Source organism: Vipera berus (assembly GCF_964194415.1).
Source record: "Vipera berus genome assembly, chromosome: W".
Lineage (NCBI taxonomy): Eukaryota > Metazoa > Chordata > Lepidosauria > Squamata > Viperidae > Vipera > Vipera berus.
In genome coordinates, this window is record NC_138210.1 from 68593054 (window position 1) to 68710609 (window position 117556).

The window sequence follows — 117556 nt, forward strand, 5'->3', positions numbered from 1 at the left end:
ATTTAACCCCATAAAACCACATATAATGTAATATTTAACATATACACGTACCATAGTTTTTATACATGTATGTGTGTGTCTGTGCGTATTGATTTTTTTTAATATCGATTAGTTGTATTACTTCTCCCCCGGTTTTCTTTTTCCCCTTAATGATATAATTATTCCCCAAGGACATGAGGGCTCCCATAAGGATTGACAGAGATAGATATAGAACAGGGGTAAGGCAACCTTGGCTCTTTTATGACTTGTGGACTTCAACTCCCAGAATTCCTGAGCCAGTAAAGGCCCCATTGTGCTCTGGCACCCGGGTGCCTGTTCTTCTCACCTTCTCAAAGCCTTCCTTGCTGAGAGCCTCGTTCCAGCTGTTCATGAATTCCCCAGGGAATTTGTCTTTGCTGAAGACCCCAATGCGCTTGCCTTTCTTGCTGTTTTTCAGCGCGTCGATCATCTTGTCAAAGTTGGCCTTGTTGCTTTCATTCTAGAGCGAGGAGGCGGGAGAAATCAGAACTGAGGGAAAAGCAACTTCTCAGCCCCCTCTGTAAATTACAACCCTCCAAACTTGCTTTATTCCATACACAGTACACCAGGGATGGATCGTCTGGCACACTACACCCCTCCCCCCTTTTTGCATCCCTGAAAACCCCTCCAATTACACCTTCACCCCACTGTTTCGAAATAGACAGTGTGTCACGCAGCATAACTCTAGAGTAGCCTTAACATGCACAAAAAAAGGACCCCTCCTCACACTTCCTCAAAACTCTCAAAAGCTTCACCATTCAAGGTATAACACAGAGATCCTTAGAGGAGCCATGGTAGCGCAGGGGTTAGAATGCAGTATTGCAGACAAACTGCCCACAGCCTGGAGTTCAATCCTGACCGGCTCATGGTTCACTCAACCTTCCATCCTTCTAAGGTCAGTAAAACAAGGGAACCCAGATTGTTGGGGGCCATAGGCTGACTCTGCAAACAGCTTGGAGAGGGCTGAAAAAGCACTGTGAAGCGGTATATCAGTCTAAGGGCTACTGCTATTGCTATTATCCGAGTGCCATTTACCTTTTCCCGTACAAGCAGGGTGACAGCTGGCACCCCGTTCGTATTCTCGTTGCTTTTGTTGTTTGCAATCTGCTTCAGGAATTCCACTTTTTTTTTGCTGGCCATAAAGATGATCTTGTCTTCGCAGAAAATCATGATGGTGTCCGTGAGTTCATAGCCAAAAAGCCACGTCTGGGGATTGGGGGCAAAGAGGCAGGTGATCTGTCAGGGCCTTTTCCCACTACACATCCGAGAACCCCTGCCTTTCTCAAACTTGCTGGAGGCAAGAGCAGGCCAGCCGCAGCCTTGCTTACCTGCAGGGCTGTGGACTTGGCATACACGGTCTCTTCGTCCACTCCCACGGCGACCACAATAGCATCAATCGTCGCATATTCATCCTCTCCTTTCTGCAGGGAGACAAGAACACCAACGTTAGGCAATGGATTCCCCCTTCCCCTTACATTAAAAAATGGTGGCATTATGTGGAAGATCACACACATAGTTGCTAAGTGAATCAATTTCCCCAAATGGGCATTTTTGGCTGGACCCAGAAGGTAAATGCAGGAAACAGGCCAAAGAATGTAAAAAGTAAAAAAATAATCATGGTCATATGACCACAGGATGCCTCAAATGGCCATAAAGGTGAGGGGACTGCCAAACGCTCAAAATGTCATCGCCTGATTACGGTGTGCGTGTTTGCGTGTGTGCATCATAATTTTAAAAAAACAGGTCATTTTGAGGGGATCCATTGTAACTTTAAGGGACGTGGTGGCTCAGTGGGTTAGGACGCTGAGCTTGTCGATCAGAAGGTCGGCAGTTTGGCGGGTCAAATCCCGAGTGCCGCGTAACAGAGTGAGCGCCTGTTACTCGTCCCAGCTTCTGCCAACCTAGCAGTTCGAAAGCACGTAAAAATGCAAGTAGAAAAATAGGGACCACTCCGGTGGGAAGGTAACAGCGTTCCGTGCGCCTTTGGCGTCTAGTCATGCCGGCCACATGACCACGGAGACATCCTCGGACAAGCGCTGGCTCTTCGGCTTTGAAATGGAGATGAGCACCGGCCCCTAGAGTCGGAAACGACTAGCACGCATGCATAAGCAGGTGGTCCTCAACTGACAACAGTTTCATTTAGTGACCATCCAAAGCTACAACGGCACTGGAAAAAAGTGACTTTTTTTAAAAAAAAAATCCCATTTATATCCCGCCCTTCTCCGAAGACTCAGGGCGGCTTACAATCTAAGAAGCACAAATCAATGCGCTTAAGACTTATCACACTTATAACCACTCCAGCATTCCCCACGGTCACGCGATCAAAATTCAAAGGCTTGGCAACTGGCCTGGGTTTGACTTTGACAAGCAAAGTCAGTGGGGAAGCCAGACTCACTTAACTACCAGATGACTAACTTAACAAACGCAACGATCCACTTAACAACCGTGTCAAGAAAAGTCGCAAAATGGGGCAAAATGTTTCGCTTAGCAACATCAAATTTTGGTCGTAACGTGATTATCTACAATTGCGCTTTACACGAAAAGGCAGTGCTTTATATCAGGGTCTTTGCTTTTAGATTAGAAGGTTTCCATCACCACAAACTGGTCACTGTACCAAAACCAGCCCAACAACACCACAATGATGGACATAGAATTGATTATATTCCTAAAACTCCATTACTCCACCTCTCTCACTCCAGAATCAGAGATAACAGGTCGTGACCTCCTTTTCAGGTATTTGAAGAGTGCTGTTATATTCCCCCACCCCTTTGTTGTCTTAAGCTTAAACATCCCCATCCCTTCAATCTGCCTTCCACAAATCTTATCTTCCAATCCCCTGACAGTTATTGTTGATCCTATCCAAATCCTTCTGAAAGTGTGGTCCCCAGACTGGATGACAGTTAAGGTGAGGTGTCCAACCAAAGCCCCAAAATCATTAATTCCTGTCTTATCTAGAATTTTAGGTTTAATTATTGGATATTTTTTAAAAAAATAAAGGTGCTATTAACATGGCATCCATGACTCCTTTTGAAAAGAAGTTCAGGAAACCATGTTTTCTTTTTTTTTACCCATAGCCATTTCTTTTTTAAACACACCAAATCAAGCCTCTTCAGAAACTGAACAATACGGCGCATATTCTGGAAGTCTTTGAATATGCTTGCAAGGGTTAAGGAACAAATTCAAACTGGGAAAAGAAGTGATGCAATCCATAAACTTGGCATTTGTTGAACATTATCTAGAATCAATGTTTGCTATGGTTTAATTTTCAGGTCTAATTTTGTCTTGTATTGATTACTTGGTTTCAGACACATCACATATGCCAAAAGTATCTATCATTCGTTTTTGTAACCTATGTATCACCTAAATAAATACTTTTTACTTTGCTTGAAGTATAGGTAGCCCTCAACCTAAGACCACAATTGAGCTCAAAATCTCTTTTGCTAAGTGAGACATTTGTTAAGTGAATTTTGTCCCATTTTGCAGCCTTGCTTGCCCCATTTGTTAAGTGAATCACTGGAGTTGCTAAGTTAGTAAAATGGTTAAGGGAATCTGGCTTCCCATTGACTTTGCTTGTCAGAAGGTTGCAGAAGGACTCATGAACCCTGAGACATTGCAGGGGTCATAAATATGAGTCAGTTGCCAAGCAACTGGTCTGGTAACCATGGTGGATGCTGCAACAGTTGTGTTAAAAATTGGTCATCAGTCACATCTTTCGAGTCATTGTAACTTCGAATGATCACTAAACAAATTGTTCTAAGTGAAGAATTACCTGTACTTGTGTTTCATGCTTGTGTGTGTGTGTGTAAAAGCCACTTTGCAAAGTTGGTGACTCTCTCCCAAATTCAGAAAAGTTCTTACTAGCTCCACACCAATTTGGGTGCCTGACCTTAAAGGCAACAACAACTGCAATTTGGAAACAAGACTTGTGTCTTGAAAAGCTAAAACCACACTTCTTTGCAGATTTATAACACATTTTCCATTTGCCTAGTCCTCAAACTGCTATTCCAGGATTTTTTCTGCCAGCACCACATCCTAGACTTAAGCTTTGTATTTTGGCTTCCCACGCAACAACATTTCACACCTATCACTGCGAAAGTGCATTTTAACCTGTTTCTGGGGCAACAACCCACCCAGCCCATTTCTCCAACCCATCAACATCCTTTGAGGTTTTGCTCTGTCCACTGGGAATATCCCATTAGCCCCAATCTAGCACCATCTGCGACCTGCACTAATAAGAGAAATACGGGTAACCCTCGACTTACAACAGTTTGTTTTAGTGACCGTTCAAAGATACAACAGAATTGGGAGGAAAAAAAGTGACTTACGCCTAGGGCTTTTTTTTTCTCATAGAACGCTCGGAACGCAGTTCCGGCACCTTTTTTTGAATGGAACCTTGTAATGTAGGCAAGGCAGGTTGTATGACACGTGTGAGTTCCGGCACCTTTTTCTCTTACAAAAAAAAGCACTGCTTACGCCCGTTTTTTCCAGTTACAACTTTTGCAGCATTCCCCACGACCACGGGATCAAAAGGCAGACATTTGGCGACCCTTGCAAGTCTCCCTGGGTCAGGTGATCCCATTTTTGGGGGGGAACCTCCCGATCAGCAAAGTCAAAGGCGGGGGGGGGAAGCCAGATTCACTTAGCAGCCGTGTTCCTAACTTAACAACTGCCGCCATTCACTCAGCAACCGCAGCAAGAAAGGTCGTAAAACGGGGCTAAGCTCACTTCACCAAAATGTCTGGCTTGTTGTTGTTAGTTGCGAAGTCGTGTGCGACCTATCGCGACCCCATGGACAACGTTCCTCCAGGCCTTCCTGTCCTCTACCATCTTCTGGAGTCCATTTAAGCTCACGCCTCCTGATTCAGTGACTCCATCCAGCCACCTCATTCTCTGACGTCCCCTTCTTCTCTTGCCCTCAATCTTTCCCAGCATTAGGCTCTTCTCCAGTGAGTCCTTCCTTCTCATTAGGTGGCCAAAGTATTTGAGTTTTAGCTTCAGGATCTGGCCTTCTAAAGAGCAGTCAGGGTTGATCTCCTCTAGGACTGACCGGTTTGATCGTCTGGCTTCGCTACGGGGAAATTTGGGGGGGGGGGGGGGCTGGCTCGGCTGCGGTCGTAAGTCGAGGACCACCTGCCTAAGGAAAGAAATTCTTCCTTTTGCTCAGGGGTCTTCAAACTCGGCCCTTTTATGACTCATGGACTTCAACTCCCAGAATTCCTCAGCCAGGCACACTGGCTGAGGAATTCTGGGAGTTGAAGTCCATGAGTCATAAAAGGGCCGAGTTTGATGGGCCACGTTGTTAAGACGACTTCCTGCAGCCAGCAGCCATTGAGAGACGGAGGTAGGGAGGAGGGACCGATCTGGCAGCTGCCTCCCCCCCCCCACACACACACACACCCCCTCCCGGTTTAATCGCGCTTTTATTACTTCTTCGGCCTTCGCGGGTCACAAATTCCGGCCTTCAAACCAGCCCCCCCCCCTCCCCAAGAGTCTCTCAGTGAGGCGACGGGACCTTCGGGAAGGCCGCCCGGTTTCCAAGGGAGCGGATCGGGGGATGCGCTAAAGGCCACTCCCGCCTCTCACTCAAGGCAAATCCGGGCCTGTTTCGGAACCCCCCAGCCGGCTGCTCTCCCGGGGCTCCCCTCAGCCAAGGCCGCACCTGCCAGTTGCTGTAGAGGCGCGTGACGCGGCGGTAGTAGGCCTCGCGGTCCAGACTCAGCGCCATCTGAGCGGCTCCGGCGTCGCCCCGCCTCCCCGCCCGCTCTGCCGCCGCCTCCGACGCCGCTGCCGCGACCTCGCTCCTCGCGGCGACCCCGGAAGTGGAATGTCTTCTCAGCTCTCGTTCGCTCGCTCTCTCTCTCTCCTCGCGAGAGTTAGCGCAAGACTTCTGCTTCTGTTTAGGCGCGTCCTCGTTCACCTTTAGCGGAATAGAAATGTCCCCACACGTTGTCACCCGTTTTCCGCCCCGCCCCCCCCTCACACTCCTCTTTATTATTTCAATTTGGTTGCTTATAGTATCGATTGATGTGTCTGCCTCTATTCAAGGGTAAGGCAAGCTTGGCTCTTTTTAATGACTCGTGGACTTCAACTCCCAGAATTCCTGAGCCAGCATGGCTCAGCATGGAAACCTCCATTTCTCCTCAGCATGGCTGGCTCAGGAATTCTGGGAGTTGAAGTCCACGAGTCATTAAAAAGAGCCAAAGTTGTCTTACCCCTGCTCTATTATCTAGCTCTGTCAATCCTTAGGGAAGCCCTCATGTCCTTGGGGAATAATTATATCATTAAGGGGAAAAAGAAAACCGGGGGAGAAGTAATACAACTAATCGATATTAAAAAAATTTAATACGCGCACGCACACACATACATGTATAAAAACTATTGCTCTATATCTATCTCTGTCAATCCTTATGGAAGCCCTCATGTCCTTGGGGGAATAATTATATCATTAAGGGGAAAAAGAAAACCGGGGGAGAAGTAATACAACTAATCGATATTAAAAAAATTTAATACGCGCACGCACACACATACATGTATAAAAACTATTGCTCTATATCTATCTCTGTCAATCCTTATGGAAGCCCTCATGTCCTTGGGGGAATAATTATATCATTAAGGGGAAAATGAAAACCGGGGGAGAAGTAATACAACTAATCGATATTAAAAAAATTTAATACGCACACGCACACACATACATGTATAAAAACTATGGTACGTGTGTACGTGTATATGTTAAATATTACATTATATGTGTGTATGTGTAGTATGTGTGTGTGTGTGTGTTGATAGACAGATAACTAAAAAGTAATATCGATCAGTTTTATTCTCCCGCGCTTTTTTCTCCGTCAAAGCGACGAAGTGAGAGGAGCGCGCATGCGCGTGCCGTTGTGTTTTTCAACTGGCTCCCGCTCTTTACCAAGTTCAGTCTCGCGCGCGCCGACCGCGTGACCGCGAATGGCGCGAAGGCTTTGCCGGTCACGCGACCTCTTTCCGCTTTCTTTTGGCCCGCCTCCGTCTGTTCTGTAGGCCGCCCCCTTCGCTATTGCCAAGCGGACACGTGATCTCAGGACTAACGTTCGTGGGGAGAAAACCACGCATGCGCGTAAGGCAGAGCCCTCGCTTCCTCTACATCAGGGGTCTTCAAACTTGGCCCTTTTATGACTTGTGGACTTCAACTCCCAGAATTCCTCAGCCAGGCACACTGGCTGAGGAATTCTGGGAGTTGAAGTCCACAAGTTATAAAAGGGCCAAGTTTGAAGATCCCTGCTCTACATAGAGATAGGGCGGTATACAAATCCAATTAAATAAATTAAATAAAAATAAATAAATAATAATAACACGTGGTCTACAACTTTTGGAGGGGTCAGATTTTTTTAAAAAAAAACTGCGTTCACAGCTGAAAAGTCAGGGCAACTCAACGCTTTTATTTTCTATTTATCTTCCCACATTCTGCTACCTTGCATAGTTGCCCTAAGCCAAATTTTTCTCACCCTTCGTTAACCTATCTGTAAAAGTGAAGGACGTAAAATCTATGGACAGATAGATCTAAAAGCAATTCTATGACTCCCCGCTCCCCGCTCGTCACCCCCTTCCCAACATAAATAATATAACAAAAAATAATATATTCAAATTAAAATAGCATTTTCTGATATGACAATGATGCTACCAAGTGATCCCGGAAGTATTGTATCCATGCATTGAGATGCTCTAGTGCAGGGGTCTTCAAAATTGGCCCTTTTATGACTTGTGGACTTCAATTCCCAGAATTCCTCAGCCAGGTGCCTGGCTGAGGAATTCTGGGAGTTGAAGTCCACAAATCATAAAAGGGCCAAGTTTGAAGACCCCTGCTCTAGTGTTTAGCTCTCGTGTCAAAGCCAGGGGGCAACCAGATTACTATTTGACGCATGCACAGAGCATATTCAGACAGGGCTCTGGTAGACTAGCCCAGGGTTAGGCAACCTCGGCTCTTTTATGACTCATGGACTTCAACTCCCAGAATTCCTGAGTCAGCTGACTCAGGAATTCTGGGAGTTGAAGTCCATGAGTCATAAAAGAGCCGAGGTTGCCTACCCCTGGACTAGCCATAGAGGACCTGGTTTTTTCCAGTGGCTGCTGCTTAAAGGACTGAGAAGTTCCAAGGGGAGAAGTTTGCACCTCCACAGTCTGTGGGTGCCATTTTACGACCTTGCCACAGTTGTTAAGTTAGTAACGTGGTTGTTAAGGGAATCTGGCTCCCCCATTGACCTTGCCTGTCAGAAGGTTGCAAAAGGGGATCAAGGGTCCCTCTGGATGCTGCGACCGTCATAAATATAAGTCAGTTGCCAAGTGTCTGCATTTTAGATTACGTGACTGTGGGGATGCTACAATAGTCGGGTGAAAAACGGTCATAAGTCACTTTTTCCAGTGCCGTTGTAACTGAAGTCACTAAATGAGCTGTTTTAAGTCAATAACTACCTATATTCTCTCTCTAGGTTCTAGAAGGAAAAGGATATAAAAATATAGTAACTTTTACTTGATGCTTAGATTTAGGATACAGGCAATATGTGACTTAACCGTTTATCTAGTGACTGTTTGAAGTTACAACACAGAAAAAAATGACCGATTGTTATGAAAATTTAGATGCTTAGCAACCGACTCGTATTTATGGTGGTTGCAAGGGCTCTGGAGTTCTGTGACCCCCTTTTGTGACCTTCTTGACAAGCAAAGTCCAAGGGGAAGCCAGATGCGCTTACCAACTGTGTTACTAACTTAACAACTGCAGTGATTCACTTAACAATTGTGACAAGAAAGGTCATAAAATGGAGCAAGACTCATTCAACAACACTCTTCGCAACAGAAATTTTGGTCCACCCCATAAGCCACGGCTATGACAACAGCCTTAGGTCAATCTCAGAATCCTCAAGTACTCAAGAAGTAAAAAACAACAACAACAAAAACTGTCATGCCTTTCCTTTCTATCTCAGGTTTTAATAAAATATACCAGACTCCCAATGGCTGGCTGACTTAGAATATCATGGAACCCAAGAGACCCAAGTGAAGGGAGTTTTCTGGAAACTAAGCAGGCCATGGGTAAGGTAAAGGTTCCCCCGCACATGCGTGCTAGTTGTTTCCAACTCTAGGGGCCGGTGCTCATCTCCGTTTCAAAGCCAAAGAGCCAGCGCTTGTCCGAGGACGTCTCCATGGTCATGTGGCCGGCATGACTAGACGCCAAAGGCGCACGGAATGCTGTTACATTCCCACCGTAGTGGTCCCTATTTTTCTACTTGCATTTTTGCGTGCTTTCGAACTGCTAGGTTGGCAGAAGCTGGGACGAGTAACAGGCGCTCACTCTATTACGCGGCACTCGGGATTCGACCCGCCAAACTGCCGACCTTCTGATCAACAAGCTCAGCGTCCTAACCCACTGAGCCACCGTGTACTTAGAGGCCATGGGAGACAGATTTAATAATAATAATTTTAAAAAGCACAAGAGGAATAAAAGGAAAAATTTAGGGCAAGAATGAAATCACAGGAGATAAAAGTAGTACGGTAAATTAAAGTAAAAACAAAAAACTAGCTGCATTACTCTTCTGTTCCAAGAGGCAGACTTTCTCTTAATCTAGCTGGCTAGTAGAGCTAACCATTATTGATCCCACTATGAACAAAACCAGAAAAAGTTTGAAATGTTTCATATTTGTACCCTATATTTCTTAGGGGCCAGCAACCCTGTTGCTAAGCTTTGTGGTCGTAAAATAAAACAGGGGCGTGACAGCGCCCAACCTGCAAGGTTAGTTCTGGGTTCCTTATCTACTTTCTTTATGGGAAGTGTTAGAAGTTAAAAGCCCTCTGTTTTGCCTCTCCCCTCCCCCTTTTTTGGCACCTCACTGGCTCCATGGTTGGGGGAGATGTCTGACAGCAAGGGCAATCTACCTTTTCCAGATTTCACACAGCATCAAAACTCCAAGCATGAGCATCCCAAAATGCACAGGGACACGTGGAAACCAACACGTACACAAAAGGTAAAGGTTCCCCTGCACATGCGTGCTAGTCATTTCCAACTCTAGAGGCTGGTGCTCATCTCCGTTTCAAAGCCGAAGAGCCAGCGCTTGTCCGAGGACGTCTCTGTGGTCATGTGGCCGGCATGGCTAGAGGACAAAGGCGCACAGAACGCTGTTACCTTCCCACCGTACTGGTCCCTATTTTCCTACTTGCATTTTTACCTGCTTTCGAACTGCTAGGTTAGCAGAAGCTGGGACGAGTAACAGGCACTCACTCTGCTATGCGGAACTCAAGATTCGACCCGCCAAACTGCCGATCTTCTGATCGACAAGCCCCATCCGTGGGATGCAGGCAGCACACAAAACCACGCACTCTCTGGTCCGTGGAAAAACCTTTCTCCATGGAACCGGTCCCTGGTGCCCAAAAGGTTGGGGACCTCTGCAGTAGTCCACCTCCCACTTCCATTGGTTTTGTGGAAATGGCCAATTATTTCACAAAAACTTCCCAATTCAGGGTGGAGATGCCTTTAAAAAAAAACCGCACAAAAAATAAAAACTTCAAAGTCTCTTTTCTAAGAAGCCAGTAACAACTTTTGAAAGCCAGAATAGTTTCGGTGGGTGTCTGAAATTTTGCAGTCCAGATGGAGAGGTGGAACCTGGAGCAAGCAAGCGATTGTGAATACCGATGTTGGTAAGCCAATTACATTAATACATAACCAAGCTAGTGTGTTGGAATACATCTTGTCCTTATTTTCTTAAAACGTTAAAAGTCATGCTGAAGGCGGGCAGCTCTTACTCCCGGCTAAATGTTTTAGAGGATTGTGGTGTAAATCAGGTCTTTTCAACCTTTTCACCCATTGTACCACTTTAAGGATATGGCAACATCCGAGTACCACCAGTCGCCTAGCAAGGTGTCAAAAATGTGTTGACCCCGCCCAAAGGAAAAAAGTGATGAAGTACAGGTAATCCTCGACTTACAACAGTTCGCTTAGTGACTGTTCGAAGTTACAATGGCACTGAAAAAAGTGCCCCCCCAAGCCACAGCCGAGCAAGACACCTGCCTGCCCGCCCGGCGGCGCTCTTCCTCCTGTCCGAGGTTTTCATTGTTGTGAGCATTTCTGTTGAGCATTGGCAGCGGGGGTGGGGGTGTGTTTGGTTTTTATTCTCCCCCCCTCTGCTGGGTGGTTGCAGCAGGTTTTGGTCACTTCACATGACCCTGGGACACTGTGACCGTCATAAATATGAATCAGTTGCCAAGCGTCTGAATGTAAATCACAAGACCCTGATGTTGCAACATTCCAGCTGATCGGCGCTTCTTCTGGGCTCAGCAGAAGCGCCAGGATCAGTGCCGCTTTCCAGCTGGAGCCTGGCGCTGATCCTGGCGCTTCCGCTGAGCCCTGACAGCCCTGAACAAGCGCTGATCCTGGCACTTCCACTAAACCCTGACAGCCCTGCAGCTCCAGCCATCTCTCGCTCAGGCTTGTCCCCTCCCCCACTACCACTTTTCTAGGATGGTCGGGCACCACCTGCCAGGGGCCAATGTACCACAGGTGGTACCCGTACCACTGGTTGAAAAGCCCTGGTTTAAATGAAGGTAGTAGGTCACTTCCAAATGAGAGTCCAGCTGAAGTTGGACACCGTTTTCTGACCACTGAAGCTGCTTCCCTTGGAAGTTACCAGCATTAAACATCTACTCCAAACCCAAGCTTTTCCCCCAAGGTGCTGGATTAGAAATGCCATGCAACTTGGAATTAAACATGGGAGTTGGAGTGACATTTCCAGGAGGCACCAAGGTAAGAAATGATGTTTCTAAAACGGTAGTTTGTTCCTCAGATTTCTAAGGCTGCTTAATAGTTAACCCCTTAATGCTCCTGGGAAGGGCATTATGTTAAGAAATGGGATTCATAAGCAACTTTGGTTTCTGATGGCAAATGCTCATTGTGGTTTTCACGCCAGACTTATAATAGCCCGTGTCTCTCAAGAGAGAGGAAGGCAGGAGAGGAGAACTCCTGGGGGGGGGGGGAAGAGAGAGAGAAGCCTTCCATGTAATTATCAATCCAAGCTCAGATCTCTCTGGACATCAGCCTGATTTAAAGAGGACTAGCCTTGGAGAGGTATTTCCTGAGGTTGACTGAAGCCCAAGTGACAGGACTACGTCCATTTACCTTTCTCCCCTCGTTGCAACTCTGAAATATCCTACAGCCGTGGTGGCGAACCTATGGCACGCGTGGCACAGGTGGCACGCAGAGCCCTCTCTGTGGGCACGTGCACCGTTGCCCCAGTCCTAGGCCTTCAGCTGGCTTTTATCAAACTTTTTCACTTTAGGCCTCCGCTACCGTGTGCAAAAAACAAAAAGAGGTTCAATCAATTTTAACTTCTTGTGTGAAAAAAAAAAGATCTTGCAGAGTTGGAATCGATTGATTGAACTTTTCAGTCCCACACCCACTCTGCCTTTACCACAAGAGCCATGCCCACCCAATGGGCCACGCTCACCCGGCACCCGACGATACATAAGTGGGTTTTCGGTTGCAGTTTGGGGCACTCGGGTTTCTAAAAGGTTTGCCATCACTGTCCTAGAGCAGGGCTTTTCACCCTTTTCACCCATTGTACCACTTTTAGGATATGGCAACATCCGAGTACCACCTAGCAAAAACCTGATGACCAAAAAAAAAAAAAAAGTGATGAAGTACAGGTAGTCCTCGACTTACAACAGTTCGCTTAGTGACTGTTCAAAGTTACAATGGCACCGAAAAAAGTGCCCCCCACGCCACAGCCGAGCAAGACACCTGCCTGCCCGCCCAGCGACGCTCTTCCTCCTGTCCGATGTTTTCATTGTTGTGAGCATTTCTGTTGAGGATTGGCAACAAGGGGGTGGGTGGGGTATTTTTGGTTTTTATCCCCCCCGCCTCTGCTGGGTGGTTGCAGCAGCTTTTGGTCACTTCACATGACCCTGGGACACTGTGACCGTCATAAATAGGAATCACTTGCCAAGCGTCTGAATGTAAATCACAAGACCCTGGAGATGCTGCAACATTCCAGCTGATCGGCGCTTCTTCTGGGCTCAGCAGAAGCGCCAGGATCAATGCTGAGCTCCAGCTGGAGCCTGGCGCTGATCCTGGCGCTTCCGCTGAGCCCTGACAGATCTGCAGCTCCAGCCGTCTCTCGCTCAGGCTTGTGCGGTGCTGCCACCGGTTCAGCTCATTCCCCTCCCCCACTTCCACTTTTCTAGGATGGTCGTGTACCACCTGCCAGGTGCCAATGTACCACAGGTGGTACCCCGTACCACTGGTTGAAAAGCCCTGTCCTAGAAACCCAAACGGATTGATTCCCCAGGTATTCCTAAGATTACTTTCGTTTCGATTGATGCGGCTCGTAAACGGCGCCGCAAAAGAACGGGGTGGGCGAGGGAGGGCTCACGTTTTGGTGCATTTTCTTCCTTTTATTAAAAAAAAAAAAACAAAAGGAGAAAAAAAAAGGGAGAATCCAGCTACAGGAAGCTCTATTGTCTCTCCTTCCCCCGGCCACCCGAAACACCCGCCCAACGTGACGTTTTTTTGTTTTTTCGAAACTCCCCTCACAATTCATTCTTTCCCACAGCCTCGGCCCATATTACACAAGACATATTACATATTTATAAATATAAACCCCACCCGCACGGAGGCAGGGGTACGGAGGGAAAGGAAACGGCGTCCTCCCCACTCTCCTTTTGCACTTATATTACAGCACGTGAACCCGGGGCGGTGGTGGCGGCAACGGCGGCGAACGGAGCCGGCTGTGGGGAGACCCACAGAAAAGGGAAGGAGCTGCTACCTAGATCCAGGTCGTCTTAGCTTAATGGGGGGGGGGGGGAAGAGGAGGAGGAGGAGGAGGAGGGCTGGGTGGCCTTCGCCGCCTCGGTTTTGCAGCCAGGGGAGACAGTTCTCGGGGCGACAGTTCCAAGTGCTGCGGGAAGAAGGGGCAGATCTGCTCACCCGACCGACAGCCACTTTTTAATTTTTTCTTTTTCCAAGAAATAAGCCCCGCACGAGCACCCTTGGAGGCAAGTCGTGGTTTTTCCCCGCCATCCAACCCTTGCTGGGTTTGAAGGACCCTGCTTTGTCCTCCCAGCAACCGACGTGGGACGAAGGGAACCTGTCTGCTGAGGGGGGGGGGAGGCCCAACGCCCCCCTCCCGGAGTCTCTGGCCTTTCAAATTCAATGTCATGAGGACGGCTAGCCCCTCCCCACCCCCAGGGAAAGAGCTGGCCCTGTCGGAATCCGCCCGTCTGCCCCTCGAGACGTCCGTTCAATCTTCTCCCTCCTCCTCCCCTTCGTCGCTGGAGTCGGAGTTGGCTGGCATCATGGGGTCGTCGTCGAGCAAGGAAAAGTCCCGCTCCGAGCTGGCGTAGCCCTGAGACAAGTCGTCCATCTCGTCTTCCTCCTCGTCCTCGTCCACACGCTGAGGGTGGCCCAGATGCAAAGGGGCGGCGGCGTAGCCGGCGTGGCCCAGTCCCGGGTGGAGAAGGCTGCCGGAGGAGGTGGCGGCGGCAGCGGCGGCGGGGAATGGCATGTATTGCAAGGCAGAGCCGTGGGCTGGGGGGGCTTGGAAGTGTGCGTGGTGCAGAGAGAGGGGCCCTGTGGCTCCTAATTGGACCCGACCGGCCCCCATCAGAGCCATCATGTTGGAAAACTCCATCGGGGTCTGGCGACCGCGTTTCTGTGCGTTGTCGGCGGCCCCCACGGCTCCCGGAAGGAGGCGATTCATCGTCGGATCTGGAAGAAAACCCTGCAGAGAACCAGAGACTAAATTAAGCCGTGTTCATACCCCATGGCTGACATGGTTAAGTGGCTCCCTCCATTGATGGGCTGACTCTGGGCATTGGCAAGCACGGGATCTCCAGGGACCCGCTCAAGTGGGAGGAGCAAGCCTTTTTTTGGAAAAAAAAGAGAGAAAAAAATAAATACAGGTGGTCCTTGACATACGACCATTTGTTTAACGACCGTTCAAGGTTATGACGGCCCTGGAAAAAAAATGATGGCTGGTCCTACGCTTACAACAGTCGCAGCGTCCGCAGGGGCGCACAATTAAAATTCAAGTGCTTGGTAACCAACAAGCATTTGTGACCTGGCAGGGTCCTGTGATTAGCAGCTGTGACCCTCCCAGGAAGCTTTTGACGAGCAAAGTCTCAGCAAGGGAAGCTGGACTCACTTAATGACTGGGGCAAAAAAAACGGTTGTAGGATCAGGCACGCTTCGTTTAACAACTGCATGACTTAGCAATGGAACATCCAGTCCCAATTGTGGTCATAAATCAAGGATTACCTCTCTCTCTCTCTCTCCATCAATCATCCATCCATCCATCTCTCTCCATCATCCATCTCTTATCTATCATCTATCTATAACTATATGCCTGCCTGCATCCATCTCCCTCTCTATTTATCATCTATCTATATCTGTACACCTGTCTGCCTGCCTGCTTCATTCCATCCATCCATCCATCCATCCATTTTCTGTCTGTCCTATCATCTATCTATCTATCTATCTATCTATCTATCTATCTATCTATCTATCTATCTATCTATCTATCTATCTATCATCTATCTATCTATCTATCTTCTATCTATTTATCAATCTATCATGCATCCATCCATCCATCCCTTCTCTGTTCTATCTATCTATCTATCTATCTATCTATCTATCTATCTATCTATCTATCTATCTATCTATCTACCTATCTATCTATCTAAAACTCAAATACTTTGGCCACCTAATGAGAAGGAAGGACTCACTGGAGAAGAGCCTAATGCTGGGAAAGATTGAGGGCAATAGAAGAAAGGGACGACAGAGAATGAGGTGGCTGGATGGAGTCACTGAAGCAGGAGGCGTGAGCTTAGATGGACTCCAGAAGATGGTAGAGGACAGGAAGGCCTGGAGGAACATTGTCCATAGGGTCGCGATGGGTCGGACACGACTTCGCATCTAACAACAACAACATCTATCTATCTATCTGTCTGTCTGTCTGTCTGTCTGTCTGTCTGTCTGTCTGTCTGTCTGTCTGTCTGTCTATCATCTATCTATCTATCATCTATCTATCTATCTATCTATCTATCTATCTATCTATCTATCTATCTATCTCTATCTATCCATCCATCCATCCATCCATCCAACCGTCCACACCCTCTGGGTGTGAGCATGAATTCTTAAACAGTGTCTGAGATTGTGCGCTTAAAGCGTTTTTATCAAGCCCTGAAAAACTGAAAGATCTTTTGTACCATTTTTTTTAGGAATGTTATCGTTATCTCCATCTTAATTACCTTTTTACCGTTGGCAGAAATACCAGCTACCTGCATCCTCTCCAGCCCTACCAGACAGCTTGGCTCTATTGGAACAGGTTTTGGGAACCGGGGCCATCTGTGCTTCCGGCGTTCTTCCATGTACTGGAGAGAAGGGAGGGGAAAACAGGTTGAGTTAGATGTTGCTCAGTGTGTACCTGATTACCTGCGTCTTATATAGTCATCCTCTCTTATTTGGGGGATTCATTCTTTTTACTCAGCAAATCTGGGGTTATCCATCTCAAACAGTGTTAGAAATATTTAAATATCCTGATGAAAAAAGGCAAAGCTGACTCGGTCTCCCTGGCTGTTCAGTGAGGTAATTTGAGGTGGGTTGTTTTCCCCCCCCCTGCATTTTCTCCTCATGGCTCTGGGAGAGAGACTTGCAGGATCCCAAAAATGGGAGAGAAGCTGCAAAAGGCCAGAAAAGGCCAGGCAGTCATTTTTTTTGTCAATTCTAGCAATAGGAAGAAGGATACATTTCCCCGAAGTCCAAAAGTATAAGCCAGATAAAGTCTAAGAATTACTAAGGCTGCAATTTCGTGACTCTCTTTCTCCATGTTCTTTCATACTACCTCCCTACTACTGCCACTTGCGGCTTTTAACTTCCATCTCTCCTTGGGCTATGCTACACCCTTTCCTTCCCGAAGCGACCAGCCTCCGCCCCAAGTTAACTGCATCGGGCACTCTGCTTCTTCTCAGCTACATTAGACAGAAGGAAAGTAACTCATTGCTCCTAGCTTTGATCTTGAGATCTCTGGACACGTGTTCGGCTAGAATTGCTGACTGTTTTGGTAGGGACAGTTTTAGCAGGATGCGTGTGAATGTGTGAGAGAGAGCGCAACACCCCCACGCAGGAGAAAATAAAGTGTGTGTGTGGGGGGAGAGAGCAAAGATGGATGAGGATTCTTTCTGTTGGATGCATACAGGGAGTTCATGACTGTTCTGTTCCAGCCTATGACCAGCCCTGTTTGAATGTCAGGGACAACCCCTTTTTATAGTCAACAGGCTGGAAAAACCCAACCAAATTTATTTACAAAGAAATCAAAAGTTCAAACGAGTTAAACCAAAAGTTCAAACAAGAGTTAAACAGGAATAACAGACCAGGACTCTAGCAGATGATCTTCAAACGGTTGCCTTCAGCAACCAGCACCTCCCACACCTTCCCCTTTTATCAGCAGTCCCAAGGTGTGGCTTCTCATTGCCTTCTCCTCCTCTCACCGAGTTGCCTCATGGCCTTTCTCTGTTCTACTCTGCTGGATTGCCTCCTGCTCCTAGCATCCCTGAATAGATCCAGCTGTGAATCATCTACATCCAATACCTCGTGCTCACAAGGCTGAGTCTGATGAGGAACATGACGGGAGGGGCCAGGCTGAGAGTCCTGCAGTGCATCAGAGCCTCCCTCTGACACCAAAGGCTCTCCAAACCCATCCTCCTCCTCCTCTTCAGAATCATCAGACTCAGCTGCCGGTATCATAGGCTGATGCTGAATCACAACGACTTACAACCATCCGTCCAGTGACTGTTCTAAAGTTACAACGGCACTGGAAAAAAAGGGACTTATGACCGCTTATCACTTGCGACCTTTGCAGCATCCCCATGGACATGTGATCAAAATTCAGAGGTTTGGCAACTGTATTTATGAGAGTTGCAGTGCCCCAGTGGTGGTGGTGGTGTGTGTGTGTCATATGATCCCCTTTTGCGACCTTCTGACAAGCAAAGTCAATGGGGGAAATCCCGATTCACTTAGAAACCGTGTCACTGATTTAGTGATTCTCTTAACAAACGCGGCAAGAAAAGTCGTAAAATTGGGGGCAAAACTCACTGAACCACCGTCTCGCTCAGCAACAGAAAGCTTGGGCTTACAGTTGCGGTTGTAAGTTGAAGATTACCTGTTAACACCCACCCGCCACCCCTCTCTCTACTCATAGAGGGCTTTAATCTCTCCTGGAGATTTGGGGGGGGGGGTTGTTATATCCTCAGGCAGAAGGCTGGGTTCTTGAGACTAGGAGCGCACTTGCAATTAGAAGCAAGCATTTAAAGTCTCACTCAGAAGAGGCAAATTGTGGCCCCTTTGCAACGTCTGGTTAGGGCAGATCAGTGTGCTGGCTTTGAAGACTCTTGATTTGGCTTCAACTGTTTCAGCCTGGTGGCTCTGAGAGTTTCTTAGAAGATGAAAGAACAAGACATCTTCTTAAGAGAAAAAGTAGGACAATATCTTAGCAGGTTACGCCACCTTGCGGGAGACGTGGAGGGAGAAACGATGTCTGGGGATGGAAAGGAAAGGTTTCCCAAAGGGAAAGGCGGAAGATTAGCACCCCATGGGCAACCAAAGACACATAGCTGAGCCAATGCTTACAGCCAGGAAGCGAGGATCTACCGCATACTCAGGATGGGCCTGCAGCCACACCTCCAGATCAGCCCGGCGGGGAGCCGCGTCGCCCACCAACAGCGTCCCATCGGTCTTGTTCACCACTGGGATACGAGCCTCCAGGTCAATATCTGGGCCCCTCAGTGCTTCCAGACACTGCAGTTCCAGCTGAGAAAGAAAAGAAAAGAAAAGAAAAGAAAGAAAGAAAGAAAGAAAGAAAGAAAGAAAGAAAGAAAGAAAGAAAGAAAGAAAGAAGAGAAAGAAAAGAGAGAAAGAAAGAAAAGAGAATGAATGAATGAATGAATGAATGAAGGAAGGAAGGAAGGAAGGAAGGAAGGAAGGAAGATGAAGAGGGAGGTGAAAAAGGAAAGAAAGAAAAGAAAAAGAAGGAAAGGAAAAAAGAGAAGAAAAGCTGAAAAGTTAGGGCCTCTTAACACAGCTCTTCCACCTCCCTTTGCATTGCAGTGGCACCAACGTGCTCCCTTCCGCTGACTGATGGATCGGAGGCCTGCGGCCGCCCCTCTCAACTACTGACTCTCTGCAGCGAGCAGTTGCTTACCTCCACCATTTTTTTGCTACTTTTCTTCTGGGTGAGAGCAGGCCGATCCCGAATGGTGCCATTTGGGACCAGCTTGTGCTTTTGGAAAGTCAGTTTGATTCCTTCTTCCTAGAAAAAAAAAGGCAACAGAGTGTTAGGGCAAGGGTGGAGAATTCAGGACCCGGCTCCACCCTCCCACCACATACCTTCCCGATTAAGCCTTAAAAGTTCCCACGGATGGGGTGGTTGGAATTCAGGGGGGGGAAAACCCCAAATAATGTAAATCGGTGGCACAAAAATATGTTGATTATCCACAGGATAATCTAAGCTTCTAGACAGGCTTGGAGGGAGTGCGGAGTGGCGGCGGGGGGCGGGGGGGGGAAAGAGTAGGGGCCTTAGCAGATTCTACCTCTGTCTTTAGCAACGGATGGAGCCTAATCAAGGAGAGAAGCAACCTAGAACTAAGGAGAACTTTCCTGACAGTGAGAACAATTAACCAGTGGAACGACCTGCCTCCCAGAAGTTGTGGGTGCTCCAACACTGGAAGTTTTTAAGAAGAGACTGGGACAACCATTGGCCTGAAATGGTACAGGTTGGACTAGAAGACCTCCAAAGGTCCCTTCCAACTCTTTGTTATTCTCACCAAATGACCTCAAACTGTGGCCTACAAAAAAGGGTGGTCACACAACAAGCCTTGAGGAACTGGACAAGAAGTTAAAGGTGTTAGTGGGAACAAGAAGCTGCTTTTTCCAAAATGGTCCCCCGTGGAAATTTGGCACATTTTGCTGCTTTACTTAGCAGCTAAATCTCACGTTTCGTCAATTTTCAAATTTCCGATGACACAGCCGTTTGGTTCGCACAGGGACGCGGTCCTGGCATGCGGGGGAAGTGGGGGAGGGATTGATGCTGTTCTTCCACACCTATCTTCAACTCACATCTTTGATCTGTACGGTAAACTCCTTCTCTTGGCCACCGTGTCGGAGGCGGGTGAAGGAAGCTGTGCCTTCCTCTTGTGATGCCAGAGGGCAGATGTGAGGGATGGGGGAGGTGGTGTACTCTCCGTGCAAGTGGGGGAGGCCTTCTCCCTGGCCAACACAGGACACTACCTGGCCCTGCTGTGGGGAGGGCCACTTTCCGGACAGCACAGCCTGGCACACCAAGTCGATGCGGTTGATGAGGACACGGTCCTGCAGAAGTAAGAGAAAGAGATACTACTAGTCTGGGCAAAAGAGGCCAACATCTGCAAGGTTCCTTCCAATTCAATCCACATTTTCCCATTTGGGAACTGGGTCTCTCCAAGACAGCTCAACTTCTCTCCAACACTTAATGCTTTGATGGTGCTCGCTAGTCAACCGAGCTCGGAGAGCACCACGGGCTCCACACTTAATAGCAACAGCCCTTAGACCAGGGGTAGGCAACCTTGGCTCTTATGACTCGTGGACTTCAACTCCCAGAATTCCTTAGCCAGTCCTGCTGAGGGGAAAGGGAGAGGTTTCCAAGCTGAGTCATGCTGGCTCAGGAATTCTGGGAGTTGAAGTCCACGAGTCATCAAAGAGCCAAGGTTCCCCACCCCGGCCTTAGACGTAAGACTTTACAGCCCTCTCTGAGTGGTTTACAGAGTCAACACCTTGCCCCGAACAATCGGGGTCCTCATTTTACCAACCTCGGAAGGATGGAAGGCTGAGTTAACCTTGAGTAGGTCGGGTTCAAACTGCTGGCAGACAGTAGAATTAGCTTGCAATTCTGCATTCTAACCACTGCGCCACTACAATTCTTAATGCTTTTTCTGTCGGAAAGACTGTTATGTGTATCATGGACTGGGAACACTGTACCTTTAAGACAGGCATGTCAAACTCGCGACGTCAATGGGGTGGGCACGGTTTTGGCCTGATGCATCCAGCCCATGGGCTGGCAGTTTGACATGCCTGTTCTAAGCACTCTCGTTGGGTAAACCCCCGCCTTGCCCCTAATTAAAAAATTACCATGCTCTCATGAAATTGGCAATATCTCAGTGAAATCTCCAGATTTTTCGCAGCTGAAAGACCTCACAAAATACATAGTAACTCACGAAAAACGGTAACATCGCCCCCCAAAAAATATTTTTAAATGCAATCGTGTTAATAAGCTACCTTTCAAATATGAAATATCTCCAAGGCAGGGGAGAATAAAGAGTTTTATTGTTTAATTTATGAGTGTGAAGCACAATAATTGCTCATTCTGGAAAAATTACTTAGAAGTGCTTCAAAACTCTGAACACAGCCATTCTTTGACATTCATTAAAACAGCCATATCTTTTTTTCAGGCTTCTGCTGGAGTCTGTAAAGAGATGCTGCTGCTTGAGGGAAGGAATTCACTTACTCAAGATGTCTCTTAAAGTAACTGTGTCTATTTCTCAGACTCACAGAGACATTCGAAAAAGGTGGCTGCTTTAAAGAGGAGTGTGAGGTGTAAAGCACTTCTGCATCATTTCTAGGCATGCTCAGACCAAATAAATTGGGTCAATCCTGTTTAAATGGCGAGGGGGAAATTTCATGGTCTCAAAGAAGCCACAATATATTAAGTACTCCATTGCAGAGATATGCTATTTTTTTTAAAAAAAAAAAGAATTTCTAATGGCTGCTTAGATACGCAGAATTCTACCAAGAATTCAAGCTGTACTCAGAAGCAGAGCAGGGACAAATACAGATAGTTCTCGACTTATCACCGTTCTTTTAGTAACCGTTCAAAGTTACAACGGCATTGAAAAAAGTGACTTGTGACCCTTTTTCACGCTTAACGACTGCCGCAGCATCCACATGGTCATGTGATCAAAACTCAAGACGTTTGGCAACTGGCTCGCATTTACGACCGTTGTACTGTCCCAGGGATCAAGTGATCCCCTTTGGCGACCTTCTGACAAGCAAAGTCAGATTGCCAGCGGACGACACCCAGGGATAGGGCCTTCTCAGTGGGGGCGCCTGCCCTTTGGAACCAGCTGCCAGTGGAGCTGAGGACTGCCCCCGACCTCCGTTCATTCCGCCGGGGCCTGAAGACCTGGCTCTTCGAGCTCTCTGGCCCAGGCTGAGGATTAATTTTATTTTAACTGGGGTTTTACTTATACAGGGATAAATTTAATTTTTTATTAAACTTGGTTTTTTAACTTTTGTATTTTGGTTTTTAATTACCCTGTAAATCGCCGAGTCCTCCGGGAAAGGGCGGTATATAAATGTAATAAAATAAATAAATAAATAAAGTCAATGGGCAAACCAGATTCACTCAACAACCGTGTGACTAACAACTCCAGTGGTTCACTTAACGACGGTGGCGAGGGAATGCGGTAAAGGGGGGGGAGCAAGACTCACTTATCAAATGTCTCACTCAGCAACAACAAAAAATCTGGGCTCCATTACGGTCGTAAGTCGAGGACTACCTGTAAAGGAATCAGTGGCCAGGGGTAAACATTCCTATGCAATTATTTCCTCTGAATCCGACGGAATCGAGGAAAGCAAAGCCCACTCAGGGTCGGAAATGGAAGAATGTGCCCCTTAGTGCAACATGCAACTCCAGCATTATCCCTGCCTTCTCGGGCTCGCCCGTTACCTTTGGCCACTCGTGGGCCCTTTGGCGCTCCTGCAGCAGCAGATCCGAGGCACTGGGCTGCGGCGAGTTCCCCTCGTGAGAAGTGGGCAGAGAGAGCAGCGAGGACTCCTCCTCCTCAAAGAGCTTCCCGCCACAAGAAGCCTCTTCACCTGGCAGGAAGACAACGACGAGAATGTCGGAAGGGATTTGGGATGGAAAGAGGAGAGGGTCTGCTCCAGATGAGGAGGGGTCAAGAATGAAACTTTGGCAGCTACCTGCCTCTTTGTTTCTTCTTGCCATTAGAGTTGGGGTGGTGGTGGTGGTATTGCTTTGAAAGGGTTTAGATCAGGGGTGTCAAACTTGCAAAGTCACATGACGTGTTGTGACCTATCGCAACTTTTTTTGTTGCCATTGCTGGCAATGGGGTGGGCGCGGTTTTGCTATGATACATCCGGCCCGCGAGCCGGCAGTTTGACACTCCTGGTTTAGATGAAGAAATGAAACTTTGCTGATTCTGCTGAAAGTACTGTGAGAGCCTGAGCCATTTCCAAGGACACCGAAGCAGGTGTGGAAGAAAAGCAGACGGTTCCCATAACAAAGGGAAATTGTTTACAGTGACTATGGGAAAGGGCGGGGGCTTGGACGATGAGACTGTTGTTTAATTCTTTGATCTGTGGCTGGGAACCCCAGAGGGAATTTGGCTTCGACAAGAACTATGCCGTATATCCAATAAACAAAAAGAATTCCAGAACCGGAATGTTTCTGGTGATTTATTTGGATTTTTAAGCTGTTGACAGGAGAGAAGAGAAGGACGTGGGTGGGCAGGTTACACAGCACCATCCCAATACTAAAAGTGCCCAAAGGGGATGTTTTTTGGGTGTGTGTGTATGTATGTATGTATGTGGCTTCTAAGCAAGCTCACGTACACCCTTTTGCTAAAGTCAATCCATGCTGCATTGATTCAATGCTTGGCAGGAGGGCCAGCTGAAAATCTCCAAGCGTGCTGCTTACGAGTCCCGTTACCGGAGAAATAAAGGACAGAAAAGGCTATTAATAAAGCTGAGTGGCAAAAAGTAATCTAATATGGAATGCTGTATTTTTTAAAAGACTGCATTAGGGCATGTCAGGTGCAACAATAAAGAAAGGTTTTATAGAAGAGAATTGCAGATTGATCCAGAAATGGTAAAGAGTCATGACTAAATCAATGCACATTAAAGAGACACTCATTCAGCCATTACTCCACTTTGATAATGTGCCCCAGGCAACAAAAGGAAGCAAGTAGGTATTAGTGACGAATAAATTGGGTTTCGGTTCTGTGATGTGCCTCTGTCAGGATAATTTCTCCTAGGTTTAAGATAACCTATTGGATTATTACGAATTGGCGGGGGGGGGGGGAAGGAGGAAAATTCTCCTGAATTCCCTAGAAGAGGGCGCAAAATATCCTCTTTTGGATTTTGTTGCTCCTGTAAAAAGGCAAGTTTTTTTTAAAAAAAAAACAACCTTCCCACTAATAGGAATTTCTCATTTTTAGTAGAAAAAGGCGGTCTTCTAGGGCCAATCCCGCCAGGAGAGGGAAAGGAGGGACACATCTGAAAAAGCAGCTCACCCTCACTGTCATCGGAGCAGCCCGAGGAGGACGAACACGACGACGAAGCAGAAATCTTGCTGAGGTCAAGTTCGGAGTCGGAGTCCTCAGCCGATTCAGGTTTGGGGGGCAAGGCGAGGGGCTGTTGCGGAGCAGGTGGCTCGTTCAAAGGCGGAGCGAGGAGCAGGGGGGATGGAGCAGCAGCCGTGCTGGCCCCCGGAAGGGCTAGCCCTGTAGGCTGGGCTGGCACCGGGGGCGGAAGAGGGGGTGTCCCTGGGCCCCCTGCCCGACTGTGCAGGTGGCTGAGCCGCGCCGCCAGGAAAGAAAAGTCTGGGTCTTGCATGATGGTGGTGTCAGTCTGGCTAAGACCGTGGCGGGCCACGCCCCGCAGCAGCTCTCCGTCGTGGCGCCCGCACTGCCACCACAGTGGCATCTCGGGGCCAGGAGGCTGGCACAGGGCAAGGCGTTCCTCCAAGAGGGGATGGCACAGCACTTGCTCCCGCAGACGGCGCAGGAGATCGATGCGGTACAGGGTGCGGGAGGCCCGCTCTTCCGTGATGGGTTCGATGAACAGGGTGGGGTCGGGAGACTCTGGAGAGGAAGCGAAAACCAGGTGAACCTAGAAATCTTCCCGTTTCGGGCTCTTTTCCCAAGTCGTTTCTCTTCTACTCCACCCCATCCCTCCCGGCCCACTGCCTGAAGCCCTTATAGCAGCGATGGCGAACCTTTTAGAGACCGAGTGCCCAAACTGCAACACGAAACCCACTTATGTATCCTCGGGTGCCTGGTGGGCGTGGCCCATTGGGTGGGCCTGGCTGCGGTGGTAACGGCAGACTGGGTGTGGGACTAAAAAGTTCAATCAATCGTTTCCAACTTTGCAAGATCTTTTTTTTTCCCCGCGAGAAGTTGAAATTGATTGATTGTTTTGTATTGTTTTGCACACAGCGGCGGAAGCCTAAAGCGAAAAGGTTTTATAAAACCCAGCTGAAGGCCTAGGACTGGGGCGACGGCACGCGTGCCCACAGAGGGGGCTCTGCCTGCCACCTGTGGCACGCGTGCCATAGGTTCGCCACCACGGCCTTATAGCATTGTTTCTCAATTTTAGCAACATTAAGACGTGTCGACTTTAATTCCAGTAAACCTCCGGAATTCTGGGAGCTAAAGTTAACCCAGATTAAAGTGGCTGAACTTGAGAAAGACTGATTTACGGCAGGGGTCCCCAACACCCAATCCGTGACCCAGTGCCGGGCTGCAGCCCGTTTGGAACCGGACCGCGGAAGTGGTGCAGGCAAGCGCACCTTATGCGCACAACACTGCATTTGTGAAAGCAGCACTCGTGTACATGCAACCATCCCCTCCCTCTCCCCCCCTCCCCCGCCGGTCCAGAAAGACTGCTGCCTTATGGCTTACTTTTCAGAGATTCGTTCACATCTCGATCAGAATGATAAAACACTGATTCGCTGATCTCCAAGGATCTTGGGCAAGACTCACAGAATCTCAAACAATACCACCGGACAGTTTATTGCCGTTTTTTTTTAAAGTGAAATGTAAAAAAATGGGGACGACTTAATTCAAGAGTAGTATAGGCTTGGTGGAGCAGTGGGCTAATGCCTCCTTAAGTAACCCCAGCTGCCTGCAATTAGTGCAGGTTCGCATCCCACCAGGCTCAAGGTTGACTCAGCCTTCCATCCTTCCAAGGTAGGTAAAATGAGGACCCAGATTGTTGGGGGCAATTAAGCTGACTTTGTAATAATGCCGCTTGGGGGGTGTATGAAAGCCCTAATAAGCAGGCAATACATAGAATGAAGGCTACTGCTAAGCTTGTAAGCCGCCCTGAGTCTTCGGAGAAGGGCGGGATATAAATGGAATTTAAATATATATATATATATATATATATATATATATATATATATATATATATATATATATATATATAGAGAGAGAGAGAGAGAGAGAGAGAGAGAATGAATCTTGGAATCTGTAAGAGTGACTTCCCAGCCTCACTTAAAGTGAGTTAAACAGGGCAAAGTCTTTTTGCATGCTTTGAAAAGCTTCTTTCAAAAGCTTTCTCTACTTGGACTAAATTGCCCCTTTTTGGAAAAACTGTCAGTCGACTTTGCTGTCTCTTGATTGTTTGTGTCCGTGTTTTTCTCCATTCCTTTCCCAGTCTTCCGGAACAATTTAGAAGAAGTACTTGGGAAGTCACAAGAATATCTAGTCCAGCGGCTCCCAACCTTCTGTATACCCCGCGTGCCCTAGAACGCTTCTGATATATTCTCTCACCCCTTACAAAAGTTCAAAATAATGAATTATGCATACACACTATAATTTTGAAACTTCTAAAGTTGAAGTTTTTCCACCTCCTGGAATATCAACTCACACCCCCAGTTGGGAACCCCTGATAATAGTCTATTGCTCCTGTTGATTAAAGCAATCTCTCTCTAACCCTAACCCTAACCCTAACCTCCCCAAAATTGTAACTGCTTTTAAAGCTGCATTAACTTTAATGAGAGCCTTCTAATTGTTTCTCAGGCTCATGCAGAAGCTAGAGAAGAGAGAAATATTTTAATAAATGGCAAAAAGGTGCTGAACGCACGTTCACGTTATATCTGAACTTTTTTTTTTAAAAAAAGTTCTTTTCAGAATCTGCACGGCCTTAATAAATAAAATGAATGTAAAAAGCTTTCTGCCTAACGCAAATGGCACGTTAGGCCAACCTTGGCTGACTGCAAAAAACATCAGAAATGAAAACTTAAATTTACAATAGAACGATATGGACGAGTCCATCAAATCAGTGTGCAACTTTTTTTTAAAAAAAAAAACTTCTTGAAAAAAAAAAGCAACCTGGTATTCCCCAAAATTGTGGCACCCAACTACTGCTGTCTATCTCATTCACAATTCTTCCTAGGTGTGATTGTAGGTCTGAATTTTCAGCAATTAGATCAACAGAGGACTCGAGGAATGCAGATCAAGAGATGGCTAATCCGAACCCAGTGCTCAGGCATCCTAAAGATGTTCTACCCATCCAGACTCCGCTACTCACCATCGCTTGCAGCAGGAGGAAGACGGCAAACCTGTCGACACATGGCTACAAAACCGTGAAAATACTTGGCTAGGCTCTCATCAGTCTTCTTGTCTAAGCGGGCAAGGGTCCGAAACCGACTCCAGTGAAACCGCATCGTGTCTGGATCATACTCCACTCCAAACGTGGAAACCACACGATAGAAATCCGACTGTTCACGGCGTGTCCACCTTTGGATACAAATGATCATTGAACTCCCTCACTGCATGCTGGACCAATGGGCCAAGCACTCTTGCCCAATGCTCGTCGACTGAAAGAGTCATCTACCTTTTCTCTCAAATGCCCTAGCTAGACAAAGTTGGGGATGGAAAGCCTCCACTTCTTCTTCTTCTTCTTACCTTTTCTCTCTACAATGACGTAGCTGGTTTGGATTAAGACAAGGCAACTGACTCAAAAGTGGCTCAACAACTCCATGAACTGATGATGTATGACATGGGTGTCAAACTCAATTTCATTGAGGGCCGCATCAGCATTGCGGTTGCTCTCAGGGGGCCGGGTGGGTATGGCCAGGGTGGGCGTGGCCTAATGGGTAGGCGTGGCTAGAGTGCTTATGGCCTACTGGGTGGGCATGGCCAGCTCTACATCGTTCGCATCAAGGGTGCCTATGGGGGCCTGGGCAGGAGTGGGACAGATCTGAGGGTCTCTGGCAGGAGGAGGGTCTCTGGGCCAGGGCCAAGGCAGTGGGGGCCGTTCCCTCACTGTTTCCAGGATGGCTTCGCGTGCCACATGAAACCACTTCACGGGCCTGATCTGGCCCCCGGGCTTTGTGTTTTGACATGTCTGATGTATGAGAAGAGCAGGCAGAGCTAGGGATGGCCTTAAGCGAGTCATCAGCCTAGAATCAGTACGTTCCCACAAATGGTCCAATTCTAACTCTTCTTAAATTCTGTGGATCCTTGTCTGGCACCAATTCAGCAATGAACTTTAGTTGACTAGATTCTTTTGTATAGGCTTGAGAAATAAATCTTCTCAACTACAACTTAACACATGAACTTGATTCTTTACGAGGACTCAATCGCAGGTTCAAGTACCCCTCTTTAATCGGCTTCTCCAAAAAAAGGGGGAAAAGAGGAGGCTACAAAGCAGGTCCCAAAGATTACCTCTGCTGCTTCTCTCGACGCACCATCTCCTTCAGCTTGAAGGCGGCCTCGCAACGCCGGCGACGCCGATCCCCCCGCTCCGCGGCCTCCATCTTCAGTTGCTCACGCTTGTAGCTCCGCTGGAAGGCCGTGATTAGTCGCCGCAAACGGGCTGTGAGCGCGGAGGCTGGAGGCCAGAAGAGATTCCCTGGCTGACCTAGAGAATGATGACAGGGATGGCCATGTGACTCTGGCATCCTCCAGGCCTCCACTTGACCCTTCTTCCCAAGGTTGAGATGCTTTTGAAGCTTAACTGCCACCCCCTCCTTCACCAAGCTCTTTCAGACAGTAATTACCTTCCTCGCCATCCACCACCGATATGTCTTCATCCATCATCATTAGTGCTTCACCCTGGAATGGAAAGGTTAGTGCTATTAAAGTGGCTTGCCACAACGGCTAGTCAGGGTTGATGGATTTTGGCCTAGGAGTCACAAGCTGCAGCCCATTCGGAACCGGACTGCAGAAGTGGTGGAGGCAAGCACACCTATACGCACAACACTGCATTTGTGAAAGCATATACACTATAATTTTGAAACTTCTAAAGTCAAGTTTTTGCACTTCCTGGAATATCAACTCGCACCCCCATTTGGGAACCCCTGACATAGTCTATTGCTCCTGTTGATTAAAGCACTCTCTCTCTTTTTAAGCTTCAATCTGAACCTCCCAAAAATTGTAACTGCTTTTAAAGTTGCATTAACATTAATGAGTGGTTTCTAATTGTTTCTCAGGCTCATGCAGAAGCTAGAGAAAAGAGAAATATTTTAATAAATGGCAAAAAGGTGCTGAACGCACATTCATGTTATATCTGAACCATTTTTTTTAAAAAAAGTTCTTTTCAAAATCTGCACGGCCTTAATAAATAAAATGAATGTAAAAAGCTTTCTGCCTAACGCAAATGGCACGTTAGGCCAACCTTGGCTGACTGCAAAAACATCAGAAATGAAAACTTAAATTTACAATAGAACGATATGGACGAGGCCATCAAATCAGTGGAATAATGTTCAATTCAAGGTTGTTGGTTTTTTTTTAAAACTTCTTGAAACAAACAACAACCTGGTATTCCCCAAAATTGTGGCACCCAACTGCTGCTGTCTTATCTCATTCACAATTCTTCCTAGGTCTGAAAACATGGAAGCAGCTGGAAGTTTTCAACTGTTTCCCACATGTTTCTCCATAAACTCATCTAGACATGAAACAGCTTTTTTTTTGCCTTTAAGACGTCTCTCTGGCATCCAAAAAACGATGGGTAATAAGGTGAAAGGAGGAAGCAACCTTGCAAGGTGCAAATGGGCCCCCAGGTAGCTTACAGGCTACTTTCTCCTTGTTTGGTACATCTGCTTGCCGTTTAATTCATGTTAAGTCATCCAGCTCATAGCTGTTTCTAAGGTGCTTTTTTCAAAAGGCAACTGGACTGGGTCTCCCCTCCCCACCACCACCCCGAGGCACGAGAAGAAAAAGATGGTTCTAGCAGGATGGTGGGGGAAATGGAAGGATTAATTCTGATAGGGTGGGAAGGATTGACCGGATGACTTCAAAGAAATATGTATCTTCCAAACACCCCACACCCACACACCAATCCTGCAAGAACTAATCCTTCCATCTCCCCAACCATCCTGCCAGAACCGATGAAGCTTCTTGGATGAGAAGCAAAATGTCTTCTTCCTTTTAGTTCCTCGGGGGGAAAAAACAACAACAGTAGTCCGGATGCCTTTTGAAAAAGCACCGTTTGAGATCCTGAAGGATATTCTAAAGTTCAGACCTCTACATTCGACTGGCGGGTATCTGGGCATGTCCCCAGATCGCTCATCTACCACTCCCAGCATGCCTCCCTGTCAAGTCTTATTGGCAAAGGATGCTGGGAAGGGTATTTCTGGGATCTCCGGTCCTTTCGCCGCGGCCTTAAAACATTCCTTTTTCCATCAGGCTGACCTGGACTGACGACAGGGATTTTAAAAATGTTTTTAATTTTATTATTGGGGCTGCTAGTTTAATTCTTTTTTAACTTTTGTATTATTGTATTTTTTTATTGTGGTTAGCTGCCCTGAGTCCTTCGGGAGATAGGGCGGCATATAAGTCCAATCAATCAATCAATCAATCAATCAATCAATATAAATTTCAGCTGCGTCGGGCGGCATATAAGTCCCATAAATAAATAAATAAATAAATAAAAATAAATTTCAGCTGCGTCGGAAGGACCACAGGTTCCCCCTCCCGTGTTCCAAAGCACAGTCTTGACACGGCAGGTTGCAGGTCCACGAAACAGTGGAGAAAATGATTTCTTTCTTTAAAAAAAGGAGTACGCTGGGATAGGGGTGGTGTTAAATGTTAACAAATAAATAAAAACAAGGACCAGAAGCATCGGTGAGATTTGAACGGCAATAAGATTTCAAACGTTTCGGCCCTCTGTTGCTTTTTTTTAAGACTGGGGGAGGATGCCAGCGATGGGCTGCATTAACCAGTGCAGCCGGTTTAGGATCCCACCTCCTCGTCGTGTTCCTTGACGGGGGCTCCGACGGGCTTGTATTCCGGATCCTCGCAGTCCTTGTCAAAATCCACCCTGTCGGGGGCAGAAGACCAAGTCAATTACTGCGGCGGAAATCCCGCTTCTTTCCCACCCACCCCCCTTTTCAGACACACCTCAGGACTTCCTCTGAGAAGCAATGTTAACTCAAAGACACCCGAGTTTAGGGCCCGTTGTCCCCCTCGGTGCCTCGGTATTAGCATGGCATGTCATCATGGGTGTGCGTCTCACCCGCCACCCCAGCCCATCTAGCCCATCCCCTAGCCTTGGGAATGGCTCGGCTCAACCCCAGCAGCCTCTTACCCCTCGCCCACATCCGGACGGTGCTCAGCAGCGATGGCCTTATCATCCGGGCGGCCGGCTTTCTCCAGGAAGCAGAGCGCCGGGTCAGCCCGCATGGTGTTGTACTTCTCGTAGCCTGTAGGAAGGGCCAAACATCAGTGCCTCCCCATGTAACCTCAGGCAGAGGTTAGAAATAGAGTCAAGCTTCCCAGTTAAGCCTCTAGCCCAGGGGTAGGCAACCTCGGCTCTTTTATGACTCGTGGACTTCAACTCCCAGAATTCCTGAGTCAGCTGACTCAGGAATTCTGGGAGTTGAAGTCCACGAGTCATAAAAGAGCCGAGGTTGCCTAACCCTGGGCTAGTCTACCAGAGCCCTGTCTGAATATGCTCTGCGCATGCGTTAAATAGTAATCTGGTCGCCCCCTGGCTTTGACACGAGAGCTAAACATTAGAGCATCTCAATGCATGGATACAATACTTCCGGGATCACTTGGTAGCTATGCTGACTCAGGAATTCTGGGAGTTGAAGTCCACGAGTCATAAAAGAGCCGAGGTTGCCTACCCCTGCTCTAGCCCTTGGGATTCCTTAGAGATCTCTGATTCAAAGAGTAATGAGGTCCAGTTTAACTTCATTTTCAGGTCCAAAAGTTGGTCACACGCCGCCACTTGCTGAGATTTAAGATTCTAGAGCTCCCGGCCCAGGAATCTTCAGTCGACTCTTGGCCAATGTTTTCATATCATTTTTTTGTCCGAAAAGCATGTTTGCCTTGTGCAAAATTCTTTTTGCGTGTCTCTTGATTATCTTCTACTCTCTAGCTCAGGGCTTTTCAACTTTTTCACCCGTTGTACCACTTTTAGGATATGGCAACATCCGAGTACCACCAGTCGCCTAGCAAGGCGTCAAAAACTTGATGACCAAAAAAAAAAAAAAAAAAAGGGAAAAAGTGATGAAGTACAGGTAGTCCTCGACTTACAACAGTTCGCTTAGTGACTGTTTGAAGTTACAATGGCACTGAAAAAAGTGCCTCCCCCCCAAGCCACAGCCGAGCAAGACACCTGCCTGCCCGCCTGGTGGCGCTCTTCCTCCTGTCCGAGGTTTTCACTCTTGTGAGCATTTCTGTTGAGGATTGCCAGCGGGCGGTGGGGTAGGGGGGTGTTTGATTTTTACTCCCCCCCCCCGCTGCGTGGTTGCACCACGTTTTGATCACTTCACCCTGGGACACTGTGACCGTCATAAATAGGAATCAGTTGCCAAGCATCTGAATGTAAATCACAAGACCCTGGAGATGCTGCAACATTCCAGCTGATCGGCGCTTCTTCTGGGCTCAGCAGAAACGCCAGGATCAGCGCTGAGCTCCAGCTGGAGCCTGGCGCTGATCCTGGCGCTTCCGCTGAGCCCTGACAGCCCTGCAGCTCCAGCCGTCTCTCACTCAGGCTTGTGCGGTGATGCCAACGGTTCAGCTCATTCCTCTCCCCCGCTACCACTGTTCTAGGATAGTTGCGTACGACCTGCCAGGTGCCAATGTACCACAGGTGGTACCCGTACCCCTGGTTGAAAAGCCCTGCTCTAGCTGCATCAGCAAGTGCATGCTTTGGAGGTGCAAAACTTCCTTCTAGTACATTTACTGGCAGGCTGTTGTTGTTTTTTTTAAAGTCCTCTAGATTACTTAATGTAGAGTTAGTATAATTTAGATTTGGTGGCTTCTCTCCAACGATAATTTATAGGTGGTGCTTGATTTATGACCACAACAGGAACTAGAATTTCCACTGCTAAAGAAGGCATCACACCCTTTTTATGATGATCTTTTTCGTTACAGCTGTTAAGGAATCTGTCAATTAGGTGTAAGCAAATAAAGGATTGAACTTGACTGGATCTGCCTCATCTCTGGTTTTGGGCCTCACGGTTTCCCCCTTCCTCGTTGCGAAAGAAGGGCCGTACCTGTCCAAAAGTATTACTCACCATGTTTGAAGACCCCAAGAAGCAAAGATTTGTCTGCTTCCGTATCCCACCAGGCTGTGGGGACTTCTGCCTGATCCACGAGCGGAAACCAGATGTCAATTTCGCTGCAGGAGTTAAGTTTGGAAACAGAAGCAAAAGGAAACACGCAAGGTGTTGTGAGGTATTAAACAGGAACCAATAAATCTTGAAACTAGACATTAAGAAATTAAAAGACGTTTGCTCCTGGGGAGGAAAGCCATGGCAAATCTAGACAGCACACTAAAAAGCAGAGACATCACCCTGTCAACAAAAGTGCGTATAGTCAAGGCTATGGTCTTCCCAGTTGCAATGTATGGCAGTGAAAGTTGGACCATGAAAAAGGCTGAACGCCAAAGAATTGAGGCCTTTGAACTCTGGTGCTGGAGAAGTCTCCTGCGAGTCCCTTGGACTGCGAGGCGATCAAACCGGTCAGTCCTAGAGGAGATCAACCCTGACTGCTCTTTAGAAGGCCAGATCCTGAAGCTAAAACTCAAATACTTTGGCCACCTAATGAGAAGGAAGGACTCACTGGAGGAGAGCCTCATGCTGGGAAAGGTGGAGGGCAAGAGAAGAAGGGGATGACAGAGAATGAGGTGGCTGGATGGAGTCACTGAAGCAGTAGGCGTGAGCTTAAATGGACTCCAGAAGATGGTAGAGGACAGGAAGGCCTGGAGGAACGTTGTCCATGGGGTCGTGATGGGTCGGACACGACTTCGCAACTAACAAAATAAAACTTTCCAAAATTCAGGCTCTGATCTGATAGGTCTTACTCGTAGCATAGAGTGGATTGCCCTTAAGATACACCGTAGTAAATCATTTACAGCAGAAAAAAAAAAGAATGAGGGGGGCTCTTTTGCCGGGGACAAAATCTCTCTTAACAAAATGACTTGACTTGGAGAAGTAAATATACTTAATGAAGAAATAAATGGCCGCAGAATTTGCTAAGAAAACGCCGCGATTGCTCATCGTAAGAAGAGCTATCTGGTGGCTGGGCAGCCTTAAAAAATCAGAACAGAATGACAAGAGTGGAAAGGGACCTTGGAGGTCTTCTAGTCCAACCCTCTGCTCAAACAGGAAACCCTATACAGATGGTTGTCCAATCTCTTCTTAAACCAGAAATCAAATTAACACACCCGTAAACTAAAAGGTTCCTATCATGACATCCACTGAGTCAGTGACTGCTTCCCATCCCAACTATACTCGTTGACTTGTGGTAACGGCAAAGTCGTCATACAGAAAGAAAAGGTGGGCATATCGGTAATTGGTAAAAGCACACAGAACCCCGCAGGAAACCTTTGCAGAGGTGAATTTTTACCTGGAAACAGCACTTGCCAAAACTTTCTCGGCCTGGTCCCCAATCACCTCCTGACGCAGGTAGTAAAGCATGCGGACCCTGAGCAGCACCCTAGGAGGAAAAATAATGCCTTTCGGTTGGAAGGACCAATTGATAAACTGCATCCACCCATCTTCCAAGACATTGGCTAGCCCAGAGGTAGGCAACCTTGGCTCTTTGGTGACTTGTGGACTTCAACTCCCAGAATTCCTGAGCCAGCCATGCTGAGGGGAAAGAGAGAGGTTTCCAAGCTGAGCCATGCTGGCTCAGGAATTCTGGGAGTTGAAGTCCACGAGTCATAAAGCGGCCTAGGCCAGAGGTAGGCAACCTTGGCTCTTTGGTGACTTGTGGACTTCAACTCCCAGAATTCCTGAGCCAGCCCTGCTGAGGGGAAAGGAAGAGGTTTCCAAGCTGAGCCATGCTGGCTGAGGAATTCTGGGAGTTGAAGTCCACGAGTCATAAAAGAGCCGAGGTTGCCTACCCCTGTTGCTGGCTGAGGAATTCTGGGAGTTGAAGTCCACGAGTCATAAAGCGGCCTAGGCCAGAGGTAGGCAACCTTGGCTCTTTGGTGACTTGTGGACTTCAACTCCCAGAATTCCTGAGCCAGCCATGCTGAGGGGAAAGGAAGAGGTTTCCAAGCTGAGCCATGCTGGCTCAGGAATTCTGGGAGTTGAAGTCCACGAGTCATAAAAGAGCCAAGGTGGCCTACCCCTGGGCTAGACCCACTGCTAAGTCAGTGACAAGGGCAAACGATTTCTTTCAACCAATAGAGAGGCCTGTCCATATGAAAGCACCAAAGAGCCCTCAATTGCCCCAGCTTGCCATTCTTTCCTCTTTTGCAGACAGAAAGGCATGAGCTGAAAAGGCCAGTTTGGTGTAGCTGTGAAGGTGGTGGCCTAGAAACCAGGAGACTGGGAGTTCCAGTCCCGTTGTAGGTGTGAAAGCGTCTAGATGACTTCGGGCCAATGACCAGGAGATGGTGAGTTCTAGTCCCACCTTAGGCATGAAAGCCAGCTGGACGAGCTTGGGCCAGTCACCCTCTCTCAGCCCAACCCACCTCACAGTTGTTGTTGTGGGGAAAAAGAGGAGAAGAAGGAACATTATGTAAGTTTGTGGCCTTGAGTTTAGTATAAATAATAAAGGTGGGGTAGAAATTAGATAGATAGATAGATAGATAGATAGATAGATAGATAGATAGATAGATAGATAGATAGATAGATAGACAAGATGATGGATGGACAAATAGACAGATGAGAGATAAATGATTGATGATAGATAAACAGACGGAGAGAGAGAGAGAGAGAGAGAGAGAGAGAGAGAGAGAGAGAGAGAGAGAGAGAGAGAGAGAGAGAGAGAGAGAGAGAGAGAGAGAGAGAGAGAGATGGATGATGTGGACAGCAGTACCATGCAATTATTTTTCAGTGACCTCTTCGATACCAAATTGAGAAAATGACAAAACTAGAATTCTGAAGAATGAGGTTGGGATCTGGCACTATTTGTCTACCATATTGGATCTCCCACTTTTTCTGCCTGAAAAAAGATTGAGATCTAGGGGTTGGCTTTACAGAAGTCCCAAGCTGGTCCGCCCTTCCCCTGCCCATCTTACTTGTTGCACTGGTGCTTGAGATGTTTCTTGTAGCCTTCGTCTTGGAAGAGTGTGTCCGGGTTGTACTTGTGGATCCATTCTGCTTTCTGGAGATCAAAAGTGGTCTGGGACTTGACTTTCTTTCCCTTGCGGCCCCGTGGAACTGGGATGGACAGGCCTGCCCGAGGAACAGGAAGGGAGCTCAGAGCAGGGGCTAGGTACAACATGGAACCAGTGCAATAGGGATTAGGTCACCCCAGCTTTTGCAGAGTAGCTCAACTCACACAGACATATAGACAGACACAAAACAGAGGGAGCCATTTAAGGACTCTCTAGAGGGCCCACCAACGGCAAAGGGACACTAGTGGAATCAACATGATTCTATTTCCCAAGGGTCCACCACCCCTAAATTTCCTCCACCCGTGCAAAGGGTTAGGTGGCCAGAATCTGAAGACTGGATCAAAGTCTTCCTAATGAACAGAATGGACACAAGGGTGTGGGTAACATTCTCAAAGGACATCAATGTAGGGGGATGTAAAAGGAGCCTCTCCACTTACCCGAGTGATTCTGAAGTTCCTTGGCTTTGCCGTTCTCAACCGGGCTGATGAGATCCCAGATGAATCCTTTGATGTTCTCATCGCCCCGATAATGCATCAAGCAATAAACCAGGATGGCACGGCAGATGGTCTCCACGTCCCGCTCGGACATCCGCCGCTTGAAACGTCCATGCGAGAGGATCTCTCTCCAGCGGCCCCAGCTGCCAGGCAAACCCACAGAGACATTGCTCAGAACTGGCTGATAAGGACGGGGAGCCCTACTTACGGCAAAAATCAAGGGGTTCCTTTTTTCAGGAAATGCAACTACAGGACTTCTTGCTTCTCGGGGGCGGGGGGGGGGAGAAAGAGAAGGAGGCAAGAACAAGACTCCACCTTCAAGGGGATTTAGGTCTGGTGGAACAGAGAGGAAAACCTTTTGAACATTAAAGGTAAAAGGGTTCCCCTGTCCAGTCGTGTTTGATTCTAGATCAGGGCTTTTCAACCAGTGGTACAGGTACCACCTGTGGTACGTTGGCACCTGGCAGGTGGTACGCGACCATCCGAGAAAAGTGGTAGCGGGGGAGGGGAATGAGCTGAATCGGTGGCAGCACCGCACAAGCCTGAGCGAGAGACAGCTGGAGCTGCAGGGCTATCAGGGGTCAGCAGAAGCGCCAGGATCAGCGCCAGGCTCCAGCTGGAGCTCGGCGCTGATCCCGGCGCTTCTGCTGAGCCCAAAAGAAGCGCCGATCAGCTGGAATGTTGCAGCATCTCCAGGGTCTTGTGATTTACATTCAGATGCTTGGCAACTGATTCCTATTTATGACGGTCACTGTGTCCCAGGGTCATGCGAAGTGACCAAAACCTGCTGCAACCACCCAGCAAGGGGGGGGAAAATAAAAACCAAACACCCCCCCTTGCTGCCAATCCTCAACAGAAATGCTCACAACAATGAAAACCTCGGACAGGAGGAAGAGCGCCGCCGGGCGGGCAGGGAGGTGTCTTGCTCGGCTGTGGCTTGGGGGGCCCTTTTTTCAGTGCCGTTGTAACTTCGAACAGTCACTAAGCGAACTGTTGTAAGTCGAGGACTACCTGTACTTCATCACTTTTTTCCTTTTTTTTTTTGGTCATCAAGTTTTTGACACCTTGCTAGGCGTCTGGTGGTTCTCGGATGTGGCCATATTTAAAAGTGGGTACAATGGGTGAAAAGGTTGAAAAGCCCTGCTCTAGAGGGCAGCGCTCATCTCTTGTTTCCTAAGACAAGGGAGCCAGCTTTGTCCGAAGATGCTTCTGTAGTCACGTGGCCAGCATGAAGGTACGCCAAGCTGTTACTTTCCCACGAAGTGGTACCTATTGATCTACTTACGTTTGCATGCTTTGGCATTGCTAGGTGGGTAGGAGCTGGGGCAAGGAATGGGAGCTCACCCTGTCGCGTGGCACTTTGGTCTCAGACCCGGGCTGTCAGCTTTCCAGCTTACAAACCTGAGGGTCTTTAACCGCTGAGCCATCGCGCTCCCCGTTTGAACCACTGAAGGAGTTCTATCGCCTATTCACGTTCGTGTGGCACCCACATTTGGAAAAAAAACCAATGCTTTCAATAAGCATTTTGCCTCGTGGGCCCAGAACTTTCAAGAAGTTATAACAATGGACACTTGGGAAAAGATTTGGGTTAGAAATGTAAAATTTACACAGGCCCAAAATTTAAGAGAGAATTTTTATAAAATGTTTTATAGGTGGCACTTAGATCCTAAAAAATTAGCAAGTATGTATCCGAACTGCCAGCCCAAATGTTGGAGGTGTGGTTGTGAGGATGCAATGTACTTTCATATATGGTGGACTTGTAAAAAGGTTAAAGCTTTTTGGATTAAAATTTGGTGGAATATGTAAAAGATATTTAAGAAAAGGATAAAGTTTTCTCCGCAATTGTTTTTATTGGGTATTATTACAGATACTACTGTTATAGATATTAAGTTGATGTTGAATTTAATTACGGCAGCGAGACTTTTAGTAGCGCAATATTGGAAGAAGGAAGAACTGCCGACTATAGAAGAATGGACTTTAAAAGTTTCTAACTTGGCGGAAATGGCAAAGATTTCAGCGTATTTGAAAGACCAATCGCAACAGAGATACATTGTGGAATGGAGGAGATGGATTGAATATATTCAGAATAAATATGGGACTAAAAAGTTTCATTTAGCATTTGAATAAGCAGACGATTTATATGATGTATAACTAGTTAGTAGTTATTTTATTAATATTTTGACGATGGTGAGTTAAAGTGCGACAGAATTTAATGTTTTATTGTTATTAGCATATTTTAGATTATGCTTGTTTGTATTTTTATACCCTGTATTCAGCTCTGGGAAGTCGGGGAGGGGGGAGGGTAGGGTAGGGAGGGGTTGGGGAGAGGGGAGGGGGAGGTTTTTTGTGTTTAAAAATGTATTGTAAAACTTTTCAATAAAAAAAACCATTTTGCCTCCTAGCCTTTGTGCTCATTCAATTATACGTGAGGGAGCCAGTCATTTCTCCTTCAGGCACAATGGGTCGGACACGACTTCGCAGCTAGCAACAACAAAAAGCAATTTAAACTGATTAAAGCCTGACTTTTTTTTTAAAAAAAGCTTCCTCCCCTGCACTGATCTGACTACAGACTTTGGGTGTGTTTCCAGATTCCAAAATCAAGTTAACCCATAATTCAATACTTCCTATTCTCGTGTCTGTGGAGATTCTTAATCATCCAGGTCATGGTTGTCCCCAAAACTGAAGAAGCTTCTTGGATGAGAAGTGAAACATTTTCAAGGGGTGGGATGGATGGGGTGGGGAAAAACCCCAAGGAACTCCAGTTGCCTTTTGAAAAGCACCTTTGGGATTCCTATTGTCATCCTCCAAGAACGCCAGGTTGAAATCTTTCCGAAAACCCACCTACCTTGAAGTCCACAAAGGCTTTTGGGGTAGCAAAGAGAAGATCACAAGTCCACCATCCAAAGCCCAATGCAAATTAGCAGGGAGGTGGACACAGGAACACCCAGTATTTTACTTGTGTTTTTTTTGTACTTATTTATTCGCATCCCTCTATTATTATTTTTTTACAAATCACTCAAGAAGGCAAACAGCACAGGTAGTCCTCGAGTTACGATCCCAAACTGAGCCCCGAAATTTCTGTTGCTAAATGAAACATCCGTTGGGTGAGTTTTGCTCCATCCTGCGACCTTTCTTACCGCAGCTATTAAGCGAATCACGGCGGTTGTCAATTTGGTAACATCCTTTGGAAGTGAACCTGCCTTCCCCGTTAAATTGGCTTGTCAGAAGATCACAAAAGGGGGTCGCACACCACCCCGGGACACCGCAACCGTCATCAATATGAATCGGCTGTCAAGCGTCTAAATTTTGATCATGTGATCATGGGGATGCTATAAAAGGCAAAGGTAAAGGTTCCCCCGCACATGCGTGCTAGTCGTTTCCGACTCTAGGGGCCGGTGCTCATCTCCGTTTCATAGCCGAAGAGCCAGCGCTTGTCCGAGGACGTCTCTGTGGTCATGTGGCCGGCATGACTAGACGCCAAAGGCGCACGGAACGCTGTTACCTTCCCACCGGAGTGGTCCCTATTTTTCTACTTGCATTTTTTTACGTGCTTTCGAACTGCTAGGTGGGCAGAAGTTGGGACGAGTAACAGGCGCTCACTCTGTTACGCGGCACTTCGGGATTCGACCCGCCAAACTGCCGACCTTCAGATCGACAAGCTCAGCGTCCTAACCCACTGAGCCACCGCGTCCCTCTATGGGGATGCTACATGGTTGTTAAGTGTGAAAGATGGTCTTAAGTCCTTTGTTTCAGCACCGCTGTAACTTTGAACGGTCATTAAATGAACGGTTCTACGTTTAGGACTGCCAGTATGAATGATGATTCCTTTCGACATATATGCAATCCAGGAATTTATTTCTGTATTTCTGCATCAGAATTTTATTTACCCGCCTTTTCTTTTTTCTTTTTTCCCTTTTGGCAAACAAGAAAAAGCTACTGTTTCTTGCCTCAATCAAACTAACTGTTAAGTTTAAATTTGGAATTAAAATAATTGGGAGTCGAGCCAATTCTCAACCTGCACAGGTAGTCCTCGACTTACAACAGTTCGTTTAGTGACCGTTCGAAGTTACCACGGCACTGAAAAAAAGAGGGCTTATGAGCGTTTTTCACACTTACGACCATTGCAGCATCCCCAATCAAAATTCAAACAGTTGCCAACTGACTCGCATTTTATGACAGTCGCAGTGTGTCCTGCGATCCCCTTTTGTGACCTTCTGACCAGCAAAGTCAATGGGGGAAGCCAGATTCATTTAACAACCATGTTACTAACTTAACCGTTGCAGAGATTCACTTAACAACCTGGGCACAAAAAGAGACGTTAAAAAAAGGGCAAAATTCACTTAACAAATGCTTCACCTACCGTGTTTCCCCAAAAGTAAGGCCTACACCAACAATAAGCCCTAGCTTGATTTTTTTTGGGGGGTGGGCCTAATATAAGCCCTGCCCCTAAAATAAGCCCTAATTTTGGGGCGAGGTGGGGATGTGGAGCTACCCCACCCATTTACCTTGCAGCCAGGACTCTCCTTGCCAGCCCACTTTTTCTGAGGCCTCTTCTGCAGCCAGGCCTGCATTTCTCAGTCACAGGCCCTTCCGGAAGGCCTCTGCAGCCAAAAACCGAACTATGGATTCAATCCACAGCTCGGTTCTGCAGGACCTCAGCAGCCAAGCACCAAGCTATGGATTGAATCCATAGCTCAGTACTCGGCTGCTTAGGCCTTCTGCAAAGGCCTGACTGTAAAATGCAGCCCGAATGCAGCTGCAGAACTTCGGCCTCAGAAGAAGTGGACCGGCTGGGTGGGACTGTCGGTGCCGGAGGTGAGATGAGGCCTACCCCGAAAATGAGACCTGGTGCCTCTTTTGGAGGCAAAACAACAACAACAACAACAACAACAACGACGAAAACAAGACCTGGTCTTATTTTCGGGGGAACACAGTAGAAACAAAAAAAATGGGCTCAGTTGTGGTCGTAAGTTGAGGACTTCCTGTACTACAAGGAAGCCAATTCGCCATGGCTTTCTCTCCTTGAGGAACTCTCAATAAGCTACCATGTTGCCCCCTCCTTCCCTCCTCCATCCCAACACACATCCTCCCCTACAACTCCCACAATCCTTTTTTTTTTGCACGCGCCCCATTGCTTTTTTGTGAAGCCTCCCTCCATGCCACATACCCATAGACCAGCAGTTGTTTCTCCACCTGGAAGCAGTCGGTGCGCCCGTACGAGTGGTGGAGGGGATGGTGGTGCCGGTCGTGGCGCCGGGAGCGTGGCCGGTCATCGTCGTCACTCTCCAAGTCAGAGAACTCAACCAGGTCATCGTCCTTCAGGGTGCTGAAGTGGCGAGTTTGCTTGCGGACACGGGGCGTGTCGATCACCAGGTTGTTCTGCAGGAAGCGGAGAGGAAAAAACACTCTGGATCTCTGAATGTGTGTCACTTCCTCTACGAACAATTCCCACTTCTGCCCTGTCTTCATCACTAAAGCTTAAGACTTGGAAATGGCCTTTCAGACCATAGAATCTAAGTTCAACTCAGCATAGGAATATCTGTGGAGATTCTCGGTCCTGGTTGTCCCATAGGTGCTTTTTCAGGAGGCAACTGGACTTTCTTATCCACTTTGGGATGAATGTCCTTCGAATGGGGCGGGAGTATGAACTGGATTTCCAGAAAACATTGCAGACTACAGGAACCGTTTGCGCTTCAGTTTGAGAGGCAGACAACACAGACTCATTCCCAACAGTCTGCGCCTGTCTTCAAGCGTGAAGGGACCCAGGGCAGAAAACATCCTGCAGCCAAGAAGGCTCCACACCCATTTGCACCGCTCAGGTGACCCCGAGGACACAGACAAAACTCCAAGTGGCCCCCAACGACTCTCTAAAAGAAGGCAAATGACCAGCTGTCTGCAAGGAGTATACCGTATTTTCTGGCGTATAAGACGACTTTTTAACCCATGAAACTTTTTAACCCATGACTTTTTAACCCATGAAAATCCAAAAAGGCTCCACACCCATTTGCACCGCTCAGGTGACCCCGAGGACACAGACAAAACTCTTGAGTGGCCTCAACGACCCTCTAAAACAGGTAGGCAACCTTGGCTCTTTTATGACTCGTGGACTTCAACTCCCAGAATTCCTGAGCCAGCTGGCTCAGGAATTCTGGGAGTTGAAGTCCACGAGTCATAAAAGAGCCAAGGTTGCCTACCCCTGCTCTAAAAGAATGCAAATGACCAGCTGTCTGCAAGGAGTATAAATCCTTCCATTCCCCACCATCCAGTCAGAGCTGAAGAAGCTTCTTGGCTGAGAAGCGAAACGTCTTCAAAGGAAAAACAAGAAAGTCCAGTTGCCTCCTGAAAAATCACCCTTGGGTCAGCATAGGAATGCACATTAAAGCAACCAAGCGTGATGGCCCTGATTTTTCTTGCTGAACAGTGCATGCACCACCCTCTTGCTTAGGGGTCTCAAAACGTGACGACTTCTCGACTTCAACTCCCAGAATGCCTCAGCCAGCCAAGCCAAGTTGGCTGGGGAATTTCTGAGAGTCGAAGTCTACCAGTGTTAAAAGTTGCCAGGTGTGGAGACTTCTGTTCTTGCTAACTCATCCCACAGTTGAGCTGCTATGATTAAAAAGAGCGGTTTTTCCCTAACATCCAACTGGAATCTTGCTTTTCTAAAATTTAGAAACACGATGCCATGCCAATAAAGGAGAATATTTGTAGCTCAAGAGTTGAAACAGGGAGTCCTTGGTGCTGTCTGGGCTGGGTTGTTTTCTTGCAGATGTTTCTGTTCTGTACCAGCCTGCTACCGGCCCTGCAGAAAAGGCAGGGACAACCCCTCCACAAACGGCAAGAGGCTGGAATTACGCTTGCCAAATTTATTGCAACAAAAACAAACAAGACACAACCAAGAAACAGGAGCTTAAAGAAACATGAACCATCTGAGGGGTTGCCTTCAGCAAACCAGCCCTCCCAGACATTCCCCTTATATAGTTCAGGGCGTGGCTTCTCTCTGCCTCCTTCCGAGAAGCCCCATTGCCTTCCTCTGTTTACTCCTACTTGACTGCCTCCTGCGTCGGGCGTCCTTGAACAGGGCCAGCTGTGGGTCATCTTCATCCACACTGTCAGGCTCACACAGCTGGGTCTCCGTGGTGACCAAGTGGGAGGGGCCTGGCTGAGGGCTATCATCAGCAAGATCTTCAACCCCCTCAGCAAGGTCTTCCAACACCCCCCTCCTCCTCTGAGTCGTCCGACCCAACTGCCGAACCCACAGGCTGACCCTGAATCACAACAGTTTCATTTCCCAAACTAGGGAACATCGTCAGCGCTCAACACTATCAACATTGACTAGCACTGATGATGTTACTTAAGTTTGGGAAATGAAATGTCTGCGGGAAAACAACCCAGCTCAGACAGCACCAAGGATTCCTCACACAATCCCAGGTTCCGTATTTGAAGGCAATAGCCTCTTGAGTTTCCATTTTTTTGGCAGCCATATTTTTTTTCAATCTCGTTAACAGAATTTTGTCTGCTGATTGCTCCCTCTGCTCCTTATCAAATCCTCCTTAAAACTAATGCCTAGATTTGACAGCAATTCTAGGAATGAGGTCTGAAACCATTCCTTCCTGTGATCTGAAAACTTCCATTGATGCAGCATGGAAACAATTTGTTTTTAGTTTTTCTGCAGCTACGTGACAGTCTTGGCTTAGGTTGAATCTGTAATCAACCACTTTTCCACAATTTCCCCACCTCCACCACCACCACAAGAACTGTTGTAAAGCCAGTTATATTTCATCCTGCACTGCACATTTGCCTTCTCTTTCCTGAACGAAGAGCTTTGCATTTTCCTGTGTTTTGAATTTCCTTCTTGGGAAATTTCAAACACATGAAGATCTTGCATTTCCCTCTAATCTCATTCCGCAAATCTGATCAAGGTCATTCTGAATTTAACTGGCGTCCCTCCGTATATCAACTCTCTCACTCAATGTTATGCCTTCTGCAAATCAGGCAGGTAATCGCAACACCCCTGAGTTACAACGGTACTACTGCCTGCTCTAAAGCAGACCTCCCCAACCTTTTGGGCACCTTGGGACCGGTTGCATGGACCAGAGCGTGTGGATCTGTGTGCTGCCTACATCCCATGGATGGGGCTTTGCTGGCATGCCACGGCCCGGGACCGGGACCGGTCCACCGACTGGGGGTCAGGGACCCCTGCTCTAAAGATCCAGTTTTGGTGTGGAGAAAATAAATCTTGTTGTCCTACACAACTGTGAAAGACTGAACTTTGTGCAACCCTTTCCCGATTCTTCTAATACTCACCCAGACAATCGTGCAAGTTGATGGCATCCCTCTTCCCAACCCAACACACCTTACTATTCAGAAGATCCAGATCTAAGTCTGCCTTCTTGGCCCATTTTTGCCAGAAGTTGGGGTCATCCAGAGCAATGTCTGTCCTGTTTTCAGAGGCCACAAAGCTTGCCTGCGAAAGGAGCAGAGGCAAAACAAAGGAGGAAGGTTTGGGTATCGTACTTACTGTAAAGCAGACTTCACACACACACACTCTCCATATACACGACGTTTTGCTAGATTTGTACAATCCACCAGAATAGCAGTGCTTAGATACTCTGTGGCTCAGTTTGTTGTGGGAAGCCCAGTCATTGTCTTGATGTGTTTTGTGAATGATCAGACAGACTTTGCTTTATTTGCTTGATCAAACTTTAAGCTGCCAGAATGAAGCCCTCTTCGTGGCTTTGTCATTGGCCAAAAATAAATCATTACCGGTACGTTCCTGGTAGTAGCCGACATACCAGAAGATGGGCTGGGTTCTCTGTTTCTCCACAAGCATGTTGCTATCCACCAAGAGCCTCCATTTGAGCATATTGGTTTTACACTCAGGCACCCCAACTCTCAATGTATTTAGGGGCCTCCGCATAGTACAAGGAGAGGCCAGATCCTTCCACCATATCCTCCTTTAATGTTATTCCTTGCTCGGTGGTCTCCTTCCTCCATCTTTTAGTTCGATTTTGTTTTTGTGTACCCTTAAGAATGTTTGTTTGTTTGTTAGTTAACTTGGACCTAATATATATTGTGTGAACCCACACAAGTTGTTTTTCCAAGGAGCGTAACATCCCCAGGGTGAAATCTGGTTGGCCTTTTGTCTTAAAAACAAGTAGATTTTTGGAGCTTATAGCTGTACAGGCTGCTCTTTAGAAGGCCAGATCCTGAAGCTAAAACTCAAATACTTTGGCCACCTAATGAGAAGGAAGGACTCACTGGAGAAGAGCCTAATGCTGGGAAAGGTTGAGGGCAATAGAAGAAAGGGAACGACAGAGAATGAGGTGGCTGGATGGAGTCACTGAAGCAGTAGGCGTGAGCTTAAACGGACTCCAGAAGATGGTTGAGGACAGGAAGGCCTGGAGGAACGTTGTCCATGGGGTCGCGATGGGTCAGACACGACTTCGCAGCTAATAACAACAAGTTGTACAGGCCTTTTAAAGGACAGGCGAGTACAACTCCATAACTTATTTACTGAGGCTAGTGTTTTTGAATCTCAGCAACTTCAAAATGTGCAGATGTCGACTCTCAGAATTCCCCAGGCGGCCATCTTGAAATCCACGCGTCTTGAAGTTGCTGAGGTTTCAGAAACACTGTTCCAGGCCCTTTGGAAAGCCTCCTTAAGCTCTTATTAGTGCCCAATGTTCTGTCAACTATTACAGATCAGAACAAGCAGCATCCTTTAGACAACATTAAGGAGTACGGGTGACACGAACGACCTCGCTTCTTTTTTGGTTCTTGCTTTCTTCTCTGTACACATCTACCCATCAGCCTTCTCCGAATGGAGTCGGCCTCACCCTGAATCACACCTGAACTCTTTGGAACGCCTGATTATTCGGAAACAGAATTAAGGGATAAGGATACCTTGGCAAAGGTGGACCCTTTTCCTTCGCTCTCAATGGTGATGGTGGTGGTGCGCCGAAGGAGGATCTGGTCAATATCTTCTTCGCAGAACTTGGAGCCTTCGTCATCCTCTTCCATAATGGCGGCGTAGGCCCCTTTGCGTAGCAAGTCCTCAATCTCTTTCTTCGAGAACTGCTGAATCTGGGAGAGGTGGAGAAGGAAGAAATGACAGGTTTTTTCTCTTCTCTTTGGTCAGTCCAGAGTCAGGAGCAGCATAGGAGAGAGACCAGCTGTGCAAGCCAAAGACGTTTGAAGTGATACGTAAAACCACATAAAACTATGGCAGAAAAAAGATCGACCGTGTTTCCCCTAAAATAAGACCCAACTGGAAAATAAGCCCCAGCATGATTTTTCAGCACGGTTATAATATAATGGTAATGACCTATAAAGCCCTAAATGGCTTGGGTCTGGACTATCTAAGGCAGACATGTCAAACACAAAGCCCGGGGGCCAGATCCGGCCCGCGAAGTGGTTTCATCCGGCCCGCGAAGCCATCCTGGAAACAGTGAGGGAACGGCCCCCACTGCCTTGGCCCTGGCCCAGAGACCCTCCTTCTGCCAGAGACCCTCAGATCTGTCCCACTCCTTCCCAGGCCCCCATAGGCACCCTTGATGCGAACGATGTAGAGCTGGCCATGCCCACCCAGTAGGCCATATGCACTTTAGCCACGCCCACCCAGTAGGCCACGCCCACCCAGGCCACACCCACCCGGCCCCGAGGGTAACTGCAATGCTGATGCGGCCCTCAATGAAATTGAGTTTGACACCCCTGATCTAAGGGAACACCTGCTGCCGGCATCATCTTCCCATCGTCCTGTGCGCCCCCACAGGGAGGGCCTTCTCAGGGTACCGCCGGTTAATGAATGCTGACGGGTTATTCCCAGGGGAAGGGCGTTCTCTGTGGGTGCGCCTGCACTATGGAACCAACTACCCACGGAACTTAGGACTGCCCCCGACCTTCGCTCATTTCACCAGGACCTGAAAACGTGGCTCTTTGATCTGTTTGGTCCAGACTGTGGGGTTGTTAATTTAACTGGGTTTTAGATTTACTCTTGGGGCTTGAATTTAATTTAATTGTTTTAATTGATTTTAATTTTTGTATTTCATGGTTTTAACTGCCCTGTAAACGCGGTGGCTCAGTGGGTTAGGACGCTGAGGTTGTCGATCAGAAGGTCGGCCGTTTGGCGGGTCGAATCCCAAGTGCCGCGTAACAGATTGAGCGCCTGTTACTCGTCCCAGCTTCTGCCAACCTAGCAGTTCGAAAGCACATAAAAATGCAAGTAGAAAAATAGGGACCACTACTGTGGGAAGGTAACAGCGTTCCGTGCCCCTTTGGCGTCTAGTCATGCCGGCCACATGACCATGGAGACGTCCTCGGACAAGCGCTGGCTCTTCGGCTTTGAAACGGAGATGAGCACCGGCCCCTAGAGTCGGAAACGACTAGCACGCATGTGCGGGGGAACCTTTACCTTTACCTTAAACCGCCCTGAGTCCTACAGGAAGAGGGCGGTATACAAATTCAATAAAATAAAATAAAATAAAAAAATAAATATAAACCCCACCACCAAAATAAGCACTGTCAGCCAGATGGACGCATTTAGTACTGTATTTCCCTGAAATATAAGCCCCAAACTTCCACTACTCTTCTTGTGAGGTCATACTTCCTAACTCCAAAGGTGCTTTTTTTCAATGAGGCAACCGGACTTTCTTGTTTTTCTTTGGAGACATTTCGCTTCTCATCCAAGAAGCTTCTTCAGCTGAACAGAAGCTTCTCGGATGAGAAGAAGCTTCTTGGATGAGAAGCGAAACGTCTCCAAAGACTATGACCTGGATGGCTGAGAATCTGCACGGACATACTTCCTAACATTATGTCTCTACAGATTTTTCAATGATCTAAAGCACGGATGTCCCAAAAGTTCTTTTTTTTTTAAAAAAAAAGGCAACTGGATTGTCTTGCTTTGTTTCGTTTTTCCCTTTGAAAACGTTTCACTTAACTGAGTTAGAACTGAAGGAGCTGCTCGGAGGAGAAACGAAACATTTTTCAAAAGAAACAAAATCCCAAGAAAATCCAGTTGCCTTTTGGGAAAAGAAACAAAAACAAAACACCTTTGGGATTCCTAACATTACTTCCTGTCGGTTGGAGGTTATGCCCCTGTGTTTTTGATATGCCTGTAAGACAGACATGTCAAACACAAGGCCCGGGGGCCAGATCCGGCCCGCGAAGTGGTTTCATGCGGCCCGCGAAGCCATCCTGGAAACAGGGAGGAAACAGCCCCCACTGCCTTGGCCCTGGCCCAGAGACCCTCCTTCTGCCAGAGACCCTCAGATCTGTCCCACTCCTGCCCAGGCCCCCATAGGCACCCTTGATGCGAATGATGTAGAGCTGGCCACACCCACTCAGTAGGCCATACGCACTCTAGCCACGCCCACCCAGTAGGCCACGCCCACCCAGTAGGCCACGCCCACCCTGGCCATACCCACCCGGCCCCCTGAGGGCAACCGCAATGCTGATGCGGCCCTCAATGAAATTGAGTCTGACACCCCTGCTGTAAGATAAAACAGGAGCCAAACTCCACAACTGTAAAATTCCCACTCCTAAAAATAAAAAAAATAACAGTGATGCTCATGATAAGAGCTCGGCCATATTGCCCAGGTGAGCTGTTTTTTTCAAGGCGTCTTTCTCCTTGGGTCTCCTAGGCTTGGCCACGCAATCAGAAGAGTTGTATTTTTGTTGCTTGTTTCCTTGTATTCACCTGACACGGGTGCAACCTTCCAAAAGACAATTTTCCTTGCTTTTCCTTTGAAGATGTTCGCTTTTCATCCAAGAAGCTTCTTCAGCTCTGACCGGATGGGGTTACTGGTGTATATCAGTGTAGCAACATTATTGTTGCCACAGATTTTGTTTTACTGTATTTATAATCACTTTGGTTGTGGAAACTACTTTGGAGGGACAGAAGCAGCCTTGGTTGCACTTATGGATGACCTTTGGCAAGAGCAGAATGTGGGTAGGGCATCCATCCTTGCTGTCCTTGACCTCTCAAGTGTCCCAAAAGTGCTTTTTTTCAGGAGGCAACTGGACTTTCTTGTTTTTCTCTGAAGACGTTTCGATTCTCAGCCAAGAAGCTTCTTCAGCTCTGAATGGATGGTGGGGAATGGAAGGATTTATACTCCTTGCAGACAGCTGGTCATTTGCCTTCTTTCAGAGAGTCGTTGAGGCCACTTGGAGGTTGACCTGTGTCCTCAGGGTCACCTAAGGGATGCAAATGTGTGTGGAGCCTTCTTGGCTGCAGGAGGGTTTCTGCCCTGTGTCTCTTCACGGTTGAAGACAGACGCACAGGCTGTGAAGAGACACAGGGCAGAAAACCTCTTGCAGCCAAGAAGGCTCCACACACATTTGCACTACTCAGGTGATCCTGATGACACAGGTAAATCTCCAAATGGCCTCAACAACTCTCTAAAAGAATGCAAATCACCAATTCTCTGCAAGCAATATAAATTCTTCCATTCCCCACCATCCAGAGTTGAAGAAGCTTGTTGGACAAGAAGCGGAACATCTTCAAAGATAAACAAGAAAGTCCCGTTGCCTCCTGAAAAAGCACAATCATGACCTGGATGACGGATAATCTGCATAAAAGGTAAAGGTAAAGGTTCCCCCGCACATGCGTGCTAGTTGTTTCCAAATCTAGAGGCTGGTGCTCATCTCCATTTCAAAGCCGAAGAGCCAGCGCTTGTCCGAGGACGTTTCCGTGGTCATGTGGCCGGCATGACTAGACGCCAAAGGCGCACGGAACGCTGTTAGCTTCCCACCGTAGTGCTCCCTATTTTTCTACTTGCATTTTTACGTGCTTTTGAACTGCTAGATTGGCAGAAGCTGGGACAAGTAACAGGTGCTCCCTCTGTTACGCGGCACTCGGGATTCGACCCGCCAAACTGCCGACCTTCTGATCAACAAGCTCAGCGTCCTAACCCACTGAGCCATCCCGTCCCTATAATATCCATAGACACTTGCAAAAGATAAGATGCTTCCAAACGTGAGTTTCCCAAGCAAGAGAAGCTTCAACCTTAAGCTTGGGACGCGGAGGTTGAATTTCTGATCTGACCGTTTCTCCTCCCTGCTTCCTTCCTCACTATCTATATCAGATCAAGAAAAGTAGTGTTTTATCGGCTGTAAGGAGCAGAACCTTGCAATTCTGATGAGGCTTCCTCCCAAACCCCATCCACCAATACTCCTGTGAACTAAGGCAGTGTCTGTCTGAGCTGTCTCCTCCCCACATCAGACTCTTTTGAACTTCAGCCATGCTTCTTGCCTTGGAGTTCTGGGAAGGAATCTGGCTTGTCTCCACCCAGGACATCTTCTTTCTTCTCTGCCGCTTTCCCCTCGCCCACGGCTGACAAGCACTACTTACCCCAGTGATGCTCCCTTCTCGCCCGCTCATGGACTGCAGGACAGCCTTGTCCAGCCCCAGCTTGAGGCTGGCTTTGTCAAACATCTCCCGCTCATAGGAATTCCGAGTGATGAGACGGTAAACTTTCACGGCCTTGCTCTGCCCGATGCGGTGGCAGCGAGCTTGTGCCTGGAGGAAAAAGGAAAGCAAGAGCGGGCGTGAAGCCTACAGGCATCCTTCAAACCCAGAAGAGAGACACAATATTCTTTGTAGGGAGGTTGTTTTTCGTTTTAATCGAACAACCTGTTTCTTACCACCCGTCTACAAATGGCCTCAATGACTCTCTAAAAGAATGCGAATGACCAGCTGTCTGCAAGGAGTATAAATCTTTCCGCTCCCCCACCATCCACTCAGGGCTGAAGAAGCTTCTTGGATGAGAAGCGAAACGTCAAGAAAAGCAAAGAAAGTCCAGTTGCCTCCTGAAAAAGCACCTTTGGGATAACCACGACCTGGATCTCCACGGGCCTTTGGCTATGCACTTTGGGATGAACACCTTTCGAATGGTGTGGGAGTATGAACGGATTTCCAGAAAACATTGCAGACTACAGGAACCATTGGCGCTTCAGTTTGAGAGGCAGACAACACAGACTCATCCCCAACAGCCTCTGCGTCTGTCTTCAACTGTGAAGGGACCCAGGGCAGAAAACGTCCTGTAGCCAAGAAGGCTCCACACCCATTTGCACCGCTCAGGTGACCCTGAGGACACAGACAAAACTCCAAGTGGTCCCCAACGACTCTCTAAAACAGGGGTGTCAAACTCAATTTCATTGAGGGCCGCATCAGCATTGCGGTTGCCCTCAGGGGGCCGGGGTGTGTGGCCAGGGTGGGCGTGGCCTACTGGGTGGGCGTGGCTAAAGTGTGTATGGCCTACTGGGTGGGCATGGCCAGCTCTACATCGTTCACATCAAGGGTGCCTATGGGGGCCTGGGCAGGAGTGGGACAGATCTGAGGGTCTCTGGCAGAAGGAGGGTCTCTGGGCAAGGGCCAAGGCAGTGGGGGCCGTTCCCTCACTGTTTCCAGGATGGCTTTGCGGGCCACATGAAACCACTTCGTAGGCCGGATCTGGCCCCCGGGCCTTGTGTTTGACATGTCTGCTCTAAAAGAAGGCAAATGACCAGCTGTCTGCAAGGAGTATAAATCCTTCCAGTCCCCACCATCCAGTCAGAGCTGAAGAAGCTTCTTGGATGAGAAGCAAAATGTCTTCGAAGAAAAACAAGGAAGTCCAGTTGCCTTGTGGAAAAAGCACCCTTGGGACAACCGTGACCTGGATGACTTGAGAATCTCCACAGACAGCCTGTGTCTTAGCAAGCAGGAGGTCATAATTTAGGACAGTGGGAAGCTCTCTAATGCTCAGAAAAGTCCCTCCATGTCATTCTACCACAGGGCAGAAGTGCCCAAATTAGAAACTTTGCTGGTGGTGCTATAGTTATTCCTTGATATTATGACCACAATTGAGCCCCAAATCTCCAGTGCTGAGGAAGGCAGTTGTTAAGTGAGTTGCACCCATTTTACAACCTTCCTTTGCCACAGTTGTTAAAGTGAATCATGTGGTTGTTAAGGAAATCTGGCCGGCCCGATTGACTTTTGTTCGTCTGAAGCCAACTGGGAAGGTTACAAAATGGTGATCACATAATCCTGGGAGAGTGCAACTGTCGTAAATGCCAGTTGCCCAGTGCCTGAAGTTTGATCATGTTACCACAGGGATGCTACAACAATTGTCAGGTGAGAAAAATGGTCATAAGCCACATTTTTCAGTGCTGTTGTAATTTCAGTCACTAAACAAATGGTTGAAAGTTGAGGACTACCTGTAAGTTGAAAGTTGAGGACTACCTGTACCATAAGAGCCTTGGTGGAGCAGTGGGCTAATGCCTCCTTAAGTAACACCAGCTGCCTGAAATTAGTGCAGGTTCGCATCCCACCAGGCTCAAGGTTGACTCAGCCTTCCATCCTTCCGAGGTAGGTAAAATGAGGACCCAGATTGTTGGGGGCAATTAAGCTGACTTTGTAATAATGCCGCTTGGGGTGTGTGTGAAAGCCCTAATAAGCAGGCATATACATAGAATGAAGGCTACTGCTAAGCTTGTAAGCTGCCCTGAGTCTTCGGAGAAGGGCGGGATATAAATGGAATTAAAATAAAAATAAAAAAATAAAGACCTTTTTTAATGGCACGATACACATCCAATTCCTTTGGGGAATCTGACAGAAAGAGAACTAATTTAAGGGAAGGAAACAGGCAAGGAGATCTGTACATCCCATTTATATTCTGCTTTTCAACCCCTACCAAGATATATTTGTGACTACTTGCACTTTAGCGATCACAATCCTATCAATTAGGCAGGACCAGGGCTTTTTTTCTCATAGAACGCTCAGAACGGAGTTCCAGCACCTTTTTTTGGATGGAACCTTGTAGGGTAGGCAAGGCGGGTTATATGACATGTGTGAGTTCCGGCACCTTTTTCTTTTACAAAAAAAGCACTGGGAAGGACCAAAAAAACAACAACACACGCTTAGGATCATGCACTGATCTTCACAGAATAACAGAGTTATAAGGGACCTTGGGGGGGTCTTCTGTTTAAGCAAGAGATACTAAGAGGCCTCGTGGTGCACTGGTTAGAATGCAGTATTTGCAGGCTAACTCTGCCAACTGCTAGCAGTTCGATCCTGACCAGTTCAAGGTTGACTCAGCCTTCCATCCTTCTGAGGTCGGTTAAAATGAGGGCCCAGATGGTTGGGGGCAATAGGCTGACTCTGTAAACCGCTTAGAGAGGGCTTTAAAGCAAGGTGAAGTGGTACACGAGTCTAAGAGCTATTAAGTAAAAGGTAAAGGTAAAGGTTCCCCCGCACATGCGTGCTAGTCGTTTTCCGACTCTAGGGGCTGGTGCTCATCTCCGTTTCAAAGCCGAATAGCCAGCACTTGTCCGAGGACATCTCCGTGGTCATGTGGCCGGCCAAAGGCGCACAGAACGCTGTTACCTTCCCACCGTAGTGGTCCCTATTTTTCTACTTGCATTTTTACGTGCTTTTGAACTGCTAGGTTGGCAGAAGCTGGGACGAGTAACAGGCGCTCACTGTGTTACGCGGCACTCGGGATTCGACCCGCCAAACTGCCGACCTTCTGATCGACAAGCTCAGCGCCCTAACCCACTGAGCCACCGCGTCCCTATAAGAGCTATTGCTATAATGCTATTGCTACTTCAGACAAATGGTAAGACAACTCCTAATAGAACGGACATTTTAAGCCTCACGTTTCTGGATACTGGCGTCTGATTCGCCATTCACCCCAGAGGCCTCAACAGTACCTGCAAGTCATTTTGAGGATTCCAGTCCGAATCGAAAATTATGCAGGTATCAGCAGCTGTGAGGTTGATGCCCAGACCTCCCGCCCGGGTGCAGAGAAGGAACACAAAGCGATCCGAATCAGGCTTGCTAAAGCGGTCGATGGCGGCTTGCCGCAGATTGCCACGCACCCGCCCATCAATACGTTCATAGAGATACCTGCACAGGAAAGATACAGAATTCTGTGAAAACAGCTTGAGACACTGATGTCAAACATCTGAACTCATCCGTCTTTACTCCAAACACCCGCAAACTTGCCTCTAGTTCGAATTTTTTTTTATAAAAAGGAAAAACCTGGCTATCACACATTCTGAATGAACGATGTAACAATGGATCATATACAGAAACTGCACAACGCTTAACTTCATTCTTTTATAATGAATAAAATTATAAAAATTGAGCATGCCGCTGCGTGCACAACAATAAAAAAAGAACACACAAAAGCAGCTGTCAGGACCCACCCCAAACCACGTCTTAGGAAGACAAAATTCTTGGAGTCAAATCTATTCCAAAAAGAATCTTTACTATGACATGCTTGGTTGTAGGAAACGAGACAGGACTTAATATTATCCCACGAAGTAAACCCTTATAAAGAGTTCCCGGTTTAACCCCCCCTTAACCCCATTTGGTCAGTCCCCCATCCTTTCTCTCGTGGGAAAAAGGAACTTAGGACCCTTCATGTTTATTGCTGTCTTCCGTGACAAAAGCCAGATGCTAGCCCCCCCTTTTGTTTCCCCAGTTCAAAATGCTTCTCCTTTCCTTTGAAATGCCTAATACCGGTTCAATACACATCTCTTCTCTTCTCTTCGGGAGATGGCAGAATCCATGGAATAATGTTTGAAACATTCCATTTATGAATATGATATAAATGGATTCTGACAGCAGCTGTAATAACATATGACTGGCTTGCTGTCACAGAATTTTATGTCTCTTCTGGAAATCATGCATTTTTTTGCTGCTATGTATGATACCTAAAAGGGATCTTTGCACACATCCATTTCAGATAGAACTATTAAAGTGTAATTGCATACAGGAAAAAAACAAACCTCACTTAACTTCATCTGTTTAAATGTTGCCACCTGTATGTGAATGCACTAAATCCTTCCGTGGCTGTGATGTTTTAGTTGGATGTAGTAAACTGCATAGTTTTTTGGTTTTTTTTAAAGAAATTGTCCATTTTAAAGATAATCATAATATTAAGAATTGTAGAGGATGCCGTGTTAAGATTCTTAGCGAGGAGGATTATGCCGGTTGTGAAATCATGAATGTTATCACATCAATGAAATAAGGCTGTGGGCTTTTTTGGTTTGGGGCCTGGGGATGGACAGCAAGGTGACCAACAAGCAAATATTGCAGCGTGTAATACCAGATATGTCACTAGAAGGCAAAATCATAAACAACAAGTCTCACTTATTTTGGCATGTCACCGGGGCGGGGACGGGGGGGGATTCATTGGAGAAAGCAATTATCTTTGGAAGGGTTAGTAGTAAAAGTAAACCACTCCCTCAAAGAAAACAGTGGTTGGGTACTTTCAAAGCTGACACCAGACAAGAGTATAGAAAACCTCAAAGACGTCGTGCAGGATTGGAAGATGTGGAGAGACCTGGACCACAGAATTGCCAAGAGCCGGATACAATTGAATGGATGACATCGTTGCCATCATCATCATCATCGTCATCGTCATCACTGCACAAGCTCTCACCTCTTTTGGATGAGGTAGTCTTCCAGGATGTCCAGGCAACGGACCATCTGGGAAAAAATCAGCACCTTGTGTCCTCCGGCTTTAAGTTTAGGAAGCAGCTTATCGATCAGCACCAATTTCCCAGAGGAACGCACCATGGCCTGTAAGGGGAAGTCGTGGGGCACGTGGTGGTGGCAGGAATCCCGAAACTCGGTCAAGATCTTCTCCTCGGCACCTGGTTTTTTTTTGGGGGGGGGGAGGAGAAAGAAACCCAAATGAAGAAATGATCTAAATTTCGGGGTGGGGGGATGGGGAACCAAGCTTGAGCCATTAGAACGTACCAAGTCATTGCAAATGGCACTTGGATCAAATGATGTCCTTCGCTTGTCGTTTCTATCGACCGTTATCTAAACAGGATGCTTTCTGTGCCTAGGAAAAGTTCTCAGGAGGCTTTTAAGCTCCCGAGCTAGTAATGTTTTGAGTCTACAGTTTGTTCTTGACTTGGGACCTTCTTGGTGCCTGGATATTTCATTATACATTGGGACAGTCACAAGTCGAGGCACCCACACAACCAATCTAAACTCTGAATCCGGGTCATAGGTTTTTGCCGTCTGTCAATTCTTTGAATCGTTTGCTCAGTGACCAACCCGTAAAGATTATCTTTATTTTTGCAAAGAGCAGCTTCCCCCAAATCTAACTGAACACCTAATTCCCACTGCACTGTCTTAGGACTAAATACCTTTACCCATACAGTAGGCGGCATTGCTATTGTCCTTCTCATCTTCCTCACCTTTCCTACTACTTTCTCCTATTATCTTATATTTTGTCAGTTGTTTTTTGTAACTTACGATTAATGATTTTTAACTATGATTTATGATCTATGACCTATCATTTTGTTGGCTGTATGTACACTGAGAGCTTAAGCACCAGAAACAAATTCCTTGTCCGTCCAATCACACTTGGCCAATAAAAATTTCTGTTCTATTCTGTTGTTAGCTCCGAAGTCGTGTCCAACCCATAGCGACCCTATGGACAACGTTCCTCCAGGCCTTCCTCTCCTCTACCATCTTCTGGAGTCTATTTAAGCTCACGCCTACTGCTTCAGTGACTCCATCCATCCACCTCATTCTCTGTCGTCCCCTTCTTCTCTTGCCCTCAATCTTTCCCAGCATGAGGCTCTTCTCCAGTGAGTCCTTCCTTCTCATTAGGTGGCCAAAGTATTTGAGTTTCAGCTTCAGGATCTGGCCTTCTAAAGAGCAGTCAGGGTTGATCTCCTCTAGGAGATCTAGGCAGCTTAATTCTTCCATTATCTCCGTTCTAGGCAGCTCAATTCTTCCTATTATCTCTGTTCTAGCAGGCCCAATTCTTCCATTATCCACACCCCAATTTTCTTCCATTATCCACACCCCATTATCCACACCCCAATTCTTCCAATCACACTTGGCCAATAAAAATTTCTGTTCTATTCTAGGCAGCTTAATTCTTCCATTATCTCCGTTCTAGGCAGCTCAATTCTTCCATTATCTCCATTCTAGGCAGTTCAATTCTTCCATTATCCACACCCCCAATTTTTCCCCCCCATTCACCCTCTGACACTTACCATTGATGAGGTAGGGGTGGTTGCAACACTTGCGTAGCTCCATCATGGTGTTGAGAAGGTTGGGCATGTTGCTGTGCCCCGCCCCCTTGGAGAGGAAGTTGAAGTTCTTCTCTAGGATGGCCCGGTAGTACTTCTTCTGGATGTTGGTCAGCTCTACTTCAATGATAGTTTCTTGCTTGGGGGCCAAATTCTTCTCAACATCCTCCTTCAGCCGCCGGAGCATCATGGGCTTCAAGATTGCTTGCAGTTTCTGCACCTGGAGGGTGAGAGAGAGAGAGAGAGCAGTGGTTAGAGCCCTTGCCACCTTGAGATGGATCAAGCTAAGATTAAGCTAGTTTGTCAGCAGCACTGTCTTCTTAGTCAGATGGACTGAGAAGGATAACCATCTCCTGAAGACGGTTTACCTGGGTTTCATGCACACTGCAGAAGTTTGAGAATGCAGGTAATGGGGGGAAATAAGCCAGACAGGAAGCTGGAAGCAGCAGAAATGGGAGGTTCAGAAAGAGAAGAAAGTGCCAATATCCTAACAGTTCCTTGTTGTTGTTTTTTTACCTGCTCCTCAGTTTTGAGGTCCCCAAAGTCCTTGAGGAACTCCGATTCCGAGGGGAATTGGGAGGGTTCAAGGAAGTGCAGGAGGCTGAACAGTTCTTCCACTGTGTTCTGAAGAGGGGTGCCCGTTAGTAACACTTTATGTTCCTATTCGGGAGGAAGATGGAAGAGACATCACGATAGATGATGGCACTAAGCACCACAGAAAAACAAAATACCAGAGATGGAAGGGACCTTGGAGGTCATCTAATCCAACCCCCCCTGCTAAAGCAGGAAACCCTATGCCCGTGGTGGCGAACCTATGGCACGCGTGCCATAGGTGGCATGCAGAGACCTCACTGTGGGCACTCGCGCCGTCGCCCCAGTCCTAGGCCTTCAGCTGGGTTTTATAAAACCTTTTCGCTTTAGGCCTCCGCCGCCGTGTGCAAAAAAAAAAGTTCAATCAATCAATTTTAACTTCTCGCGGGGAAGAAAAAGATCTTGCAAAGTTGGAATTGATTGATTGAACTTTTTAGTCCCACCCAGTCTGCCGTTCCCACCGCAGCCAGGCCCACCCAATGGGCCAGGCCCACCCAATGGGCCACACCCACCCGGCACCCGACAATACACAAGTGGGTTTTGGGTTGCGGTTTGGGCACTCGGTCTCTAAAAGGTTCGCCATCACTGGCCTATACCATTTCAGACAAGTGGTTGCCCAATCTCCTCTTAAAAAGCTCCAGTGATGGGCGCACCTACAACTTCTAAAGGCAATCCTTGGTGGAGCAGTGGGCTAATGCCTCCTTAAGTAACACCAGCTGCCTGCAATTAGTGCAGGTTCGCATCCCACCAGGCTCAAGGTTGACTCAGCCTTCCATCCTTCCGAGGTAGGTAAAATGAGGACCCAGATTGTTGGGGGCAATTAAGCTGACTTTGTAATAATGCCGCTTGGGGGTGTGTGTGAAAGCCCTAATAAGCAGGCATATACATAGAATGAAGGCTACTGCTAAGCTTGTAAGCCGCCCTGAGTCTTCGGAGAAGGGCGGGATATAAATGGAATTAAAATAAATAAATAAATAAATAAATAAATCCCCTCCACTGATTAATTGCTCTAACTACCAGTACTCTCCTTGATTAGTTTCCATAGAGTTGTGACTGGGCTGATTTTAGGATGTTTTTGTGTGGAGGTCATAAGTGTGAATGCTGTGGTCAATCGTTAAGTGTGAAGCCACTGTTTGTTAGGGTGCCTTTCTGCTGAAAACTGGAAAGAAGCTGCTAGCTTCCAGACATCCTGAGATTACAGCAGACTCACCTATAACTTGCACTTAACAATCCCAAAGTCGCAGCACACTCATCTGTATCTTGCACTTCTACAAGTGTCTGGTTTGGCACAACCACCAAACAGGACAGGCACAGACTTCAGCGTAGAGTTAGGACTGAAGAAAAAAACAACTGCTGCCAGCCAGCCTTCCATTGAGGACTTGTATACCGCACGGGCCAGAAAATATCTACAGACACCTCATATCCAGGATATAAACCGTTTCAAGTCCAATTGAATCCCCCCCACACACACTTTTAGGCCATCACTCTGCTAAACACCTAATTCCCACAGCACTGTCATATTACCCATGTAGTAGGGCTGTACTACTATTATCTTTCTCATCTTTCCTATTACCTTCTCCTATGGGTATCTTACGATTGTATTACTTATGAACCAGAGACAAATTCCTTGTGTATCTAATCATACTTGGCCAATAAATGTTCTGTCCTGTTCTGTTCTATTCTATTCTGTTCCCAAATTCTATTCTATTCTATTCTATTCTATTCTATTCTATTCTATTCTATTCTATTCTATTCTATTCTATTCTATTCTATTCTCTATTCCTAATTTCTGTTCTGTTCAATTTCGAATCTCCATTCCATTCCATTCCTAATCTCTATTCTGTTCTGTTCTATTCCTAATCTCTATTCCATTCCATTCCATTCCATATCTCTATTCTGTTTTCTATTCCTAATCTCTATTCTGTTCTGTTCTATTCCTAATCTCTATTCCATTCCATTCCATTCCATTCCTAATCTCTATTCCATTCCATTCTGTTCTATTCCTAATCTCTATTCCATTCCATTCCATATCTCTATTCTGTTCTATTCCTAATCTCTATTCCATTCCATTCCATTCCTAATCTCTATTCTGTTCTGTTCTATTCTTAATCTCTATTCCATTCCATTCTGTTCTATTCCTAATCTCTATTCCATTCCATTCCATCCCATTCTCTGAAGGTTCAGCACCCATTACTTCCTATCTCCACAGTAACAAGTCTCAATGTTGAAGGCTCTCCCAAACGGGCATCTCTAAAGCAGCAAATCCAACAATGGTATCCATAAACATCTCTCCCAAGCATACAAAAATGTTTTAGCTCCTACCAGGTCCATATGCTTGAGGCTGTCCAGAAGTTTGCAGTTGCGGTTCTTCAGGCGGTGAGCTTCATCGATGATAACACAACGCCACTCAATCTCCCTAAGCTCGGGGCAGTCCGACAGAATCATCTCAAAAGTGGTGATCAGGGCGTCAAACTTGTAGGCGCCTGGGATCAGGCGACCCTGTTAGGGGCAGAAGCGAGCAAGAAATAAATAAATAAAAAATTCCGATGACAACATTGGCAAAGCAGTTTTCTAGGCAACAGTTTGGAAGACGTTCGGCATGGTCTTCTTTTGGGATGTCGGTGTCACTTGACTTACCGTGTTTCTCTGAAAATAAGACCGGGCCTTATTGTTTTTATTTTTTTTTTTGCCTCCAAAAAGAGGCACCAGGTCTTATTTTCGGGGTAGGCCTTACCTCACCTCTGGCACCGACAGCCGGTCCACTTTTTCTGAGGCTGAAGTTCTGCAGCTGCATTCGGGCCTGCATTTTGCAGTCAGGCCTTTCCAGAAGGCCTAAGCAGCCGAGTACCGAGCTATGGATTCAATACATAGCTTGGTGCTTGGCTGCTGAGGTCTTGCAGAACCAAGGCCTTCCGGAAAGCCCTGTGACTTAGAAACGCAGACCTGGCTGCAGAAGAGGCCCCAGAAGAAGTGGGCCGGTGAGGAGAGACCGGGCTACAAGGTAAGTGGATGCGGGGGCGGGTGGGGTAGCTCCATACCCCGACCCTAGCTTAATTTTTAGGTATGTGCCTCACCCCAAAACTAAAGAGATGGGAGTACCAGACCATCTTATTTGTCTCTTGAGAAACCTATATGTGGGCCAAGAAGCAACAGTGAGAACTGGACACGGAAACACTGATTGGTTCAAAATTGGGAAAGGAGTCCGGCAAGGCTGTATACTGTCGCCTTGCCTATTTAAGTTTAAGTTTAAGTTTAAGTTTAAGTTTTATTTAATTTGTATACCGCCCTTCTCCTTGGTAGGGACTCAGGGCGGTTCACAGGGCATATATAAAAAAGACAATACAAAAATTAAAAAAGATTAAACCCATGCCCAATTAAAACTGTAATACAAATCTAAAACAACAAATTAAAACCCATAATCCCCCGTCAGGCCAGACCAGCCATTTCAAATAGGTGGGTCTTCAGGCCACGACGGAAAGTTCGGAGGTCTGATGCCGTCCGGAGCTCTACCGGCAGTTGGTTCCATAATGCCGGAGCGCCCACAGAGAAGGCCCTCCCCCTGGGGACCACCAGTCGGCATTCCTTGACTGGCGGCACCCTGAGGAGGCCCTCTCTGTGGGAACGCACAGGGCGGAGGGGAGTTGACGCCGGCAGCAGGTGGTCCCTGAGGTATCCCGGACCCATGCCATGTAGGGACTTAAAGATCGTAACCAAAACCTTGAACCTCACCCGAAAGACAACTGGTAACCAATGCAGCTCGCGGAGCAAAGGTGTAACATGGGAGTACCGGGAAACTCCCAAGACAACTCTCGCGGCCGCATTCTGTACCAGTTGGAGCCTCCGAGTGGTCTTCAAGGGAAGCCCCATGTAGAGAGCATTACAGTAGTCAAGGCGAGAGGTCACGAGCGCATGAGTGACCGTACACAGGGCATCCCGGTTCAGATAGGGCCGCAACTGGCGCACCAGGCGAACCTGGGCGAAAGCCCCCCTAGTCACGGCCACTATATGATCTTCCAAGGTAAGCCGTGAATCTAGGAGGACTCCCAAGTTGCGAGCCCTATCCACGGGGGGTAAGAGCTCACCCCCCATAGAAAAAGATGGAACATTTTGAATGTCCCGGGATGCCGGAATGTACAGCCACTCAGTCTTGTCGGGGTTGAGTTGAAGTCTGTTCCTCCCCATCCAGACCCGAACCGCCTCCAGGCAACGGGACATCACAGCGAGGGCATCACTGGGGTGGTTTGGGGTCGAAAAGAAAAACTTATTTAACTTATATGCAGAGCACATCATGAGAAATGCAGGGCTAGATGAATCAAAAGTTGGAATTAAGATTGCTGGGAGAAATATTAACAACTTAAGATATGCAGATGATACCTCTCTAATGGCAGAAAGTGAAGAAGAACTAAAGAATCTCTTGTTGTGGGTGAAGAAGGAGAGTGCAAAAGTTGGGTTGAAACTTAACATTAAGAAAACCAAGATCATGGCATCCGGCCCTCTCAATTCCTGGCAAATAGATGGGGAAGAAATGGAGGTAGTGACAGATTTTATTTTCCTGGGATCCAAGATCACCGCAGACGGGGACTGCAGCCAAGAAATTAAAAGATGCTTGCTCCTTGGGAGGAAAGCCAGGCAAATCTAGACAGCACACTAAAAAGCAGAGACATCACCCTGTCAACTAAAGTACGTATAGTCAAGGCTATGGTCTTCCCAGTTGCAATGTACGGCTGTGAAAGTTGGACCGTAAGAAAGGCTGAGCGCCAAAGAATTGAGGCCTTTGAACTATGGTGCTGGAGAAGACTCCTGCGAGTCCCTTGGACTGCAAGGTGATCAAACCGGTCTGTCCTAGAGATCAACCCTGACTGCTCTTTAGAAGGCCAGATCCTGAAGTGGAAACTCAAATGCTTTGGCCACCTAATGAGAAGGAAGGACTCACTGGAGAAGAGCCTAATGCTGGGAAAGGTTGAAGGCAAGAGAAGAAGGAGACGACAGAGAATGAGGTGGCTGGATGGAGTCACTGAAGCAGTAGGCGTGAGCTTAAATGGACTCCAGAAGATGGTAAAGGACAGGAAGGCCTGGAGGAACATTGTCCATGGGGTCGTGATGGGTCGGACACGACTTCACAGCTAACAACAACCCCCCAAAATCAAGCTAGGGCTTACTGTTGGTGTAGGCCTTACTTTTGGGGAAACATGGTACTTAACAACTGCAGTGATTAGCTTAAACAAAAAAAGGTTGCAAAAATGGGCACGGCTTGGTTAATAACAGTCTTGCTTAATAACAGAAATGACTGTGGTCATTTAAGTTGAGGACTACCTGTATATTGTGATCTTCCCCCTCCCGTCTCAACCAAAAGTTCCTCTGCATTGCCTGATGGGTCCAAAAGTCTCTCCACACCCTACCCGGGAATCCTTGCAGTACATCTCATATTGTTGAATCATCTGGCGGGATGCCAAGCTGCCGTGGTACACAATCGTGTTCATCTCGGTCCAGGTGTTGAATTCCCGTTCCCAGTTGGTGATGGTGGACAGAGGGGCAATGACCAGGAAGGGCCCCCGGATTCCCACGTTGTAAACTTCCTCCAAGAAGGCGATGGATTGGATGGTTTTACCCAACCCCATTTCGTCGGCCAGAATGCAATTTTGCCTGTTAAGAGGGAATGAAGCAAAGGATGAGCTGGAGGTACGATTGGAAGGGGTAGACATGTTTGCACCAAATCCTCATACCCAACCTCCCCTGTCAATTCGAAATGGAATAAAATATAATAAGGAGGAATATCTACGGAGATTCTCAAATCAACCGATTCTCAAATCAACCATGTCCCAAAGGTGCTTTTTCAGGAGGCAACTGGACTTTCTTGTTTTTCTTTGAAGACGTTTCTTTTCTCATCCAAGAAGCTTCTTTGGCTCTGACTGGATGGTGGGGAATGGAAGGATTTATACTCGTTGCAGAGAGCTGGTCATTTGCCTTCTTTTAGCGAGTCAGTGGCCACTTGTAGGTTTATCTGTGTCCTCAAGGTCACCTGAGTGGTGCCAATGGGTATGGAGCCTTCTTGGAACTGCTGAAAGGATTGTGTTGTAGACTGGAGATAGATGATGTCATGTCCCTCCCTCTCTGCTGAGAGAGGGCTGTTCAGTTTTGACACAGTTGGCCTCTTTGACCCCTCTTTCAAGCCAGCAGTCCTCTCTGTCCAAAATGTGGAGAGAAGGATACAATATCATCCGTCTCCAGTCTACAACACAGTCCTTTCAACAGTTCCAAGAAGGAACTGGATGATGGAGAATGAAGGATTTATACTCCTTGAAATATGAAACTATGACCTGGGTGACTGGGAATCTCCATAGACATCCAGTTTTGTTTCCCATTCGGGACAAAGGGCTACTTTGTTCTGAATTTGAAGCCAACCATTTCAACCTTGAGTTATATTATTTTACATCCCTCCTTCGGTTAATGGTGCTGTGATTAAGAATTCTCTGCCGTTGGTTTTGGAAAAACACCACTCAAAATAATGAGGCTGGGGTGGGAAGCAATAGCACTTAAACTTATATACCGCTTCACAGTGCTTTACAGCCCTCTCTATAAGGAGTTTACAGAGTCAGCATATTGCCCCCCCCCGCAATGCAATCTGGATCCTCATTTTACCAACCTCGGTAGGATGGAAGGCTGAGTCAATCTTGAGCCAGTAAGGATCGAACTCCTGGCAGTGGGCAGAGTTAACTTGCAATACTGCATTCTAACCACTGTGCCACCACGGCTCCTGGCCACGGCTCGAAATCCCAGCCTTCACAACCGACAACGGAAAGCACAAAATTCTCCGATTTTTCCACCGAGAACCAAATCCCCTAACCAAAGCTGCCTTTCTCCCGTGGGGTTTCCTGCCCGTAGCCTCACCTATTGTACCAGTTGAAAAGCAACCAGTTCACGCCCTCCAGCTGATATTCACGCAACTGATTGCCGTTCTTGTACTCGTGCGAAAGTTCCAGCTTTTTCCAGGAACCTGCCTGGGGTCGAGCCTAAGGAATGAAGGTTTACAGTTAGGCACCAAAATATGTCAAATGAGGGGAAAGCTTTTGTCGAACTGGCTGAATGCCAACGGAAGGGTACTTCTGATTCTGTGGCTAAGGCTAGTTACACTTCATTCGTCCAAGTCACTAATTCTGCGAGCGACCTTCTTATAAAAGAAATTCAGCTCCTGAAAGTTTCTTCTCCTTCTTCTTGTTTTGTCTCCTATCAGAGGCTGGTAATATCAATGTTACCCGTTGTTTTATGTTACTGTATGAAACAAAGATGTTTTAACCACAGACAAACCACATAGGAGTTTTGCATCATGATATGTATTGTCTGCCAAGTTCTGTACTCCTTTCTTTTTCTTTCTTTCCTTCCCTTTCTCTTTCTTTTCCTTCCTTCCTTTCCTCTTTTCCTTCCCTTCCTCCCTCCCTCTTTTTCTTCCTTTCCCACCTGCATTATTTTTACAAATAAACCAAGATGGCAAACATATCCAACCCGCCTTTCTCCTTCTATTTTCCCCACAACAACCCTGAGAGATGAGTTGGGTTCTTAGAGTGACAGATCCAAAGTCACCTAGCTGGTTTTCATGCTTAAGGCGGGACTAGAACTCAGTCTCCTAGTGATTGGCCCCAAATCACTGTCAGCTTTCATGCTTAGGGCGGGACTAAATTCAGTCTCCTAGTGATTGGCCCCAAATCACTCAGTCAGCTTTCATGCCTAGGGCGGGACTAAATTCAGTCTCCTAGTGATTGGCCCCAAATCACTCAGTCAGCTTTTATGCCTTAGGGCGGGACTAGAACTCAGTCTCCTAGTGATTGGCCCCAAATCACTCAGTCAGCTTTTATGCCTTAGGGCGGGACTAGAACTCACCCAGCTGGCTTTTATTGGCTAAGATGAGACTAGAATTCACTAATTAAAGAAAAGCCCGGAGGGAATACCACTACTAATAATAACTTCTACCAATTATTAAATCTGCAATGGACTTTGGTTTTTCTTTCCTCCCTGTTCTGCAATAATGAGCCAGGTACCAGGGATCATTTAAGTGTTGTTTTTTTGCAGTACCAAGGAGAGTTAAAAATTCCCCTGCCACCTGTAAAGGAGTAAGTATCCAAACAGACATGGTTCCAGAATAAGGTAAAGGTTCCCCCGCACATGCATGCTAGTCGTTTCCGACTCTAGGGGCCGGTGCTCCTCTCCGTTTCAAAGCCGAAGAGCCAGCGCTTGTCCGAGGATGTCTCCGTGGTCATGTGGCCGGCATGACTAGACGCCAAAGGCGCACGGAACGCTGTTACCTTCCCACCGTAGTGGTCCCTATTTTTCTACTTGCATTTCTACATGCTTTCGAACTGCTAGGTTGGCAGAAGCTGGGATGAGTAACAGGCGCTCGCTCTGCTATGCGACGCTCGGGATTCGATCCGCCAAACTGCCGATCTTCTGATCGACAAGCTCAGTGTCCTAACCCACTGAGCCACCGTGTCCCCTCCAGAACACTACTGGACAAAACTAGAAGGTCAAGTCAGCGCAGCAGATAAGGCCGAGACTTTTGCACTTGGGGAATAAGTTGCCACTCACCACCCGTTTGAGCTCAGGGTGCCTGGACTGGATGCGTTTGAACTCTCGGACCTTCCCTTCGTCCACGTCTTCTTTCAGCTCCCATGTGCTGTCTTCGTAAGGGAGCGAACACCACTTTACCAGGTAATAGATCACGGGCTACACAATGTTTGCGGGATGGAGAGAGAGGGAGAGAGAGAGGGTGGGGGAGGGAGAGAGAGGGATGCAAGTACCGCTTTAGTCTTGTTTATTCATTTGTTCAAATGGCTTTTCTCTCAAACTACCGTAAACAACTCACAGAAATCCAATGTTTTAAAGCAATAACCCCCCCCCCCAAGATCAAAGCAAATTAAATATAATGAAAACACGGACAGCATCAAAGGCCGAAAAGACGTCTCTTTAGCGAAATCAGGAATGTAGCAAAAACGGTGCTCTGTTCGGGTTTTGGAACACCATCTTTTAGCATGCTAGGAAAGCGTGTTTGAATCTTGGGGATGAGGGATGTTTGGGGACATAACCCAAGACAAGTAGTCCCCAGTTTACAACTATTCATTTGAGGATGGTCTGGAATTATGACAGTTTCGGAAAGAGTGCTTTAGGGCCCGTAAAGCATTTCTGGCTGATGCAAAATGTCGCACTACCACCCCCGTGGCCTTAGAATCACAATCTGTGTGCTTGGCAACTGTTCACACCGCCATTTGCAATCTTCTCTGCTGGCTTCCCCAGGTCAAATGGGGAAGCCGGCGGGAAAGGTTGCAAGCTGCCGCTGCCTGCAAAAAAAAAAGGGCTCTCTTTGGTCTCTGCCGACTGGCTGATTCCTGAAGGGAGCTGAACTCCTTCGGCAGAGTGCAATAAAGAGCCAAAATCCTGACGATTTCGGCTTAATTACTGCGCCCCGCCAACCCAGAGAGATGAGAGGAAGCCAAAATCCAGAGAGCAGAGAGTTAGTGGAGTAAGGTAAGCAGCGTGGGGTGTGTCTCAGGCAGGTGGGAGAGATCCTGCACAGGCTAAGTGCGTGTGTTTTTTTGCTCAGGATCGGAAAATCCCATTTGCATTTCAGCAGAGAGGATTTTTTAAGTTCCCGGGCAGAGAGGCAGCGGGGCTAAGGAAAGAAGCACAGGGTACCTCAGAGGGGTGGGGGGAACCCTGGGAAACTGCACACAAGTGGCTCTCTGCTCAGGGGGTCGCAAATCGTGCTTGGATTTCGGCGGGGAGCTATCAATGGCTACCAACATTAGCCGGCTGTTTGTTTACCTCTCGAGTCTTAGGGAGCAGACCTGCGTATGTGATTGCCAGAAATGGACAATGGAAGGGGACCCTTTGGCCTCTGGTTTTAAAAAGTTTATAAAACTTTCCAAATGCATTCAGCTGGCCACTGTGGGACTCTCGAGTGCCAGAGCAGAAAAAAACAACCCACCATCCAGATCCAGCATGGTTCTTCTGACGTTCTTAGGTAGCTATTGCTTTCTCATTAGGTAGCCGGTATTTAAGTATCTTATTTAAGTAAAAGCTGTAGTGGCGCAGTGGCTAGAATGCAGTTGTTGTTGTTAGTTGCGAAGTCGTGAAGGACCCATTGCGACCCCATGGACGACGTTCCTCCAGGCCTTCCTGTCCTCTACCATCTGCTGGAGTCCATTTAGGCTCACGCCTACTGCTTCAGCGACTCCATCCAGCCACCTCATTCTGTCAGAATGCAGTATGGTAGGCTAACTCTGCCAACCGCCAGAAGTTCAATCCTGACCGGCTCAAGCTTGACTCAGCCTTTCGGCCTTCCGAGATCAGTAAAATGAGGACCCAGACTGTTGGGGGGTAATAGGCTGGCTCTGTAAACTGCTTAGAGAGCGCTGTAAAGCACTGTGAAGCGGGATGTTGTAAGTCTAAGGGCTATTGCTATTTGCATGTCCTACCCCGTCAAGTTAATCTGAAAAGTAGCAACACACCTCCCCATTGTCCTTGTCAATGCTGTGCGATTCATCCAAGATGCGGTCAACCTCCACGTAGTCTGGGTTGAAAGGTTCTTCATCCTAAAGAGGCAGGATAGCAGTGTAAGGCAGTGTTGACCTCTGCAGGAGTACTAGCAACTGGAATTAAACCAGCTTAGGTTTCTATCATCATGGGTACCTCATGAAAGAAGTGTCTCATCTGAGCCATTTTGGTCTTAAACCGTTTGAGCTTCTGGTGGATCCTCTTGTCCTTCTCCAGCTGAGCAATGGTGGCCCATTCACAGTGCAAGTAAGAGCTTGGGGAAGAATTGGAACAGAAAGTTGGGGAGAAAAGAGAGAAGGGTATTGTAAATGATCAGCATCTAGAACTGGATCAATGGAAAGAGGTGGGATCCTTGGTGCTTTTCTTGCAAATGGTTCATTACCCAACTACGTAACGTCCTCACTTATAACAGGTACTCTGGAACATCAACACTGATGTTACCTAGTTGGGTAATGAAATGACTGCAAAGAAATAGCCAAGCTTTCTGAGAATACCAGGGATCCCACAGTTCAACCACGAGAGTGATCTGGCTCCAGAACTTCATTCTTTCCCAAAACTGGGTCAATCCAAGCATTCCATTAGTGTTTTGATGGGATGGGAAACAATGGTACAAACACAGACCGAGATCTGCGTTTCACACCTTCTGTTAAACCGCCCAGCGGTGGGAACGTTTGAAAAGTAGAGGAGGGTGGTGTACTTACTAGTTTTTGTACTTCACAAAGAATTCTTCTGCTTCTGTGAACTGCCCATTGGGTAGCTGCCGATGGAAGAAAGAAACACACAAAATCAGAGAACTGAAGGCATAGGGGAGCTGTTCCAGCTAAGGAGGACGGCAGAATAACAGAGTGGGAAGGGACCTTGGAGGTCTTCTAGTCCAACTCCCTAATCAAGCAGGAGACCCTATTCCATTTCAGACATTGGATGGTGGTCCAATCTCTTCTTAAAAACTTCCAGTGTTGGAGCACTCGCAATGTCTGGAGGCAAGTTCTTCCAGTGATTAATTGTTCTAACAGTCAAGAAATTTCTCCTTAATTCTAGGTTGCTTCTCTCCTTGTTACGTTTTTATCCACTGCTTCTTATCCTGCCTTCAGATGCTTTCGAGACTCACTTAATCTCCTCTTCATTGTGGTAGCCCCTTAGACATTGGAACATTGCTATGATGTCAGCCCTCGTCTGCCTTTTCCCTAGACTTGACATACCCAACACTTGCAATTGTTCTTCGTATGTTTTAGCCTCCAGTCCCCTAATCATCTTTGTTGCTCTTCTCTGCACTCTTTCTACTGTAGAGTCTCAACATCTTTTTTTATATTGTGGTGACCAATACTGGATGCAATATTCCAATGTTCAAATACAGTATTTGCATCTGGATTCACAACCACTATCAAACTCAGTTTGAAGAACACCAAGAAGTAAAAAAAATCAAGTCTCCTCCTTGATAGGGCTTTGCTAAGAGAGCACAAGCAGTTGACTGCTGTACCTATAAACTATCATATTCTGAAATGCAATCATGTTATAATTTGAAGCCATGTCATCCTTGTTCTGTATAAGCCTGTAATAACCGTGGGAAGAGATTTCACTATAGACTTCTCAGCTCTTCCCACCTCCAACCTAACAACAGGTAGAGCTTGACTGTTACAGTGGTCACGATATGTATTTTTCCAGTGTGATTAATGGAATAATTTTTTAAAAACACACACACAAAAGAGCAGATATCATGAACATTTGTTGTTCATTTCTGTCATGCTGAGAGGACAGCTAAAGGCAGCTTAGCCCGAACCACCTAATTTCCCCATCCAACTGTCAAGAACAATGTCTCAACATTTGAACACTACTAAATAGATTGGAGGGACGCGGTGGCTCAGTGGGTTAGGACGCTGAGCTTGTCGATCAGAAGATCGGCAGTTTGGCGGGTTGAATCCCGTGTGCCGCGTAACAGTGAGCGCCTGTTACTCGTCCCAGCTTCTGCCAACCTAGCAGTTCGAAAGCACGTAAAAATGCAAGTAGAAAAATAGGGACCACTACGGTGGGGAGGTAACAGCGTTCCGTGCGCCTTTGGCGTCTAGTCATGCCGGCCACATGACCACGGAGACGTCCTCGGACAAGCGCTGGCTCTTCGGCTTTGAAACAGAGATGAGCACCGGCCCCTAGAGTCGGAAACGACTAGCACACATGTGCAGGGGAACCTTTACCTTTAAATAGATTGGATGGTTAAACCCCCATATGCAGACTTGTTGATTTAGAAAACTCTATTCCCCCCAGGACCAGTTTGCTTGAAAAGACGGGGAGGAGAGAACTTGACATTTAAGGAATATGTTTGAGGAAAATTCAGGACAACAAAAGAGAGAAAACAATTAACGAGTGGAACATCTGATTTAAGTTGGGTGCTTCATCACTGGAGGTTTTTAAGAAGAGATTAGATTGCCATTTATACAGAAAGATATAGGGCCTTCTGCCTGAGGAGGAAGTTGGACTGGAAGACCTTCCCCACGCTGTTATTCTGTTATTTGTTTTTCAGGGGAAAAGACATGGGATAAAAAATAATAATCCTAATCTACATAAAACTGGGGTGAGGGACTAATTTAATTTTTATAATGTTTTCCAAACCTCTGGTTCTTGGTGAATTATATTCCATTTTGGTTTCCAACACTGTTTTTAAACTGTTTTTTGAGTTTTTCAATGATTTCACTGAGAATGCGGAATAAAATCTTACAATTACATTTAGTCTCCTAATTGTTCCTGTTAATGAACTCATCATTCACCATAGCAGCGTAAGAGTTGGAAGAGAGACCTTGGAGGTCTTCTAGCCCAACCCCCTGCTCAAGCATAAAATCCTATAGCTTTTCACACAAATGGTCGTCCAATCTCTTCCTAATGTTGGAGCGTTCACAACTTCTGGAGCCAAGTCATTCCACTGATTAATTCTTTGAACTGCCAGAAAATTACGTCCTTAGTTCTAGGTTGCTTCTCTCCTGGATTAGTTTCTATCTATTGCTTCTTTTTTCTGCCTTCAGGTGCTTTGGAGAATAGGTTGACCCCCCTCTTCTTTCTGGCAGCCCCTCAAATATTGGAATACTGCTATAATATCACCCCTAGTCCTTCTTTTCATTAAACTAGATATACTCAATACCTGCAACCTTTCTTCACATGTTCTAGCTGCCAGTCCTCTAATCATCTTTGTTGCTCTTCTCTGCACTCTTTCTAGAGTCTCAACGTCTTTTTTACATCGTGGTGACCAAAACTGGATGCAGTATTCCAGGTGTGGCCTTACCAAGAAATTGTAAAGTGGTATTAGTACTTCACGTGATCTTGATTCTATCCCTCTGTTAATGCAGCCTAGTACTGTGTTGGCTTTTTTGGCAGCTGCAGCACACTGCTGGCTCATATTGAAGTGATTGTCCACTAGGAAGGACTCCAAGATCCCTCTCACAGTTACTACTATCGAGCAAGGTACCCCCTATATTATACCTGTGAATTGATTTTTCCTGCCTAAATGTAGAACCTTACTTTTTTCACCATTGAATTTCATTTTGTTAGATAGTGCACAGTGTTCGAATCTGTCCAGATCCTTCTGTATTTTAAACCTATCTTCTGGAGTATTGGCTATTCCTGCCAGCTTGGTGTCATCTGCAAATTTGATGAGTTCTCCATCTATCCCCTTGTCCAAATTGTTGATGAAGATGCTGAAGAGCACTGGGCCCAGAACAGAGCCCTGGGGCACCCCACTACACACTTCCTTCCATGTAGATGCAGTTCCATTGAGGACCACACGCTGAGTACGGCCTGTCAGCCAGCTATGAATCCATCTGGTGGTGATGCTATCTAACCCACATTTTTCTATCTTGTCAAGTAGTAGGTTGTGATCTACTTTATCAAATGCCTTACTGAAGTCCAAGTAAATTATATCTACAGCATTCCTCTGTAGATATACCTCCTGTCTGTTACTAGACTTACGAGACTTGTATTCTAAATGGCTCCCTGCTGAAGCATCGATTTGTAAAATAAATAAAAGAATTAAAATATTTTTTTTAAAAAATGGCCACTAGGGCAAACAAATTAATTTGTGAAAAGCTGGTTATCTGTCCCTTTGTCCATCCATCCATCCAACTCCTCTAGCCTAACCATCTACACAACGGTATTTATTTATTTAGCGTATGGCTGGTCACAAACAATATTAAAAACATTTCATATTTACAAGTTAAAAGAGTTAAAACCATTAAAAAAGAAGCAGTAATAAAACCTAAGAGGAAACCGGAAATAACATTTCAGAATTTGATGTCGGGTTTGGACTGCCGTAGCTACCGTTGTTACGCAGAGGAAGTCCTTAAAATCTCCTGGGTATTTTCTATGAATGCATTCCCTCACTGTATGTTGGATAGTCTGTCGGGAAGCTCCGCAATCACATTGCGCTGAAGATGTCTTCCCCCATTTATACAAAAAATCGGCACACACCCCATGAGTCGTTCTAATTCTGTTGTATGTCACCCATGTGTGTCGGGGTAAGTTGAACCCTGGAGGTATATTATTAGGATTAATATGCTCGAAAATATCTTGGGAGGTATAGCTACTCCATGCTTCCATCCACTTTTGTGTGGTGCTCTGATGTTCGGCCAGCAGCTTAAGCGCTGTAAGGAGTGGTGGGTTTCTTGACTTTAGTCGACCTCTTAAAAGAACAGAGGTATAACCATGAATAGGTAGAGAGGAATTTAGCAGGATCTTATTATACTCCCGAAATAAGAGCTTCTTGTCGTCGTAAGTGCGGGGGGAGTATATGGCTAAGAACTGGTAGCCAGTGAATAGGTCTTACGACGCTATATCCTAATAATCCTAGCGCGCTGAGGGGAGAATTCTGAGCCTCAATCTTGGAAGGTCTGCTATGAAAGGCAAGGGCAAAACAAGGTAAAAGGGACTCTTGTGTGGCTTCGGACTCTTCCCTCTCCTCCCCCATCAAGGAAAGCAAATCCTTAGAATAAAGCAGGGCAGAGGCAGCTGGAAAGCCGCAAGTCATTCAGCCCTGGCGGCAGATCAAAGATTCTCACCTCCTTCTTCACTACCCGCATGGACAGGACCTTGTCTACGATGGCAGCGTCCTCTTCGCTGGGGTTTTCCTGCGGGCAGAAAGGGTGGGGGGGGAGAAAGAAAGGGGCGGCTTAAAGGAAGTTTAAAAGTTACAGTCGTAAGTTGAGGACGACCTGCAGAGGCAAACGATATCCCTGATTTCACCATGGAGCAACCTGGGGCAAGAGGCATTCCAGATTTTGCAAATGCTGCGCAGAATAGTCGACATATTATAGGCCAGGGGTAGGCAACCTTGGCTCTTTTAGGACTCGTGGACTTCAACTCCCAGAATTCCTGAGCCAGCCATGCTGAGGAGAAAGAGAGAGGTTTCCAAGCTGAGCCATGCTGGCTCAGGAATTCTGGGAGTTGAAGTCCACGAGTCATAAAAGAGCCAAGGTTGCCTACCTCTGACCTAGGCTTAGGCCGCTTTATGACTGGTGGACTTCAAGTCCCAGAATTCCTGAGCCAGCCATGCTGAGGGGAAAGAGAGAGGTTTCCAAGCTGAGCCATGCTGGCTCAGGAATTCTGGGAGTTGAAGTCCACGAGTCATAAAAGAGCCAAGGTTGCCTACCTCTGACCTAGGCTTAGGCCGCTTTATGACTGGTGGACTTCAACTCCCAGAATTCCTGAGCCAGCCAAGCTGAGGAAAAAGGGAGAGGTTTCCAAGCTGAGCCATGCTGGCTCAGGAATTCTGGGAGTGGAAGTCCACGAGTCATAAAAGAGCCAAGGTTGTCTATCCCTGTATCTAGGCCTTAGCAAATCAGCCGGGGGGGGGGGAGGGGAGGAGGTTATGAGGATACGACGTTCCAGACTAAGGAAGTCCCTTACCACGAAGAACTGCATTGAAGGCAACGTCTCGCCCTCAGGGATGGGTTCTGGAGCAGGGGGTTCCGGAGCTGGGGGTTGTTCGGTCTTGATGGGCCCCATCACATCCAGCTCCTCATCTTCTTCGTCATCCGTGATCTTGATGTCCAGATCTTCTGTGTATTTCTTTCGCTTCACCTGACGGTTCGAACGCCGTTTCTAGAGGCAGGGAGAAGAGGAGATAGGTTTGAGGAAAATAACATGCCATTAAAGAGAGAGAAAAAATATTCCGCATCTATTGAAGGAAAATATTTGTAGCCCAAGGTTGAAATGAGGGGTCCTTGCTGCTCTCTGAGCTGAGCTTGCTTGTTTTCTTGCACATGGAATCAGGGTAGCACACAAGCCAACTAAGGCCCTTCAAAACATCCCAAGCAGACCAACCCCAGAAGGAAAAACAAACAAACAAAAAACAGGAGTCATCTACAACAGGGCTTTTCAACCAGTGGTACGGGTACCACCTGTGGTACATTGGCACCTGGCAGGTGGTATGCGACCATCCTAGAAAAGTGGTAGCGGGGGAAGGGAATGAGCTGAGCCGGTGGCAGCACCGCACAAGCCTGAGCGAGAGACGGCTTGAGCTGCAGGGCTGTCAGGACTCAGCGAAAGCGCCAGGATCAGCGCTTCTTTGGGGCTGTGAGGGGTCAGTGGAAGTGCCAGGATCGGCACCAGGCTCCAGCTGGAGCTCGGCACCGATCCTGGTGCTTCTGAGCCCAGAACAAGCGCCAATCAGCTGGAATGTTGCAGCATCTCCAGGGTCTTGTGATTTACATTCAGATGCTTGGCAACTGATTCCTATTTATGACGGTCACAGTGTCACAGGGTCATGTGAAGTGACCAAAACCTGCTGCAACCACCCAGCAGACGAGGGGAATAAAAACCAAACACCCCCCGCCCCACCCCCGCTGCCTATCCTCAACAGAAATGCTCACAACAATGAAAACCTCGGACAGGAGGAAGAGTGCTGCCGGGCAGGCAGGCAGGTGTCTTGCTCAGCTGTGGCTTGGGGGGGGCACTTTTTTCAGTGCCATTGTAACTTCGAAAAGTCACTAAGCGAACTGTTGTAAGTCGAGGACTACGTGTACTTTATCACTTTTTTCCTTTTTTTTTTTTGGGTCAGGTTTTCGACACCATGCTAGGTGACTGGTGGTACTCGGATGTTGCCATATCCTAAAAGTGGTACAATGGGTGAAAGGGTTGAAGAGCCCTGATCTACAACATACAGAGTAACACCTGCAACCGCCACTATGTAGGACAAACAGGCAGAAGACTGGCAGAACGCATCCAGGAACCCCAACTGGCAGTCAAAAGGCGTGACGAAAATTTCACAACACATAGACTTCGCCAGAGTTTCAACTGGGAATAATGTGACAATCCTAGACCAGGCCAAATCCAAAAAATGCCAGGGAATTTCTAGAAGCCTGGCAACTCTTGACAAATCAGCCATCGATAGACACATAGACATTAACAACATCTATAGACCACGCAGGAGGGACGCGGTGGCTGTGGGTTAGGACGCTGAGCTTGTCGATCAGAAGGTCGGCAGTTTGGCGGGTCGAATCCCGAGTGCCGCGTAGCAGAGTGAGCGCCTGTTACTTGTCCCAGCTTCTGCCAACCTAGCAGTTCGAAAGCACGTAAAAAATGCAAGTAGAAAAATAGGGACCACTACGGTGGGAAGGTAACGGCGTTCCGTGCGCCTTGGGCATCTAGTCATGCGGACCACATGACCACGGAGACGTCCTCAGACAAATGCTGGCTTATTAGAAGGCTGATGCTTTATGAAACAAAACTATGACTGGGTCTGGATATCCTGCTTTGGATTTTAGCTGGGGGAGCCAAGCATTTGTATAAAGACAATTTCTGTGGCCACACTGCCAGCATGGCTATACGCCAAAGGTGTGCATGGAACCTTCTCACTGAAGTGGTACCCATTTATCTACTCGCATTTGCATGCTTTCGAACTGCTCGGTTGGCAGGAGCTGGGGCGAGGATGGGAGACCTCCCCATCGGGTGGCATTCGGGTCTTGAACCTGGCCTGTCAGCTTCCCAGCTGGGACAAGCTCAGTGTCTTTAACCACTGTGCCATCTCTTGGTGAAAACAGAACTCTTTGTACAGCCTTAACCCAGCCACCGCCTCCCCCTGGATGCTGGGCTCACCTGGATGCTGGTCTCCTCTTCTTCACGCGGAGACTGGGCTGGCATTAGCTCGGCGTCTGAATTGTCTGAAGAAGCGTTCCGTTTCCGCTTCTTCCCAACAACTGGCGTGATCGTGCTGGGAAGAAAGAGAGAGAGTCACAAATGGAAATGTCAAGGAGGAGGAGGAGGAGGAGGAGGAAGAAAAAAGAAGAAGAAAAGAGGAAGAAAGATGAAGAGGAAGGAGGAGGAAGGAAGAAGAAGAAGAGGAAGAGGGAAAAAGAAGGAGGAGGGGGAGAAAGAAGAAGAAAGAAGGAGGAGGAGGAGGAAAAAAGAAAAGAGGAAGAAGGAAGAGGAAGAGGAAGGAGGAAGAAGAAGAGGAAGAAGGAAAACAGAAAAAGGAGGAGGAGGGGGAGAAAGAAGAAGAAAGAAGGAGGAGGAGGAAAAAAGAAAAGAGGAAGAAGGAAGAAAGAGGAAGAGGAAGAAGAAGAGGAAGAAGGAAAAAGGAGGAGGAGCAGGGGGAGAAAGGAGGAGGAAAAAAGAAGAAAAAAGGAAGGAGGAAGAAAGAGGAAGAGGAAGGAGGAAGAAGAGGAAGAAGGAAAAAGGAAAAAGGAGGAGGGGGAGAAAGAAGGAGGAGGAAAAAAGAAGAAAAGAGGAAGGAGGAAGAAAGAGGAAGAGGAAGGAGGAAGGAAGAAGAAGAGGAAGGAGGAAAAAGAAGGAGGAGGGGGAGAAAGAAGAAGAAAGGATGAGGAGGAAAAAAGAAGAAAAGAGGAAGAAAGAGGAAGGAGGAAGAAAGAGGAAGAGGAAGGAGGAAGAAGGAAAAAGGAGGAGGAGGAGGGGGAGAAAGAAGGAGGAGGAAAAAAGAAGAAAAAAGGAAGGAGGAAGAAAGAGGAAGAGGAAGGAGGAAGGAAGAAGAAGAAGAGGAAGAAGGAAAAAGAAGGAGGAGGGGGAGAAAGAAGAAGAAGAAAGAAGGAGGAGGAAAAAAGAAAAGAGGAAGAAGGAAGAGGAAGGAGGAAGAAAGATGAAGAGGAAGGAGGAAGGAAGAAGAAGAGGAAGAAGGAAAACAGAAAAAGGAGGGGGAGGGGGAGAAAGAAGAAGAAGAAAGAAGGAGGAGGAGGAAAAAAGAAAAGAGGAAGGAAGGAGGAAGAAAGATGAAGAGGAAGGAGGAAGGAAGAAGAAGAAGAGGAAGAAGGAAAACAGAAAAAGGAGGAGGAGGGGGAGAAAGAAGAAGAAAGAAGGAGGAGGAGGAAAAAAGAAAAGAGGAAGAAGGAAGAAAGAGGAAGAAGAAGAGGAAGAAGGAAAAAGGAGGAGGAGCAGGGGGAGAAAGGAGGAGGAAAAAAGAAGAAGAAAAAAGGAAGGAGGAAGAAAGAGGAAGAGGAAGGAGGAGGAAGGAAGAAGAAGAAGGAAAAAGAAGGAGGAGGGGGAGAAAGAAGAAGAAAGAAGGAGGAGGAGGAAAAAAGAAAAGAGGAAGAAGGAAGAGGAAGGAGGAAGAAAGATGAAGAGGAAGGAGGAAGGAAGAAGAAGAGGAAGAGGAAGAAGGAAAACAGAAAAAGGAGGGGGAGGGGGAGAAAGAAGAAGAAGAAAGAAGGAGGAGGAGGAGGAGGAAAAAGAAGAAAAGAGGAAGAAAGAGGAAGGAGGAAGAAAGAGGAAGAGGAAGGAGGAAGAAAGAGGAAGAAGGAAAAAGGAGGAGGAGGAGAAAGAAGAAGAAAGAAGGAGGAAGAGGAGGAGCAGAAAAAAGCCAGTTCCGCTGCTGTTTACCTGGGTTTCCCTCGGCCTTTGCTCTTGCCAGATCCCCCCTGGCCCCGGCCCTTGCGCGGCCGCTCCTCTTTGGGGATGCGCTCTCCCCCGCCCTTCCGGCGCCGCTTGCGCTCGCCCGTCTCTTCCGGGCGAACGCTGGGCAGTTCGTCTTCGTTCAGCACCCGGGGGATGTTCTGCTCGCCCCGGGCTCGGGCTCGGGCGATGGCCTCGGCTACGATCCGGTTGGCCTTCTCCTGCTTCTTCTGATGCTCCAGCTTGCGGGATTCATCCGAGCCGCTCCGGGTGGTGCCGCTGGAGGACGGGAGGGCCGCCACCTCGCTGCTGCTCAGCACCTTCACCACCGAGAGTCCCGAGGAGCTGCCCTGGGATGAGCTGGCCTGCAACGGGTTTACACGGTGAGAGAGAGAGAGAGAGAGAGAGAGAGAGAGAGAGAGAGAGAGAGAGAGAGAGAGAGAGAGAGAGAGAGATCCTCAGTGGAACTTCCTGGTTTCTCTCCGGATAGGAGGCTGACGTACAGAAAACGGCTAAGAACGGAGCCATTTTGAAGGTGGGAATGGGGGGAGGGCGGCGGGGGGGGGGGGGAAGAACAGCCTGAGGCTTCCACAACTGAAAACCTAAAGCCTCTTCCTCTCTCCGCCCAACCCACCTCACAGGGTTGTTGTGGGGAAAATAGGAGGAGGAAGGTGTGCTGGATGTGTTTGCCACCTTTGGGTATGATAACAAAGGTGATTAAAAGAAACAAACAAATACATTTCTGTTATGACAGGCAAGAGAAACAAAGAGGAAGGGACTTCATTTTTCTTTTCCTTTTTTACCAGTGTGAGAAGTAGGATGTGGACTGGGTGCCTCAGCATAACAGAATTTCCAAAAAATCAGATACAAATTCGGTAGTCCCACACACACACTAAGCTTTCTTTCTCTTGCTTTCTTTCTTTCTTTCCTTTCTTTCTCTCTCTCTCCTTCTCTCCCTTTCCCCCTCTCTCTCTTTTTTTCAACATTTAGGACTTCAGGTCAACCAAACTAGCCTCGTTTCTCCAACAATGCTTTTTGTATCATGTTACAGAAGAGCAGGCAGAGATGGAGGGCGGAGCTAAATGCATCATCTGCTTGGAATCGTTACGTTACCACAAATGGTCCAAGTCTTAACTCTCCTCAAATTCTGTGGACCTTATCTGGCACCAACTTAGTACTGAATTTTAGTTGACTAGACCAGTATTTCTCGACCTTGGTGTCTTTTAAGATATCTGGACTTCAACTCCTAGAATTCCCCAGCCAGCACGGCTGGCTGGGGAATTGTGGGAGTTGACGTCCAGGTCGAGAAACACTGGTAGACTTGTGCGTCTAGGCTTGATCAATAATTCTTTTGAACTGCAACTTAATGTACGGAACTGATCCTTTGCATCTCACGTGTGCCATTTGTTCAGCGTTAGCTGTTTTCCAAGGGGTGATAAAGAACCTCAATGTCTCCACTACTGAAGTAATTTATTCATCCCCCCCCTCTTTGCAAGGGCAGTCTTTTCCAACCTCACCTTGGCTACATGGACTAGCAACTTGCTTTATGCTTTCAAAGAACACCAAGGTATCTGGGAAAAAAGAATCAACTTTGACTGTCACCTTTAAAGCCCTTCATGGCTTGGGACCAGGTTATCCGAGGGACCGTCTCGTGCCGGTCATATCGACCTGACCCATTAGAGCGGGGCGGAAAGGAATGTTGTGGGTCCCATTCCCTAAGGAGATACATCTAGTGGGACCAAGAAGGAGTGTGTTCTCTGTGGTGGCTCCTTCTCTCTGGAACACCCCCCCCCAGAGATTAGACTGGCCCCCACGCTAACACCTTTTTGGAAGGCGCTGAAGACCTGGTTCTGCCAGCGGGCCTGGGGAACCCTGAGTGGGCTAGAGCCCATTAAATGGCTAGTTTGAATGTGTGTTATCACTTGATTTGAGGGGGGGTTATTATTATTATTATTCTCATTATTTATTTATAGTGTCATATAATATATGTTGGTATATGCATAATTCTGTATTTATTTATTTATTGTCATATTTATGTAGCGTATATTGGAAGTGGTGACCCTTTGAGAGCTGAATGCAACAAAATTTCTTTTTAATGTATGCCGAGTAGTGTACATTCAAAGTGACAATAAAGTTGTTAGTCTATTCTAATTCTAATTCTATTCTGTTCTGTTCTAATTCTATTCTATCCCCATTCTCTCCTCTCCTCTCTCTCCAGCCACCTCATTCTCTGTCGTCCCCTTCTTCTCTTGCCCTCCACCTTTCCCAGCATTAGGCTCTTCTCCAGTGAGTCCTTCCTTCTCATTAGGTGGCCAAAGTATTTGAGTTTCAGCTTCAGGATCTGGCCTTCTAAAGACCAGTCAGGGTTGATCTCCTCTAGGACTGACCGGTTTGATCGCCTTGCAGTCCGAGGGACTCACAGGAGTCTTCTCCAGCACCAGAGTTCAAAGGCCTCATTTCTTTGGTGCTCAGCCTTTCTTACGGTCCAACTTTCACTGCCATACATTGCAACTGGGAAGACCATAGCCTTGACTATACACACTTTTGTTGACAGGGTGATGTCTCTGCTTTTTAGTGTGCTGTCTAGATTTGCCATGGCTTTCCTCCTGAGGAGCAAGCGTCTTTTAATTTCTTGGTTACAGTCCCCATCTGCACTGATCTTGGAGCCCAGGAAAATCTGTTATCCTGTCCTATCCTTATTCCATTCCATTCCATTCCACTCTAATATTATTCTATTCTATTCTATTCTATTCTATTCTATTCTATTCTATTCTATTCTATTCTTATTCCATTCTATTATTCTATTCTATTCTATTCTAATTCCATTCTAATATTATTCTATTCTATTCTATTCTTATTCCATTCCATTCTATTATTCTATTCTATTCTATTCTTATTCCATTCTAATATTATTCTATTCTTATTCCATTCCCTTCTAATATTATTCTATTCTATTCTTATTCCATTCCATTCTAATATTAATCTATTGTATTCTAATTCCATTCTATTATTCTATTCTATTTTCCATATTCTATTCTATTCTATTCTATTCTATTCTATTCTATTCTATTCTATTCTATTCTATTCTATTCTATTCATTCTAATTCTAATTCTATTCTATCCCATCCCCATTCTCTCTTCTCTCTCCTCTTGTTCCCTATTCCCTTCCCTTCCTTTTTATAGGGTGTTTATACACCTGTGTAAGCCTGCCTTGAGTCGCCCTGTGCAAGTGGGCAGCCATACAAATTTCCTAAATAAAATAGGCAAATAACATCTGCCCCGTTTTTTCACCGTTATTGGCAAAACTCTGGAGAACAGAGCCTAACCCTCCTTCCCAATGGACGGGAGCATAAGCATTCTCCCCTTACCTGTGGCTGCAGCACAACTTTGACAGGGACCGTCACCCTCTGACCTGAGCCCCCGACCACCTGCGCTTGTTGGACTGCCGGTACGCTTAAGGGGGCCTGCTGGCCGGAGGCGCTGGCTGGGGCTTGCTGCAAGAGCTGGATCTTCTGAGTCCCCAGCTGGCCGCTGGGTTGCTGTTGCTGACCCGGCTGTTGGACCTGCAGCTGGATGGTTACCACTTTGGCAGGCTGTCCCGGCATTCCTTTGGCTTGGCTCAGGGCGGCCAGCTGATTGCCTTGAAGGACAATCTTGCCTGGTAAGCTGCCCAAAACCACTTGCCGCTGTCCCGGAGCATTTCCGCCAGTCGGGGGTTGCTGGAGGACCAAGGTGATCCGTTTGGATTCCCCCTGTGAGGAAGAAACAGGATGGCGGGTCAGTTCTCACAGGCTCCTCAGCAAAGAAGGTAGCCACGGCATGCATATATATCTATATCTATATCTATATCTATATCTATATCTATATCTATATCTATATCTATCTATATCTCTATCTATCTATCTATCTATCTATCTATCTATCTATCATCTATCTATCTATCTATCTATCTATCTATCTATCTATCTATCTATCTATCTATCTATCTATATATATATATTTCTGTGCAACATATAAAAGGGACGCGGTGGCTCAGTGGGTTAGGACGCTGAGCCTGTCGATCAGAAGGTCGGCAGTTTGGTTGGTCGAATCCCGAGTGCTGCGTAACAGAGTGAGCGCTTGTTACTCATCCCAGCTTCTGCCAACCTAGCAGTTCAAAAGCACGTAAAAATGCAAGTAGAAAAATAGGGACCACCACGGTGGGAAGGTAACAGCGTTCCCTGCGCCTTTGGCGTCTAGTCATGCCGGCCACATGACCACGCAGACGTCCTTGGACAAGCGCTGGCTTTTCGGGTTTGAAACGGAGATGAGCACCGGCCCCTAGAGTCGGAAACGACTAGCACGCATGTGCGGAGGAACCTTTACCTTTACCTTATGCAACATATAAAAGGAAAAAACAAAACAAAAACCACAAAAACAAACATGTGAGCAGAGCCAAGATACTCCTCCACATGTTTGGGCTAGGAGGTTAAGCAACTTTAACTGGGCTGATTAGTTTTATACTTGTGTCTTCTGTTGTAAGTTGCGAATGCGGGGTTTTTTTTTGTTTTTTTTTAAAGAAATCCTAAATATTTGTTACCTGGGTTGCTGGTTTAGTTTTAACATTTGGTTTTAAGTCCTGAATGCCATCCCGAGTCATGTCTATGAGAGGTGGCTAAATAACTAACTAAATGGCCAAATAAATAAATAAACAAACATACACATTCATACTGTAAATATTGCTCTCAAGCTAAAACTGAAAAATACTTCACTGCTTTAAATTCCATATGTAGAAAAGAGGGAGATACACGCACACAAACACACATATATATATATACACACATGCTATATATATATATATATATATATATATATATATATATATATATATATATATATATATATATATATATATATATATATATATATATATATATATATATATATATATATATATATATATATATATATATATATATATATATATAGCACAGCCCCACCGGCAGTTGGAAGGAAAGGAACAGACAGACCACGCATTGCTCCTGAAAGCAGCAGGAGGAATACTCCGGCCTGATGATGACGGATGGGAGTTCGTCGAAACGTCGCCACAACTTTCTGAAGATGAAAGGAACGTGGGAAGAAACCCGAGACTCTAGACCTACATATATATATATATATATATATATATATATATATATATATATATATATATATATATATATATATATATGTGTGTGTGTGTGTGTGTGTGTGTGTGTGTGTGTGTGTGTGTATGTGTGTGTGTGTATGTATATATATATATACACACACACATATACATATGTGTGTACACACACACACACACACATATATATGTGCAGGGCTTTTTTTGTCATAGAATGCCCAGAATGGAGTTCCGGCACCTTTTTTGGATGGAACCTTGTAGGGTAGGCAAGGTGGGTTGTATGATGTGTGAGTTCCCGGCACCTTTTTCTTTTACAAAAAAAGCACTGTATATGTGTGTCTGTGTGTATATGTGTCTGTGTGGCTCTCTCTGTGTTTGTGTACACACACACACACACACACACACACACACACACACACACACGTAGATCTTTGGTCATTCGGGTTTTTTCCCCACGTAGAATTGAAGGTATAAGAGCAACGTTTCGACGGAATATATATACACACAGATACATATACACATACATACATACATACATACGCAGTCCTCAACTTACAATCACAATTGAGCCTAAACTTTCTGCATTTAAGTGAAGCAGTTGAATGAATTTTGGCCCGTTTTGCGCCTTTTCTTCCCACAGTTGTTAAGTGAATCACCGCAGTGCTTAAGTTAGTAACCTGGTCGTTAAATGAATCCAGCTTCCCCCACTGACTTTGCTTGTCGGAAGGTCCGATCACATGATCGTGGGACGTTGCAAACGTCACTAACACGAAGCAGTTGCCAAGCCTTCACATTTTGATCACATGACCCACGGGGGGGGGGACGCCACAACGGCCAAAACTCTGGAAAACGGTTATAAATCACTTTCGGTCAGTTCTGTTTGTAACTTTGAAAGGTCACTAAATGAACTGTCGTAAGTCGAGGGCTATCTGTATGCAGGTGCACGTAAACGCACACGTACAGGCACCCTTTAAAAACAACAACAACAACAACAACCACCTACCACCAGCTTCACTGCCTAAGCCAGAGGAACACAAAGAGATTTCTTATCATCTTCGCTTCAACAAAAAGCAAATTTAAAAGCTCTCCTTTAGCGGAATGCTTTGACTGAGCAGCCCAGCCAGTAAAAGTCCTGCAACTGTAAACTTCAGCTCCTTACCCTCCATCCCAAGGCTACATACACAAACTTTGGGGTCTCGTCTTTCCCACAATGACGCACACAGAACTCTTAAGGGGAAGCAGGCGGTGGCAAAGGGCTGCCTAAGGAATCTGCAAAATATCTCCCTGTGCTTGAACATATGGGCATGTCAGAAAAGGCTAGGCTGTAGCCTCCCAGATGGTTTGGAATTTGAAATGCAACACCTTTATTTAAATGAAAACAACAACAACAACAACAACGCTGTTGGGAAGCTTTCAAACAAGTCAGGTATAGGCCTCGGAGCAAAGTTTCACAATCTTAAGGAATTTTTAAGATGTGGCGGGCTTCAGCTCCCAGAATTACCCAGCTGGGAAAATTTGGGGAGCTGGTTCACACATCTTAAAAAGTTGCTGTGGTTGAAAAACAATGCTTTAGAACCACAGCCTGAACCGGCTATTTTTTTTTAATGTAATTTTTATTGTCCCAAAGGTGCTTTTTTCAGGAGGCAACTGGACTTTCATGTTTTCCTACGAAGACGTTTCGCTGAGGATACCCAGCTTTTCATCTCCACTCCGAACCAACCCAGTGATGCCCTCGAGGGTGATGTCCCGTTGCCTGGAAGCGGTACGAATCTGGATGGGGAAGAACAGGCTCCAACTCAACCCGGCCAAGACCGAGTGGCTCTACGTACCGGCATCTCGTGTTGTCCAAGATTTACCATCTTTGGTTATGGGGGAAGAGGTGTTGCCTCCCGTTGATAGGGCGCGCAACTTAGGCGTCCTCCTGGATCCACGACTCAATTTAGAACATCATATAGGAGTCGTGGCCAGGGGGGCATTTGCCCAGGCTTGCCTGGTGCGCCCCTATCTGGACCGAGATGCCTTACGTACGGTCACTCATGCACTCGTCACCTCCCGTATAGATTACTGCAACGCTCTCTACATGGGGCTGCCCTTGAAGACCACCCGGAGGCTTCAGCTGGTGCAGAATGCAGCCGCACGGGTTGTGATGGGAGCATCCCGATACTCCCATATTACACCCCTCCTGCGTGTGCTGCCTTGGTTGCCGGTTGCCCTTCGGGTGAGGTTCAAGGTGCTGGTTCTTACCTATAAAGCCCTACATGGCTTAGGCCCGGGATATTTACAGGACCGTCTGCTGCCGGGAACGACTTCCCATCGCCCTTTGCGCTCACACAGAGAGGGTCTCCTCAGGGTGCCGTAGCCAGACAATGTCGGCTGGCGACCCCCAGGGGGAGGGCCTTCTCTGTTGGGGCGCCTGCCCTTTGGAATCAGCTCCCCCAAGAACTTTGGATGGTCCCAGATCTCCGGTCCTTTCGTCGCGACCTAGAGACATACCTTTTCCAACTGGCCGACCTGGACTGAAGACGGGGGTTTTAATTTTGTTTTAATTTTTATTGGTTTTTAGTGGGGCTTTGTAAATTTAATCTCTTTTAATATTTGTATTATTGTTGTTTTATTGTTGTTAGCCGCCCTGAGTCCTTCGGGAGATAGGGCGGCATATAAGTCCCATAATTAAATTTAAATTAAATTCTCGTCCAAGAAGCTTCTTCAGCTCTGAAGCTGAGGAAGCTTCTTGGATGAGAAGCGAAACGTCTTCAAAGAAAAACAAGAAAGTCCAGTTGCCTCGTGAAAAAAGCACCTTTGGGATAAAGCTATGGCCTGGATGACTGAGAATTTCCATGGACATAATTTTTATTGAATTTTCTTTTTTTAAGAAGACGAAAAGCAATACGAGTATTACAAAAGAACCAAAGGAAATGAGGGGAAATAGTGAGTAAGAAAATACAAAAATAAAAATATTATAGGAAACAGCTTCCAGTCTTTTTGACAATGGTTATACATGCATTAGGGACGCGGTGGCTCAGTAGGTTAGGACGCTGGTCGGCAGTTTGGCGGGTCGAATCCCGAGTGCCGCGTAACAGTGTTACTCGTCCCAGCTTCTGCTAACCTAGCAGTTCGAAAGCACGTAAAAATGCAAGTAGAAAAATAGGAACCACTACGGTGGGAAGGTAACAGCGTTCCGTGCGCCTTTGGCGTCTAGTCATGCCGGCCACATGACCACGAAGACGTCCTCGGACAAGCGCTGGCTCTTCGGCTTTGAAACGGAGATGAGCACCGGCCCCTAGAGTCGGAAAGGACTAGCACGCATGTGCGGGGGAACCTTTACCTTTACCTTTATACATGCATTGATATTTTCCCTTCTCTCTCTCTCTCTCAGGTTACATAATTTTTTACTTCCATAAGCTACCCTTTTTCATCTTCACATCCATAAATCACAAGTTCATACTTTTTGTTGAACAAAAAGTCTACAGGAAGTCCTCAACTTATAACAGTTCATTTAATGAGCATTTGAAGCTACAACAGCACTGGGAAAAAGTGATTTATGACCATTTCTTCACACTTAGGACCACTGCAGCATCCCCATGGTCACGTGTTCAAAACGGACTCGTATTTATCAGGGTCGCAGTGTCCCAGGGTCACGTGATCGATCCCCTGTTGTGACCTTCTGACCAGCAAAGTCAATGGGGGAAGCCAGATTCACTTAACAACCGGGTTGCTAACTTATCAACTGCCAGAATGACTTAACCACTGTGGCAGGAAAGGTCGTAAGATGGGGCTAAACTCACTTTACAAACGTCTCACTTAGCAGTAGAAATTTGGAGCTCAACTGGGGTTGTATATTGACGCGGTGGCTCAGTGGGTTAGGACGCTGAGCTTGTCGATCAGAAGGTCGGCAGTTTGGCGGGTCGAATCCCGAGTGCCGCGTAACACAGTGAGCGCCTGTTACTCGTCCCAGCTTCTGCCAACCTAGCAGTTCGAAAGCACGTAAAATTGCAAGTAGAAAAATAGGGACCACTACGGTGGGAAGGGAACAGCGTTCCGTGCGCCTTTGGCGTCCAGTCATGGTGGCCACATGACCACGGAGACATCCTGGGACAAGCGCTGGCTCTTTGGCTTTGAAACGGAGATGAGCACCGGCCCCTAGAGTCGGAAACGACTAGCACGCATGTGCGGGGGAACCTTTACCTTTACCTTTATTGAGGACTACCTGTATGAGCAGTTTCCAGTCAGTAATAAATGCAATGTTGATGTTTCCCCTGGCAAACAAATTACTTTTTACCAATTTTTTTGGGCGAGTTTTATCATCTTCACCAACTTGTTCCTCCGTGGTGGGTATTTTAGAATCTTTCCATTGTTGTGCATACCGTTGTTTGCAGCGGTGATCACATATATAAAAAATAATTTTTGTTCTAGGTGTTTGTCCATTAATCCCAACAAGAAAAGGTCAGGTTTCAGTTGAATGTTTTTTGTAACAGTGTATACATTGGAAACCTTTTTTTTTTTTTACAAGTTCACCAGGCATCACAAAAGGACCCTTTGTGTTGCACGTATTTCCAACCTAAATTTGAAGTACCCTTATTACATTCTGGCTAATTTTTCTGGAGTCATATACCAACAGTACATAATTTATAGACATTCTATTTCAAGTTATAATAATGTGGGGATTTCAATCATCTCAAGCACAGGTTTTCCCACTGTTTCAGCAATACGTTATGTCCAAAATTCTCAGCCCGTTTTCTCCTCCATTTCATATTTCATGGAGAGTTTATACATTCTGGGCATCACACGTTCATCATTTGTACAGAATGCAATTCCATATTCTGCCTCTTGTTCAATTCCAAATGTCTGTCCTGTTATCTTAGGCTGAATCTTCTTCTTAGCCGTGCGTACAAAATCCACTGAAAAGTAAATCGCTCTGCAGCCAATTATTCTGGATTTCATTTTATATTCCTATACGCGTACCTTATATCCTACCTAAGTTAACTATTTTTGCACCTACCGTTTCTAGTCTGAAAAAATAAACATAGCACAAGACACATAAAAAGAGTTTTTGGGAACATTCTGCGTTCACATTTATTCCGTACTCTCAATATGGGTCGCAGTGGCTCAGTGGCTTAGGACGCTGAGCTTGTCGATCAGAAGATCGGCAGTTTGGCGGATCGAAACCTGAGTGTTGCGTAGCAGAGCGAGCGCCTGTTACTCGTCCCAGCTTCTGCCAACCTAGCAGTTCGAAAGCACGTAAAAATGCAAGTAGAAAAATAGGGACCACTACGGTGGGAAGGTAACAACGTTCTGTGTGCCTTTGGCGTCCAGTCATGCCGGCCACATGACCACGGAGACGTCCTCGGACAAGCGCTGGCTCTTCGGCTTTGAAACGGAGATGAGCACCGGCCCCTAGAGTCGGAAACGACTAGCACGCATGTGCGGGGGAACCTTTACCTTTAACACAGTAGTTTTTAACATTTCTACCAACATTAACTTTACTGTACCACAGAAAACCATGCCATCCAAACCTCAGACCACGCTCTTCAAATCCTAAAATTATTTTATTTCTCAACAGCACCCACAATCTAGGATTGTGTTAGCTTTTTTGGCTGCTGCTGCACATTGCTGGCTCATAGTCAAGCGATCCTCCACTAGATCCCTCTCACAGTTATTGTTTTTAAGCCAAGTCTTGCTGACTTAAACTTTGGCCTCGGTTATGGTTGTCAAGTCGAGGACTACCTGTATTTCATCCAAAATAAAAATTCACAGCAGCAAAAGCTGCCGAGCCAGTGAACCATAAATCCAAGAAAAAGGGCCCTCAGCACACCGACCAGCCCAGGCTCGGGGAAAACACCCAGGTTTTTTAAGAGTTTTATGAACGGCGAGCAAGGGTTGAGGCCATTCTAATCTCAAGAGGAAAGGATAATTCCCAGAGCAGGGGCCACTGCAGAAAAGACCCTGCTACCAGCTGACATCCTTGACTGACAGGATACAGGAAGTCCTCAACTTACAACAGTTCATTTAGCGACCGTTCAAAGTTGTAACGGCACTGAAAAATGTGACTTGTGACCCGTTTTTCCCAAGTGCGACCTTTGCAACATCCCGTGGGTCGCGCGATCAAAATTCAGGTGCTTGCCCCCAGCTTCACATTTATGACACGGTCGCTGTGCCCCAAGGTCAAGCGATCGATCCCCTTTTGGCGACCTCCTCACAAGCAAAGTCAACGAAGGAAGCCAGCTTCACTTAACAACCGGGTTACTAACTTATCGACGTGCAGGGATCCACTGAACAACGGTGGCAAGAAAAATTGCAAAACGGGGCAAAACTTTTCACTTCACAAACGGCTCGCTTTAACAACAGAAATTTTGGGCTCAGTTCTGGTCGTAAGTTGAGGACCACCTGTATAGGTAGGTGGACCCATTGCATATTTTCTATACCAGCTGCTATGAGGTTACAATCCTACCTCTACTACTTAACAGGGAAGACGCTACCTCTACTACTTAACAGGGAAGACGCTTTATATTTTTTAGCAGGTAAGAGGAGGACCAGGCTAAAATTTTAACAGCAGACTTTAAGGAATGCAAATGTCCCATATTTTATATATATATATATATGTGTGTGTGTGTGTGTGTGTGTGTGTGTGTGTGTGTGTGTATACGTATGTGTATATATATACACGTATGTATATATATATATATATACACACACGTATGTATATACACGTATGTATATATATACACGTATGTATATACACGTATGTATATATACGTATATACATACATACCTACATATATATACACACACATACATATATACATACATACATGCATACACACACACACACACACACACACACACACACACACACGTAAATTTTAGATTGCTAACACAAATATGAGCTGTCACTGTTGTGACGACTGCCTGTAGATGGCCTTCGGTTAGGCCGAAACAGGAAATAAAGATTTGTCCCTTGTTTGGGGCCTAATCTAAATAGTTAACAAGCATTTAACATACATACATACATACACACACACACACACAAAAGATGATCCCGACTACATGAGCGCTTGGGAAGATTATACAGACAGGGGGGAAAAAACAAACTGCCTCCGTTTCTGTATTCCTAGTAAATCTCAAATTACAGGTAATCCTCGACTTACAACAGTTCATTTCGTGACCGTTCGAAGTTGCAACGGCACGGAAAAATGCGACCTATGACCCGTTTTTCACACTTACGGTTGTTGTGGCATCCCCATGGCCCCGTGATCCAAATCTAGATGCTTGACATCTGCCTCTTATTTATGACCATTGCAGGCAGTATGCTCGGGGGGTGGGTTTAACTGATCCCCTTCTGACCAGCAAAGTCAACGGGGGAAGCCAGATTCACTTAACGACCGTGTTACTAGCTTAACAACCGCAGTGATTCGCTCAACAACCACGGCAAGAAAGGTCGTCAAACGGGGGCGAAGAACTCTCTTTATAAATGTCTTGCTTAGGAAAAAAAAAATATTGGGCTCAAGTTGAGGACCACCTGTCCTTTCTCTGACAAGCAAGGTTGCCATCAGAATGTAGGAAAAACCAACTAGGGGAGATATTAGGAATCTCCCCCCCCCACCCAAGAACAGACATGTCAAGCTCAAGGCCCGCGGCTGGATCTGGCCCACGATGGGCCCACCTCCAGCGCGTGGGGCTGCCCCGGAGAGGGTGAGGGACTGGCCCTTGCCACCCTGGCCCACCCGAGCGTGAGGGGCCCGGTGGTGCCCAACAGCAGCCCCGACCCACCGGCTGCTTAGCCGCCTCTTGGCCGGCACACTCTGGTCTGAGCGCTGAGGCCGCTGGGTTGGCCCTCCGAGCGGCAGGCGGAGGCACTAGGGGTGGAAGGCACGTGATCCGACCCACTGGACGCAGAAGAAGCAAAGCTGGGCTGGGCTCCAGGGTCATGGCACCCTGGAGGCTCAAGGGCCGGACAAGGTGCCTGCCTTCCACCACCCAGGGCCCCAGACTGCCCGTGCCGCCATTCAGGGCCCCGTGTGGCACAAGAGGGATGGCGAGGCTCCTCTGGTGGACCAGGCGCTGGAGCCTGCCCCAGTCCCGCTCCCCTTCCGCCGGAGACTGCCGGTGTCGAGCCCCGTGGGCCCGACACTCCGTGGGGGGGGCGGCCTCGCGCACCGGCCTTGCGCCTTCTTCCTCCCTGGCCTCGAGCAGTCTCCGTGCCGGGTGGCCGTGTCGCTCGCCCGTTTTCTCTGCTGTTGTCGTCCTTCCTGGTCATCCTTCTACGTTGGCCGGCCTCCAACCACTTCCGGGACTCAGGGCGGCCGCGTCTGCGCAGACGGACCATCCGGCCGAGCCTGCCGAGTGCCAGCTGCTCCCTGCGTCCTCGGCCGCCTGCCAGCTGCTTCCAGGAATGCTGGCAGGCGCGGCAGACCGGACGAATCCTCCTGCCAGGCCTGCCGACCGCCGGGTGAGACCTGGGTCTTCGGCCGCCTGCAGGCTGCTTTCCGTGACCCAGGCAGACGCGGCTGAGCAACCGGACCCTCCTGCCAGGTCTGCCGCCGAACAGCTGTTCCAAAGTGCGGGACCAGACTTCCTGGGGTTTGCGGAGGGTGGTTTGGGGTGCGGATCCCCTGGTGTGGCTGGGTGCGGTGGGGTTGGGCGCCTGGGGTTCAGGGTAGGGGTTACCTGGCGTACTTACCTGGTTGGAGGCGGTATGCCGGATAGGGGGGAGGCGGGTTGACACACACCCGTGCGGATGGCGTCTGGGGATAGCAGGAAAAGGGGATAGCAGCAAAAGGAACTGTAGGGGGGGGAGGAGGGTTTATATGGATGTGTGGGCGGATGTTGGTCTATGGTGTGAGGGCGGAGCCCTCGTACCTGACGGCTATGTAAGTGTTGGGAGCGATGTGCTACCAACGCCGACTTTGTTTCCACTGGAGCTGAATAAAGCGACCTTTGTTTTGTCACACGTTCCTGCTGGAGTTCCGTGTTTGCTTCTATCCGAGGACGTGATTGTGACAGCCGGATCCTGCCCAGCCCTACATTGGCGCCCCCCTCCCCCCCATGCAAGTGATGTTGTGCTGGCCGTGCCCCCCCACCCCGCCCCCAAAGGGATGCATCCCTCAATGAAACTGAGTTTGACACCCCTGCCCAAGAAGAACATAAGCCCACTTGCTCTGCTCAGAGTTCCGCTGGGTTTCCTCCTAATCTGCCTTTTCAAATTCCCCTGGAAACCAAGACCGCGAGCCTTGTTGACTCGGAAGTCCTTGGAAAAGACCCAGGTTAGGTTCCCAAGTGTTGAACCCCGAAGCTGCTGCATCCTCACCTGCAAGAACTGCATGCTCACCTGGGCTGGCGTCGAGGTCAGGGTGACGGCAGGTTTGAGAGGAGCAGCTCCCGTGTTCCCTCCGGTTTGGCTCTTCACGGGCTGCAGGACTAGCTGCTTGACGGGACGTCCGGGCTGCACCAAACGGTGGAGTGTAGCTGGGGCCCCGGCTCCAGGGGAGACTTTGGTGGCCAGCACTGCATTGCCTGAGACAATGGAGACCCCGGGCCGCAAGGGGGTGCCCGTCAGGACCTTGGCGAAGGTCACTTTGCCCCCGTTGGCTGCCCCAATGGGCTGGGCTTGGATCTGGGCCACATGAGCGCCGGTCATGGAGCTTCCCGCCGGGGCCTTCAGAATGACAATTTTGGGGGCTGGAGGGGGCCCGGCGCTTTGCTGACCGCCAGCTGAGGAAGAGGGCGCAACCGTTGAGGTGTTTGTGGCTGACGAGACCCCCATGAACGGGTTGCCCTGGCTGAGAACCTCCTGATCCTGAGGGGCCTGCAGGAGCCCTGCTTGATCTTGCTGGGGCAGATCGGTCACGGACTCCGGTTGCGTGTTGGGGAGGGGCAGGGTCTCTGGTTGGGAGGGCTCCGTCTGAGGGGCAACCTGCTGGTCTTTGGAGCCCCCCGCTAAGGAGTCCAGGCTCGCTCCGGAAAGCCCCAAGGCCTCTTCAATGGGGTCCGGAGCGCCCTGGTTAAAGCTCTCATCGGTCAATGAGTCCAGGCCAAAGAGGTTGGGATCGTCAAAGAGGTCCATGATGGGGTCAGCCATGACCGAAGGAGAAGAATCTAACTCCCTGGCTGGAGAAAGGAGGTGACGAAGAAGTCCTTTTGCCAACAGCACTCTTCCTTTCTCCAAGAGTCTCAATCAAGCGGGCTCCGCCTCATGAAGGAACGCACACGTTGTCCGGGACGGGCTGGAAAAGAAGAAAGGATGGGTTAAGAACATCTCACCTCATTAGCCCTGGGCTCCTTCAATTCCAGCTTTTGTTTCTCACAGACGGTTATGGGTGCTAGTAAGCAGGAGATGGAAACCGAGGCCTTTTCTACTCATTCCTCCTACAACTAGAATTGTTGCTCAACACGGCGATTTCAAAACTTGAGTGTCTTGAGGACACTCAAGGAAGCGGTCGGTCGGGAATGACAGCTTAATCATCAGCTGCGTGAAGAAGACACAGGTAGTCCTCGACTTACAACGGCTCACTTAGTGACCGTTTGAAGTTACAACGGCACTCCAAAAAAAAAAGGGGGGGACTTATGACCGATTTTCACACTTCAAAACCGCTGCAGCATCCACAGGGTCACGCGATCAAAATTCCAGAGGCGTGGCAACCGACTCACATTTTATGACGGTCGCAGCGTCCTGGGGCCAGGTGATTTTACCTTTTGCGACCTTCTAACAAGCAAAGTCAACGGGAGAAACAGAGTCACTTAACAACAGTGTTAATAATTTAACAACTGCAGGGATTCACTGGAGAACTGTAGCGAGAAAGCTGGTAAAATGGGGCAAAAATCACTTAATTTGGGGTTCGACTGTAGTCGAGGACTATCTGTATATGAGTCGGGGTGGCGCAGTGGTTAGAATGCAGTATTGCAGGCTAAGTATGCCGACTGCCAGCAGTTCGATCCTGACCGGATAAAGGCCGACTCAGCCTTCCATCCTTCCGAGGTCGGTAAAAGGAGGGCCCAGACTGTCGGGGGCAAGATGGTGACTCTGTAAACTGCTTAGACAGGGCTGTAAAGCTCTGTGAAGCGGTATGTAAGTCTAAGTGTGACCGTGTTTCCTCAAAAATAAAACCAAACCGGAAAATATGCCCTAGCATGGTTTTTCAGGACGCTCGTAATGTAAGCCCCACCCCCCCAAAATAAGCCTCATTTAAGACTGTCAGCAAGACTGATGCATTTAGTACCGTATTTCCCTGAAAATAAGACCTAACCGGAAAATAAGCAAAACTTAATATAAGACCCTGTCTTATTTTCAGGGAAACACGGTATTATCATTGTCATTGACTCAGCCTTCCATTCTTCTCAGGTCGTCGGTAAAAGGAGGACGCAGATTGTTGGGGGCAATAGGCTGACACTGTAAATTGCTTAGAGACGGCTATAAAGCTCTGTGTATATAAGTGTTATTGCTATTGCAGTCTAGGCATCTTGACTACGTCCCCACTAAGTGTCATTGTAGCCAAGAAATTAAAAGACGCTTGCTCCTCGGGAGGAAAGCCATGGCAAATCTAGACAGCACACTAAAAAGCAGAGACATCACCCTGTCAAGAAAGTGCGTATAGTGAGGGCTATGGTCTTCCCAGTTGCAATGTATGGCAGTGAAAGTTGGACCATAAGAAAGGCTGAGCGCCAAAGAATTGAGGCCTTTGAACTATGGTGCTGGAGAAGACTCCTGCGAGTCCCTTGGACTGCAAGGCGATCAAACCGGTCAGTCCTAGAGGAGATCAACCCTGACTGCTCTTTAGAAGGCCAGATCCTGAAGCTGAAACTCAAATACTTTGGCCACCTAATGAGAAGGAAGGACTCACTGGAGAAGAGCCTAATGCTGGGAAAGGTTGAGGGCAAGAGAAGAAGGGGACGACAGAGAATGAGGTGGCTGGATGGAGTCACTGAAGCAGGAGGCGTGAGCTTAAATGGACTCCAGAAGATGGTAGAGGACAGGAAGGCCTGTTGTCCATAGGGTCGCGATGGGTCAGACACGACTTCGCAGCTAACAAGTGTCATTTGCAACGAAGAAAAACTCTCATTCCATCCAATATTAAACAGGCAGGGTGCTTTTCTATGAACAGCAATATGAGAGAAGCATACCCCAACGACACTTTCCAGGATATATTTCTAATTCCAGGTGCTGACTCAGCTTTCAATCGGCAGCACATCTATATTCTACTAAAACTCTTGTGTCTTGTAACCCTTAACTGGGCAAAATGGTGCCTTGTAAGGAAATGGGCCAACTTGCAGAACGCGTCGAAGATCAAGGCCCCCTGGCTCTCATAATTGTCAAATTTTATAAAACATTTGATGACATGATAAAGTCATAAAATATTTCCAGCGCGGCTGTTTTGACTGCGTTCCACAGTTCAACCAGGGTTACTTTCTAGGCAGCTACATCTCTGAATCTGTCCCGATTTTATTTTCCAGGGAAGAGTGTACGTTAGAAGTTCTTCGTTTCTGAAAGAATTTTTAAAACTTTTCACGGACATTAGAAGCTCTGCCACTGTTGGAAGGCCTTGAAGAATCTGGTAAGGAAATACCTCTGAAACGATAACCCAGTGGTCGCGGGTTGTTTGGTTTTGAATTAAATCAACCCCAGAAATGTGTTTGCCCCCTTTAAAAAAACAATAAATGTTGTATTTTTAAGCTACCGGCTCTGCGTAAGAGGAGGAAATAGTTCGGATGTTTGGGAGCCAGCAAAGATGTTGCGTCTCTGAACTGAACCAGCAATTTCACTGCTATTACTTCTCACTTCCTCAAAGCAAGTTCACTACAAACTGCAGGAAAAGCAGATCAGCCAATTACATAATGGGAACCCCAGGATGCATGACAGGAGCCCCTTTTTAAAGATTTACATAGATCAGGGGTAGGGAACGATGGCCCTTTGACGGCTTGTGGACTTCCAATTCCCAGAATTCCTGAGCCAGCTCTGGCACAGATACAGATACACGGGACATCAGTAACAGCTGCCAGTGTTTCTGGACCTAATTTAAAAAAGGTTTCTACATTAACTGCTGTTACTTTCAAAGCCCTAAATGTCATAAAAACAGAAATACCGAGCTAACACCAGTTTATCTCAAAAAAAAACCAAAAAACACCTAAGCATGGCTGGATCTGAATGGGAAACCAATCTCAAGAGATTTAGTCTAGGCGGGGAGGTTGGAAAAATGTTGGAAGAATGCAAAAGCAAACTGCAGGGAGTCCTCGACTTACAACAGTTCGTTCAGCGACCGCTCGAAGCTGCAAAGCCACCGAATAAAGTGACTTGCAACCATTTTTCACAGTTACAGCCTTTGTGGCATCCCCATGATCCAAACTCAAACATATTTCCTATTTGTGACGGCTCCAATGTCCCAGGATCATGCGGTCCCCTTTTGCGACCTTCTGACAAGCCAGGTCAACAGGGAAGCCAGATTCACTTAACAACCGTGCTAACTAATGTAACGACTGCAGAGATTCACTTAACCACTGTGAAAAGGCATAAAATGGGGCAAAACTCACTTAACAGAAATTTGGGGCTCAACTGTGGTCATAGATTTAGGACCACCTGTATAAGGGAGAATAGCTTTTCAGTAACGGCAGTCCGATTTCGAACGACGTCTCAAAAGCTCAAACTGGCATTAACCTCTGTAGACTTCCAGGCACTCGATCAAGATAACTTGACTTAATCTGTGCCTCACCATTTTAAAATATATGCTCACCAATGAAGGCAAATATACGTGTTACAGGATCCAATCTGGGTTGGTCACCAGGACTGGAGGTTTAATCTTCCGGGATTCAAAAGACCAACCCAAGTTGGATCCTGCAAAACAGATGCTTTCCAAACTCTGGTATGGCAATAAACTTGACTTCTAGTGTATCTTGGTTTGATTTCTGCCTGCATATGTTCTCTGCTGTATCCAGAATCGCAAAAAGGGCACATGGCCGGAATCACTTCTTGGTCTCACTGTCGTGTAAAATGCCCCCCAAATAAAGGCTGAGCTCACCAAGAAGAAGAAAAAAGGCAACACAAATCACAGTTCCTAGAAATGCAGCTGATGAACTTGAATTATAATCTCAGACTTCTCTTTAAGAGTTACCCATTATTTTTGTTAGTGCGGTATATTCATGTGTGGATGTTTTGCTATTTATTAGGTGAGCACACGGCCTCTTGTCATTAGAGGGGGAAAAATGGGCCACCGGCGATTATGTCAAAGGCTGTGCATCACGCACACTGCCGTTTGAAAGCTTGCGACTTTGCTCAAATTGTGCAAGCAAGCTTTCGCAGATCAAAGAAGACGGTGTTCTACGGTGTCTCACCATGAGGCAGAAATTTGTGGCACCTACACAAGTAGCTTCTGCTGAAAAGGAAATTAAGGTAGACCAAGTCTCGTTTCTACCATCTCCACTCAGAACGTTGGACAAGTTGACTTCCTCCTCCAGTCTGAAAACTATAGGACAAATGGAGACCTTGACCAAATATGAGATTTGCGGTTTCCCCAAGCAGTCAGGCTTATATATCCAATGAAATAAGCTCATCAGATAAAAACAGAGCCAGCCTACAGACACCGCTCTTCCATCCAAGACAGCGGGCGTCCCAGCTAGGGATTCAGAAGCCCTTCTTCCATTTTGGTTGCCTGTTTTGGACTGTTTAAAAAAAAAGAGATAGGGAGATTTATTTATTTTTTAATCTGGCCAATCCTATAATTTAGATCACGACGAATGTTTTGCCTAGTAAATCACAAGTTGTCAAGAGGCCTGTCCTGAAGCACCAAGCAGCCGACTAAACCAACATGAAATTAAAATAAAAGCCAACCTGAGCATCTTATTGAAATAGACAAATTAAACGTAAAGGAACGTTAATAGTTTAAAGCAGTGTTTCTCCACAGGAAGATGTGTGAACTTCAACTCCCAGAGTTCCCCAGCCGGTGTGGCTAGTGAGGAAATTCTGGACTTCAGCTCCCAGAATTCTCAAGTCAACTCCTTGGCCACTTGAAGAGGTGTGGACTTCAACTCCCAGAGTTCCCCAGCCAGCGTGGCTGGCGAAGAAATTCCGGGAGTTGGCGTCTATACATCTTCTAGTAGCCAGGATGGAGAAACACTGCTTTAAAGGATGATATGGATTTAATATCCATGATTGTTTCCCACCAAAATCCTGGGAGCTGCTGGACATTTTAATGATTCAGTGCTGAGAATTCTATATTCAATCTCAATTTCTTCAAAGAACCAAAAATGCTCTAAATAACATACGGAGGTCACAAGATCCCAAATCAAGTTGCTGAATCTCTCAGGTAAGTTAAGTACAGGCAGTCCTCAACTTACAACAGTTCAGTTAGGGATCGTTCAAAGTTACAACTCCACTGAAAAATGTGACTTATGCTCTCTTTTTTTTTTAATAGTTACGACCTTTGCAGCTTCCCCATGATCACGTGACCAAAAATCAAATGCTTGGCAACCGGTTCATTTTTATGATGGTCAGTGTGTCCCGGGGTCATGCGATCTCCATCTGCGACCTTCTGGAAGTCCACCGGGAAGTCAGATTCATGTAACAACCGGGTTACTAACTTAACTTGAAGAGCCTTGGTGGAGCAGTGGGCTAATGCCTCCTTAAGTAACACCAGCTGCCTGCAATTAGTGCAGGTTCGCATCCCACCAGGCTCAAGGTTGACTCAACCTTCCATCCTTCCGAGGTAGGTAAAATGAGGACCCAGATTGTTGGGGGCAATTAAGCTGACTTTGTAATAATGCCGCTGGGGAGGAGGGGGGGGGCGAAAGCCCTAATAAGCAGGCATAGACATAGAATGAAGGCTATTGCTAAGCACATTGATTTGTGCTTAAAATTGTAAGCCGCCATGAGTCTTCGGAGAAGGGCGGGATATAAATGGGATTAAAAAAAAAACTACTGCAGTGATTCATTTAACAACTGTGGCAAGAAAAGCTTTAAAATGGGGCAAAACTCACTTACAAATGTCTCACATAGCAACAGAAATTTTGGGCTTAATTATGGTTGAGGACTAGTGATTGTTCATGATCTCTGCCAAGTTTTTATTCCAGTATCTGATGCTAATATACGAGAACCTCTACTATAACTCTACAATTTGATTATGAACCCTATCTTCTTTGAACAAACGAGAGTCATCTGATTTATTAAACAAAAGGAGGAAAATCTCCCAAATATGTCAAGTTTATTACATTATAATGCCCTATGGGTAATCCAAAAGTTCATTCCTCAGGGTCTAAAAAATAGAAGCAAAAACTTCTGAACAGGCCACTATAGACAGCTATGGACGTATTATGCTGACTGCCTATTGTTTAGGAAAAATGGCAATTTTCCCAAAAAAAATAATAATTTTACAACACAATTGATGCTGTCATAATTAGCAAAGGTTTTTCCCCCTTTATTTTCTTTTCCAATTTTTGTTGCTCTCCTGCCCCAACCTGTTTGGTTATTATTGAATTTGTGTGATGTTTTCTTGTGTGAGTCATTCAAACAAAGAAAGGATGAGAAATTCAGCAAGGGCTACAAACAGCTATGTTTGCAAATGCCAATGTGTTCCTCGAAGATTTTCCAATATTCTCCGATTTATAGTATCACAGATAAAATCTGGACTGCATAATACGTATACATCAAGAAAAACAGGAAGGCAAGGAAATGTTTCCCCCCTCCCCTGAAGATATACAGGCTGTCCTCGACTTACGGCCACAATTGAGCCTAGGATTTCTGTTGCTAACTGAAACATTAGTTAAGAGAGTTTTGCCGATTTTATGACCCTTCTTCCCACAGTTGTTAAATGAATCACTGCAGTTATTTAGTAACGTGGTTGTTAAGTGAATCTGGCTTTCCCATTGACTCTGCTTGTCAGGAGGTCACCAAAGGGGATCAACGTGATCCCAGGACACTGCAAGCATCATAAATAGGAACCAGTTGCCAGGTGTCTGAATTTTGATCATGTGGCCATGGGGATGCTGCAGCAGTTGTATGAAAAACAGTCACTTTTTTCAGTGCTGTTAACTTTGAACGTGTGGATCATAACAAACTGTGGCAAGTCCTTAAAGAGATGGGCGTACCAGACCATCTTATTTGTCTCTTGAGAAACCTATATGCGGGCCAAGAAGCAACAGTGAGAACTGGACATGGAACCACTGATTGGTTCAAAATTGGGAAAGGAGTCCGGCAAAGCTGTACACTGTCGCCCTGCCTATTTAACTTATATGCAGAGCACATCATGAGAAAGGCAGGGCTAGATGAATCAAAAGTTGGAATTAAGATTGCCGGAAGAAACATCAACAACCTAAGATATGCAGATGATACCACTCTAATGGCAGAAAGCGAAGAAGAACTAAAGAGCCTCTTGTTGCGGGTGAAGAAGGAGAGTGCAAAACATGGGTTGAAACTAAACATTAAGAAAACCAAGATCATGGCATCTGGCCCTCTCAATTCCTGGCAAATAGATGGGGAAGAAATGGAGGTAGTGACAGATTTTATTTTCCTGGGCTCCAAGATCACTGCAGATGGGGACTGTAGCCAGGAAATTAAAAGACGCTTGCTCCTGGGGAGGAAAGCCATGGCAAATCTAGACAGCACGCTAAAAAGCAGAGACATCACCCTGTCAACAAAAGTGTGTATAGTCAAGGCTATGGTCTTCCCAGCTGCAATGTATGGCGGTGAAAGCTGGACCATAAGAAAGGCTGAGCGCCAAAGAATTGAGGCCTTTGAACTCTGGTGCTGGAGAAGACTCCTGTGAGTCCCTCGGACTGCAAGGCGATCAAACCGGTCAGTCCTAGAGGAGATCAACCCTGACTGCTCTTTAGAAGGCCAGATCCTGAAGCTGAAACTCAAATACTTTGGCCACCTAATGAGAAGGAAGGACTCACTGGAGAAGAGCCTAATGCTGGGAAAGATCGAGGGCAATAGAAGAAGGGGACGACAGAGAATGAGGTGGCTGGATGGAGTCACTGAAGCAGCAGGCGTGAGCTTAGATGGACTCCAGAAGATGGTAGAGGACAGGAAGGCCTGGAGGAACATTGTCCATAGGGTCGCGATGGGTTGGACACGACTTCGCAGCTAACAACAACAACTTTGAACGGTCACTAAATGAACAGTTGTTAAGTCAAGGACTACCTGTAGATACATAAGAGATTAATGCTCAATGCAGGGAAGTTATATCCAACTAAATATATTTGTAGAAATGATGGCTTTGATATAACTGTATCTTATCTAGCTTCCATGGACAATTTGGGACACGAAAAGCTAATAAGCCCTGCAATTTAAAAAATCACGGTCTCTCCCATATGTACCATCTTTCCACATGCAGAAAATTAGTTAATACAAGCAGAAGTATTGAAAATGGTGTATTTTAACTTGATAGGGGCTGAATTTTATTTCTGACTTTTTGAATGAATTCTGGGAGAAAACATAATATAAATGAATAGTCCCTTTTTTTAAAAAAAAATCAAAGTTAGCTATATACTACTTCTGAAATCTACTTTGTTCTCCGTTTCAAGATCACGTGAAGTACTAATACCACTTTACAATGCCTTGGTAAGGCCACACTTGCAATACTGCATCCAGTTTTGGTCACCACGATGTAAAAAAGATGTCGAGACTCTAGAAAGAGTACAGAGAAGAGCAACAAAGAGGATTGGGGAACTGGAGGCTAAAACATATAGGGAACGGCTGCTGGAATTGGGTATGTGTAGTTTAATGAAGAGAAGGGTGAGGGGTGACATGATAGCAGTGACCCAATATCTCAGGGGCTGCCCCAAAGAAGAGGGAGTCAAGCTATTCTCCAAAGCACCTGAAAGCAGGACAAGAAGCAACGGATGGAAACTAGTCAACGAGAGAAGCAACCTAGAACTAAGGAGAAACTTCCTGACAGTTAGAACAACTAACCAGTGGAACAACCTGCCTCCAGAATTTGTAAATGCTCCAACACTGGAGCTTTTTAAGAAGAGACTGGACAACCGTTTGTCTGAAATGGTATAGGGTTTCCTGCCTTAGCAGGGGGTTGGACTAGATGACCTCCAAGGTCCCTTCCTCCTCCTCCTCCTCATTATTATTATTATTATTATTATTATTATTATTATTATTATTATTATTATTATTATTATTATTATTATTATTATTACAAAGTTCACCAACAGAAGAAGAGAACAGAAGATTTTCAAGCAAAGGTTTTCTTAATTTCTACTGCTGGGAGGAAATTTGGGGCTTTTAATCACTAATGTTAGAACTACTGGAAACTTGCTGAACTATTGCAAATCTTACTAGCAGAACTCCGTCTAGTTTTCCTGCCCATTGCATTTGAAAATAGCAGGAACAAGAGTTCTAAAAATGTTGCTCTTAAGACAAAGTCACTCAGTTTACTCAAAACTGTAAAACCAGTGTCCTTGCAGTGTCCATTGTTAGAGAATTTACAGAAAAGATGTTGAAGCAAGGAACAGAAAGTTTACGGATATTATCCAGGAATATTAGGATTACTTTTTTTTTTATAGCAATGGAACTCAACATTTGAGATGGAACTTGCAAGGCTGAGAAAGTGTTTCAGGGAAGAAATATATATATATTCGTTTATTTTTACTAGAATTGGAACCTGAGATTTTTATTTTTTCATAGGAAGGTGTCTGTTCAAAAAAAAAAAAAAGCTTTTGGGCCATATCACAATCTCTTTCTTCTTTTACGTGTGTGGCACCCCTAACCTCAAGCATGAAACCGGCCACTGTAAAAAAAAAAAGGGGAAAGCTCAGGTCCCACGTGGCCTACAAAGGATGTCCCGTCTGCAAAAAGGTGGAAACATTTGCTTTTCACCTGGCTAATAAAGAACAGGATAGCAGAGTTGGACGGAACTTTTGAGATCTCCTAGTCCTAATCCTGATCAGGGGATTGGACTAGGACAGGGGTAGGCAACCTCGGCTCTTTTATGACTCATGGACTTCAACTCCCAGAATTCCTGAGCCTTGGTGGAGCAGTGGGCTAATGCCTCCTTAAGTAACACCAGCTGCCTGCAATTAGTGCAGGTTCGCATCCCACCAGGCTCAAGGTTGACTCAGCCTTCCATCCTTCCGAGGTAGGTAAAATGAGGACCCAGATTGTTGGGGGCAATTAAGCTGACTTTGTAATAATGCCGCTTGGGGTGTGTGTGTGTGAAAGCCCTAATAAGCAGGCATATACACAGAATGAAGGCTACTGCTAAGCTTGTAAGCCGCCCTGAGTCTTCGGAGAAGGGCGGGATATAAATGGAATTAAAAATAAAAATAAAAAAAATAAAAAAATGAACTGCATGCTACCGTTAAATCATGACTGATCTCGTGGGTGAGAGGTAAAGAAGGCGAGAGGTTTAGAAACACTATTCCTAACATTCCTCAGAATTAAATACTTTTTCTCCCCCCCCAATTGTCTTAGGATCTTGGCCCCGCTGGCTATGGAGGATGAGGATTTAATCTGAGACCAGACCTGGGGAAGCTTCTCAAATGTCCAAGTCTCGTGGATCGAAATAACCTCAAGCGGATAAAACAAACGGGATTCCACACCTCACAGGCCAGAGTTGGGAACCGACCCCTCACCCCTACCAGTGTGATCTAGGGATCCGGAACAGCCTTGGACAGGAAAACAAGCAGATCCCGCCCTTCCCCATTGGAGTCCAAAGCTTGCTACCTCTCTCCATTCTGAAGCCCACTGTGACACACACAAACAAACACACACACACACAAACACACCCGAGTTATTTCTTCGGCCTTTTGGATGTCCTTCCGGCTGACCGCCTGCCTAGATGTTATGATTTTTCTCTTTGCTTCCCAAACTTCCACTGACGTTACCTAGTTTGGGCTCACGAAGCGTCTGCGAGAAAAACCAAGGACCCCCCCTCAGTTCAACCCTGAGCTACAAATATTCCCCTTTCACTCCCCCTTAAGCCTGGTCCCACACAACCCCCCCCCCAAAAAAAAACCCCCAACAAAAACCAAAAACCTGTGCTGATCTGCTCACCGCACCAGCTTTTTCTCTCGTAACCAGTTGCAGGGCTGTTCTCTCCTCTATATTTCCATAATTTTCATGGCAATGCATTGGGGTGGGGGGGCTGAGGAAGGGAAAGGGAGGTATATTAATCCCTCCTCCTCCTCCTCCTCCTCCTCCTCCTCCCCACCTGGCAGTTACTTCCACACTCCACCTCCCTCTGCCCAGCCCCCTTCCTCTTCCCACCTGCAGCCCAGGCATCCTCCCCGCATTCCTCCTCCTCTTCCTTGCCCTTAATCCTCGTCCACTCCACAGGGATGCCCTGTCACTCCCTCTTGGGGGGGGTCTCTTCCTCCCTCTCGGCCCCTGCCCCCCCCCACGCTGCTCTCCCCTCCTTCGCCAGGGAGGGCCGCAGGTAAATGCCGGCCTCTCCCCCCACCCCAACCCCACCTGCTGTCGTTCACATCCTTCTTCCCCTTCGCCCCACGAAGAAGAAGAAAATCCGTATGCACCATTCCTTCCCAATGCCTCCACCCAGTATGCTGGGGGGGGGGGGCAGGGAGAGGCTCCAATTTCCCTGGCTTACCGCTGGTCATCTGCATTTTGCCCCTTCCTCTCCCTCCCTCCCTCCCTCCCCCCCTTTTTCCTCTTTTCCGCTGGACGCCGCGCTTTCTTTCTCCTCCCGCCTGCCCTCAAGGTCTCCCACCAACCCGAGCGGGATCCCGGATCCTACCCAGCCTGGAAAAGCAGCAGCAGCTCCTCCTCCTCCTCGGCTCCAGCGCACGGGCACGAGGAGGAGGGGAGAAAAGAGGCGGAGCTGGGGCCTGCCAGTACTTTCCCCCCCCCCACTCCTCCTTCATGCCAGCTAGCCAGACACCAGCATCCATCCAGCCTGCCTTTTTCTTCCCTTGCTCCTTGGAGGGAGGGAGGGGGGCTTTGCCCCTCCTCAGCGGCTGCTCCTTTGCATTCTTTCATCTCATTCATTGCATGTCGTTTTGCTGAAGCTACTCGACTGGCGGCGAGCTCCAAGGTGCACACAAAAGGACAGCACCAAAAAACAACAACCCGTCAAGGTCCTATATACATACTAATATGCAAGTGTGTTATTGTGCACAGAGCTCGCCTCCCCATCACCGTATCTCGTGCTCAATTGCACCACCTCCCTCCCTCCCTCCCTCTCTCTCTCTCTCTCTCTCTCTCTCTCCCTCCCTCCCTCCCTCCCTCTCTCTCTCTCTCTCTCTCTCTCTCTCAGCAATTCTGCCCATGGGTGTGCATTCTCAATGCAGGATTGGTGGGAGATAACAGTACATAACCCCATTAAAGTTTAAATCAGGTCAGGCTTGATTAGTTTCACCTTGGCTAATCTGCATGTTAAGGAAATGGGACATGGGAATCTGGAGAGTGCTTTGAGGGGGTTCATTTTAAGACACCCCCCCATTCCACATGTTTCTTAACGGCATCTTGAAAATTCCTACCCAAGGAAAAAAGGATTTTTTTTTCTAAGTGAGCTCTTGTTAATCCCCCTTTTCATATTAAACTTCTTCTGTACCCCTAATATTAAATTGAATCAATCTATCTATCATCTATCTATCATCTATCTATCATCTATCTATCTATCATCTATCTATCATCTATCTATCTATCTATCTATCTATCTATCTATCTATCTATCTATCTATCTATCTATCTATCTATCTATCTAGGGACGCGGTGGCTCAGTGAGTTAGGACGCTGAGCTTGTTGATCAGAAGATCGGCAGTTTGGCGGGTCGAATCCCGAGTGCCGCGTAACAGAGCGAGCGCCTGTTACTCGTCCCAGCTTCTGCCCACCTAGCAGTTCGAAAGCACGTAAAAAATGCAAGTAGAAAAATAGGGACCACTACGGTGGGAAGGTAACAGCGTTCCGTGCGCCTTTGGCGTCTAGTCATGCCGGCCACATGACCACGGAGACATCCTCGGACAAGCGCTGGCTCTTCGGCTTTGAAACGGAGATGAGCACCGGCCCCTAGAGTTGGAAACGACTAGCACGCGTGTGCGGGGGAACCTTTACCTTTTACGTATCTATCTATCTATCTATTTATCTATCTATCTATCATCTATCTATCTATCTATCTATCTATCTATCTATCTATCTATCTATCTATCAATCATCTTCCTTTTCTTCCTTCTATTCATTCATCCATCCACACACACAAAATATATACTCCCTTTCCTACACACACACACACACACACACACACACACACACACACACTTTTCCACCTAATTTGTGATTAAGGTGCTATGTTAGAAAGTGAAAGGCAGTGAGTTTTAGTTCCCCTTTAAGCACAGAAGCAGGTTGGGTGACTTTGGGCCAGTCACTCCGACTCAGTCCAGCCCACCTCACAGGGTTGCAGCGATGGGGAAAACAGGAGATGAGAGTATGATGTACTCCGCCTTCAGTGGCACAAAATAAAAGCGGATATAAATCTAATAATTAAAGTCCACTGTCACCTATTTCTCCCCTTTCCCTTTATCTCACTCTGTTTGCTCACTCTCTTATCACACGATGGAGCACAGAGAGTGACCTTGGGGCAGGGAGTAAGAGAAGAATGGGCCTAGGAACATGCTCTGCCTGGCAACCTTACACAGGACAAGGCATGACAAGGGATTTACGAGCCCCAGGTTGGATGACTTTGAGCCAGTCACTCACTTTCTCTCCATCCAAGCCACTGTATTGGATTGTGGTGAGGGTAAATTGAGTGCAAATCACCATTTAAATGGATTCTATTCTATTCTATTCTATTCTATTCTATTCTATTCTATTCTATTCTATTCTCTATTCTATTCCATTCCATTCTCTATTCTATTCTATTCTCTTCTCTATTCTATTCTGTTCCATTCTCTATTCTATTCTCTATAGAAATTAAATTATTATTATTATTCCATTCCATTCTCTATTCTATTCCATTCTCTATTCTATTCTATTCTCTATTCTATTCTATTCCTAATTTCTATTCTATTCTATATTCTATTCCATTCCATTCGCTATTCTATTCTCTATTCTATTCCATTCCATTCTCTATTCCAGACATGTCAAACACAAGGCCCGGGGGCCGGATGCGGCCCGCGAAGTGGTTTCATGCCATCCTGGAAACAGTGAGGGAACGGCCCCCACTGCCTTGGCCCTGGCCCAGAGACCCTCCTCCTGCCAGAGACCCTCAGATCTGTCCCATTCCTGCCCAGGCCCCCATAGGTACCCTTGAAGCGAACAATGTAGAGCTGACCACGCCCACCCAGTAGGCCATACGCACTCTAGCCATGCCCACCCAGTAGGCCACGCCCACCCTGGCCATACCCACCCGGCCCCCTGAGGGCAACCACAATGCTGATGTGGCCCTCAATGAAATTGAGTTTGACACCCCTGATCTATTCTATTCTATTCTATTCCATTCTCTATTCTATTCTCAACTCTATTCTATTCCATTCCATTCTCTATTCTATTCCATTCTCTATTCTATTCTATTCCATTCCATTCTCTATTCTATTCCATTCTCTATTCTATTCTATTCCATTCCATTCTCTATTCTATTCTATTCTCTATTCTATTCTATTCCTAATTTCTATTCTATTCTATTCTCTATTCTATTCTATTCCATTCTCTATTCTATTCTATTCCTAATTTCTATTCTATTCCTAATTTCTATTCTATTCTATTCTCTATTCTATTCTATTCCATTCCATTCTCTATTCTATTCCATTCCATTCTCTATTCTATTCCATTCTCTATTCTATTCTATTCCTAATTTCTATTCTATTCCATTCTCTATTCCATTCCATTCTATTCTATTCCAGTCCATTCCATTCCATTCTATTCTATTCTATTCTATTCCTAATTTCTATTCTATTCTCTATTCTATTCTATTCCATTCTCTATTCCATTCTATTCTATTCTATTCCAGTCCATTCCATTCCATTCCATTCCATTCCATTCTATTCTTCTATTCTCTATTCTATTCTATTCTAAATTCCCATACTAGAAAGACTCTTAAAAATCTGGATATCAGGGCCAAGTTGATTAATTACCACCTGACAGGCTGTCACAGAGAGTGGGGTCCTAGAGCTGCTGCTGTTCAAGTTGAGTAGCCAAATACATTTTTTAGATAAATAAATAATCTTGCTCCTTTGCGTGCATGGGAACTCATCCTTTTAGAAATCTTTCCTGTTCTTCAAAATGTTCAATATCTAGCTGGGGAAAAAGTCCTTTCTGAAGACTCCTTCCTCAGAATGCAAGTTAGAAAAAAATCTAGTTAAATTCCCTGCAGGTCCCATGACAATATGTAGCACTTGTATTTTGCGCTTGTAATTTTGGGTATGTCTAGTTTAATGAAGAGAAGGACGGGGGGGGGGGGGACATGATAGCAGTGTTCCAATATCTCAGGGGCTACCACAAAGAAGAGGGAGTCAAGCTATTCTCCAAACCACCTGAAAGCAGGACAAGAAGCAACGGATGAAAACTAATCAAGGAGAGAAGCAACCTAGAACTAAGGAGAAACTTCCTGACAGTTAGAACAATTAACCAGCGGAACAACCTGCCTCCAGAAGCGGTGAAGGCTCCAACACTGGAGGTTTTTAAGAAGAGACTGGACAGCCATTTGTCTGAAATGGTACAGGACAGGAGTAGGCATCCTTGGCTCTTTTATGACTTGTGGACTTCAACACCCAGAATTCCTGAACCAGCCATGCTGACTCAGGAATTCTGGGAGTTGAAGTCCACAAGTCATTAATCAGCCAAGGTTGCCTACCCCTGGTATAGCTACCCGAGCAGGGGGTTGGACTAGAAGACCTTCAAGATCCCTTCCAACTCTGTTATTCTATTCCATTCTATTTTGTCCCTGGTTATGTAAATGTGAAAGGCAAAAGGGGATATAGCATTAAATGCCCAATGCTGAGCATTAGCCAAAATAAGTGATGGCTCTGCTTTGCAACTTTCCTGCATGGAGAGGTTGGGAAGAGCAGGTCATTGAGAATAAATGCTCTTTTCTCAGGTCTGAGTGGTTTCTTACCTGCCACCATTACTGGGGTTTTTCCCTCTACAAATTGCATGTATCTGAGAATCTTTTTTCCTCTTATGTTATCTACGGGGGAAAAAAAGACTTGAGAAGTTCGTCAACCTGACCATCACTTCAACCCTTCCTCCTGAAAATGATTTAATTAATTTGTATAAACAAAAGACCGACTTTTTTTTACATTAACATGGAATGGGCCCTAAATTGATACCGGATAGGTTTCCTGAGAAATTATGCACCTTGAGATGTACCTGTGATTGCAACTTCGGTATCACTACAGTGCGATCTTTTAAAGACAAAACACCCAATCACTTACATTGTCGGACGGCAACCATGTAATACAGGTAGTCCTCGACTTACGACCATTTCTGATGCTAAGCAAAACGTTTACTAAGTGAATTCGCCCCATTTTAAGACTTTTCTTGGAACAGCTGTTAAATGCATGACTGCAGCTGTCAACCACACAGTCTTTTAAGTCAATCTGGTTTTCCCCACTGACCTTACTTCTAAGGAGGTCACAAAAGGGGATCACATGACCCCGGGGGACACGGCAACCTTCATAAATATGAACCAGTTGCCAAGCAATGTCTGAATTTCGATCGCTTGGCCAAAGGGATGCTGCAAAGGTCGTAAGTGTGAAAAACAGTCGTAAGTCTTTTTTTTCCAGTGTCGTAACTTTGAACAGTCGCTAAGTGAAGTGTTGTAGGATGAGGACTAGCTGTAAATGCTTCCCCTCCCCCCCAAAGGAACTACCTGGTTTGGCTTTGCAATATGCCAACAAAACAACTGGTTTTCCTAAACCCTATCTAGAACCCCCCATGTATATATATAGAACTAGACTGTTGTTTCTCTGGGTCATATATTTGTGTGTATGTGGGCATATCCATAATTATTGTTTTGGTCATTTTTATGTAATGCATATTGGAGGTGGTTACCCTTTGAGAGCTGTATGCAACAAAATTTCATTTTAATGTATGTTGATTAGTGTACATTTAAAGTGACAATAAAGTTTATTTATTTATTTTATTTATTATTTATTATTGGGATTTATATGCCGCCCTATCTCCCGAAGGACTCAGGGCGGCTAACAACAATGACATACAATAATACAGAAGTTAAAAGAAAATTAAATTAATGGCCCTGTAGAATAAATTAAAATTAAATTAGTTATTATTCTATTCTATTCTATTCTTTGCAGTTGTTCTGTTCATTCTATTCTATTCTATATTCTCATTCTCATTCTATATTCTCATTCTATTCTATTCTATTCTATTAATTCATGGGTCAGCATTAATGATGGATATTTCTTCTCACCATGAATTTTCCCATGCCATATGTGGCCTTTCTGCTAACGGTTAGTCCAGTTCTAGATTCTATAACAGGATTAAACTCTGTTATAGGAATCTTTACAGAATCTATTACAGAGGGAAAGACAGAAAGAAGACATTTGGGTGTTTATATGTATTACTCAACTTACATCTATTCATTTAGGGACCCTAAACGGCACTGGAAGAAATGCATAACGTATGACCAGTTGTCCACATTTGACAACCGTCACAGCATCCCCATGGCCATGCGATCAAAATTTGGGCGCTTGGCAACTGGCATGTAATTTAGGACAGTTGCTCTGCCCTAGGCTCACGTGATCACCGTTTGTAATCTTCCCAGCCGGCTTCCAACAAGCAAATTCTATGGGGGGGGGGGGGACCCAGCATCGCTTAATGACTGCATAGTTGCACTTAACCAGCTTGCAGCGATTCGCTTAACAACTACAGCAAGAAGACTGCCAAATGGGGCACGGCTCACTTAGCAACCAAAGTTTGGGGCTCCGTTGTGGTGGTGAAGTCAGAGACTACCTGTGCACAGAAGCAAACACCTGCTCACAACGTTATGTACAGCATCCAGTGTTCCCTCGTTGTTTTAATCAACTTTCAGGAGGTAAGTCAATATATCTATCTATCTATCTATCTATCATCTATCTATCTATCATCTATCTATCTATCTATCTATCTATCTATCTATCTATCTATCTATCTATCTATCTATCTCTCAATCTCTATCATCTATCTATCTATCTATCTATCTATCTATCTATCTATCTATCTATCTATCTATCTATCTATCTATCTATCTATCAATGAGCCAAAGAAAGCTGTGGGCATGTTTCATTCAATCCTAATCTTAGAGAAGGCTGGGGGGAAAAAGGGGGGGGTGACCTTGAGAAACAATCTTTGGGCTACAGAGAACTGTTGACTGTATGCAAGGAGATTTTTATTGTCCCCACCCCTTCTTAAAATTCTGCAGAACTGGGCAATAGTTTGTTGTGCCAAGCTGCAGTGATATATGTGAAGAGGTCAATTCTTTGCAAAAAAAAACAACAAAACCCCACACATCCAGCCTGCGGGAAGTACAGATGGAAAGGGATTACGCATCCGCATATCAGCACCTTTAGCCACATACCTTCATGAGCACCAACCTAGACCGAAGATTAACTCGCTATCTACGAAAGCAAACCAGTCATTCTGATTCCTCAGATTCAACCTTTGCTGCACCAGCATTGCTTTGCAATCTTATGGATGAAATTCAATGGTTGTTTTGTTGTGATGATACTGACAGTGCTGTCAGTACAAACCATGCAAATCATCCTGTAAAAGGTATCTTCTCCCCCCCCACCACCACCACCAAATTTATAAGCTTGTGAAGAGATGCATTTCAGCCCTGGCCGTGGGGAAAAAAATGTAAAGAACACAGAGCTACGTTGGTGTTATTGTTTTTTAAATTGTTCTCCCAAATGTTCTGGGAGATTGTGTGAGAAATCATACTTTCCTTCCCTTTGGTCACTATGCAACCAAGGAAGAAAGACAAAAAAAAAAATAGGTTGAGGATTGTCACGGGAAGGAGAGATTTGCACATTGGCTATGGAACTGGGCTTTTAGTTAAGAGGCGGGCAACTGTTTCGTGGCACAATTTTCTAAAAATCATGAGAAATTTCTCTTTTATTCCCCACCGAGTACACCTACCAGCTGTGAGATCCTCATTGCCACACAGGTGTTTGGGAAACGTGCAAAGAAGAATAGCAGTGTATCAAATAGTTCTCTTTAACGAGTCTTTTTTTAATCTAAAGCCAGTCTTTTCGAAGAACCACAGAGGCTTTCACAAAAATCAAAGCAAATTAAATAAAACACACTGGAAACTTCCTCTTGTGTAAACCTGAACAGCCCACCTCTCAAAGGTTTCGGAATCTGGAAAAATGGACATCTACGTCAGCTTTCTCTAACCTGACATCTCTCCAAATAAACTGGGGTTGCAACACCCAGAATTCTTAGCAATGATGGCTAGGCTAGGGGACTTTGGGAACCGTAGTCAGTACATGCACAGCTTATGTTAACACATTCTTGCTATACGTTGTATTTGAGCTCTGGTTTTTAGCCACATTTTCTTCTTTCTTATGAAAGGTTTGATCAAAAGACAACATTGTGGACTCTTGATGACCAATTGCAGATTTTCCTATAAAGCCAAAAGCCAAATTTATAAAGCCAATTTGGAAAACTTACCATGCCAGAAACAAATAATGGAATAACGGTGTTGGATGGGACCTTAGAGGTCTTCCAGTCCAGCCCCCTTGCTCAAGCAGGAGACCGCACAGTACTATTTCATACAGATGGTTGTCCAATCTCTTCTTAAATTTCTCCAGCCTTGTAATACCCACAACTTCTGGAGGTAAGCCGTTCCACTGATTAACTGTTCTAATTGTCAGAAAACCAAGTGAATCTTACATCTGATGCTGTTTCGGTTGAAATTATATAAGCCAACAGATACGATTTTTCCTGCACTATTTTCTCAGCTCCTTTGCTTAAAAAATGGCAAAGAAAAGAGAAAGAGAATTTTTTTTGTGGACATCTGGCTAAACTACCCACTACCTACAGTGATATGTCAAAAAGCACTTGCCTATAATCCAGGTGAAAAATAATGCATGGGTGTCAATTCTCAGAGGAATGAAAGAACAGTCTGAATATCAGGGTTAGAAATTAATAAGAGAATGCAAGTGGTGCATTTACAAAAGCTGTTTTTAACAACCATTTCCCTATCGGCAAACCAAGAGAACTGTCTTTTCACTTTCTATATGTTAAGGAGTTTTATAAAATTGCTCCAAGACAGGAGAAACTCCTTGTGGTTCGCCAACCACCAGATCAGATCTAAAAGTTCTAAGCCATCACAATGGGAATGTGGTAAATCTCCTTCCATCCAGCAATTTTCAGATCACAAGACTTACAGATCTCTTTAAAGATCCTCCAAACACTAGACCCTGACCGTGGGTAGTTCAATCCTCTGTAACCAGCTGTGATTCCCAGATTTGTCTGCGCTTCCGGCAGAGCGCTACACGGAGCAACTCTGTCTAGCCACAGGTTTTGGTATCCCAAGCTGAAGACAGAAGGGGGCAGATCTCCATACTTGGCAGTCCCTCCAGGAAGAAACAAACAAAAAAGCCCTGGCAACTTAACTACAGAGTTGTGTTTATTTATTTCAATTATTGATATGTCAAACTGCTTGAACAACTTGGAACCTGGAATGGATAGGTCATTTGATCCTAACCCTCCTCCTCCTCCATCTTTGCTGTTGCTCACTGTTTACTGTTACTCTTTCTAAACATGCAGGCTGTGGCCAGATTTGGGAGACACAATAGCAAAAATCCCCATTCTCCTTTGATATGTTAATCTACGCTTCTGAGAGGCCATTTGGATTGAAGAGTTGGCCAAGCAAATGGGCAGTGTTGTCTTCCTCAAATTGACGCTCTCCAGAAATCCCAGATGGTCCATCCCCAGCTACCATGACTATGGTGTTATGGCAGCTGCCTTGGTGGAGCAGTGGGCTAATGCCTCCTTAAGTAACACCAGCTGCCTGCAATCAGTGCAGGTTCGAGTCCCACCAGGCTCAAGGTTGACTCAGCCTTCCATCCTTCCGAGGTAGGTAAAATGAGGACCCAGATTGTTGGGGGCAATTAAGCTGACTTTGTAATAATGCCGCTTGGGGGTGTGTGTGAAAGCCCTAATAAGCAGGCATATACATAGAATGAAGGCTACTGCTAAGCCTGTAAGCCGCCCTGAGTCTTCGGAGAAGGGCGGGATATAAATGGAATTAAAATAAAAAAATAAAAATAAAAAAATAATGCACTACATCTGGAAGGCAACTGGAGAGGGAAGACTATTTGAAACCCAACCAAGAGAGGTCCCATCTTTACACAGGATCTCCATCCTTTTTTCCCCCTCAAGACAAGAAAGAGTCCGTGCCATCAGCAATCCCATTCACAGAGCAGTATGGCCTACAAGCCAACTGCAGTAGTATCAGTAATATTTTTTTTTTACACCCAGAACATGGATCAGTCAATCATGAAATGATAAGGACCTTTTTTCTGGAAGGGGAAAGAGGTGTTCTGTTATGGTTCACCAAGATGATCAAGGTCCTCTCCACTCCTCCTGTTTCCCCTTCTTTAAATTATAGGTGCAGGATACAAATACAGCCCTTCCTCATTTTAGTAAAAATGCATCTTCAGATATCATGAGGTAGTCCACTTGTATGCAAATGCACAGTCTTCATATTAATTATTTCACTTGTAACTATTACCTCTCTTACCTTTCTCATTGTAATGAAAAAGTAGAGTATAATGGCTATGGCAAAATAAAGATTAAGGAGCTGATAGTGGAAAATCTATCCTTTTAATATATTTCAGAAGAGAGCTGGAAGGGACCTTGGAGGTCTTCTAGTCCAACCCCTGCTCAAACAGGAAACCCACGCACCATTTCAGACAAGTGGCTTTTTACCTTTTTAACCTAGTTTTTACCTCTCAGCACAATAAAGCTAGCTGTCAAGAAACAACTGACGGGTAGCAGACAGGGACACCAAAACAGGTTAGAAATATTTCAGACCTATAACCCACTTACAGGTGGATAAGCCCTGTTGCTTTGAAGTGCATAGGTCTTCTACGCAATTGTATTATCAGAATGACTGAAAAATAAAACGAAAAGATACATTCTCGACTACAAAAGTTCCACGAAAGCTGCTCTTTCATATTTACAGTGCAATTCTAATGAGTGCACTTGTACTGGATCACAGCTATTTTTTTTTTTGTCCAATATAAAAAAAAAACCTACAGGTGGACGTTTTAAAACCCACCTATTTTGACACTTACACAACAAAACAAGTTTTCTGCCATTCAACGGTAAAACTACACTTACCCAACAGTAAATCGCACTAACAGAATTTACTTCCATGTAAATAGCATGGATTTGCAGCTGCTTTCTGCAGAAGAAGAAAGAGACAGGAATAATCAGGGCTGGAGGGAAATAAATGACTGTGATCTATGACATTATTCAGTTTTTGAGAATACTTTTTGAAACTCTGTACTGGGGGGGGGGGACAAAGCTGGCTTTTCACAACCTAAACCAGCATGCTGGATGAGGTGGTGTGGGACTTGTAGTCTAACATGTTAACCAGAACACCATACATATATAGAAAGTTTCCACATTTTGACAACTTCTGAGAAAGTACCAGTCACACCGTTTCCACCATGAATACCCCTAATCCAAGCACAGTTACAGAGAAATGACCCGTATTTTGTTATTCCTCTTCTTCCCCTTCCCCCATCTCAAAACACAGCAGCTTAAGTTCATATCTGCTCTGAGAAAACATGGCTGTAATGTACTCCAGCTGTGTGATTCTCTACTTAGAAGTTCCACTTTCCAACCAAACTACTGGAGTAAACGATGGGTGCCCCCCCAAAAAACAGAATAAGACTCTATTGTGACCTTGTCAGTATGACTGGCAAATTGAGGGAGAAGAGGCGATGTGCACCCTTGGAGGGGTAGAAACTAGACAAATGCAATTGGATGATGATAATTTTGAACTTATTAGACCTGAATATTCCAACTTTTCAAAAAACCACTGTACTGGGAACTGCCTATATACTCAGATGTTACCTTAACAGCTCTTAGGTCCTTGGTTAGGACCTAAACGGTTAAGTCTTTACTGGGCTCAAACTGTTAGGATTTGAACTGTTAAGCTATTAACAGATATCACTACTGTGGAAAAAAAAACCTGGTTTATTGATATTGCAATATACCAGGTGATGCACAAATTGAGGAGAAATAGCTAGGGAAAACAAGAGCAAAATATCGTGATTTGCAAATTGAAGTTGAGCGATTATGGAGGAAGAAATCAATGGTTGTACCAAGAGCAATATCCAAACAGCTGCCTGGATACATGGAAATTTTGAACTTATTGGACCTGAAAATCCCGACTTTGCAAAAAAACAAAACAAAACAAATTTACCCTACTAGGAACTGCCTATATATTCAGACACTACCTTAATAGCTCTTAGGTCCTTAACACTTGAAGTGTTACGTTTACCAGTCCCAGAATGTGTATCAAAATAATGATAATTATCTGCCAAAATATCTGTAATACCATCAAACATCCACATCTGCCTATCCCAGGTTCTTGGTAAGGTAGACAAAAATGCCAAACCCAGTCTGAACACCTGCCT

The 117556-nt window shown here is 46.4% G+C and overlaps 2 protein-coding genes across 5 annotated transcripts in view; both read right to left on the reverse strand.

Moving 5' to 3' along the window:
• LOC308676018 (FACT complex subunit SPT16) overlaps positions 1-5803 on the reverse strand; it is a 32756-nt gene extending 26953 nt beyond the window's left edge. The window contains exons 1-4 of the mRNA XM_081341721.1: positions 5678-5803; positions 1347-1439; positions 1054-1224; positions 326-478 (exon numbers count right to left, since the gene is read on the reverse strand). Of these exons, the coding sequence (XP_081197847.1) occupies positions 326-478; positions 1054-1224; positions 1347-1439; positions 5678-5743 (483 nt within the window). The 5' untranslated portion in view covers positions 5744-5803. The remainder of the gene's footprint in view (positions 1-325; positions 479-1053; positions 1225-1346; positions 1440-5677) is intronic.
• Positions 5804-13086: 7283 nt separating this feature from the next.
• Positions 13087-94194, reverse strand: LOC308676236 (chromodomain-helicase-DNA-binding protein 8-like). Of its 4 annotated transcripts, none has more exons than XM_081342052.1 (37): positions 93348-94194; positions 82248-82631; positions 78868-79244; positions 77134-77248; positions 74944-75138; positions 74097-74165; positions 69762-69817; positions 69196-69313; positions 69015-69098; positions 67096-67233; positions 65407-65528; positions 63918-64161; positions 60841-61017; positions 58444-58587; positions 57892-58147; positions 56313-56526; positions 54574-54769; positions 51236-51403; positions 46792-46971; positions 45242-45352; positions 42056-42267; positions 36832-37031; positions 36296-36452; positions 34672-34761; positions 33339-33442; positions 31400-31514; positions 31057-31132; positions 28872-28926; positions 28537-28732; positions 27398-27606; positions 24376-24945; positions 22791-22939; positions 20147-20398; positions 19233-19340; positions 18662-18841; positions 16285-16407; positions 13087-14756 (listed from the first exon to the last, which is right to left on the reverse strand). In XM_081342052.1, the coding sequence occupies exons 1-37, from the start codon at positions 94095-94097 to the stop codon at positions 14277-14279; spliced, it is 7374 nt and encodes a 2457-aa protein (XP_081198178.1). In that variant the 5' UTR covers positions 94098-94194; the 3' UTR covers positions 13087-14276. The 4 variants fall into 4 exon arrangements, with proteins under 4 accessions (XP_081198178.1, XP_081198176.1, XP_081198177.1 ...); XM_081342050.1 differs by having other exon boundaries at positions 36296-36488; XM_081342051.1 differs by having other exon boundaries at positions 93327-94194.
• Positions 94195-117556: the final 23362 nt, after the last annotated feature.

Excerpts from the sequence above, each read along its gene's own strand:
- LOC308676236 (XM_081342049.1), bottom strand. The coding sequence starts at position 94,097 with ATGGCTGACCCCATCATGGACCTCTTTGACGATCCCAACCTCTTTGGC. Across the intron at positions 82,632-93,326 it reads TGAGCATGCAGTTCTTGCAG|GGGGAATCCAAACGGATCAC; the intron begins GTGAGGATGCAG and ends TCTTCCTCACAG. Across the intron at positions 61,018-63,917 it reads TGTACTGCAAGGATTCCCGG|GGTCGCCTGATCCCAGGCGC; the intron begins GTAGGGTGTGGA and ends TGCCCCTAACAG.